The following is a 141951-nucleotide window of genomic DNA, read 5'->3' on the forward strand; positions in this document are numbered from 1 at the left end:
CTGCATTATGAAAACACGCTGCAGCTCCTTAGTTTGATTTATATAGCTTACATCTTCTCCGTTACAGGGCTGTGACTGAGTAGAAAAAGGGATGGTTAAATCATTTGCTCATGAGACATGAGTCCCACCCAGAGTCCTGGCCTTATAGTCTCTATAAAATACTTGAGCATAACCTTTGTCCTGTTGGTGTCTGGTTTCTGGGAAAATCAGAATAAAGCCAAATAATGAAGAGATCTGGTGATGCAGTGATTTTCTTTGACTGAAATCACAGAGTGAGATGCATGAACATGCAGATATACTGCGAAATTGAATGAAAACACAACGGAAACGTGATTCTCTGAAACTTATTTCGTCAGCTTCTCGTGGTTTGCTTGTCGGTGTAACTAGGCTGATCAGTTCTAGCTGATATTTATTCTGTGAGCTAGTACTGACTTTATATTGATTGTTGCATGGGAATATATTTAATAATAAATAATTAAATCACAGATATGTTCATCAATAGAATTTCATTTTTAATTAATTAAATTTAAGTTAAAACTACACATTTGTGTTTTAATATTTTAACTGTTATATTTAACTTATAAATAGTATAATTCTATAATTTTCCCCTTTTTGTTTAAATTTTATAAAATAAATTTTAAAAAGAAAATAGAGACGGTACTTTTATTTTCACACACCCCAAAATGTTAGATATTCTTTGCTTTATTGTTTATAACTGATTTCTTTGTGATGATGTCTTCATTTAATCAGATTTCAGCTGCTCTCTTTAGAAATTATTTTTTCAAGAACCTAAAAAAAATCCTGGATGCAGTAGACTACAGTACTTTTGAGCCATGTCTAACATTTACTGACATCTAGTGGTCAAATTGGAGATAGCAATCACCTCGGCATTATCCAGTGTCTGAGTTGCCAGATCTTTTGATAGTAACAAAAATACATCTTTGAAAAGAAGCCCAAAAGACACAACTGGGTTCTAAAACATTCTCTAACGGTCACGTATTCAGTAGATTCCTTTCTGTGCTACAACACAAAGGCCCATTTTAGTCAACAACCATAACTACCTTTCAGGGACCATTTCCATCTGAAAATTTAGCTTAGCTTAGTTCTCTTCTTCCACCACTTATTTCTCAAAGTGACGATACTCCAGTGTAAATTTTCTGTTACATTCATGTAAAATATAACAAATGTGCATATTTGTTACACATTTGCATACAACATCTGCAGCAAACAGCCTTTCAAATGCAGCCAGTTTTGGCCAAATCAGCTTTTTGTAACTCACTCATTGCTGTGTTTTACATTTGTTTTACTTAACTGACTGTTAACCATGTCTCTTTGTAAAAGGCAGTAGTCTACTACTTCTGCTTATGTATTAGTTTAGATTAGTTTAGGTTACTCACACACACATAAAGAAATACAACATTTGAAGTGTACATTTTTACAGTGGTGTGAATGGGTCAACCCAAGAACTATATATTACTGCTGGATGTCCACCATTCTCCTTCGTGGTTTCTGTCTTCCCCTCTTCATTGTTTTAATTCAAGAAAGACGTTGCACCACTATGCCATCACGCTATTATGTAGCAGATGCAGAATCTGGCTTATACCCCACCTACCAGGATTCAGATAGCTGTGAAAATGCAATAGAGATCAGGGTTTTAGGACTGCTGGTTCTGCACTTGAAACTCACGTGAAACTCTTTGCTGCTACAGGTTAGAGAAGCCCAATCACTGCCCATTTCTAAATCCCACCTGAAGAGCCATTTATATGATTCGGCCTTTGATCTAACACAACACTCTTGTTTTTTTGTTTTTCTTGTTTTTGGTGTTTTATCGTTTTACTATTATTGTTTCTGTTTTTACTTTGCATTTTATTTTACTTTTAAATTTTTTGCTTCTATGCTTTGTTCAGCACTTCATTCAGCTGATGTTGTGTTAAAGTGCCTGAGGAAATCAGGTCAGCAAAGTCAAGAATTTCCAAGACCCTCCAGTTTGTCCTTAGTCGATCCCAAGACCTCCGCCCAATGGGATGTGCCTAGAACACCTCACCAGAACCATGAAAGCTTTTTGTGATTTTATCTGACATTTTTGATTTTAATTTATAGTAATTGAATGATTTCTTTATAATTATATTTCTATTGTTTTGTTTTGTTTTTTTTTTGTTTTGTTTTTTTAAGTAGTTTTACCTTATTTTATCTGCTGCTGTATGAAACACTGTGGTTACCCTAACCCCCCTTTTTTCCTTTATTCTAGGATAGAAAGAACAAAACTTCAGTTAGCAAAGTGAATAAAACATTATGATTGTATAGTCCATTTTTGACATTTACCCACTGGTAGCTCTCTGAACATTTCACAATTGCTTAAAAATGCTAAAAAAAATAACTAAAGTTTTTAATATTTCTACAGTTTTGTAGAAAGGCTGCAGACCCCTGCACTAAACACATAAACAGATTTAGCAGCAGTTTTCTTTTTAAACAGCAACAGTTAAAATATTTCTTCATATATGTTTATAAAATCAAATATTTATCACAAAGAAGGATGAAATGTTCAGGATTTACTGACTAAAAGGTAAAAAGCCAGCAGGATGAATTTAAAGCTGTGAAGCTGCTTCCTTCTAAACACAGAAGGAACAATATGTGATGAATATCAGCATCAGGTGAACAGACAGAAAGCAGGATGAGAATCTCACAGCTTCTAGATGGTGAGGAGAGAGAAATATTTACAATATGCACAATAACTTCCATCCATGCACCTTCAGTGCTTCATTATCCAGGTTTCTGGCCTATAATTTCTCTAAATTTTAATTTTCAGCCTCCGCTACTGGGAGTTAAGGGGTTAACATTTCGTTTCCGGGTGTAGAGTCAGGTCTGTAGATGTAAATGTAAACAAATGTGGTATCCACAGAAAGTCCAGAATCTCAGCTACCAATTCAGTAAAACCATTTCTATCACCAACACACACAGTTAAGACAACAAATTATTTAAAGAGCTGCTACACAAAGTCCGAAAAATATGTAAACACAAATTATGTCTCCCCGTCTCCACCCCACGGCATGAACATGAACAAACGGCTCCTCTACTGAAAGCTCACATCTCACAGATTCCACAGCTGGAAGTTTCATCTCGCTATGACCAAGATTCACCGAACCAGAGGCAGAAGAAGGCCCGATGTATGCTTCACGTTTGTAAAAGTCAGAAAGCATATCTTACCTTTGCTGTCTGGCATTAATTAAAACCGCATTTATTAAAAAAAAATTTAAAAAAAGTTTCTCGTCCAAAAATTACGATGTTCTGTCCATCTGCATGTATTTTGACAAAGAGAAACGTCGGTTCTTTTTTTCTTCTTCCTGTTCCAGACAAAAAAAATCTCTTTATTTTAATAAACCCGCTCTCTCCCTATCACGTCAGACGCACAGCTGCAGCAGGGAAGGCAGACATGGACGCCATGTTTCTGTCATCAAAGCCACCAGCCAGCAAAAAAAAAAAAATTAACACGCGATTAAAAAAATTAACCGCGTTAATTAAGCGTTGTGTTAATTAAGCGTTGCGTTAACGCACGATTAACGCTTTAACATGCCCAGCACTAATATATATATATATGTATATATATATATATATATATATATATATATATATACATATATATATATATATATATATATATATACACTACCGTTCAAAAGTTTGGGGTCAGTTTTGATGTACAAAGATAAATGTTGGTTCTGTTTCTTCCGAGTTCCAGACACAAAAACGGCTCCTGATTTCAATAAACCCGCTCTCCCCTGACTATATCAGATGCACCGCTGCAGCAGGACCGGACATGGAGGAAGAGACATGGACTGCTTCCTCTGCAAGTAGTTTCTCTGTGATCAGAGCCAGTGAGCAAGAACTTTGAGGAAAAAAAAGAAACTGCATTAACGCGCAATAGAAAATTAGCACATTAATGAATTAATGTGCCCAGTGTTAATATATATGTGTGTGTGTGAGTGTGTGTGTGTGTGTGTGTGTGTGTGTTACTTTGTGTAGCAGAAAATACAATGCAGCCACCCCGGTAGAATCAATGAGTTTAGACTTTGGACCATGAGTCACGATGTTTGATGCCTCAGGACTTGCTGCATATTGATCACAGCTTCCAGGTCAGCAGACAAACACAGACACAAAGCCAGAGGAGGGTGGCTATCAAATTTCCATATCCACTCTGACATGATGGTGCTTATTGATCTTGCCCATTCTGCGAATAAATACCTTGTTGCTTTGGCTCCTGCAGTTTTCCCTGAGCTTGCAACTCTATTATGGATCCCCAGTGCTGTGTAAATCCCCCCATTTGCTCTAAGTGGGACCACCTGCCATTATTTTCTAATAAAGATTAAATGTATAAAGATTTAGGATGTTGAATAATGGTATCGAGGCCCGTAGCTGGATAATGATAATAAATGGCATTAAAAAGCAGAGCCATCAGCCAGGACAGGGGGAAAATCAGGAAATGAAATGTTGCAGTAGTTGTATATTTGTGAGTTTGTAAGAGAGTGAGAAAGCTTGGATGTCTTAGGCTTGGCTTGACTTAGTTGGCAGCATTTGCAGTGTACAACCTACAGACAGAGGGTCGACTGGCAGGTTACCGTGTATTTAATGATTTAATTTATTTATTTAATTTTCATTCACCCAGAGTTCAGTGACAGTCTGTATCGAGGCAGCAGAGTAAACGGGATCACACCAAGCTGCTAACGTGCTGCGGGACGGTAAACGTGTCGCTGGGCTCTTTGTTTCTTTTGCCTTCTCCAGATTTGTTTTGTAAAGAAACTGCATGAAATCATTATATTGCAGTGTTGCTTCATGGTCTGTGGCTGGATGTTTTTCTTTTTTTCTTTTTCTCTTATTTGTTTAGTTTATTCAGATTAGCTTTTGGGTTTGTAGGATTTGGTTTTGAGAGTTTATGTAATGTAATATGTTTGTTGTTTGTCTATAATAGTGTTTAATTAGTACCACTTGTCCCTTAATGAATTATTTTTAGATGTTCGTTCTGTCTTATAACTCAATGCCACACACCTGGATTATGTTTTTTTACTATACCTCAGATTTCTTTCTCTGCTAGATCCTTGATACACAAGCTTTTGTTTTTGTAACGGGTGTGTCCACAGGCCTCTCAGTTCAGCTCCTGACCGAGTTCACACCCGTGATTCTTTGTATAATCTGCGTTGTGTTCATAAACGTGATGATGAATAAGACCACGCTGGACCACGTTACTGATTGCTCTTTAATAGCTGTACAAATAAAACAGAAATGAGCTATGACATGCAGCTTGCTGGGTTGGTCATCAGCCTCCTTCTCTCAGACAGCAAAGCTCGGACTGAGAATAGAGATGTTACGTTCATGAACGAATCGATTCTTTTGAACGGCTCTTTTAAATTAACGATGGGGACCGATTCACAGCTGTGAGCCATTCATTTGTGAGTCATTCTTTTTATATAAAAATTTTTGACACTGCCTTCATCAAATCAAATCAAACTTTATTTATAAAGCTCTTTTCATGCCATAGGCAACACAAAGTTCTTTACATGATTAAAAACATTTATGCATATCTAAGTTCATCCCTCATTGTTCAATAAAACAAAATAAAAACATTCAACAAAATTTTTTGCACTGTCACACGCACACACGTATACACACACAAGCCAAGCCCAATAACCCCGTCAATCCAGCTAAAAATGACTGAATGAATAAATAAATTAATAAAGACGTAAATAAGAAGTAGTACAGTTGAGTAAAATGAAAATAAAATAAGTAACATTTGTGACATCACAGAAGTCTGATGTCCAACATGCTCCATTCATGTGAAGCATCTATGGGCAGAGAGTATTGTTTGGAAACAAGTGAGTTCTATCCAAAACATTTACTAGAATTTGTACTGACTGCTCAGGTTTATCCTTTTTTTATCTATATTTTTCCTATAATTCTTTAATCTTGTATAGTAGATTTTAAATATATTTTATATATATATATATATCTTTTGAATGGCTCTTTGAAAGGAATTGGCTCCTCAAGATCCGGCTCCCTTCAAAGAGCCATAAATCCCATCTCTAACTGAGAGCACTGCTACGCGGGCTAAGAACGGCGCAGCGCTGACGTTATCAAACAGTGACGTCTTAAAGGGACAGTACACTGGAGTAGAAACAAACTACAGAACATATTATGGACAAAAGGAAAGGGAAGATTTTCTAGTTCAATCAGGATTTGGTGGTTTTTCAAGCATGAAATTAAATTTACATTGTTTTAAATCGCTCGTAACAAGTTATGCAGAATATCATCTCTTACCGTTCAACATGTCCAGTCCTGAAGCAGATGGGCTACAGCAACAGAAGACCACACCAGAGTCAGCTAAGAACAGAAAACTGAGGCTACAGTTCTCAGACGCAACAAAGCTGGACAATATAAGATGGGAAAAAGGTTCCAGTTCAGTATGGTACGAGTCAAAACACATGTTTTTGCTTTTCCACTAGCAAAAACTAGGAAGCTTACCAGAATATTTCACCTAAACTGTCCTATTTTTTGGAACTTTTCCATTGGGGTCCCAGTCTTACCGATGCAACCCAAAAGGGTGGAGCTTGACACATTGCAATCTGTGCAACATGACAATAAGAACAAAATGCAAACAGGTCCATGTTTAAATATACTATTTATATTTTGTTGTTTAAAGCCACAAAACAAGAAGAAAACACAAACTGTGGATATCCTCCATTCCAAGCATTCGTGTCACTGTTCTTCGTCGTTATAATTCAAGAAAGGTGTTGCACCATTATTACATCAAGCTATCACGTAGGTGAGGAATGTGGTCAATATGCCGCCTGCTGGGTAAAGCTATGGCTGGCTGTGAAAGTGCAACAGAAATCTGAATGTACCAAAACAACTCATCATGAATGCAGCCGACAAACCAGCATCATGTCAATGTGGAGCAAAATCTCTGAGGAACGTTTCTAACACTTTATTGAATCTATGGCATGAAGAATTAAGGCAGTTCTGAAGAAAAACAGGGGTCCAACCTGGGGGCAGCAATGTGGCTCTAATAAAGAAACCAGTGAGTGTATATATTTATAACATCGGCTTTCTGACACTGTCACCAAATCAAATGGGCAATATTTCAAGAATACTTATTTCATGTAGTGATACATAACCTCTTATTGAGGCCTTTTGTTTTGATCTGCTGTCTGAGCAAAACCTGGACAAACTAATCCATACCTTCATCCTTAGTCAGCTTGATTATCGATCATCGTAATTTTTTTATTATTTTTACAGTTCTGCCTAAAAATCACTTAGACACCTGCAGCCGATTCAGAACTCTGCTGCTCGAGTCCTCACTAAGACCAAGAAAGTGGACCACATTAGTCCAGCTCTGAGGTCTTTACACTGGCTGCTGGTCCATCAGAAGATTGACTTTAAAGTTCTGCTGCTGGTCTATAAAGCTCTGAATGATTTAGGATCAAAATACATCAGTGACCTCTTGACCCAGTGTGAACCTACCGGAACCCTCAGGTCATCTGGTTCCAGTTTCTTATCAGTTCCCAGAGTCAGAACCAGACATGGAGAAGCTGCATTCAGCTTCTATGCTCCACATGTCTGGAACAAACTCCCAGAAAGCCTCAGATCAACTGAAACACTCAGTTTATTTAAATTCAAGTTAAAGACGCACCTGTTCTCTGCTGCGTTTTAATAGTTTTTATTTAAAAGTCCAGACCTGCAGCTGATTCTTTTAAGCTTGAAATTTTAAACTTGATCATATTTGAATACTTTTTTTTTAATCCTGTGTTCTTTCTTTTTTCCCTTTTGTTTTGATGTTAAAGTATGCTTCTTGTACTCTGTAAAGCACTGGAATCACTCTGTTGTTGAATTATGCTGTACAAATAAACTTACATTGCCTTGCCTTGCCTTTTGTTTGCAGGTATTCAAGGTTGTTTTACTTGCTTGCTTACCTCAGAAATCCCTAAACTATCTCCATCTTTTGTCACACCCACCAGCAAAAGTTCTTAAGTATAAAATATAACAGTTATTTGTGGTTCATCATTTTCAAAATGTTCAGAATCCATAACATTTTATCATTTATGATGTTGTAAGAGCACCGCATACTTAGGCTCCAGCTTTCCCTCAACCCTAAATTGGTCTAAGTGGTGTAATAAATGGATAGATAGATGATGTTCTAAGCTCATACTAACTTTAGCTGCATACTGCTTTTCCAGGGCAGAGGCAATGGAGTTTGCATGCATTTGGGAGAATGAGTAGATTTGTATTTAACATTATGTGTGTATTCATTGTGGTAAAGGGAAGAGCTTGCCCTCAGGGCTTCTGCCAAAAGGACTTTTGGCAAAGAAGCTGTAGGAAGTCAGCTACTATGAAAGTTAAACACAAAAGGATAAAGTCTCGTATGTTTCTTACTGAAGTCCTGCATGCAGTGCTTAATGTGTAGTCATTGTTTCTGTTGCATCTGTTTTCTTTCCACTTTTTTTTCCTTTCTGTTACTAGAAGTACATTGTAAAGTGTTTTGGCTTTAGAAAGAGTTTATTTAACAAAAGAAAAACTCCAAAGTCAGTTACTAGCTGGCTGAGAGTAAAGGAACATTTTAAAGATTATTTCTGGGCTTATTCCCTCCCGCAGTTGAACACAACAAACAGTTTTGGTTTGCATGTTTTAAGTGAAATATGCAGTAAAAACTAATAAAAAAAATATTGGCAAAACAGAGTAAAACAGATGAAATGTGTTTTAACATTTCAGTAACCTGTCTTCATCTACTGTCCTAATGTCATAATAGTTGGAAAGAGGAAATGGAACTGGAAAAAACAGACAAAACTCAGAGAGAAAAGCTTTGTAAAAGTGGAGACAAAGCAGGTGGAGCCCAGGCTTCCTTCAGAAAACAAAACATGAGGCTGGCTGAGTTTGTGCCTGGAGGTGCTTTTGTCCCTTTTACTATTACCCATGAGCACTTAGGGTTGGGCACCATCCTGTCCCAGAAACGACGCATCGTACCATGTGGTGGTGGTTAAGGGGCGAGTGCTGGGTCCCGACAGGATGTCGATGTATGCAATTCCTGTCTGGCACACTGTCAGTCTCTCAAGGGAACAGGAAGGAGAGAGTGACTGTGTGTGTCCTTACGACAATTTGGACTTCATGCTGCTCTGGAAGTGAGAATCTGGTGAGGCAGCAGGCATAGGTAGAAAAAAACTGCACTATAAGGCCAGCAGTACTGAATCTGTACACACACACACACACACAAACTGTAAATGTCTTTGAGCTAAATTATATGCAGTTACCACTTCCTTCCTATAAGATACTCATAAAATTAAGTTCTGACAGTTTTGCTTATTCCATGATACCCTAATATATATATATATATATATATATATATATATATATATATATATATATATATATATATATATATATATATATATATAATTTATTTATTTATTTTTAAATCATCTTTATTTTTAATTATGAAATTTACATAATCTTGCTGGACCTGAATGGAGTGGACAAAAAAAGGAGAACAGTGAACAGAAGTAAAAAGAAGAGTATAAAAAAGAAAGAGGAGACAAACATACAACAGAAGCAAAGCTGACATTCATTAGGACCTTCTGAAATAAATAAATAACCAAAACAAACATGACAACCACCCCCACATATACACCTATATCCTCGCCCACTCCCACTCATCCTGGCACATATACACACACTCACACGCACACACTAATCTCTCAGTCTCCCCCCTAAACACACTCCAGCACCTCGAGCCCCTCAGCTCCCTTTCAAACCCATACACTCTACTTGCCCCCAAGCCATACCCTGGGTCCCTGGACAGCAACCAGACACCAGGGCATGCACCAACTCACCCCATGGTAGCACACCCCGGCACCCCCGGATCCCCAGCACCGACCAACCCCTCCACCCCCAGAGAGGGGGCCACCTCTGGGCACCAGAGCCCAGAATCCCCACCCAGCCCGCCTCAGATTAGCCCAGCCCTAAAACCACACCCCACCGCCACGAGGTGACCCCAGCCGCAGACCCCCAACAGTTCCTGACAGGGCCGGACACAGTGCCGCCCCCACAACGAAGCAGCCCAATAGCCAACCCCCAAAGTAACGAGGCCACAATCCTCCACCTACACGAAGGGATGGAGCTAATTACAGGGGACCAGAGGGAATGAAGTTCAACTGATTGTTTGAGGAGGCAGACATTATCTCAATACTGATGTGGTCTAAACTACTGAATACACAAATTTTTTTCTGTTTCCAGTTCACAAGCATAGTTTGCTTTGTGATGCATAAGACAGTGAGGATCATGTGTGCAGAGTTAATTACCATGTTAATGTCACCCAGGTCACCTAGCAGACACAGTGTGGGGTTTGTAGGAATACTACATTTAAGCCATGTTGACATGTCTCATACCTGAAGCCAGAACCTGCGGACAAGTGAGCAGGACCACAGGGCATGGAAGGAGTTGCCAGTCGTGTTGTCAGTGCAATGTGAGTAGATTCATCTTAAACATCCTTTGTCCTGTGTAATGAGTTCTATGAAATTAACAAATCTAGAGCACAGCTTAGGTTTCCATATGGAAATTATATTTTAACTTGCACAAAAAATGCATGATGGCATTTACTGTTTCACTGCTCCCTACCAGTGTACATAAATGTTATACAGTACATCTGAATCATGCTTTAACCTGCTCTAGAAAAAGAGCTGTGATCTCTGCTACCGGTGGAGAAAAACGGTGATTTAAACTTTAGCATTCCTCTCTAAACATGTCATGTCTGGCTGGTTCTGTGTGACAAACGAAAGCTCACAGGAAGGGGTGTGTTTACATTTCTTGTTTATTTTGGACCAAGCAGAAAAATAATTACAGCTGGTGGTTGCCATGAGATAACCGTCAAAAGACAATGAACAGCTACGGCAAACCAGCTCCAGAAACTGAAGCTAGGCCTACATATTTAGAATTTCACAATCAGCAACAATCCCTCACGTTGACTAAATTGTTGGTACACTTTAATAAATGAAAGAAAAACTCACAATGGTCACAGAAATAACTTGAATCTGACAAAAGTAATAATAAAAAAAATTCTATCAAATTTAACCAATGAAAGTCAGACATTGCTTCTCAACCATGCTTCAGCAGAATTATTTAAAGAAAAATAAACTCATGAAACAGGCCTGGACAAAAATGGATGGTACCCCTAGAAAAAACTGAAAATAATGTGACAAAAGAGACATGTTAATCCAAGGTGTGTCCACTAATTAGCATCACAGTGGTCTACAATCTTGGAATCAGCCTATATATAGGGCTAAAGGTAGTCACTGTGCTGTTTGGTGACATGGTGTGTGCCACACTCAACATGGACCAGAGGAAGCAAAGGAAAGAGTTGTCTCAGGAGATTAGAAAGAAAATTATAGACAAGCATGTTAAAGGTAAAGGCTATAAGACCATCTCCAAGCAGCTTGATGTTCCTGTGACTACAGTTGCACATATTATTCAGAAATTTAAGATCCATGGGGCTGTAGCCATCCTCCCTGGATGTGGCCGCAGGAGGAAAATTGATGACAAATCAAAGAGACGGATAATACGAACGATAACAAAAAGAGTCCAGAAAAACTTCTAAAGAGATTAAAGGTGAACTTCAAGCTCAAGGAACATCAGTGTCAGATCGCACCATCCGTCGTTGTTTGAGCCAAAGTGGACTTAATGGGAGACGACCAAGGAGGACACCATTGTTGAAAACAAATCGTAAAAAAGCCAGATTGGAATTTGCCAAACTACATGTTGACAAGCCACAAAGCTTCTGGGAGAATGTCCTATGGACAGATGAGACAAAAATGAACTTTTTGCCAAGGCACATCAGCTCTATGTTTACAGATGGAAAAATGAAGCATATGAAGAAAAGAACACCGTCCCTACTTTGAAACATGGAGGAGGCTCTGTTATGTTCTGGGGCTGCTTTGCTGCATCTGGCACAGGGTGTCTTGAATCTGTGCAGGTACAATGAAATCTCAAGACTATCAAGGGATTCTAGAGAGACATGTGCTGGCCAGTGTCAGAAAGCTTGGTCTCAGTCGCAGGTTATGGGTCTTGCAACAGGACAATGACCCAAAACACAACTAAAAACACCCAAGAATGGCTAAGAGGAAAACACTGGACTATTCTAAAGTGGCCTTCTATGAGCCCTGACCTAAATCCTATTGAGCATCTTTGGAAGGAGCTGAATCATGCCATCTAGAAAAGGCGCCCTTCAAACCTGAGACAACTGGAGCAGTTTGCTCATGAGGAGTGGGCCAAAATACTTGCTGAGAGGTGCAGAAGTCTCATTGACAGTTACAGGAATCGTTAGATTGCAGTGATTGCCTCAAATGGTTGTGCAACAAAATATTAAGTTAAGGCATCATTTTTGTCCAGGCCTGTTTCATGAGTTTATTTTTTTTAAATAATTCTGTTGAAGCATGGTTGAAAAGGCAATGTCTGACTTTCATTGGTTAAATTTCATAGAATTTTTATCTATTATTACTTTTGTCAGCTTCAAGTTATTTCTGTGACCATTGTGAGTTTTTCCTTCATTAATCGAAGAGTACCAACAATTTCGTCCACGTATGTACATATATTCACTAAGCTGATCTTTGGATAGTGCATCGTAAATCACTAGGAATAAAAACTGCTATGAAATGAGAGATTTAGATTACCACTTTTAAACGGTAATGTGTTTCAGTCTTTGCTTCCTTTTTCACTTTTGCTTCTGGTTTCTGCACACAGGCTGAGAAGAAGTAACTACATACTGAATTTGTCCTGTGTGCAGACTCTGAAGCCAGACAAATTGTTAAATTTTGTCATTCAATCATTTGATCTCCAGCTCAGAAATAACTTTAAAGTACAGAAAATGAACAAAGCCGGATCTGAACAAACCACAAGACTTGTGGAACAATGTTCTTTTGACAGCTGAGATCACAATGGAGATATTGGTAAAAACACCTGATCCAGCAACAGCACCTGGATACCTTGCAGTCAATGAAGGCACACACCAACCTAAATTAACCAAAGAGATTCACGGGATAAAAATAGAACATCTAACAGTGGAGGTTCTGTTAGTTCTGTCCATAAATATATATACATATATAGATATATATATATATATATACACACACACATCAACAGCATATACTTTTCACATGCTTTCTGCAGTTGCAAATAATGGCACGAAGGTACAGGTCATGTGCTGTTGTTCATCTAAGGTTGTATTTGCTGTATTTAATTTTAAGACCTGTCAGGATCGGATACATTTTCTTTTTAGTTCCATGTATTGAAATAAGGATTACCTTTTATTTAACATGAGTTTTAGTCCATCTGCTGAGCTTTCTTTGTTTTTATCTTGAGATCATTCTGATGCACAGTCTGGACCCATCGCTTCCACATGAAGAGCTGCTGCTCTTTTTCAGAAGAAGTGGATCTTGACAGGAAGGCAGCTGCAGCCATGTGGGCGGAGAGGAAACAGGAGGAGGATGTTATTAGTGTCTCCATCTGTGGAGAGTGGCACAAGACAAGACGGGAGACACACCTTTCATTAACCTTCACTGATTCTAACACATGCCCTTTTTTTTTTTTTTGTGATTAGATGCAGATAAAACTCTGGAAAGCAGCAGGATAATTCCAGCAGAAACTGCTTTCATATAACAGTTACATCAAAGATACATTCTTTAACATCAACAAATGTTTTTATGCACCTCTTGCACATGTTGAAAGCATATCATGAGTGAGGAGTCAGCCCTTCTTTAAACTGAAGTGTATTTGTGATGGTGTCAAAATCAACCAAACTGGTTGAAAATCATTTTAAAATTCAGGAAATGATCATGATTTTGATGTGAATAGATCTCCCGCCTCTAAAGACACAGTTATATTTAATGGAGTATGGTTAAAATTATGAATGTCTTTTTTTATTTAAAAATAAAAAGGTGCTATCACTAATCAAAAAGAAAAACTGAAGCCATGTTTGCAGAATCATCTCAAGTATAACTTTGTGCTCCAGAAAGCCAACAAAGCTTAACAAGAAGCTGCTGCACACTATAAATTCTGGTCTGGGACTTCCTGGAAGTCATGGCAACTTAATGATGACAGAGAGATGTCAGGAAATTATTTCCCCAGACAAGCTTTCCGTATCCATAAAACATTAACACTTTGTTAGAGTTGTAAAGCTCTACTACAATAAAATGTTAAAATCAATCCAGAGCTTGATGAGGACCCAGTGTAAAGCTGCAAGAATCAGGTTGATGTGCTCAAATTCATGTGTACCTGTTAACCCCTTACGATGCAGAGTTACTGGTCCCGGTGCATGACTACTAATCAACAACATTGCATCCATGTGTGCAAGCCCCTCCGTCATGAATGCCCACAACATACACATCAAATGAAAGCTCAAAGTCTCTTCTTTCCGATGATATAAACCATTTTGACACGCAACAACCACATCACTAACACTAAAGCCTTTTTTACAGAAAAGCAGAAAGTTTAAATGTTGACTTTCCTTACCTCTGAGGGCGCTCTATAGGTCAAACATCAATATTTCCCATCAAGATTGGATTCATTCTGTCCGTACAGGTTAGGCGAGGACAAAAAAATATTATTTTCTGTGTGTTCTAAAGTGTATAACTTTTTATCAGAAATACTTACAGTGATTCTGATTGCTGTGGGTGAAAGTAGAGAGGGTTACCTTTACAAAGAGCCCAAGCCTGTACTAACAATTCAGAGGGTTCAATAACAGCAGTAATTCTAATTTGGAGAGGTCATATTACAGGCGTTTTTGCCAAAAAAGGGAGCGGCGAATGCAGGTGTGGATTCAGACTTTAATAATCTAGTTGTTAAATGGTTAAAAATGAATTAATTTATATTGACATGACAGCGGTCCCAGTTGGTGGAAATGACAGATCAAGAGGTCAAGAGCTCTATAACAGTTGGTCCAACATCAGTAGCCCCTTTTGTTGTTATATTATAAGCCTTAAAATTTGTATTGAGGTCAAGTTTCAAAGGTCAGTTTTTCAAAGAAGGAGTCATGTAGAGTGTTCATACTGGCATGTTATTCTCCAGTGATGTTTTTGGCCCAACTGTCCCACACAAAAGGGCTGATAACCAGTGTTGGTTCAGTCCAATGATAACGTCAGGTGAATCAGAGTGGAGCTAATCCAGGAAGCATCGACCCAGGAAGCGTTATGATGTCGAGACATGTGTCTTAATGCCGGCTGGCAGCCTTGTCATGCCAAGAGGCGTGTCAGATGGAAATATACACAAAGAGAAAAAGAGAAACAAAGAAACTGGCTGATTTGGTTTAAAAAAATCATGAATGACTGACCATCCTTATGTCTTTTCTTTCATCTTGCTCTACCATCTCTATATCTTATCCTTCTTTTCTCTCTTTTGTTCTTATACCTCCTTTCCTTTGCCTCACCTTCTTTGCTTTCTTCCATCCCATATTCCTTTCCTCCAGTCCAAACTTCCTTTCCCGTCCTTCCTTTCTAACATAAGATCCAATACAATCCATACTTCTTTTTCTTCCTTCCTCCCACCTAAATGGTTCCTTCCTTAATTCTATGCTTCTTACATTCTTCCTTCCCTCTCTCAATCCTTCCTTTCAAATCAATACATCTTCCCCCTTCAAAATCTATACTTCCTTATTTGCTCACCTATCATTTGCTCTTTCCTTTCCTTTTCATGCCAAAACAGCTTTCCTCCAAATTTTACACTTCCTTCCCTCCTTCCTTCTTACCACTGCATCATCTATTCTTATTTCCCGCTTTCCTTCCTTTTTGTCCAAACATCATTCCTTCCTTCAAACTATCCATCCTTTCTTCCTCTCTTTTAGTCTACAATTTCCTCTTTCCTTTCATTTCTTCTCTATAATTCTCCCGTCCCTTCTTCCTCTCTTTTATACCTACATCATTCTCTAATCCCTCCTTTCTTTACTTTCCAATCTATGCATTCTTCTTTACTGCCTTTCTTCTATTCATCTATGCTACTTTCTCTTTCAAATCATTACACCTATCCTTCTTTCTTCCCATCCAGTTGATCCATCCTTCCTTCAATATTCTTTCCTTCCCTCTTCCTATCTTTGCATTGTGCCTTTATTTTCTCCTCCCTTTCTTTCATCTTTCATTTAATTTTCTCTCCCTGTCCTTTCATCCATACATTTTCTTTCTTCCTTCCTTCTTCTCATCCCCAATCCATGCTTTATTTCTCTTCCATAAGATTCCCTCTCGGCTCTTCACTCCTTCCAACCTTTCTCTCTTTGCTTTCCTTTCTTTAATTTTCCTTTTATTTTCCCTTAAATAAGCATTTTCCATGTTCATATTGTTCTACTTGCTGCCTACAGATAAGACACACATGCTATGATGCAGAGATTTTTGTTGATATGGATAAATATGGCTGCAGGAGATGTTTACCGACACAAAGTCAAGTTCAGACGGTGAAGTTATAGTGGTAGCAGATTATCTTATTGAATGATGTCCTCCCAGGCTCCCTGGCTTCAGTGAACGACCCAGAGCATCTGAGCTGCTGGCTGATCCCTCCCTGCCTGAATCCTCACTGTTGTGACAGCGTGAAACATGTGACTGTGTAAGCTTCAACGGCCCATCTAATCACAAGACTGCTACATGGTGCCTTCATTCAGATTAATGCAAACACACACACACACACACATACATATATATATATATATATATATATATATATATATACCAGGCATTAAACCCAAATAAACACACATCTCAGTGCTGTGTGTGTTTGCACAGAAACACACACTGAAGATCCACATGGAGGTTTGTTTTGATCACAAAGTAAACACCCCTGCAGCGATGAACTTACAGAGCTGAATCAAAGTGCTGAAGAGGACATTTTTCTCCTGAAATGTGTCTCCTCAGTTCATCATTAACTTATTAGCCTAATCAAGCGTTTGAAATCCAAACGTCAACAGTCCCTGTCCCCGAAAACGGCTCATCCAGCGGAATCAGATGATAAGTATTAATTTTCTGGCATTTGACAATTAGCTGCTCTTTTTATTTTCTTGGGAGAAGTTCTCTGTGGTGGCGCCAGATGTTGTCGTCTTTAAGCTGCTCATAAGTCATGCTGGTGTCTTTTCTTGGCTCTCAGAGTAATTCTCAACAGCATCTGGGTAATTCTAATGGAAATAGTTTCATCATCTGTTAGAAAAGTATTAAAAAAAAGGCAGGCAGGTATTATAAAGGCATACTCTGCCCTCATTTGGTAGCTGAAGGAAATGCAGCTCAACATTCTTGACAGACTTTTTAGAGGAGCAATAGTCAGCACAACATCTAAGATAGTAAACCACAAACAACGAAGAAAGAAAGAATACATCATTTTCCTCACTATGAATCCAATGTGCAATATGCTGAATTAATATTAATATGTATTATGTAGAACTATATGTGTTCTTGGTTATCAAATATGTAGGCTTAGGCAATATTAACAAATATACTCTCATCGGCCACTGCATCAGGTCCACCTTGCCGGTCCTGGGTTATACCTGGTGTCATAGATTCAACAAGATGTTCTCAGAGATTTTGCTCCATATGGACATGACAGCATCACACAGTTGCTTCAGATTTGTCAGCTGCATCCTTGATGAGAATCTCCCGTTCCACCACATCCCAAAGCTGCTCTGCTGGATGGAGATCTGGTGACTGTGGAGGCCATCGGAGTCCAGTGAACTCATTGTCCTGTTCAGGAAATCAGCTGGAGATGATGTGAGCTTTGTGACATGGTGCATTATCCTGCTGGAAGTAGCATCAGAAGATGTTACACTGTGGTCATAAAGGACTTCACACAGTCAGCAACAATACTCTGTCATGATTCATGTGTTGTTCCTTGGTTTATCTTCCTTCACATTCTGGGTTTTTGTCATGTTTTTGGTTTATGTTTTTGGTATTTAGGGTCATGTACAGTTCTGTGTTGCTCTTAGTTTCCTCTCGTAAGTTCACTTGTTCTGATCCTGTGTCTAGTTTGTCCTTCTGTGTATTTAAGTCCATCGGTTTCAGTTCCTTCTTGCCAGTTCATTGCTTTTTACTTTCTCTTTGTTTTCTGTTAGTGCTGTGTTAGATTTAGTCCATCCCATGTCTGAGTTTAGCCATCATAGTCTTTTGTTTTAGTAAGTTCAATTTTGCTTTAACTGCAACGGGCTGCCTTCTGCCTCATCTGCCTGCACTTGGGTCCTCATGTCCACTGTTTTAGCTGGTTTTTAAGAGCTCACCAAGTCCATGGATCTTAGGCTCAAAGGAAGGACGATCCAGAGTAACAGTAATTGCAAAGTCTTTAACCTTGAGTACTGTATGACCAGCAAACCCTGATCACATCTGTTTCAATTAGCCTTTATTTTACCATGAGTTTACTTGAGATAAAATGTGTTTTCCAAGGAAGACCTGGTCAAGAGGCACACCAGTACAGTACAAAAGAGCAAGACAGAAAAACAGGAAACTTTCAGTTTTTGAAGTTTCTGGAGAGGCATTAAAAAAAAAATGAAAACATATGTCTGCAAAAGTTCTCGGATAATTTGAAATTCATTCTGTAGTGGATGAGGACCCAGTGAAGTTAGCTGAAGTTAACTGGGTGACATGATCATTAGACCAGGCAATTTTTCCATCTTCTATTGTCCTGTTGTGGTGAGTCTGTGTAAATTGTAGCCTCAGTTTCCTGTTCTTAGCTGACAGGAATGACACCCGATGTGGTCTTCTGTAAATACCACACAAACTTCAGTCATTTAAAGGGACATTGTGTAACATTTTCTGTTGTTTAATGGCCAAAATCGATGTCTGCATGTATATATGTGTTATTATTGGTGTATTATAACCTCTACTAATGATCTGACACATTCTCGTAAGCGAATGTTCATACATATGAGGGGTTAGGGAAGCACCATGACAGTCTGTCAGCTTGAAACTACAGCTGCCAGCAAGGGACAAATAACACCAAAGCAGAATCCCTGCAAGCCAGAGCAAAGTGAATGAAATGTAGGAGTAGAAGATAAACGAGCACGGCTTACTACCCCAGCAAGATGGAAAATCCATTAAGTTATTATTCACGAAAATACAGGACCATGCAAGGACAATTTTAGTCCCTTTTGTTAGCAGTGATGCAAGATAATTATGACAATGCTCAGTTAAGAATGGAAGCAAAAAGCAAATAAATCCTTGAATTTAAACCACAAATGTACACAAACTGGATTTCAAAATCAGAATTGGGATCAGATTTCCAAAAACAGAGGGGGGGAGTAATGTCATAGCATTTAACACCTTCAAGATTTTAAAGATTTCTACCTTGATCCGTTTTATTTAAAACAACTTTTGTTCAAAACAGAAACTATAATGAATATTATTCATTAAAAATAAATAAAAAATGTGTAGATTTTTTGTTTTATCCATTAAATCAATTAACTTCTTTATTAAATTTAATGGCCAGAATAACCTAATTAAAGGGTGAACTTAAAATATATTTCAATAGTTTGCCTGAAATTAACCCTCATACCTTGAAATTTAGATTCAGCTCCACATAGAAAGGCAGCAGCCAGCTTTTAGCTTCAATTTAATACCTGAAACGTTTTGAATAACTAAGCTTTTTTTCTCTTTTTAATTAATTTATTTATTTAAAGAAAAAGAGATTTTTATATCCACAAAGACCCTGTGTGAGACCTGAAATGAGAGACATGGGGGAGCCACACTTGCACAACACGAGCTGTTGAGTTCAATAAACGGAGCATTTAAGACGTGTTTTCTTGACTGAAGATTATGTTCTCAAGAGTCTATTAACATTCAGCAGTAACTGAAAAAAGAAATACAAAACAGTCTTGCTTTCTAATATTTCAAGCTCTTAAACCCTCAGATGAGATTTTATTTATTTATTTTCTAAAGAACCAAACTGAAGTTTTTTTTTTTTGTTTTTTTGTTTTTTTTTCAAAGTTTTTAAAGAATTAAGTGTTGCAGAATTTAAACTGCAAATTACCCTCCCATCCTAGAGGCTTTCTTACAGCCCCACCAGATCTGCCTTACATCAGTGAAAGTGATATATAGGATCTGTATGAAGCTGGCTTTCTCAAGGATGTCAGTTGTCCTGCGGTCAGTTCACGGGTAAAACTAACCAGCTTCCTGCACATAGGATCATACAGAAAGTGTTTTAAGTCAGGGATCATCTCCCTTAACTCCCTTTCTTATCTGTCACTGAGTAAAAATTCTGGTAACAAACAAATGTAGGTATTGAAGTTTGTAATAAGTAAATCAAGAAAGTTGAAAATTTTAACTAATGATATGTGCTAATCTTATTGCAGTAAGGTCAAAGGCTTAACCATGCCCCAGGGGATTAATTAGATTAAAGAAGGGAATGAGGGAGGATCTAATAACCTATCTCCCTGCAAAACAAGATGGCAGACAAAATGGAGAAGCATTAAAAAATTCACAGATACCGACGTACTTCCTCGTCCACTTATCCTCCCCTCTCTACTGTTCCCGACAACTCAATGGTGCTTCACAACATTTAGATATAAGATTCCATAATGACTCGGTCAAGCCCCATCTGTGTCATCTTGGCAATTTAGGTTGTTTGTGTTGTGACTGAAAAATTAAAATTGAAATGTATAGACTGAGAGGATGGCTGATTGTGGGGTTATTTAATATAATAGTTTAGCTCTAAAAAGAAAAATAATAATAGTCAGCTCACTTGGAGGGCACAATTATTTACCTTAACTTATTACAGTTTTTACCTATAAATGGAAACACCAGGATGTAAAAAATTTAAAGAATCTTCAAAAAGTTGGCAGGAATTCAAAGACAGGAAACAAGATCCGGGAAGAAAGCTGTAATGCTGAGGTCATAAAGATAAACATAAACAAAACAGACTTGGCTCACTTCTCCGCTCAGCTGGAAGTGAAATGCTAGGGGAAGTGAGCTAATGGGGTTTACCGGCAGCTTCCATGGGAAAGTAAATGGGTAACAGCATGGTGTATTAACGTAGTCCTGGCATTAATACACTTCCAAGCTTAGCCCAAGTCCCACCTGCTAGTGGCTTCTTGATAGTTTGGCTCAAGTCAGCTGCTCGCAGGGACTTGTTATTAAGCCTAGCCCAGTCATTCCCAAAGTTTTCCTGCAGGGCCCTCTGTTAACCAACAACAATAATGTCAATGTCAATAAGGTCTCTGGGTCACCCTAGTCTACCTCTAATAATAATAATAATAATGGATTAGATTTATATAGCGCTTTTCAAGGCACCCAAAGCAGTTATGTCCATTATTCATTCGTTCTTCACTCATACCTGGTGGTGGTGTTGCAACAGCTGCCCTGGGGCAGACTGATGGAAACATGGCTGCCAATCCACGCCTACGGCCTCTCCAACCACCACCAAACATTCATCCACATTCATTCACCAGCAATGCCAACACTGGAGGCAAGGAGGATTAAGTGTCTTGCCCAAAGACAAAATGACAGATGATGATGATTTTTGTGTTTCTTTGTGTTTTGTGTGTGTTAGTTTGGAGTTAATTTCTTTTTTCTGCTTTCCTTTTTACTTCTCTTTACTATTACTTCACTATCCTTTTTTTCCCCTGTCGCCTCAGGTCAGGTTGAGCAAGATTACATAAATTCCATAATTCAAAATAACTGAGATTTAAATAAATCAGATAATCAAGAGGAGCCTTATACCCATAAAGCTCCCCTTGGTAAATCACATTTGTTCAGCACAGCACAGCAGCCAGACCATCATTCTGCTGCCACCATGCTGGACAGGACACGTAGAAGTAGAGGTCTCCATTCACAATAACCTGAAAAACAGTATTATGAACGTGACTGTTGTGCCACGAGATGATCACATTAACATGATCACAGTTTTATTTTTGGTTCTGATAGAAGAGATTTACATGTTTTATTGTTAAAAACCTCTTTTTTTATTTCCTCCTTTCACTGAAATGCTTAATTGCTGTAGTTCATGTTGTTTAAGACCTCCTTTTCCAAAAGGCCCAGTCTGCCCTGATTATTCAAAAATTGTGGCCTTTTTTTAACCATAATTTGTCTTCTGTTGGGAAAAAGTAACTTCCTTTGATGTGGACCATGGGTTTTGCCACTTTGCAGACATTTAGTTCACAAAGAAAATGAAAGAATACAAAACGTCCTAAAATATCCACTCTCCTCCTCAAAATCTAAAAAGGGTGAAAAGGAGTCACTCATCTTTTCACATCGAGTAACAGCTCACAAAATCAATAAAATCCTTGTTGAACTTTAAAGACATAATTTAAGAATCAGACATTTTCTTAAACATGAGGAGACCTTTTCAGGGGTCTCTGTAACTGCAGTGAGGAAATTAACATTTTTTATAAATAAAAAAAAACACTGAATGTTTATGATGTTGTTGAAGAGCCCAGATTCATTAGTTCTGGGGGAATTTGACAGTTTTCCAAAATAACGGATATATCAGGACCGAACATTAAAGTATTTAGTGTAGGTTGGATGTATAAAACAGCATTTTGTGGTTATCTTGGCTCACTGAATACGTCTGTGATTAAACAGCATAATTATTATCCTAAAGGCACTGAGGAATTTAGCAGTAATAAGGGAAAAGGTGGTTGCTACGATGGACAGGGAAAAAAAGGAAACTTTACTCGAGGGAAATCTTACTGATTATTTTGGACCCTCCAGGTGTAGAAAGATTCAGGAAGGATAATTACATGTGGAAAAGCAGACTTCATCTGAACTCTTAAATGGAGCAAATGGGTTTTTTGTTTTTACTTAGACTTGATCCTATAGCCTTTAAATTCAGCTTGACAGGGAACGGTCTGGGTCTTTTGAAACGTGGTCACTAGAATAGTAATCTTCTGCCAGGTGATTAGCTCCTTGACTGCTGAGGTTAACTCACCCATGAACACATTGAGATTTTCTGTGTCTGGTGCTTGCATTGAAAGGTGTCCTCAATCAACAGCAGAAGACCAACTCCTTTTCAGATTGTCTCTTTATCTTTCTCCATCTTCTGCATCTTATGAATCAATAGGGCATGGATGGAGATGATACGATTAGCAAATTGATAGTTTCTGAACAGTTTTGTCCTTAATAATAATCTAAATTTGAGTGAGCTGATGGATTCTGTCTCTGACAGATCGTGTAAACCAAAAGCCACTTCATTAGGTATATTGTAAAATGCTTATTAATACAAATTTCTAATTATCCAATCACATGTCAGCAACTCAATTCTTTCTTTTCGACGACTTGCTGAAGTTCAAAATGAGGAAGAAAGGGGGTTTAAATGACTTTGAACGTGACATGGTTGTTGGTCTGGGTATTTCAGAAACTGCTGATCTACTGGGATTTTCACACACAACCATCTCTAGGGTTTACGACTAGTAAACAAGATAATTACCATGTTTACATGGAGCACTTTTGATCCAATCAAACGTCCAGCCATAATGAAAATGCAGCCTGTAAGCATCTCAGCTTCTTTCTGCGCATGCTTGAACCACGTGGGGGCTAGATGATGGGATGAATTTCCTCTGCAGTCACCAGATCTCAATCCAGTAGAGAATCTCTGGGATGTAGGGAAACAGGAGATTCTCATCATGGATGAGCAGCCAACAAATCTGCATCAACTGTGTGATGCTATCATGTCAACATGGAGCAAAATTTCTGAGGAATGTTGAATCTATGGCACCAAGAATTAAGGCAGTTCTGTAGGTACAGTAAAAGGGGTCAAGATTGACCTGATAAAGTAGCCTGTAAATATAGCTGGTTGTAGAAGAAGCCCTGTTTTACTCCCTTATGAATGATGACTCATAAGTACTCCATGAGTCACAGAGAGGTCAGAGAAGCTGGCATCCCAAAGTATCTGCTCATGTGGTTAAATCCTGCAACATTTAAAGTTTATGTAGCTTTGCTTTAAAATTTAGTGCAAAACATCTCTATTATTTACAGAAAAATGTTTATGTAGCTCAAAAGTAACCTGTAATACACAATACTTTCCATTAGAAGAATGCACAGTGCATGTTAAACCAGCACCATGTGGGCAACACATGAACAAAACCATATTAATTCTGACATATGCAGAGAGGATATAATCTATAATCTATAATTATAATAATATTACAGTGGATGATGTTACATCACATTGATATGCTGCACATTACATCTCCTAAAAGACATAGCAAAGCCTGCAGCAGCAAATTATTTCATAACTGTGTCATGACATGACAGTATTTGAACAGGAATTTCACAGTGATCTTCACAAATGCACCTGCATATTCTGTTTGCTTGCCCTCTCTGCTTGAGTTGTTGCCCATAAGCCAATTTGAATCTTAAATGAGATAGCAATGGGTTTACATGTCAGTGGTGATGGTGCGGACTATTCTCTGTGCAAGAGTATTAGTGGTGCTAAATACAGTAATAGCATCAGCACCAGCCTAGTTATGAGGACACGTTGCTTCTGAGCAGGTGGAGAGGAGACAAGGGGGGGCACTAGAAGCAGAGGGTCAAGCCACAGCAGGGATCATTTAGCTGAGGTAGCAGAAAAGGTCCTATTGGAAACGGAGAATATAGCAGATGCAGTTTTAGGTCTTTAGACATGTTTTCCAAGTTGAAGGGACTCTTCAAAGGCCCCCAGGTGCCTGCAGAATCTGGGACCACCAGAGCAGACCAGGCTCCAGCTCCTGCTCCAGCTCCTGCTCCAGCTCCAGCTCCTGCTCCAGCTCCTGCTCCAGCCAAAGTAAGACCAGTCATAACTAAATGTTTTGCTTATAAAATGTCAAATGTAGCTCATTTGTATCATTTGTTTGAAAGGTGTATGATTTTTTTATACAGTTTCTAACTTTGGTTAGCTTTTATGCTACTCAGTTTGTGCCATAACAGCAGCAGCAGCCAAAACTGAAATCAAGCAAAACCACAAATAATATCAAACATAAAATGCTGCACCTGTGTGGTTATAGATTGAACTGGTTAAATTAATTTCTCCTAAGATCAAAAGTTTGGCTACTTATCTGTTTCTTTCATTCGCTCAGTCACTCTGCACTTAGAAATCAAATGAAATCATTTAAATTAATAGAGCTCACTTTTGAATTAATTTCATTTCAAACATGTTATCAAAAGTTTTAATCAATCAAGGGACTCGTTTGTAAAATGCTAAAATTTGCTTTTCTTAAAAACCACTCGAGAAACTTAAACATCTCTTTAATTGTTGTGGTTTGGCTAATGAAGCAAGGATTGTGACTTTGTGGAAAATGCTGATTTGTCGTGTAGGAGGAGAAGCCAGTAGATAAGGAGAATGAAGCCAAGAAAGAAGACAAACCACAGGGTAAGTCATCTGAAAAGATGTGTTTACCGTATATACTGATTTATGGGATGTTGCTTCTTGTCTGGACTAAGGCTCGTTGCTCTGTCTGAACCCCGGTTGCCATAAAATAAAATCAGAATTTGTTAAGACATTTGATCACTAAAACAAATATTGCTGATACAGTATATCTATTCATACTGTAACATGATGAGTCCTACATGTACTTTCATGAGTGACTGCAGCTGGTTTCAGTCATTTTTCAAAGCTTCAGGCAGTTATAACAGAGCAGTAGTTTTGATCAGACAAAATGAATGCAATTGCACTTAAAAGACAACAAACAGGCACTGAAATGTCATGATCACGGTTCATCTTCTTGGTTTATCTTCTTGGTTTACTGTCATGTTCTGGGTTTTTGTATTTATGGTCATGTTTAGTTCAGTGTTGCTGTTTGGTTCCTGCTCATTAGTTCACCTGGTCTGATTTGCTCATTCATTTCACCTGTTCCTGATTAGCCCCTCTGTGTATTTATACCCCTTGGTTTTTAGTTTCCTTCATCAGATCCTTCTGGATTTTCTCTGTCATGTGGTTCTTGTCATTCCTGAGTTTTGAATTAAATTATGTGTTGCCTTTGGATTCTCACTTCTGCTGCACCTTGGAAGGATGTGCCTCAATTTTCTAAAAGGCTAAATAAGTCACATTTTTTTCTGTAAAAATAATTTAAAATGTTCTCATTTGTTGCGAGGGATAAAAGGAAGCTTCCCTATAAACAACCTGTCTCCTACATCAACAATGTCGTTGTCAAACTTTTCTCCTTTCAAAATAAGACTTGCGTGACGGAATAACTTCGGTGCACGGTGTGGCTCTTTACTACTTTCTGGTTCCTTAACCAATCATATGCGACTCCACACGGTTGCCAAACAACAGCGCAGCATTTGGTATTTTATGTCGGTAAAAGAGCAGCAGCCTGCAGTTATGGAAGCTAATAAAAGAAGGGCAGCAGAAATAGTTTCAGAAAAACCTAAAAGGCCTCAGCATCCTGCTAAAAATTTATGTTTGCTGGTGATGTATTCTCCATCCTCCAGAGACTGTATATAAAAGAGCCGTCCTCTCACAAACTGGCAACCTACGCGAAACTCTCCGAGGGGGTGCTCTCCATGGTTTTCTCTTTCGACTGTGGTTTTGCTTTAAAAATAATTGTCATTGTTACTTATTTCGCCTTTAATTACAAGAACATTTCCATTTTAGACAACCTTTCTCACCATGTTACAATTTCTGCTAAACTAGCTTTATAGGAAATTATAACCCATAATTTGGTAAGTTGGTTGTGTTGCTAAACACATAAGTACGCTTTTGCAGCTAAACAGCATCAGTCATCTTTGTCCAGGGGGAAGCCAGACATTTTTTACAGGAATGCCCAGGCACCCTATTGAGAGTAGGAACCTGGGGACCCCTTTAAAAAGATTTCTGGCTTCACCCCCGGACAGATAATTATGCTGTTTAGCTGCACAAAAACATTTCAGCTAAATTAGCTTTATAGGAAATTATATGCCACTATTTCATTGGATGGTTGTGTTACAAAATGCTAAAACATATATTTTGCCAGTTAAACAGTATAAATTTTGGCCCTGTCCAGGGGCAGAGACAGAAATGTTTTTCCAGGGGTGCCCAGGCTCCTACTCTCATTGCGGTGCCCAAAATCTAAGGGCCCTTAAATGACAAGCTAAAAATCAACCAGTCAATTTGTAGCAATTATGTGAGCATTTCTCTGTCTTGTACTGCACTTTCTGTGTACTGCTGCTACAACTGTATTTGAAATTGCCTTCGAGGACAAATGAAGTTTTTGAATTGAATTGTATTTTATTTTATCGATTTTTATCTTTAAGAAAGCTCACTCTGAGTGGCTGTTGAGCTCAATGATTAAGTGCACATGAAGAGACACAACAGCAAACAAATAGCTTAATGTGTTGAACACAATCTACTTGTTTGCAATCTTTAATCCTTCAAAATGAGCAACATTTTTCACAGCAACTCATCCATGTAAATAAACCTGAAAACCAGCTGATGTTCACGATCCAACATGTTGCTAAGTTTAAGATTTATTTATTTATTTATTTATTGCTGGTTTTGTTTTAAAATCTATGCATTTGTCAGGTTTCCCTGATCGTATAATAAAGGGAATTCTGCCTTATGCTGCACTGGTGAGCTACGCCTTCTTCCACAGATGTAAAATGTTCATCCAGGCCACAGATGGAAGTCATCTGTTGGTGTGTTCAAGTAATATATGCATTTAGCAACAGGCGCAGTAGTGGGCTACTCATCACTGCTAGTTTTTCAGATTAGTTTGGATAATAGGAGCTCTAAGAGAATGTGAGTAGCCCACTGAAGGACATATTGATTGTGTGGGTAACCAAGCTTCAGTCTTTGGTGGCCATGGCCACATTTGGCCACCACTTGGCTCATCTCCTCTCCTCTCTTGTAATACATCTATCCAGGTTCAGGTATCCCACTCTGCTGCTTCTCATATACAACTAGTTTATGGATGTAAAAGTCACATTAAAGTCATGATTTTGTTTTTTGTGCTTCAGCTTGCAGTTAAATTGTTTTCTTTTTCTGTAACAAGCAGGACAAGTTCTATGAAACTATAATACTTAAATGGCTTCAAAGAGATTAGGAATCTAGAAGCATGACAACTATGATATAAATTAAGATGTAGATAAGTCAGGGAACTTTATATTATCTATAGGATATAGATTTGAACTGTTCTGCAACTGTTTGTTTTTTTATAAAATAAAAAAAAAAATCCATTCCATCGTTTTATTTTAAAGTTGTTTGTGATCGTTGTGTATATGTAATGTGATAATTGCTGCTTGCAAATGTCAGTGCTCAGTCGGAGACTGATATCAATGTTTAGTTATTAGGTTCCAAGATTTTTTTCAGTTTTTTGCCCCTTAAAAAATGTTTTGCATTGATAATTTTATTGAATATTGATAATTGTTCAAGGATATTTTTTAATGACTAATAACTTGACTCCCCAATATAGGAAAACAAGTTTTAGATAAATAAATATAAGTAATTATGTTATAAGAAGAATATGCATTACAAAAATTATATATTTTTAAAATAATTTTCCCTTTATAGAATCCACTCCCACACCAGCCCCAGCACCAGCTCCAGCTCCAGCACCAGCCGCTACACCAGCCCCAGCACCAGCCGCTACACCAGCCCCAGCACCAGCCGCTACACCAGCCCCAGCACCAGCCGCTACACCGGCCCCTGCACCAGCTTCAGGCCCAACAGCCACACCTAACCCTGGTCAGGCAGGACCTGAAGGGTAAGACCTGCACCACATGGCAGGTTCTGTAGTTGTCAGCTGTTTCAGCAGCAATCACACTGTTAAGACCCTCACCTTCTCTAAGCATGATTTAATCTGAGAGGCATTCAAGATAAGAAGCAATTAAAGGGAGTGCCTCAATTCTAACCGGAGTATCTAACCAGCGAGCAAACTGCACTTTATATAAACTGTGACACCACAGACCAGTATCAAATTAATCACTTTGCATAGCCTAATTAAGCAGATCACCTGGTAAGTTGTTAGAGAGGCGCTGAGACAGCACTTTGCAGTGAACGCAGCACATGAGCTCATCAGCCGAAGATTCTCTTTATTCCTGATGGATGTTCAGCTGTGGTGCTGTTCAATTTGTTAGATAGATTACTGTATGATGACAATAAAGGCAATCTTATCTCATCCTATCTCATCTTTATCCCCTGGTGCAACGTGTATGAGCAGAGGAATGACCTGAAAGTGGATTAAAAGCTTTTCAGTTCTTTAGACATAAGGAGCTCATCGGGGCTGCTTCTGGCTCAGACCATGAAAGCCATGAAGGTAACAGCTACTGTTAATCCTTTCATTTGTAAAACAGCTTTCCAAATGACACATGCTGTAAATTACGTATGAGGTCATAATGAAAATTTGGAAGAAAAAGAAAAAGCCCTACATTCAGATGCCCTAATCGATATGTGGGCAGGAGTTCAAAGGTGATCTGAGGACACCGTGGTATAATCTGCAACTGGCCTGAACTGACCCTTAAGAAGCCGATAATTGTTTTAACCAAAGAATCTATTTGATGACTGATAACAAATGAAAAGAAATGAATTGTAAAAATACTTCCACAATTCAAGAGGGAAGTAATCTGATTATAATATATGTTGGTGTATTATATTTATTCATTAAGCATTGTCTGGCCAAATAAAAAGGTCATGCAGATCATCTTTAGCTTTGATTCCAGCAGCATTCTCTGAGGCATCGTGTCAATAAGCTTCTGCAGTGTTACAAGATTTATTTCCATCTAGTGGTGCTTTCATTTTTCTTCAAGATCTTGTAGTGATGGTGGGAGAGTCTGACTACTGCACAAAGTCTTCTCCAGGACATCCCAAAGATCTGAATGGGGTTCAGGTCTGGACTCTTTGGTGGCCAATCCATGTATAAAAAATTATGTCTCCTGCACCCTGAACCACTCTTTCACAATTTGAGCCCAACAAATTGTAGTTTATTTTTGGAATATGGCCACTGGGGAACAAAAGTCTATTGATGGAATAATCTGCTCATTCAGTATATTCAGGCATCAGCTGACCTTGTTCTTTGGGCACATAATGCTGTTGAACCTAGAACTGACAAACTGTTGCAACCCTAGATCATAGCACTGCCCCCACAGGCTTATACAGTAGTCATGGTGGCTGCATCACTTTGCCCATCACTCTGGAACAGTGTAAATCTGGACTCCAGACCACATGACCTTCCATTGCTACAGCGTTCAGTCTTTATGTTACTTGCAAACTGAAGAATTTTTCTTCTGTTAACTTCACAGATTAGTGTTTTTCTAATGGTTGCACAGCTGTTCAGTCCCAATCCCATCAGTTCTTCCACACTGTTCATATGGAAATGTTCTTACTTTCACCATTAAACTTGAGTTCCACTGTTGTTTTTCTTCTATATGATTTCCCCAAACGTTTAAGTGATCACTGATCGCAATCATTCAGGATTTTTTTCCCAACTACATTTATTCCTGGAAAATTATGGTTCTTTTCCACAATCACAGGATCCGTCTTTCCACATGGTGGTTTAAGAAATGAGAAGTAACTAATTGCATCAGTTGGGATTAAATAACTTGTCAGCTCGCCCATGCAGTAATCATCCAATAGGAGGCTTGTACCAATTTTCTTAGTTGTTTTGGGTTTTTTTTTCTGTTTGCTTGTTTTGGCCAAGCCATGTATTATTTTCTAGTTTATATAGTGAAATGTTATTCATTGATTCTCTAGACTGCTTAGTCCAATTCAGGGTTGTGGGGAAGCTGGAGGGGCAGGTACACCCTGGACAGGTCGCCAGTCCAACACAGGGTTAGAGAGAACACACAGAGAGAAACAACCATTCATGCTCACACTCACTCCTGCAGAGAGAATGACCACTTAACCTAACATGTATGTCTTTGGGCGGTGGGAGAAAGCAGAAGTCCCAGAGAGAACCGACGAAAACACAGGGAGAACATGCAAACTCCACACAGAAAGGCCGCTGTTTGAACACCCCACTAGCCAAGGCTTGCACCAGCAACCTTCTTGCTGAGAGGCTGCGGTGCAGCCCTGAAATGTCTTAAATTAAATTATAATTTACTGTCTTTGTATACACACCAGGCTCATAGATATTTACTTTTTATCAGTTTGAAGCTGTTATTCATAAATTTTTGCCAGTCTCTTACTTTTTGGATGCAAATAACCATATCTTCATATTGTGCAAAGCAACAAATTGTGTTTTTCTTATGGAAGCCACTACAAAGCAACCAGCTGCTTCATCCTTGTGTTTTGTGAGATAAGTGCAGTCCTTGCACTTAGTGAGAAAAAAAAGCTGCAGCTTTCAGGGCAGATTAAGTCTGACAGTCCTGACCAGGCTCAGCTGAAGGGTCATTCCACCTCTGAAAAGAGTAATAACGTCTTCCAAACATTTCCCTGTAAAGTGCATCTACATGTTAAAAGACCTTACTCTTTGATAAGTTAATCAAGTGGTGTCATGTTTTCTGGAGTTTTAGCCTCCAGGTTTAGATATTACGTAGAAACTATATAACAAAACATACGTATTAGCTTTGTGGATGCAGACAAATGTTTTAAGTGGCATCTTTTCAATGTGTTAATTGACTTGAATTTGATTATAACACAAAATAAGCTAATTCCTCTGTCAGGTGCAGTACTAAATGTTGTCCACAAGGGGGCAAAACAAGGCCATGCTTTACTCCTTAAGATTTCAAGTGTGTCAAACATTAGAAAGGGTCCCGCATACATGAGTCCCACATAAAAACATCAATCTGCAAAACTGTGTCCTGTAGGCGTTATTGTCCTGTTTTTGATTCATTGCAGTACATCAACCTTACTTTACTGTAACACATGTTAATAAACTTAAAGAAAAAAAAATGCAAAAGGTTTACAGCCTGTTGGTACTTTTGATTTTCAGACAGGAAGAACAGCCTCCTCCTCCACCTCCACCCATAGTGATCAACAGGTACTCAGATGATCTACTCAGAAAAATAGCCAAACGGATGAAAGAGAGACAGCAGATCTATAGGGAGAAAGTGATTGATCAGTACGCTTCATCCCCTGAGATAACCCCTCCTGTCAGTAAGTACTAACACAACACAGACACGACTGCTAGACAACATTACTGGCTTTTTTACTGAAATGCAAGGACACAAAGACTGAAATAAAATCATCAGCCACTTTATTAGGTCCACATTGACCCTTTTTTACCTTTAGAATTCACCTTGTGTTGTTGAATCTCATCAGACCAGCAACGTTTTTCCATCTTCTATTATCCAGTTCCGGTGAGTCAGTTTCCTGTTCTTAGCTGACAGGAGGCAACCGGTGTGGTCTTCTGCTGCTGTAGCCCATCTGCTTCAAGGTTGGACGTGTTGTATTCAGAAATGATATTCTGCATATCTTGGTTTGGAACCAGTGCTTACTTGACTTCCTGTTGCCTTTCTATCATCTTCAGCCAGTCTGCCCGTTCTCCTCTGACCTCTTTAATGTGTTGTAGTGTTTCCACAATGGTGCAAGTATGTTCTTTTGAAAGAAACTCAGTGGCTGATGGCTGTAGTTCAAGCAACAGTAGTTATAGTTAGTGCTTGCAGTTATAAAGCTGTGTTTTAAAGCTGTATTTTAATTTTTCAACTTCAGACACTCATGTCTTATTTGTGTAGCTTCCATCCACTTTCATCCTCCAGCAAAGCAAACGTTGCCACAACTGAGAGCAATAAGTTGAATCTTGACCTTTTAAAGCGGGTCTGTAAACAGCACCATGTCTCTTGCAGTCAGCTGTTTTTTAATCAATGTAATCATGAGGGCCAGGTATTATTGGCCAGTTTTAACCAGCAGACAGCTAGTTGCCGACCACTGATCTAGGCCTATGGTTCTCAACCTGGGGTCCCAAAGAACACTGGAAGTCCCTGAGGCTTTTACCATTGTGATTAAAGAGTAAGACCATATCCACAAAGAACATTTCATTGACATGGAACTGCATTTTGGGAGCCTGAAAACCCAAACTTTTTAAATCAGATCCTAAAGTGAACAAATGGGGGTCATCAAAATCTGCTCAACAATATTTTAACATATGTATTAGTCAAAAATTTAAAAAGTCACTTAAGGAAAGCTATTTGTTATTAATTTAACCTTGGCTTCATTGAAGGACAGGACTCTGCCAGAAGATAGTATTTATGGTGAAAATCTTACTAATGAAAGTATAAAACTAAGCATGGTCTCAGCCCAGGGTGGGCCAGTGGGTCCACGGCTTTTTAGTATTTGCATGAAGGGGTTCCACAAGAAAAATATGTTGGGAACCACTGATCTAGACCATGTTTTCATGATGCATTGAGTTGCTGCCATGGGATTGGCTACATAGCTGTTTGTCTTAACAATGAAATGAACAGGTGGACCTGATAAAGTGGCCAGTGAGGGTATAACTTGTATTAAATGTCTCAGCATACTAAATCGTCATGCTATCCTTACAGCACCTTTGCTTCAAAGAGACCACTACGCAAAAGTCCTTGAGGAGAGGGCCAGGCAAGCAGAGGAGGATCGGATAAAGAAGGAGGAAGCGGATAAGAAGAAGAAAGAAGAGCAAGAAAAGAAAAAGAAGGACGCTGAACAAAAGAAGAAGGAGGAAGAGGAGAAAAGAAAAGAAGAGGAAAAGAAGGTGAAGGTCCCCTTAAAAACCAAGCTGATTGCAGCTTTTTGGTCCACAGTGGACTTCATTCTGAAGCCACTTGAAGATGGGATGGACTCCGTGCTGGGGCACACCATCGATCCTTTCACTGATCGTCGCTACATTGCATGGCTGAGCGTGGTGACTCTGGCCTTCAACTACAACATATGGTTCATCACAGCCCGTCTGTGTTTCCCATATCACAATGAGACCACCAACCCATGCTGGTTTGCCATGGACATTGCGGCTGACCTCATTTACCTCACAGATGCAGTCCTGTTCCAGCCGCGCAAGCAGTTTGTCAAAGCCGGAGACATCATAGTGAGTTTGGAAAGAACCTGAACGGTGACATGAAATGAGTTGAATCAAAATATAACTACTTTTACTTTAATATCTTCCAGAAAGACCGTGCAATAACAAAGAAGCACTACAGAGATTCAGAGAGATTCCTGGTACTGTTACAGAATTCACAAAAATCTGGACTCAGATGTGAGCTAGCATTGATGATTTGACACATCTGTCTCTCTTCAACAGGTGGACATTGTGTGTCTTTTACCGTTGGACCTGCTTTACCTGCAGTTTGGATTCAAATCCATTTTCAGATTCAATCGTTTGTTGAAGGTACATCTAGGCTACTAATAAATACGTTTTTATGGAGAGGAAAATTAGATGTTGTTTAAGACATTGGCTAACATTTCTTTCCTTCCTCTCAAGGCAGACACATTTTTTGAGTTCAGTGATCGTCTAGAGAGCATCATGGCCAAGGCTTACATCTGGAGGTAAATATGATGAATTCAGTTACTTTTGGGTTGCTGGTATTGTTGTTGGTATAGATAACCATACACAACATTTTTTTTGTGATTGTTGTGACCTAAAATGCCCAACTTTGTTTTATTTTTCTTGCAAAAGCACCTTTAAATTTATTTCAAATGATCCAGTAAAAATCCTAAATCTTTATTTCCAACTTTCTCTTTTAAAATGGGCACACTGGGAAAGTTTTTCACTATTCAACAGAGTGCTCTTTAAGATGCAACATGTTGTTCAAACAGCATGCACAAAGAAAGAAAAGAAAAAAAAAAAATTTGTCTGAAGCTGTAGTAAAGTTGTGATGATTGGACTAAATTGTAAGAACATGCAGAATTCACAAGGATTGGCTGAATTTGTGATGAGCCATCATGAATCCACAGAGGGTCAGTAGCGTCTGAACTGTAACACCTGTAAGGTTCAGGTTTTTATGTTCTCATGGGTCTTTTAACTGAAATGTGGCATACTTTTTCTTAGACTATAAACTACAGCTTCTAAAACCAAACTAACATCTTTACTCCTCTGTTAGAGTCATTCGCACCATTGGCTACCTCCTCTTTATGCTTCACCTTAACGCCTGCATCTACTACGTGGCCTCCGACTATCAGGGCATCGGGCAAACTAAATGGGTCTATTCAGGGCTGGGGAGCGCGTAAGTACATGAAAATCCTCTAGCATATATAGCTACTGCATAATATTTTAACATAGGCTTTGTTTAAAATGCTTCAGTTGGAAATAATGCAGCATCTCAAATAGAACTTATAGTTTCTTTAAAAAAAGAATAGTTTCTGTTTTTGATAGAAAATAATAAAGCAAATTAATGCCTAATTTTCATGATTTTATTACATTGTGCTTAAATAATCTTGGATTTGCATTTTCTTTTCAAGGTTTGCTTCTGTGCAGTGTGTTGAAATTCCACATTTTATATTTGTTTGAATGTTAAGGACAACAAACAAAAACTTCCCTGAACTTTAAAGGATAAAATGTGCATTTTCTTTTCAGATCAAAGATTTCCATATTTCCAAATCTTTATCTTCTCTAATCTGATATCCAAAGAAAATACCAGATTTAAAATTTGTTGTATGTTCCGTCTTTGCTGCTGCTGCAGTTATCTTAGCTGCTTCTTCTATGCGGAGAAGTCCCTGCTGATGATCGCTGAGTTGCCAATCCCAGACTCGATGTTCGGACAGATCTTTCAGATGGTGAACTACCTATTTGGGGCTTTCTTTTTGTCCATCATTCTTGGCCAGGTAGCTTCTTTTCATGTAGCAACTGTGATCACTGCTTCTTTATATATCTTTTTCTCTTTTTTCCGTCTATTTGTAATGTTTGCTCAATCATTAGCAGGTAATCCTGGTTTTTGCAATTCTGTTTTATTTATTTATTTATTTTTAATCATTATTATTGGGTGTTTTTTATCATTAAAAAAAAGCAAGGTGTCAGGGAAATCGCTCTTCAGTTAATTCAAACCTTGCCCAAAACTCAAGACTTTCCTCTTCTTCCAAAACAGAAATGCCAATTCTCCAAAAGCATCTTCTAAAACATGGGTCCTGGAAGAAAATCAATATGAAAAAATGCTGTATAGTTTATACAACTCTCCCTGATGCCCTCACCTCTCCACAGATACCTGCGTTGTTACTACTACGCTGTCCGCAGTCTGATCAACATCGGGGGTCTAAACGAACCTCACACCGTCTTTGAGATTACCTTTCAGATGACAAATTTTTTCACGGGAGTTTTTGTGTTCTCAAGTTTGATTGGACAGGTAACAGAGAACCAATCTGCCCGTAGCATAGGTAACGTCCAGGAACCCTCAGTTCATCCGGATCCTGAAATTAGCATCTCTAAATTAGACCAGGGATCGTTTTTCATGGTCCTCGAATGCTGGTGTCCAAGTTTTTCAAGCTTTACAAGTCTCCCTGGTGCAATACACCTGACTTAAATCGATGGGTAATTAGCAGTCTGCAGCAGGTAAACTTAGAAAACCTGCAGGACACTGGCCCTCGAGGACCAGGATAAGGATCCCTGAATTAGACCATCATCAACTCCACTTTTTCACTTTCCACTTGTCTTGTTAATGTAGTGGTAGATGAATGAAACCTGTCCTGATAGAAACTCATTAGTCACAGCACCCTGTTACTGTATTTCATCGGTTTCCTGTGAGGTATGGCTTGTAAAATAGGTTAAATGTAGCATACTCAGTAAAGTCAAGAGATTTAACCAGATTTCTCCTTCATTCTTATGACATTGCCTCAGATGAGAGATGTCATCGGTGCGGCCACAGCTGGACAAACTTACTTCCGATCCTCCATGGACAACACTGTAGCTTACATGGTGACCAACAACATTCCTTCGTTGGTGCAGAACAGAGTCCGTACCTGGTACACCTACACGTGGGATGCCCAGGGCATGCTGGGTCAGTATTCGCTGACCATTTGTGGGGCATGTATTTTGTACTCAGGCCATCATAGAGAATCTGTGCAATACCTCTATTAGGGCAGTTTTCCTCTTCACTGTTGCACATGCTCAAGATATCAGGGATCTCTAACTCTAGTCCTCAAGGGTTTTAGATGTTTCCTTACTATCAGAAACTTACATAGTTATACTTTAAAGACAACAGAAAAAATTGCTATAATGAATGTACAATAACTTCCCACAGCAAGAAATGAGGTAAGGCGGACATACTTCAGAGGATAACTCGATTACCTGCCCATGCATGCATACTTAAACAAGAACCATAGTGGATGTAGAATACCATAAGTCAAAAATTAACATGACTGCTTACTGTTAGTTACAAGAGTACCCAAACTTTCCTCATGACTTATAGGGTTTCTTAAAATTCCTTCACAAAAAAGTCTTTGCCAGTAAATCCATAAAAAGTCTCCGCCTTCTCCTTTTGCTCTTGCATAAGGCTTATTAAGAAAAAAAGAAAAAAAAACTCTATGTAGCTACAGCTGGAAATCAATATTTCATGTAGTATGCAGGCTGTTTACCTGATATGCACTGCAGACATAAGCAGCAAGGCCAGCTTAAAGTCTCTGACATTTCAAAGAATGCAGCTAAAATGACAGCTTAAATCTAACTGCCTTGGATGAAGTTCGAAAGAATGTGCAAGATTTCAGAAAGCCCTAATTATTCAGATGCACAGTTCTACTTCTCTTTGAAAGAAAAATAAATGATCCTATTTCTTCATGTTGCTACAGAATCGGCAGATACTGAAGTCTTTTGTTCAATCTTTTTGTTCAGATGAGTCTGAGTTGCTGGATAAAATGCCCCTGGTGATGAGAACTGCCATTGCTGTGGACATCAATTTGACAACATTCCAGAAGATTGATCTTTTTAAGGTGGTGTATGAAAATAAGCTACTTACGTGATGACAACAAATACCAAAGACTGGTCTGCTGAATCTCTCTGCATGCTTCCTCAGGGCTGTGACCAGCAGATGTTGGTGGACATGCTGCTGAGGCTAAAGTCCATCATCTATCTGCCAGGAGATTTTGTTGTGAAAAAAGTGAGTTGATACAATGTCTTTATGTATTCATGGTTATCTTGAATTTTGCATGGGAAGCGGCTTTAACGTGAAAACTTTCAATTATATTTACCCCCCAAATCAGGGTGACATTGGGAAAGAAATGTATATCATCAAAGGTGGAGCGGTGCAGGTGGTGGGAGGACCTGACAACAGCATTGTGTTTGTCACACTAAAGGCCGGATGTGTGTTTGGAGAAATCAGGTAAGTTCACACACAAACACACACAAAAACTTGTTGATGTGTGTATTTGATGAAACATCTGTGCAAAGATAAAATACTGTAATAATTTAATAGAAACTATAATTGTGTTAAAAGGTTGTGAGACCTCTGGTGGTCATTAGAGGAACTGCATGGAAAAGTTAAAAAGGGTGTCGTGACAGTAGCAGTTGCATTGTATAAAGAATGTATTTTAGCCTTAATCGTGATAAGTTTTTATACCACCAATAAAGTAATTTTGAGCTCCAACCTAACAAAATGACATTACTGCCACTGTTTACATGTAATCATAGCAATCTTTCATGTAGCTTTCATTACTGTGACGGTTGCCTTGCAAAAAAGAATGTATTTTTCCTCGTATCATGACCCTTTTCCTGTTTTAGTCTAAACCCAACCAGGTAATGAGAAAGGTGTTTTATTAATGTGTTGTTGTGTTACTGATGGAATGCATGTTGCTTTTATTTTATTTACCAAATGCTTATGTTGAAAGGGCAGCACTTTGCTTTGTCCAGCCACCTCTCTCTCCTCTTTATGTTGACTTTGTGGCTTGTTAAACGATACACTTAACTCTGACATTTGCTCCTTTGTTTAACCGTACAACTGTAGAGGCAGATCTTTAGAGGATGGAATTACGAGTCATATTTGATTAAAAATCAGCAGATATGATTCAGCTGGAGGATTTGTTGGTTTAATCAAGTAATAAATAATACCACTAAATAAAATAACTTCCAGAACTATGCATGCATAAAATGTTTTTTTGTGTGTGTGTGTGGGTGTGTGTGTGTGTGTGTGTGTGTAGTTTGTTACAGTCTTCAAAAGATGGGGGCAATAGACGAACGGCTAACGTCAAAGCCTATGGATTTGCTAACCTTTTTGTCCTGGAAAAGAAAGACCTGTTTGACATTTTGGTCCACTACCCAGAGTCTCAGAAGGTTCTGGCCAGGAAGGGCAGGTGAGTTTACCTGACAGAAGGCACAATTCGTTTGTTTTTGGGTTTTTTTTTTGTTATTTTTAATGTATGTTTATTGCATATGTTGGAACAAATTTTGAATTGCACATTTCAAACTGAGAAAACCTGCTATAATAAGTGAAGCAGCTAAGCTAGGTACATCATAAGCTTTGTGTGTGTAGGAAACTAATGAAGGCCAAGGGCCCAGCAGCAGCTAAAGCAGCAGAGGAGAAGAAGAAAGGATTGGCTCTGTTTGCACCCAAACCACCAACACCTAAACTGCTACGAGCTTTTGGAGGAACCGTTAACAAACACATGCTTGATAAAATGAAGGTAAACAAAATTTCCTTCTCTTTCAAAATCAGTCTTTTACAAGTTGTCATTTAAGTCATTTAACACACTTTTTCTTTTTTGTCTCCCCCCCCCCCAGTCTACTTCTAACAAATGAGAATCCTCAGAATCTTGCATGTATTTTTAATAACTCCATTTTGGGAGTAAAGTTTACTTTTTTCAGCCTATTGCTGTTCTTTTGTACTATGTTTTTTTTCTATTATATCTTAGCTGGACAGATTTAAACATATATACTTTGAAGCCCTAGAGAACACTATCAGGGTTAAATTGAGAATGTGTGTTTCAACAATAGTAGAAGTAATGAACTAAATTAAATCTAAAGGACCTTTTAACCCCTTGATTAAAATAAGGTAAAATGAAAATATATAACAGTATATTTATTTTCAATTATTGTGAGGCTGTGTACACTATTCAGTATATGAACAAGTTCTGCTGCATATAGTGAATACTGGAAAATAAATCACAATTTATTGGCTGTTATTTCAGTTTAAAATGACTTAATAGTTGTACACATTAAACCCAACTTTTGCAGTTATGAAAACCTGTGATATTTATACTTACTTATATTTCTATCTGCCTAAATAAACTGTAACCTGCTATAAAGTCAGCCTATTTTGTTGTGTTTGCTCAGTCTTCATGTGTCAGCTTTCAGTGTGCACGATGGTAGTTCCACAGTAGATCCTACTTAATCCTGTTAGCCACAAGGGACATTAAGGCTGATTAATCAAGTGGTCTCTTTATTTGTGATTTCTACAGCCAAAGGGGAGTTTAAGAAGCAAAGATAAATATTAAAGCAACTACTTTTACAATGCATATTTAACACATTTTTTATGTTATACCTATATTTAGTATATGTCTAAAAATAATTTTATTGACTTTAATGGAAGGATAAAGTAGTCTTTTTACATATGGGTTAAATGAATTTTTAGCAGCCTATATAGTAGACTTAGAAACCAGTCTGTAATAATGACATCATAGCAAATTTCCCCATGTCTTCCCAAATCTCTCATCAAGGTGTTATTCATTAATGCATTTAATAATAATATTTAAAAATATATTTCTGCTACTGCCTGATAAAATGTAATAGAGCTTTTATTTTTGTCAGTGCCATATTAACCCGACTGTGTGTAAAAAAAAAATAAAAAAAAAATAAATAAGTATCCAGCCTGGCAGTGATTGGTGGATGTGTTGGCTGCTACAGTGTTGGATCCAGGAGAAAGGGGTGTGCCCAGAGGGAATTACTCATTCTAAGAAATTTAAAAAAGCTTCAGTCTGTGGTTCAGGTTTAACACGAAGATCCAGCGAGTACTTTTAAGTCACAGCAGAAGAAATGGATGGACAGACCTGCTGACTGTAGCCCACACAGACCCTCAACATGTTCAGCAAGCTGAAAAAGTTGATAGGAGCTCCGGAGCCCCCCTCAGCTCCAGCAGCTGCTCCGCCATCTACTTCAGCTCCGCCACTTAAGGTAAGCCCTGATCTTTGATTATCTTTTAAATTTATTATACTGAAAAATAGTTTCTGGCAGACCTCAACCAGGGTTATTTAAAAGCATTTTCTTCAATAGTTTTAACATGGTAAAATCCTCATATTTAGGTTGTTATCATACTGGGCTACAGCTCGTTTTGTGGTTTATCTGAACAGTATAAACCTGATGATAATATATTCACACAGATTTTATTAAAGGACATAATGACAGGTGATTTATCAGAGAATGCTTCTAAAGCAGCGTGGCAGGCATTTTCTTCAGAAGGGAATCTGGTCCTGCTTGGATGGATTTACTATTAGAGGCTGGCAGTCCAGTCGTCTGCCCGTTCTTCCATCCTGGTAAATATCATGAGGGAACTTTCTTAAATTTGGCCAAAACAATTAGCCAGACTCAAAGATGAGCATATTTTAGGTCACAACTCAAGAATTCATCCTGTACAGTGATATTAAAAAAAGAAAATCTTGAATTGGCTTAACTAGGCAAATATTTATACACTCTAATACCTTTGTTGTGCATTTTTTTAATTTATTTTCAGGAGGACAAGCCACCAGAAACGAAAGATGAAAAAGTAGAGGAACCCAAAGAAGAAGCTGAAAAGAAAGATGAGGAGAAAAAAGAAGAAAAGGAGGAAAAGATAGAGGAGCAAAAACCAGGTGAGATGTCTGTGAGATGGTCGGGTCTCCATATTTAACTGTCTTTCATTATGGTGATAGTGATGTTGTCTGTAGACATGGTATAGTGAAGGTTGTGGAAATATCCTGTTTCTTTATAACACCTGCGTTATTCATGCCCTTACATGGCAGGTTAATGCACTACAGAAGCCATGTATATTTATTTTTATTTATTAAAATACTGTTTTTGTTTAGTTTTGTTAAACTCCAAGAAATTAAAAAGGGAGTTCTTCACACCATCAAGAGTTTCTACTCCTGAATTCTATAAAATGTATGGCTTGTTTAAATTTTTATCCATTACTTGTCTGTTACCATTTTAAAGCCTTTCTTAATGTAGTCTGACAAGGTTCTTGAGATTTAGCGAATGTTTCAAATAAAGCCGGTGAGAAAGATTAGCTGCTTCCCCATCCCTCGACACTAAAACGTGCATAGCACATTGAAGTAGGCTGACAGAGCGAAAACTGCAATCTTCATGCACTTCTTGCATCTCAAAAACTGAAGACTTAGTTTACTACTTTTTATTTTGATGGCAATGTCTGAACAACTGTAGAAAAACGTGTTTTCATATGTTTGTTAGCTCGGCTGAGGCTAATGCAGCTCCAGGAAAATACAATGTGATTTTACATTTCTTGAAACTAGATAGGGAATGTATGTGTTTCCTTATGTAGAATTTAAGCCCACAGTACCTCCACTCTTTATTCCTTAGTGACTACACTAGCATTTAAAGAAGACAGATTGTGTTCTTTTTCTACAACATTTTTTAAGTTCTTTGAGTATTGATTGTGACTTGTCTTGAACAAAACAATAATACAGTTTTACAGCACTCTTCTCTACCCAGTCTTCACAGCTCTGTTCACAGCAGCTGGTTTTATGCCTTGGTTAGTTATTTAAAATGTTAAATATGAAAATGAATGTGTAAACTGAAATGAGCAGCTAATGTTAGAGAATGTAGAATAACTTAAGCCTTAAAGAGGTAGAAGAACCGAGGAATATTTTTTCCTAACAAAGGCTTATTCGGCATCCATCTTGCATCCTGTCTCTTCTTAGCTTTCTCCAGACAGTAAAGGTCAGCCTGATGTTGGTTTTGTGTTATCTCATGCCCTGTCTTTATATCCTGTAATTCTCAGATAATGTCCCCTTGTGTTTCTTTGCTGAATCAGCTGCTGTGCTCGTTCAAAACGCCCAGTGTATTGATTTCCAGTTGCTAGCGTGTGACACGGCGTGTTAAGCGAAACTCAGCTGCATGCATGCAGCATCCTGGATGCAAAAGTTGTGAAGTGCAGTTTCTCAGCCTCAGGATGCTGCTGAGCAGCGATGGCTGCAGAAATATACATAAAAGATGTCACTGTGTCATCAAACAAGACAGGAAAGGACAGTTTTAGGGTCTGACTGTGACTGGATTGTAGAACTTTAAAATGAAGGTAAAGCAAATGGGTTGCATATTTCTCACCTCAGATTTGTTCAGAGGGATTTTTCTTGACTGCTTTGGTGAAATATGCAAAAATTTCCATAACCTAGTTAAGATAAAGCCTGCAACCTGTAATGTATGATCCTATACTGGGTTGTGGTCAGATGGCTTCACATGTACTCTTTGATTATGGGTTTTAACTGAGTGTTGACCAGTCAGAGCAGAATATAGACTTCTCAAGACAGGGGCCTTTGACAAAAAAAAACCCACTGAAGAATATGTTTTTGTGTGTGTAAACAAGACAGTCGATGAGCCAAATAAATCATCAATCTCTGTGCCATTAGTCTCAGAAAGGGGTTATCAGACAGCACACATGTTCCACATGGAACATTTAAAGAACTAATCCTAACAATGTGTGAGATTTTGGTAGCCACTGATGTTTTACCATATTGGGCTGTGCTTTTTATTGCCATAAAACAAACAGGAGTGTAGACCATTTACGTTGTAGGTGTTTGTTTATCTTGCTAGTTAATGAAGGTGTTGTACTGTTTATGTAGTCTAGAAAATGTCGCAATCAACTGTAGAGTTATCATCTTTTCATAAGATTGTTAATAAACCCTTTTATGTTTATAAATGATCAATTAATTAACAAACCAATGTCAAGCAGATATGCCTGTCATTCCTGTTTTTAGTCTGCAGAGCAGTTTTGGGTTTAAAGAATTGAAAGCACAGCAGAGACAAAGTAAACAAGGAAGACTAATGTGAGCATAGTGGGTCTGACTCTAGGGTGTAAATACTCAAGTAAGAAGCTAAAAATGAAGCTTTCTAGAGAGAGAGTGAAAAAATATATTCAGGTGATATTTTGGATGTAGAGAGGTAAAAGTTTGTTTTCATGTCTTGGGCATGATCTTCAGCTCCACCGGCTCCGGCACCGACTGCGGCTCCGGCTGCGGCTCCGGCTCCAGCACCAACGCCGGCTCCGGCACCGGCATCTGCACCAGCAGCCGCTCCAGCTCCAGCTGCAGCAGCTCCAGCCAATCCAGAAGGGGGTGAAGGGTAAGGATGCTTAACATTAAGTTCAGCTACTTGCAGTGTCCAGGGGCAAATATATGTTTTTAATGTCTCTCCCATGTGAGGTCAGCATTGCATTAATAAGAACATAACACCTGGGTGCATATGCTAATTTTCACTGAGGATTTTCTTTTATGTGCTATAAGTGTGGTCACAGTCTCTGGGATACAGTGTAATACCACCTGTTTGTGTTGTCATGGTACCCCTGTACTCTGGGGTGAAGACTTTAACTGGATCATAAAGTTGTAGCCTTCAGAGCAACAGCAATAACTAAAGTATCACAGCAAGGCGAAAGGATTTAATTTGTTCTATTTTTAGTTTAAAAAAAAAACCTGTTTAAGATAGAATAAAATAGAATGGAAATTAAAAGTTAAAGAAAGAAAGTTGAAATGGTACCGTGTGGTGTAGACTAGTGGTTCTCAAACTGGGGGTCACGAGATAATTTCAGGGGGTCACCACGTAATTGTTAAAAATATATAGCCTACAATTATCAAATAAATGTGTGAATTTTAATAGGGCTGTCAATATTAAACCATTAAAAAAGAGTTAAATGTTATAAATTAGCACTTTGAGTTTATAAAACATTAACGTTTAAACAACAAAGTTAGTACACTTGCCATATTAGAACTTTGAAGCTGATTTTGGGCATGTAGGTGTCATTAAAAACCACTTCATCCTTCTTATTTATGACGATTCTGATAGTTTTTTCTAGCCTTACATTCAGGGGATGCTGCAGGATGACCCATGTGATACATCACACGATGACTAAGTTGCGTATGGGTGGGGGTTGCGAACGACAACATATGGTTTCTTGAGGTCATGGCTCAAAAAGTTTGAGAACCACTGGTGTGGACAACACGGTGTAGGGCTGTTCTGCCGGCTGATGTGCAACTTTTGCAGTGGCATCTCCTCCGTTGTAAAACTCACTTCCACTGCATGCTAAACCAGCCTCTTCGCTATCCATTTTTAAATCTTTACTAAAAACCTACCTCTTTCATTGGCCTTTGACCCAGCTTGAGAATGGATATTATTATTATTTTAATATTTTATTAGGAGATTCTATCTGTTTTTATCTTGTATTTATTGAGGGCTTATTTTAGAGCTTATATTGTTTTGCTGTGTTATATTGCCAGATTTATTTAACGTCCTTTAATGTTTAATGTGTCCTAAGTGTTGCACTTTGGTCAGTACTCGCTGTATTTCAAAGCACTTTATAAATAAAGTTGGCTTGGCTTGATGGAGATGCAGTATGTCAGGATGCTCTCTTTTAAACGATAGAGAGTAACAAGCATCTCCTGTAGAAGTTTGGCCTTTATTCCTCAGGAAGAGCAACCACTGCTTTGCCTTTTTCACCTGTGAAGCAGTATTCATAATCCATTTGAGGTCCTCAGAGATGTGCACTTCCATGAACCTGATGCTGCACACTCTTCCTCCCTTTCCATTGATGAAGACTGGAAGGGAGACTGGTATGAAGGACTGGACAGAAGCTGTGATTCTAGCAGTACAAAATCAGAAACAATGACCCAAGGCTCTGCAGAGATGCCTCTGAGACTCTACAGTACATAGTAGCCCAGTGTAAGAGTCTTACACAGGGCACTTTTCTTAGTATTGGCTAGAAGTGAAGTTACTAAAAGTAGCAAAGAGCAACTAAATCCCTTTTAGACTTCAAGTAACAGACAGACAAGCATCTGCTGACCAACTAAGTCAACTAGTGCTCAGCAACTATATAAATAAACTTGAGTAAAAATATCATGGACCTTCTTGTGCTTTGTCCATTTCACTCCACCCAGAACAACTAATGCCCCCTCATATCAGTGAGATACATAAGCTGCAGAACAACACTGTGTAAATAATATGAGCTAATTGTACACATCCTTACTCCCACCATTCCCACTTATCCTTGCAGTGGGAGATGTCTGAGTATCCTATATTTTTCTGCAGAAGAAGCAGCCAGGATCACTCTGTAACCTACAACATGTGACTTCTAAAGTAGGAAAGGAGATTAGGAGCTTAGCAGTGTTTGTGGCCGAGAATGGTCAGGGATAGCATTCACATGTAAGCAACAGATTATTTCAAAGAATTAAGTGTTCTCTGCAGACAATGTCGATTTGCAAAAAGAGGAGGTGCAGTAGGAACTACTCAGTGCCTGATCCACCTGGCCTGTTTGATGGCCACGTCTGGCCCATGTATTTAAAACAAAAGAACATCAGCACAATTGTGACGAAGCCGTCTCGTCACTGACAGCGGTCCCTACTGAGTCCATAAACGCGCACACAGACACACACACACACACACACACACACACACATACTCGCCTAGTCAGTTCCCCGGGGACAAACTTCCGCCAAAGTCCGACAGTCATATTACAACAGTAAACCACACAGGAATACAGTCTGCCTCACGTAGCGACTTATTAGGGGTGCACACTTAATATTTTGCTAGGCTTATTGATTATATGGCGTTTGCTGGTTACTTACCGTCCTCTTCCTGTCACTGCTGTCGCTTTGGTCAAACCCAGGCCATATCCAACCCACTGTTAAGTAGCCGACCTGGCCGACATCCGGAAGTGACGTCACAACCACGTGAGCACTCCGGTTCGCGCCAAACATTTTTATTTTTAAAAAAACCATTTATTACTTTGCTGTTTCTGCTACTGTGATTAATATGAATATTCGAAATGAATGTGTAGAATTTGTGTTATTTTTGTAATTATTTTATTTATGTGGAAACATAACAAGAACTTAACTAAAGTGATTTATTTGTAGAAATTAAGGATTATTAAGCATAAGGGGCGGGGCTTAGAGTATTTAAAGGGAAGCCTGAGAAGAAGGATTGAGTCATTCATTGAGTTGCATTGCTGGCAACTGGAAGGATTGAGTGGAGACAAAAGGGTGGATTATTTTTGGCTGGTCTAGAGAGAGACAAAAGTTGTATGTTTGTTATTTTTCTTATTTTTTCTTTTTGTAAATATGTAAATATAATTGGCACTGGAGTTTTTGGACATTTCTTGCACTGCTGAGCACCGTTTGGGAGCCACGGGCACAATAAATCCACCACAAACTGACAAGCGACTTGCCTGTTTTATTGGTTGGCGAAGAACCCCGCCACAAGTGGTGTCAGAAGTGGGATGGCAAGTCGTGGAAAAAGGTCAGCTCGCCCACCCAGACGGGCTGGATTACGCTCACAGGCAAAGGAGGAGTTGGACCAGGACACCGGTGCAGCAGGTGGCGAGGAAACCGGCTGGGACACAGAGATGACCTCGGAGGAAGAGGAGGGGACGTCTCTGGCTTTTCCTGGACCATCGGGGGTGTCATCGGACCTGGTCACAGTGGTGAAGACCTTCTTGGAGGCCCAGCAGAAGAGGGAAGAGGGTTTACTGCGTGAACTGCGGGACCTCAGGGTGTCCCTCCAACCTACTGCCCCTCCGTGACCTCAAGCTCCAGCTCCTGGATCCGCGACATCAACCCCCATCACAGCAACTGCTAGTAGCCCAAGACTGGCCCGGCCTACACCTGCCCCTCGCCGGCGTGAGATTGGCTCTTTCACACCACTGAGTGATGCAGAGGAAGCAGTAACTGGATCAGACCAGCAGAGACCAGACTGTATATACCACACACAACCAAAGATTCCTCCATATCAGGTGGGAGAGGATATTGAAAACTACTTGTTACGCTTTGAAAGAATGGCTAAAACCGGGAAATGGCCAGAGACTGAATGGGCATGCAGACTGGTTCCCCTTCTCTCAGGAAAAGCTCTGGAGGCTTATACCTCCATGGATGAGGATAGAGCGCACTCATACAGAGACCTGAAAGAAGCTTTATTGAGCAAGTTTAACATATCACCAGAGACATACAGACAACAGTTTCGCTGTGCATCTGTGCCACATGGAGAAACGCCCACTGAGACATATCACCGCTTAAAAGGACTCTACCGCCGTTGGATTCAGCCGGAGCAACGGACCAAAGAGCAGATCGGAGAGGCCATCATCCTGGAGCAACTTCTTCGCATCCTGTCGCCAGAGGTGAGAACCTGGGTGAAGGAGCATGAACCAGCAGATGGACTGACAGCAGCAAAACTGGCTCTACAGTACCTCAATGCACGCAGAGGAGGACCATCTACACGTACCACCACCTTGGCTCGACCCACCACCAACGTACGGCCTCCAGCCGTTCCGATATCGCAGGTCTGGACACAACGGGGAGCAACAGTACGACATCCTCCAGGTATCACCAGCACAGGGACTGAACAACCAGCAACCGGTAAGACACTGATTTGCTATTATTGTCAGCAGCCTGGACACAAAGCTTCAGTTTGTCCACTGAAAAAAACAAAAGTCACTGGTGCATGTTATGTACCCAGAAATGAGCTGGAACCAACTGAAAATGACAAAATGAGGAAGAGCGCATATAAAACTGTGACAGTGAATGGTGATTCTGTAACAGCACTAATTGACAGTGGTAGCTTTACATCACTCATCAACAGACGTCTTGTTCCAGTTGGTAATATGGACTACAGTAATACCACAGACATTGTGTGTGTTCATGGAGATAATCATGCTTACCCTCAGACTGAAATAACTGTGTTAATCGATGAGCAGCCTTATTTTCTGACTGTTGGGGTGGTAGATAATCTGCCTGTGGACCTTCTTTTGGGGAGGGACTTGCCAGTGTTGATGTGTTTGCTACAGAAAGGGGAGATTGATGAAATTGCTGGGAATGATAATGTTGATGCTAACACCAATAATACTGCTAATGCTAATGACCAGGAGTGTGTTTCTTGTCCGGTTATTACTAGAGCCCAGGCAAAGGCTGGGGTCATGCCTCTCCCAGACTTGGATGGTAGTCTGTGTGAGGGTGGCATAAAAGGGCCTAAAAAGTCTAGACGGCAACGTCGTTTTGAAAAACAGCTTGGTATAACTGAACACAATGTACAAGGTTTAAACACAGACAAAATATGGGAGATACCTGAAAATATTGTGGAATTACAGAAGCAAGATAGCACATTGGAGCCCCTGTTTGCCAAGGTGATGGATGTTGGGAATGTTAATCCTGTGGGGAATGATTTCTTTATTGTTGAAAATGGTATATTATATATAAGCAGTGACAACCACAAACGCCTTGTAATCCCAATTAGCTGCAGACCCTTAGTAATGCATCTAGCTCATACTGTTCCATGGGCTGGGCACCTTGGACGACATAAAACTTACATACGCGTTAGCTCACGGTTTTATTGGCCTGGTATGTACACAGACATTCAATCATACTGCATGACATGCCCAACCTGTCAGAAAACATGTACTCCTCGCAGGTCAGATCGTGCTTGCCTTCAACCACTTCCAGTTATCTCCACACCATTTCGAAGGATTGCCATGGACATTGTTGGACCACTGGTAAAGAGCAGCCAGGGACATCAATACATCCTGGTCATCTGCGACTACGCTACCCGGTACCCTGAAGCCTTTCCCCTGCGCACCATCACTTCTTCAGCCATTGTCCATGCTTTGGTTGAACTGTTTTCCAGAATGGGGATCCCTAATGAGATACTGACAGACCAGGGTACCAATTTCTGCTCCAGACTGATGCAGCAATTCCACAAACAGCTAGGCATCCATGCTATTAAAACCACACCCTACCATCCGCAGACTGATGGACTGGTCGAGAGATTCAACCAGACTTTGAAGCGGATGCTGCAGAAATTTGTGGCCGACACGGGTAAGGACTGGCATCGCTGGTTACCTTTTCTCCTCTTTGCCTATCGTGAGGTTCCTCAAGCATCCACCGGTTTTGCCCCGTTTGAACTCCTGTACGGCTGGGACGTCCAGGGACCCCTGGATCTACTCCGCAAGAGCTGGGAAGGTCCTGCTAGCAACACCGAAGAGAGAGGTGTGGTGCAGTTCATCCTGGAGATGAGAGAACGTTTGGCCAAATACAAAGAAGAAGCAGAAAGTAATTTACAAGAGGCACAACGGACACAAAAGAGATGGTACGACCAGCTGGCACGACAGCGGGACTTCAAACCAGGTCAGAAGGTGCTCCTACTCCTTCCTTCCTCCAACAGTAAACTGTTATCAAAGTGGCAAGGACCGTACACCATTACCCGGAAAATGGGCCCTGTGACATATGAAGTGCATCATCCTGAGAAGAAGAAGCCGAAACAGACTTACTATGTCAACCTACTAAAGAGATGGAAAGAACCTCAGAATCAGGTGGCGACGGTGGGCCTAGTGGTGAGAGAGGAAGAGTTTGAGAAGGAAAACCCAGGTTGGGACACCTTAACCCAGACTGCAACACCAGTGCTTTCCCATCTCACACCAGACCAAGCATCAGACCTTCTACAAGTGTTCCAGGAGTCACCGTCCCTGTTTGGAGCGACGCCAGGCAGAACCTCAGTCACGCAACATGTCATCCGGTTAAAGGACAACCAACCCATCAGACAACGTCCATACCGTGTTCCTCAGCAGCTGGTTGGGAAACTGAAGGAGGAGATCACAACCATGCTGGAGATGGGGGTGATCGAGCCATCAGAATCAGAGTGGTGCAGCCCAATGGTCCTCCTAACCAAAAAGGATGGCTCACTACGGCCCTGCATCGATTTCCGAAAGCTGAACGCCATTTCAGAGTTTGACGCCTATCCCATGCCAAGAATTGATGACCTGCTGGAGAGAATTGGATCTGCCACGTACATCACCACACTGGATATGTGCAAAGGATACTGGCAAGTACCTTTGGAGCCCTCCTGCCGACCCTACACAGCTTTTCGCACACCTGCTGGCCTCTTTCAGTTCACGGTCATGCCGTTTGGCCTCCATGGAGCCCCCGCAACCTTCCAGAGACTGATGGACAGGGTCCTCCAGGGGTATGAAGACTTCAGTGCTGCCTATTTGGATGATGTGGTCATCTTTAGCAACACCTGGGAAGAGCACATCAAACATCTGAGGAGAGTCCTGGGAGCCATTCAGCAGGCCGGGCTGACTTTAAATATTGCCAAGTGTGAGTGGGCTAAACAAGAGGTTCAATACTTGGGATACCAGCTGGGACGAGGAGAGGTACGGCCACAGGTGGACAAAGTGGAGGCCATCCTTAACTGCCCGCAACCACGGACCAAAAAGGAGGTTCGTTCCTTCCTGGGTTTGGCTGGCTGGTATCGCCGTTTTGTACCGCAGTTCGCAACCATCGCTGCCCCACTTACAGCACTTACCACCAAAGACCAGAAGAACCCTGTGGCCTGGAATGAGGAATGTGAGGAAGCCTTCAGAGCCCTTAAGGGGCAGCTGTGTTCATCTCCGGTCCTGCGCAGCCCCGACTTTAACAAGAAGTTCCTGGTGCAAGTGGATGCATCAGCCGTGGGAATCGGAGCAGTCCTGGCCCAGGGGGAGGAAGGAGCTGAACAACCCATCCTGTATCTGAGCAGGAAGCTACTTCCCCGTGAGACCAGATACTCTGTCATTGAAAAAGAAGGACTGGCAATAAAATGGGCATTAGAAAGTCTGCGCTATTACCTGTTGGGCAGAGAATTTGATCTAGAGACTGATCATCGTGCTCTTACCTGGATTAGTTCAATGAAGGACAATAATAGCCGGCTTACACGGTGGTACCTCTCACTGCAGCCTTTCAAGTTCCACATCCGACATCGATCTGGAAAATCCAATGTCGTAGCAGACTATCTGTCACGGTTGCCAAACATTGCCAACCTTGGGGAAGAGAGGGATAATGTGACGAAGCCGTCTCGTCACTGACAGCGGTCCCTACTGAGTCCATAAACGCGCACACAGACACACACACACACACACACACACACACTCGCCTAGTCAGTTCCCCGGGGACAAACTTCCGCCAAAGTCCGACAGTCATATTACAACAGTAAACCACACAGGAATACAGTCTGCCTCACGTAGCGACTTATTAAGGGTGCACACTTAATATTTTGCTAGGCTTATTGATTATATGGCGTTTGCTGGTTACTTACCGTCCTCTTCCTGTCACTGCTGTCGCTTTGGTCAAACCCGAGGCCATATCCAACCCACTGTTAAGTAGCCGACCTGGCCGACATCCGGAAGTGACGTCACAACCACGTGAGCACTCCGGTTCGCGCCAAACATTTTTATTTTTAAAAAAACCATTTATTACTTTGCTGTTTCTGCTACTGTGATTAATATGAATATTCGAAATGAATGTGTAGAATTTGTGTTATTTTTGTAATTATTTTATTTATGTGGAAACATAACAAGAACTTAACTAAAGTGATTTATTTGTAGAAATTAAGGATTATTAAGCATAAGGGGCGGGGCTTAGAGTATTTAAAGGGAAGCCTGAGAAGAAGGATTGAGTCATTCATTGAGTTGCATTGCTGGCAACTGGAAGGATTGAGTGGAGACAAAAGGGTGGATTATTTTTGGCTGGTCTAGAGAGAGACAAAAGTTGTATGTTTGTTATTTTTCTTATTTTTTCTTTTTGTAAATATGTAAATATAATTGGCACTGGAGTTTTTGGACATTTCTTGCACTGCTGAGCACCGTTTGGGAGCCACGGGCACAATAAATCCACCACAAACTGACAAGCGACTTGCCTGTTTTATTGGTTGGCGAAGAACCCCGCCACAAGTGGTGTCAGAAGTGGGATGGCAAGTCGTGGAAAAAGGTCAGCTCGCCCACCCAGACGGGCTGGATTACGCTCACAGGCAAAGGAGGAGTTGGACCAGGACACCGGTGCAGCAGGTGGCGAGGAAACCGGCTGGGACACAGAGATGACCTCGGAGGAAGAGGAGGGGACGTCTCTGGCTTTTCCTGGACCATCGGGGGTGTCATCGGACCTGGTCACAGTGGTGAAGACCTTCTTGGAGGCCCAGCAGAAGAGGGAAGAGGGTTTACTGCGTGAACTGCGGGACCTCAGGGTGTCCCTCCAACCTACTGCCCCTCCGCGACCTCAAGCTCCAGCTCCTGGATCCGCGACATCAACCCCCATCACAGCAACTGCTAGTAGCCCAAGACTGGCCCGGCCTACACCTGCCCCTCGCCGGCGTGAGATTGGCTCTTTCACACCACTGAGTGATGCAGAGGAAGCAGTAACTGGATCAGACCAGCAGAGACCAGACTGTATATACCACACACAACCAAAGATTCCTCCATATCAGGTGGGAGAGGATATTGAAAACTACTTGTTACGCTTTGAAAGAATGGCTAAAACCGGGAAATGGCCAGAGACTGAATGGGCATGCAGACTGGTTCCCCTTCTCTCAGGAAAAGCTCTGGAGGCTTATACCTCCATGGATGAGGATAGAGCGCACTCATACAGAGACCTGAAAGAAGCTTTATTGAGCAAGTTTAACATATCACCAGAGACATACAGACAACAGTTTCGCTGTGCATCTGTGCCACATGGAGAAACGCCCACTGAGACATATCACCGCTTAAAAGGACTCTACCGCCGTTGGATTCAGCCGGAGCAACGGACCAAAGAGCAGATCGGAGAGGCCATCATCCTGGAGCAACTTCTTCGCATCCTGTCGCCAGAGGTGAGAACCTGGGTGAAGGAGCATGAACCAGCAGATGGACTGACAGCAGCAAAACTGGCTCTACAGTACCTCAATGCACGCAGAGGAGGACCATCTACACGTACCACCACCTTGGCTCGACCCACCACCAACGTACGGCCTCCAGCCGTTCCGATATCGCAGGTCTGGACACAACGGGGAGCAACAGTACGACATCCTCCAGGTATCACCAGCACAGGGACTGAACAACCAGCAACCGGTAAGACACTGATTTGCTATTATTGTCAGCAGCCTGGACACAAAGCTTCAGTTTGTCCACTGAAAAAAACAAAAGTCACTGGTGCATGTTATGTACCCAGAAATGAGCTGGAACCAACTGAAAATGACAAAATGAGGAAGAGCGCATATAAAACTGTGACAGTGAATGGTGATTCTGTAACAGCACTAATTGACAGTGGTAGCTTTACATCACTCATCAACAGACGTCTTGTTCCAGTTGGTAATATGGACTACAGTAATACCACAGACATTGTGTGTGTTCATGGAGATAATCATGCTTACCCTCAGACTGAAATAACTGTGTTAATCGATGAGCAGCCTTATTTTCTGACTGTTGGGGTGGTAGATAATCTGCCTGTGGACCTTCTTTTGGGGAGGGACTTGCCAGTGTTGATGTGTTTGCTACAGAAAGGGGAGATTGATGAAATTGCTGGGAATGATAATGTTGATGCTAACACCAATAATACTGCTAATGCTAATGACCAGGAGTGTGTTTCTTGTCCGGTTATTACTAGAGCCCAGGCAAAGGCTGGGGTCATGCCTCTCCCAGACTTGGATGGTAGTCTGTGTGAGGGTGGCATAAAAGGGCCTAAAAAGTCTAGACGGCAACGTCGTTTTGAAAAACAGCTTGGTATAACTGAACACAATGTACAAGGTTTAAACACAGACAAAATATGGGAGATACCTGAAAATATTGTGGAATTACAGAAGCAAGATAGCACATTGGAGCCCCTGTTTGCCAAGGTGATGGATGTTGGGAATGTTAATCCTGTGGGGAATGATTTCTTTATTGTTGAAAATGGTATATTATATATAAGCAGTGACAACCACAAACGCCTTGTAATCCCAATTAGCTGCAGACCCTTAGTAATGCATCTAGCTCATACTGTTCCATGGGCTGGGCACCTTGGACGACATAAAACTTACATACGCGTTAGCTCACGGTTTTATTGGCCTGGTATGTACACAGACATTCAATCATACTGCATGACATGCCCAACCTGTCAGAAAACATGTACTCCTCGCAGGTCAGATCGTGCTTGCCTTCAACCACTTCCAGTTATCTCCACACCATTTCGAAGGATTGCCATGGACATTGTTGGACCACTGGTAAAGAGCAGCCAGGGACATCAATACATCCTGGTCATCTGCGACTACGCTACCCGGTACCCTGAAGCCTTTCCCCTGCGCACCATCACTTCTTCAGCCATTGTCCATGCTTTGGTTGAACTGTTTTCCAGAATGGGGATCCCTAATGAGATACTGACAGACCAGGGTACCAATTTCTGCTCCAGACTGATGCAGCAATTCCACAAACAGCTAGGCATCCATGCTATTAAAACCACACCCTACCATCCGCAGACTGATGGACTGGTCGAGAGATTCAACCAGACTTTGAAGCGGATGCTGCAGAAATTTGTGGCCGACACGGGTAAGGACTGGCATCGCTGGTTACCTTTTCTCCTCTTTGCCTATCGTGAGGTTCCTCAAGCATCCACCGGTTTTGCCCCGTTTGAACTCCTGTACGGCTGGGACGTCCAGGGACCCCTGGATCTACTCCGCAAGAGCTGGGAAGGTCCTGCTAGCAACACCGAAGAGAGAGGTGTGGTGCAGTTCATCCTGGAGATGAGAGAACGTTTGGCCAAATACAAAGAAGAAGCAGAAAGTAATTTACAAGAGGCACAACGGACACAAAAGAGATGGTACGACCAGCTGGCACGACAGCGGGACTTCAAACCAGGTCAGAAGGTGCTCCTACTCCTTCCTTCCTCCAACAGTAAACTGTTATCAAAGTGGCAAGGACCGTACACCATTACCCGGAAAATGGGCCCTGTGACATATGAAGTGCATCATCCTGAGAAGAAGAAGCCGAAACAGACTTACTATGTCAACCTACTAAAGAGATGGAAAGAACCTCAGAATCAGGTGGCGACGGTGGGCCTAGTGGTGAGAGAGGAAGAGTTTGAGAAGGAAAACCCAGGTTGGGACACCTTAACCCAGACTGCAACACCAGTGCTTTCCCATCTCACACCAGACCAAGCATCAGACCTTCTACAAGTGTTCCAGGAGTCACCGTCCCTGTTTGGAGCGACGCCAGGCAGAACCTCAGTCACGCAACATGTCATCCGGTTAAAGGACAACCAACCCATCAGACAACGTCCATACCGTGTTCCTCAGCAGCTGGTTGGGAAACTGAAGGAGGAGATCACAACCATGCTGGAGATGGGGGTGATCGAGCCATCAGAATCAGAGTGGTGCAGCCCAATGGTCCTCCTAACCAAAAAGGATGGCTCACTACGGCCCTGCATCGATTTCCGAAAGCTGAACGCCATTTCAGAGTTTGACGCCTATCCCATGCCAAGAATTGATGACCTGCTGGAGAGAATTGGATCTGCCACGTACATCACCACACTGGATATGTGCAAAGGATACTGGCAAGTACCTTTGGAGCCCTCCTGCCGACCCTACACAGCTTTTCGCACACCTGCTGGCCTCTTTCAGTTCACGGTCATGCCGTTTGGCCTCCATGGAGCCCCCGCAACCTTCCAGAGACTGATGGACAGGGTCCTCCAGGGGTATGAAGACTTCAGTGCTGCCTATTTGGATGATGTGGTCATCTTTAGCAACACCTGGGAAGAGCACATCAAACATCTGAGGAGAGTCCTGGGAGCCATTCAGCAGGCCGGGCTGACTTTAAATATTGCCAAGTGTGAGTGGGCTAAACAAGAGGTTCAATACTTGGGATACCAGCTGGGACGAGGAGAGGTACGGCCACAGGTGGACAAAGTGGAGGCCATCCTTAACTGCCCGCAACCACGGACCAAAAAGGAGGTTCGTTCCTTCCTGGGTTTGGCTGGCTGGTATCGCCGTTTTGTACCGCAGTTCGCAACCATCGCTGCCCCACTTACAGCACTTACCACCAAAGACCAGAAGAACCCTGTGGCCTGGAATGAGGAATGTGAGGAAGCCTTCAGAGCCCTTAAGGGGCAGCTGTGTTCATCTCCGGTCCTGCGCAGCCCCGACTTTAACAAGAAGTTCCTGGTGCAAGTGGATGCATCAGCCGTGGGAATCGGAGCAGTCCTGGCCCAGGGGGAGGAAGGAGCTGAACAACCCATCCTGTATCTGAGCAGGAAGCTACTTCCCCGTGAGACCAGATACTCTGTCATTGAAAAAGAAGGACTGGCAATAAAATGGGCATTAGAAAGTCTGCGCTATTACCTGTTGGGCAGAGAATTTGATCTAGAGACTGATCATCGTGCTCTTACCTGGATTAGTTCAATGAAGGACAATAATAGCCGGCTTACACGGTGGTACCTCTCACTGCAGCCTTTCAAGTTCCACATCCGACATCGATCTGGAAAATCCAATGTCGTAGCAGACTATCTGTCACGGTTGCCAAACATTGCCAACCTTGGGGAAGAGAGGGATAATGTGACGAAGCCGTCTCGTCACTGACAGCGGTCCCTACTGAGTCCATAAACGCGCACACAGACACACACACACACACACACACACACTCGCCTAGTCAGTTCCCCGGGGACAAACTTCCGCCAAAGTCCGACAGTCATATTACAACAGTAAACCACACAGGAATACAGTCTGCCTCACGTAGCGACTTATTAAGGGTGCACACTTAATATTTTGCTAGGCTTATTGATTATATGGCGTTTGCTGGTTACTTACCGTCCTCTTCCTGTCACTGCTGTCGCTTTGGTCAAACCCGAGGCCATATCCAACCCACTGTTAAGTAGCCGACCTGGCCGACATCCGGAAGTGACGTCACAACCACGTGAGCACTCCGGTTCGCGCCAAACATTTTTATTTTTAAAAAAACCATTTATTACTTTGCTGTTTCTGCTACTGTGATTAATATGAATATTCGAAATGAATGTGTAGAATTTGTGTTATTTTTGTAATTATTTTATTTATGTGGAAACATAACAAGAACTTAACTAAAGTGATTTATTTGTAGAAATTAAGGATTATTAAGCATAAGGGGCGGGGCTTAGAGTATTTAAAGGGAAGCCTGAGAAGAAGGATTGAGTCATTCATTGAGTTGCATTGCTGGCAACTGGAAGGATTGAGTGGAGACAAAAGGGTGGATTATTTTTGGCTGGTCTAGAGAGAGACAAAAGTTGTATGTTTGTTATTTTTCTTATTTTTTCTTTTTGTAAATATGTAAATATAATTGGCACTGGAGTTTTTGGACATTTCTTGCACTGCTGAGCACCGTTTGGGAGCCACGGGCACAATAAATCCACCACAAACTGACAAGCGACTTGCCTGTTTTATTGGTTGGCGAAGAACCCCGCCACAACAATCAGATGAAAATGGAAAACAAATACCTTTGTTAATCTTGATAATATCTGGACTTTGGTCCCTCTCTTTTTAATGCTCATCACTATAAATACTTATTCATGTATGTCTGTCCATATCCTCTCTGCTGTGCAGTGCTCTTCTCTTTCGGCATTCTTTCTTTCATTTTTTAAAATTTTTTATTTTGTGTATTTTTTCCTGTTTGTAGAGAAGAACCCCCTCCTCCACCAGTTGTCTACTCCCGCTATGCAGATGACACCCTCAGAAATGTCATCAAGGTGTTACGAGAGCGAATGGAAACACTAAAAGAGAAAGCCATAGACCCCTACGCCACATCTCCAGAAATCACTCCACCCGTCAGTAAGTTTGGACAAAAGATGAAGTTACACTGATACACGCAAAAACACAAGTATGGCACCAGGGCTGTTTAACCCGTATTTCTCTTTGTTCAGCCCCCATTCTTAAGAAGGATGACTACATCAGACTGAAGGAAGAGGAACGGATAGCTAAAGAAGCAGAAAACAAAAGGAAGGCAGAAGAAGCAGCCAAAAAGGCAGAAGAAAAAAAGAAAAAAGATGAGGAGAAAAGGCTGGAGGCAGAGAAGAAAGCAGAGGAGGAGAGGCTGGCGGAGGAGGCCAAGAAGAAGGAAAGGATCCTTCCCGAGATAAATTGCTCCTGCTTCGATGTTCTTTTCCGCCCAATCGAGGAGAAGATGGATACCGTCCTGGGAAACACCATCGATCCTTTCACAGGTAGGTGTGGTCCTTGCTGGGTAAGTTAAACAGAGCCAAATCCAAGTGAAAGACTTTTCTTTCTTTCTATCTCTGCTCAGATCGCCGGTACATTGCCTGGTTGACTGTGGTAGCAGTGGCGTTCAACTACAACGTTTGGTTTTGCACTGCCCGGCTGGCCTTCCCTTACCACAACGAATCTGCCAATCAGTACTGGGTTGCTTTAGACTTTCTTTCCGACTTGGTGAATGTTATTGACATCATGGTTTGGCAACCTCGACTGCAGTTTGTCAAAGCTGGAGACATTATTGTAAGTCTGAAAACACAGTGAAGGGCTTGGATATGATGTGCACTGCTGATGGTCTGAATTTTAACATTAAATAACAAATTTAAATTTGTCTTTTACAGAAAGACAGAGCATTGACAAAGGTTCATTATCGGAAATCCCAAAGATTTAAGGTGAGATTGTAATAATTAGTTTCTCATCCATAATTCTATACACTTAATTTCATTATTTCTATATTAAAAGAAATTAATCCTCTTTAGATTATTTAACTTATAACTTTATGTGTTTTTTGCATTGACATCACTTCGATCAATTCAGTTTATTTATTAAACTAGTTCATATTAATTTATTACTTTTAATTAGAAACAAACTCAACCCAATTCTATCTAAATTAGTCCAATTCAATCCAGTTTGTTCATTCATGTTAGTCAAAAGTTCAACTCCAATTCAGTCCAATTCATTATAACCCATTTCAACCCATTTTCTCCAGTTCAAATTAAACTGGTTCAAACCAGTTTATTTTGTTAGAATCAAACTTAACCCAGTTTGATCCAAATTACTCCAATTTAATTCAAGTTCATTCAGTTTATTCACATTTTTATAAATACGAATTTAAATCTAATTCAATTTAACCGTTTTAATACTAATTTATTCCTTTTAATAAGAATTAAACTCAACCCAGAAGATCTAAATTAGTACAATTCAGTTTAGTTTAATTTATTCATAATTTTCAAACGTTGAACTGATATTTAATTCAGTCTAATTCATTATACCTTGTTACAACCCAGGACACTCAAGTTCAACATAAACTAGTTCAATCTGATTTAATCCTCGTCACTACAGCAATCTTAACCCAATTCAATCCAAATGAGTCCACTTCAATTTGCTTTATTTAGGTTTATTCACAGTTTTAAAAAGATTCATTCATCATAATCTTTATCAATCCAATTCACTCCAAGTTAACATAAACTAGTTCAAACCAATTTATTCCTTTTTATCACAATCAAGCTCAACCCACTTCATTAAAAATGAGTACAATTCTATTTAGTATGATCTGCTTTATTTTATATTTTAATTTAAAATAATCTAATCCATTTCAGTCCCATTCATTGTAACTCTTTTCAGTCTTATACATCTAGGTTATTAGAGCAGACAGATAGCAAGCAAATGTCTTTTTCACATGTTTTTGTGAGGGTTTAGTCCCGATGTCCTGAAAGTCGGTAATTGCATGAATAGATTTGTGGCTAAAGATAATAAAACAGAATGGACCCAATTCCACTTTGCAGCCCCGGAGACATAAATGTGACTCGTTTTACTGTTATGTGAATTATTTTTTCATTTCTCCTCCTGCAGACTGACATCATCAGCATCCTTCCATTCGACCTTCTCTGTCTGCGCTTTGAATTTTCTTCAATATACAGACTCAACCGCTTCATCAGGGTAGGTGATGTTCCTTTTCAGTGGAAAACAAAATGTATTTTTTGACACGACTTCCTGTTTACCTCCTTATGGTGTGTGTTTCTGTGTGTTATAGTTGGAGTCTTTCTTTGAGTTCAGTGACCGACTTGAGAGCATCATGGCCAAAGCTTATATATGGAGGTGAATACTCACTGATGGAGAGCACTTCTGTTTCATGCAAAATTAAATCAAGATAATTCTAATTTTTATGTTTCTCATATGTTGTGCTAAATATTGGATTCTATAAAGCTTATGTCGGTTTTATTTAATCCTACTTACTTCTGTTTTTCCTTTGATACAGGGTGACCCGCACAACAGGATACCTGCTCTACGCTCTTCATCTCAACGCCTGTGCCTTCTACGTTGCCTCAGTATACCAGGGTCTTGCAACAACTACATGGGTGTATGATGGAGATGGATCAGCGTATGTTTTTATGAATATATATATATATATATATATATATATATATATATATATATATAATATAAAATTCTCCAAAATAGAAAGGATTTATCTTCAATCTGAAAATATGGTGTGCCCCACAAAAAAAAAGTGTGGTCCTAATTTTTATTCATTTATTTATTTATTTTGTACACTCACTGGCCATTTAATTAGGTATACCTGTTCAATTACTAGTTAACACAAACATCTAATCAGCCAATCACATGGCAGCAACTCAATGAATCTAGTCACGTAAACATGGTGAAGATGACTTTCTGAAGCTCAAACTGAGCATAAGAATGATGAAGAAAGGGGATTTAAGTTACTTAGAACATAGCATGGTTGTTGGGCTGAGTATTTCAGATACTGCTGATCTACTGGGATTCTCATACACAACTATCTCCAGGGTTTACAGAGAATGGTCTGAAAAAGAGAAAATATCCAGTGAGCAGCAGTTGTCTGGACCAAAATGTCTTGTTGATGTCAGAGGTCAGAGGAGAATGGGCAGACTGGTTGGAGATGATAGAAAAGCAACAGGAAGTCACATAAACACTGGTTCGAACCGAGGTATACAGAATATCATCTCTGAACACATAACACGTCCAACCTTGAAGCAGATGTCACTCCTCTCAGCTAAGGACAGAAACCTGAGGCTATACTTCCCACAGACTCACTAAAACGGGACAAGAGAAGAAGGAAAAACTTTACTTGGTCTGATGAGTCTCCATTTCGGCTGCAATATTCAGATGTAGCACCCAAACTGAATGTTTTCTTGACACACTTTGGACCCCTTAGAACCAACTAAGCATGAGTTATTGTATTAATGCTGACCATGTCCACCCCTTTATGACCACAGTGTAGCATCTTCTGATGGCTACTTCCAGCAGGATAATGCTCCATGTCACAAAGCTCAAATCATCTCTACCTGCTTTCTAGAACATGACAATAAGTTCACTGGACTCCAATGACCTCCACAGTCACCAGATCCCAATCCAACAGAGCAGCTTTGGGATGTGGTGGAACGGGAGATTCCCATCATGGATGTGCAGCAACTGTGTGATTCTAGCATGTTAATATGGAGCAAAACCTCTAAAGGGGTGTTTCCAACACCTTGTTGAATCAGTTCGTGAAGAATTAAGGCAGTTCTAAAAGTAAAAAGGGTCCAACCCAATACCAGCAAGATGTATCTAATAAAGTAGCCGGTGAGTGTATAAAACATTGTTCTATTCTATTCTATTCTATTCTATTCTATTCTATTCTGTTCTACGGTCATTTAGCAGACGCTTTTATCCAAAGCGGCTTACATTTAAGAGTAAGAACAACACAAGCATGAATTCAAACAAGATGGGACATCATAATTAAGTGATAGTCAGACTGCTTTGAGTCCAGTTGGACCCAGGTGCTGTCATGTAGTGCTAGAGGCAGTGCATAAATACAAGATCACGATTTCATCACACAATATCAACTTGGGCATAAGTGCACACAGCTTATTCAGTATTTGGTTGAGCCAAAGAGCTGCACAAATCTTTCTAACTCATTATGTTGATTAGAAGAGTTAAGCTAAGTGTGGAAATGCTCCTTAAACAACTGAGTCTTTAGGGTGCTGCTAGTTAAAATGACCGTGTATTTCCTCTTAAACTTCCACAGGTACCTCCGTTGTTACTATTTTGCCGTCCGCAGTCTGATCAATATAGGTGGTCTCCCAGAACCTGTAACCGTCTTCGAGATCACCTTTCAGATGGCCAACTTCTTCATTGGTGTCTTTGTATTCTCCAGTCTGATTGGACAGGTAGAAGTTTTAAAGTTTTATTCAGAACTGTGTTTAGGTTTGCAGCCATTGTTGTAGTTGTCATCATACACTCAGTTCACTTCTTCTGTCTCTTGTTCAGATGAGAGACGTTATTGGTGCAGCGACAGCAGGCCAGACGTACTTCCGGGCATCGATGGACGGCTGCGTCGAATACATGAACACTTACACCATTCCCAAGCTGGTCCAGAACAGAGTTCGGACTTGGTACAACTACACCTGGGCTGCTCAGGGAATGTTAGGTTGGAAATTGATCCTGCTCTTTTCCCAATTAGGATTAAATTGGACCCAAAGCTCTACTGAAAGACACTATCAGATTTCTCTTGTCCTCTCCAGATGAGTCTGAGCTCCTGGACAAGATGCCTCTGGTGATGAGGATCGCCATCGCTGTGGACATCAACCTGGCCACCTTCCAGAAGATTGCTCTATTTCAAGTGAGTCAGCATCACAGAGGCTTGTTTTAGGGAAATGAACCAGGATAAAGAGAAAGAAAAGAAGCTGCTAAAAATGTCCTTTTGATTTTGGTGTGACATGTAAAAGATAGTCTGTGGATTAAAATTAATATTCAGTCCCTCTTACAATGTTCACCATTTGTTGTGTTGCAGCCTTATTCTAAAGTAATAATTTGTTTACACAAGTATTCAGACCCTTTACTTGGTGCTTGATGGGAGCATCTTTTGCAGCTGATGCAGTCTTTAGTCTTCTTGCAAATGATGCAACAAGTTTTTCACACCTGGGTTTGTAGATTTTCTGCCACATTTCTCAACAGACCCTCTCCAGCTCTGTCTGGTTGGATTGGTAATGTTGGTGGATGTATTTTCAGTTGGGTTTAAGTCTGTGCTGTTTTGGTTCTGAGCTTTGCGTCATTATCATGTAGGAAAAATATATCATTGGCTCAGTCTGAAGTCCAGAGCACTCCTGACCAAGTTTTCCATCCAGGACATTTGTGTATTTTCCCTCATCTACGACCAATCACCCAGCCCCTGCAGCTGAAAAACAACCCCATGGCATGATGCTGCCACCGCCATGCTTCACTGTTAGGATGGTATTTGACTAGGTTTTCTCCACACATACTGATCAGAACTGAGGCAAAAGAGTTCAGTCTTGGACCAGAGAATCTTGTTTCTCTCTGTCTGGGAGTCCTTTAGGTCTCTGTACTCTTGGCAACATTAAGAGCAGCAGAAGCTTGTAGCCTTAACACAATCCTGTCTTTGTGCTCTTTAGGCAGTACCTTGAGCCTCATAGCTTAATTTATGTTCTGGTACGAGAGTTGTGACGCCCCATACAAACTGGTACATGCTTTTCCAAATCATGTCTAATCAAGTGATTGAAGCTGGACCCTGATCAAGATGTAGAAACATCCCAAAGATGATCAAGATAAATACGGCAACAAGTGTTAGAGTTAGGGTCTAAATACTAGTGTCAGTGTGATATCTCAATAAATTTCTATAATTCTGCTGACATTACAGGCTACTTAAAGTAAAATGATGGGATAGTAATCTAAAATTATTAGATATACTTAGAAGAAAATTATACTCCCTGTGAGTACTTTTTTATTTCATGTTTTTTTTTTTTTATTTAGTTATTTTATTTATTTTTTTATTTTTTTTGCTTTTTGTTGCTGTTGTTCTGTTTTATGTTTTGGATATTGTTGGTTGTTGATATGTTTTTCACCTAATTGGGTTTGTTTATGTTTTTTAGGTAATTACATTAGCATTTGTGTAAGGAAATGTCTGGAACTGCAATATATCTTGAAATATACGATGCTAAATCACAATAAAAAAAATAATTTAAAAAGTAAATAAATGGTGAACAAATGAAGGAGTCTGAATAGATTTAACTTTTAACATTTCTATCAAAGCTAGGAGTGAAGACAGTATTTGGTCAGTAAACACCGTCTCTTTCAGGGCTGTGACCAGCAGATGTTAGTCGACATGTTACTGAGGCTCAAATCCATCATTTACCTACCTGGAGACTTTGTTGTGAAGAAGGTGACTCATACTTCTCATCATGGAAAAACAAACAAAATGGACAACCAAAGTTTGACGATCTGAGTGTGACACTGATCTCTGCAGGGTGACATCGGTAAAGAAATGTACATCATCAAAAGTGGAGCAGTGCAGGTGGTGGGAGGACCTGACAACAGCATTGTGTTTGTCACACTAAAGGCTGGCTGTGTGTTCGGAGAAATCAGGTAAGTCCATACACACATAAAACTTGATGTACATATTTTACAAATTAAACTCTGGGCAACATTTTTTTTATTTTTAAATACTGTAATATTTTAAGCCACTGGGATAGGCTCCAGTCCCCCCATGATCCTGCACTGGAATAAGTGGATATAGACAATGGACTGTAATAACTCCACTGAAACTGCACTTGAAACTTGGGCGCCTGTTCACTAGGTGCAAGCAGAAAGATACAGAATGATTATGTTGAAGGGTTATGTGACCTGTAGTGGTCATTTGATTAACTGCATGCAAAATGTTAAAATTGCTTCCATGACAGTGGGTCCAGTCCTTTGGTGTTGTGCTGTGATGTGCAACCCTTCTATGAAAAGCACCCTTCCATTGAGAAGTAGAAGGGGGTGCAGGGGGATCTACAAGAACAGTGGTTCCCAATCTATTTTCCTTGAAGACCCCCCCCCCCCCCCCTCCCTTTATGCAACTACCAAAAAGCCATGCCATGGACCCCAGGAATAATCAGGGTTTCCTGGATGGACATGAACTACTCTACATGGACAAAAATTGATTGGATTCAGAAGGTGTTGCCTATTGAGTAGCTTTTCATTTTCAACAAAGGATGTGTTATAAATATTGTACAGCACATTTAGATGACCCCATTTATTCACTTTTGGATCTGGTTTCAAATGTTCATGTTTTCAGGCTCCAAACAAGTCAGTTCCATATGAACAAAACATCTAAATGAAGAAAAAAAAAAAAAAAAAAAAAACACAAATACGTGGGATTAATTTTAACACAGGCTCTGTACAGTTAAACCTCACAGACATCTTTTCTATCAAACCTCCGGTTGGGAACCACTGTGCCCGAACATGCATCCCTTTAATAAAACTGTCCCTACTGGTCCCAGGATTATTCACTTTTGAGAGTATCCTCCGACATGATCATTGATTAATGGTGTGAGTTTGGTAGCTTTAGCTAATTTCCAGTCAAAAATAGTAAACCATAGCCGGCTTCTAACCTGCTGCCTACATATAAACATTAATCTAAGAAAATTTTATGTTTTTTGTTTCTTTGTTTTGTTTTGTTTTTATTTTGTTTGCTTTGTTTTGTTTTGTTTTTCTTTGCACTATGAACATACTGCTAAAGGTTGTTAATAAGTTCTTATGGTAGCAAAGATCACCAATTTGTTTCGTTACATGGAAGCTAGTAATGAATACAAGGTGGGCTTTTCTCAGCAGGGAGCCTATTTCAGCACAGCGCTTGAAGTGAATAGTGAAAAAAAAAGAATGTATTTTAATCTTAATCATGATCCCTTTCCACCACTAATCAAGTGGTTTTGATTTCTGACGTCAAACAATTGATGTTACTGCCAATCCATACATGTCACCATGGCAACCTGTAAAATGGCTTCCATGACAGTGACATTTGCTTTGTAATCAAGTTTGCCCTTTCAGAGAGGACACATCTGATAGAACTAAATTATCCAGTTAAAGTCCATAATTTTTAAAGTATTAGCCTGATAATATATTGGTTTTAATTAAATCATATTTTCTTACACAAAATTCAAATTTGCTAAATTGTAAGTAGCCTTTTTTTTTTCTTTTTTTTTTATAATATGCAAGCCTGTTTCCAATGAGGGGGGACAACATAAGAGCTTTCTTGGCAAAGACCAACGTCCAATCATTTGATTGAAGTTATTTCACAGATTGGTATATTGCAGAGCTGCTGTATTCTGGTTTTTGCATGTTTATTTACAGCACCACAGTTTCACTTATGCCCAGTCAGATTAGAAATAAAAATTATTTGTTTGTGTTTACACCCACCGTAGTTTGCTGCAGTCTGCAAAGGACGGGGGAAACAGGCGCACTGCTAACGTGAAAGCACATGGCTTTGCTAACCTCTTTGTTCTGGAAAAGAAAGACCTGTTTGACATCCTCGTCCACTACCCGGAGTCTCAAAAAGTCCTGGCCAGGAAGGGCAGGTGAGTCTCAAGTGTTTTTCTGCAACAGCTCTGTCATGCAAACGATTCACCTTAATATGTGTGCGTGTGTTTAATTATTACAAAGGCAACTGGTTAAATCCAAAGCTGCAGCAGGGGCAAAAACCAAGGAAGAAAAGCCAAAAGGTCTGACTTTGTTTGGACAAAAACCACCAACTCCAAAGTTCCTGAAAGCTTTTGGAAACTTTCGCAAAGGAGGGCTCCTCGAAAAACTCAAGGTGAAGTTTCCACACAGAGGCAGCACAGCTGGACCGGGTGGTTCTGGTTGTTTAACAGCACTAATGTCATGTTTGTTGTCTTTTATTCACAGAAAGGTGCAGAGGAGCAGAAATAAGAACAAAGCATCATCTTTTATTCGCTACGTTTTTGTGGCTACTAAAACACTCATGACAAGCTGAAGTGTAAATGGATTTTTAGCTTATAGATGATCTGACAACCTTCTGGGACCATCCAAGCGCTGCAACCAGAACAGAAACAAGAAAACTTGAGTTGTAAACAAAGGTGCAGTGCTACAGGAAGGCAACGAAACATTAAAGGAGACTGAAATGCATCAACTTATTAACACTAAAACAGAAACCCTAAACTTTTACCCATGGTGGGCACATGCTCAGACTACTTTACTCATTGCTACATTTTATGCCATAAAACCAGTCTAGATGGATCGCTGCGCTAGCATTACAACTCTAAAACTTGTAAAGGATTTGCTCTATGATGCATCAAGGAGTCACATCCGTCCACAGATGGCCTGAATGTAACGTGGGAACACAGACAGTGTGTACATAACTATGAAAAGAACCAGCATCAGTATTGTGTGCAAGTTTAGGCGCCTGTTTTCTGGTACATTAACGAATATCTTTACACTTCTGCTTCTACACTAATTCCTACTGATATTATTTTGTTGCATAGAATCATAAATGTTTGTTCATGAACCTATTTAGAGCTGAATTTTAAAAGTCTGTGTTGGAAATTGTGCATTATTTTTCATATAAAACTAATTAAACGTTTATTATAAAATGAGTCCTCGGTTTTATTGATGATGTTAAACTCCATTGTTCCTTGGGCTGGAGTTCCCTCTACAGGAATGCAGCTTAGAATTTGCTTTTGGACAAAGCTTGGAAGAACTAAAACATGCAATACTCCTGATTTGGGTGAAGAGCGCCACCTACTGTGCAACACCAGTACTTACAGGGATTTAAATAAGCTGGAGAATGTGTACCAACATCAGAATACAGCAGCAAGGAGTTCAGTTCTAGGTGTTTGAATCTGGTCTCCATTTCAGTTTCACATTCAGATGGCAGGCTAAGAATTTGGTGGAAACATGAAAGTGCACCATGTCACAAATAAATCAATTTAAAAAGTGCAGGATAATGCACTATGTAACAAAGCTCAAATCATCTGCACCTGCTTTCTTGAACATGACCATGAGTTCACTGAACTCCAACGGCCTCCACAGTCACCAAATCTCAATCCAATACAGCAGCTTTGGGGTGGAACGGGAGATCCTCATCATTGACGCAGCAGACAAATCTGCAGCAACTGTTTCATGTCAATGTGGAGCAAAACCTCTGAGGAATATTTCCAATACCTTTTTTAATCAATGCATATAGTTATTTTTTAATTCTGTTGTTCTGCATCTTTATTTCGTTGACTTCCCCCAAGAACTTTCCTGCAATTCATTTTCTAAACAAGGTTGTGTTGAAGCACCAGTTTAAATTCTCGTCACTCAGACTGAATTCTGTTATCAGATAATTAAAAATCACGGTTGAGTTGCAGTTCAGGGTTTTGTGGCAATTAACTCAGCTTTGCTACTAAAACAACAATTACTCAACAAGACCAAAAGGTCTCAAAGTTTGTGAGACTAAAAACTTGACACCACAAGTTTTAGAGGTAAGTTTTTTTCTTTTTTTGTAACAACACCTGAGCAGCATGACGTGTCCAATAAAATGTACATAAAGCTACAGAAACATAAAAAAAAATGTTATACCCGCTTTTATCATAAGAGGGCTGAAGCTGCCTCTCAGAATAATATGATGCATAGCTAGAAATAAAATTCACATGTATGCATGAAGAACAGGCTAAAAGCAGAGGTGAGAATAAGCTCTCATGCAAAAACTGGACAGTATTTTCTCTCAAGATGCAGATAGCAATGATTAACATGGACATACTGTACTTTGACAGGATGTTTTCACCTCTTTCTAACTATTGAATGAGTCTGTTCTTCGAAAGTTGGGTCACATGGTCGGCAGGATACTTGGCCCGTGTTGTCCTGTGTATTGCACTGGAAGTTTTGCATCCCCAGCTGGTTTAGTCAGTTTTCCAGAGTCAGTTTAACTCTGCAGCTTCCAGAAGATGATCTGTCTGTCCTCTCCACCTGTGATCAGTGTGTTGCACAGCTCACTCATCCACATGGCTGTAACAGGACCTGTACAAACAAGACAACGTTTACTGTGGTGCAGCATACAAAACATCATCTGATTTTCTCCAAACATGATGCTGTACATCATGACCAAACATTTCCACTTTGGTCTGGTCTGTCCAAAAGGACAGATGAAGCCATGTTTTCTTGGGTTTTGTTGTGGGACATCTGCTCCTTGGAAGATAGCCAGCTGTTTTGAATGTTTTCCACTTGTGAATAATCTTTCTCTCTGTAGAATGATGGACTCCAAAAATGCGAAAATGACCTTATAACCCTTCTCAGGATGATGGAAAACAACAGATTATACTGACATCTTTCCTTCTTGGCATTGTGTCACCACACACCTGAATGCTGTAACATCTGCTTTTATAGAGGTGCTCACACTGATGATGATCAGCAGCACCTGGCTGCACTTTACCAGTAACAGTGTACGTTGATTTTCACACACTGATTCTGGATTTTGGCTCAGTTTTTTTGTTCAATTATGATAAGTGTAATATGTTATGCGTTATTGATCTAAGTTGTTTTTATCAAAATGAACTGATACATAAACTCTCAGAGCGGACAGAAATTTTCATATATTTTCATAAATTGCTTCTTAATTGTCATTTATAATTTCAGTTGATGTCCCAGCTGTAAAACATCAACGTCACTGGCTCAAAAATGGCAATATTGCCTGAAAACCTTTTATATTTTAATTTTTTGGGTCAACTAAATAAATAAATTGAGAGATGTACTGACTTCTTTTTTCTGCTTTGGGTTGTAAGAGGAATTCAAAGTCTGTGATAAGTAGCATAAATCTGGCTGTATACGGGAAAGTGATGTCTACCTGAGTGTGCAGGGATCCTCTTGGTGACGGTGTTACTGAGCAGGTCCCATAACAAGAGGTCACCAGACTGTCCTCCACAAAGCACTGAGTTTCCATCCCAGCAGAAACACCTGCACACAGATGATGATGAATCCAAAGCAGGTTATGATTTTAATCTAAAACAGTCCTCAGTGGATTTAACATGAAAGAGTAGAACAATTTGGCTGGTTAGAAATGTAGAAAATAATCATCTAAATGCAGAAACATTTCACTGTACAATTGTACTATGTATAACTGTGCATGTGACAAATAAACCTCTTTGACTCTTTGACTTGAAGATTAGTAAAAGGGGAAGATTTTATTCATAGGAAATGGGTGTGAGTTACCTCTGCTCCTCCTCCATCTTCACAGATGAGATCACCATTCCCGTCTGGACGTCTGTGACCTTCATGGACGAATCTGCGCCCACACTGAGAACATGTCTGCTATCTGAGGACGGAGATGGGTTTCATCAACATCATCCTATTTCATGTTGATTACTCACCTGCTGGTTATTCTCATGGTGATGCCATTTCTCAATTTAAAGAAAAATTAGAGAGTTCAGCTGGTTTATAAGGATGCGTGTTGAACAGCTTTAATAAAATTTAAAAAAAACTGCAGATTTAAACACATTTTTGGTATAAAAAGCTTTCTGCCTGTGCAGCACAGAGAGTACACCAGTTTGCAGACCCATAAAACTGACTAATCTCATTATGTTTTCTATGAACTGCTGCTGTCAGTGTTATGGTCAGTAAACTGTGTCCACTCTCGCAGCCTGGAGTGCAGCACCCTCTGCAAAAATTAGAGAGGATTACAGCTGTAACATTTCCATTTTAGCAGGTGCGATACTGGTATGGTTCATACTATGAGGTGTATACACCTGAGTGTTAAATGTGTCGATGCAAAACAATAAAGAAGAGGGTCAAGTCAAATAGCACACAAGTACTGTTTGCTGGTTTGACACGTACCAGGACTGAAGGCCGAGTGGTGGATGGTTCCACTGTGGCAGTGAACCTGCTGAAGAGTCTCGTAGCTGCTGGTGTCCCAGATAGAGATCGTTCCATCTTTACAGCCAGAAACCAGCAGAGTCCCGGCCGGATTCAGACCCACAGCATTCACCTGGACAGATGGAAACCAAGTTCTTGTTATATCTGGCAGGTTGTAGTCCCTTTGTGTGAATTTAATACCACTTTACTAGAGAATTATTACAAATTAGAAACATTAGAAGATGCAGTTCCTGCTGAATAAATGCACTTCAACATGAGGAAGCAGACGTTTTGCTAAAACTAGCTAAAAATAAAGCTGGACTTAACTACTGAACCAGTTTGACAGTTTATTGGAAAGTCTCTGTCAATCTTAAAGCCCAGTTTTATAACTGGAGGTTTTATATGCTTAAATCAACAGGGGAGGGATGGGACGGGACTCACGGGAGCCTTTGGGCCAACTTCTTTTTGTCTTTTTGTTAAAATTTAAGAAGTTTAGGGCCATCCAAGATTGAATGTCATCACTGTGTAAGACAAAAACTCCCTCAAGCACGCTCAGTGGTGCTGCAACCAGATCTCCACCCATGAATCAAGGCTTCTATAATATCCTTAACATTTTAATAAAATACTTTATTATTTAAGAATGACATTAAAAAAAGAAATGCCAGAAAGTCAAAGCTCACATTCCCAGAACAAGCTAAGAAAAACAGGTGACTTAAACAAATCTATTAATGTGTTTGCTTGTATAAACTTTAAAAACCGTTTTGATTGATTAAAGATGTCTCTATTCAAACATGCTCTCTCACTTATCGTGCAACCGAATTGCAGCCCACTAATCTTTTTTTTTTTTTAAATGCTTAACAACTTAAAAAGTATGATAATTATCAAAACCTCTATCCAGAATAAGCTTAACATTTTGATGTTTGAGTCAAAAGTTTCCTAAGTTTTCAGATGAGAAAAACCTTCTATCCATTTTCTATACCGCTTCATCAAATGCGATGCAGGGTCATGGGGGGGCTGGAGTCTTAATTTAAAATTTGGTCACCGTCCTGGGGATTATGACCTGGTTACTGCCATTAGCTGGCTTAAACATGCCGGAGGTTGTTGAGTTGAATATCTCACAAACAGAGCATAAACCAACATGTGCTCACCCCGGCATCGTGCTCCAACTCAGCCAGCAACTGAAACTGGGATCTCTTGTGGCTGGACATGTTGTTTGCAGCACACTGCCAAACCTGGAAGATAAACATAAAACACAAGCTGTTAGCAACGATCTAAACTCAAACCCTTTTTTTGTGTTTGTTTTATTTAAAAACTTTATGTGTCTGTGAACTCTAAAGGAAATCGAATAAGCAGATAACAGTAAATGTGCCTCCTGTCGATGGCTAGTTCAGCATCCATTGTGGATTCTACTTACTGTGAGATCGTTCCAGCCAGTAAAAGACAAGTCTTATCTTGACTCGTCTTATCTCTTCCTCTATCCCTTTCTCCCTTTCTTTTCTTATCTACCTCCAATAATGTCTTCTTGCTTTTCTTGCTTCTTTGCTGAATCAGCCAGTGTGTTTAAAACAGCCGGTGTGTTTAGAAACAGCCGGTGTGTTTATATCTGCGAGCTAACGTGACGTGGTGCATACAGCCAAACTCAGCTGCAACGTCACACGACGTCCCAGATGAAAATAATGTGAGGTGCATTTTCTCAGCCTTGAAACATTGTTGGGCAGCAAGAAATGTTCACAATAGATGTCACTGAGCCATATAACGAGTTTTAAAGTCGGAAAGTTACATGAAGCCAAGAAGAAAGAACACAAACTGCTGGAAGTCCACTATTTTATCCTTTGTTTCTGTGTTGTGTCTTCATTACAATTCAAGGACGGTGTTACACTGCGAAGACGTCACACTATTACATAGCTGATGCATATCGCTACCATGCCATCAAAGGCTGGACAAAGATCAAGCTTTACAGAACCAAACAGTCTCGTACCGACCTGTTGGTGAAAACTGTGCTTAAGAAGACATGGACTGTTTACACTGCTGTAGCATTGGGGCTCAAAATTCTGTTGGAAATTTTATGAATAAGATTAATATAGATTTACTATACTAAATAATACATCAATAAATTAATTAATTATTGTCAAATACATTTCATTTTTTTATATAAGTAAAATCAAAATGATAACTACTACTCTTAAAACTTTTATGTTGACGTGAATTTTAGCAGCCAATCCTGGTTACTGAAAGTTATAACAATCTTTTTAGAAAAGAATTAATATAAAATACTACTCTTTCACTTTTTATTTCTTTTATTTTAATTTTTAAAGTTTTATTTAATTATTACATATACATTTTTAATCAGATTTATTTTAACGTAACTGAATTAATAATAAGTTTAATCATTTCATTTTAACCTAAATATTTTAATACACATTTAATATTTCTTTAATACATTTAACATAAAATATTTAGGAATGTTAAATATATTTAACAAAATATATAATATATTTAATATTGTTTATTATGAATAATAATTTTAAATATGATTGTTATCATTATTTTTAGAAAAGCTTCTTCTGTGGTGCTGCTGTTAGCATGTAACCTGCAATTCTGAGCTTTTACATCTTTAACTACTAAAAATGTTTGGTTTCTGTTTGACGACAGATATTAACTTTACCTTCACAGTAGAATCCCAAGACGCCGTGTACAGTCGGTCATCAAACCAGCACATCTCACTGACGGCATCATCGTGACCCATCAGCGTGTCCTGCCGCCGGCCGTACGGGACGGAGTAGAAATAGCTGCAAGGGAGGAGCGGGAAAAACTATTAAAATCAGTCTGGAAACAACCTGAAATGTGTCCATATGCTGTTTTTAACACTTACACATTGTTGTCCCATGAAGAACACACCACCGTTTTACCATCTGACAGCATCAAGCAAGACGACAACGCCTGGAAAAGATTCAGTGGTTTAGTGTCGAGAGAGCTGGAACAGATTACAGAGAAAATCACTTACATACCATGTTAGAGAAAGACATGCTCCTCTGGAAGTCCTTCAGCTCTTTGGAAAACATTTTAAGTGTTGAATCTGGAAGAAAAAGTGATTGACAGCTGCAGTCAACAATAATGAAATAATGATAATGATAATAATGAAACCAGCATGAAAACACAACACTTTCCTGCATCTGATCGTTTACATGCACAGAAAACAACTCAATATGTTGGTAAATGTCTTATTTTGGATTTTTTTCTCTCACCTTGGGATGTAGAAAAAATAGAAGATCCATCTCGAGTCACAGCAATGCCCGTCACAGCTCTGCACGTTAAACGAGTTAAAGCATGCATTAATACTTTTTCCTCCGGTTCCAGACTGAATCCTTGATATTAATAAAACTCTATAACTGCAAAGCTGCTGAAGCTTCTTGCATTGCATACATGTGCTTATATTTGAGGTAAAGCAATTATCTCTGTGGTAAATGAGCAATCCAATATGATATAATGATGCTTTGTTTTTAGCGTTGCCTCCTGACTTACTCCTTATGGATCTTATGGCTGGAGATGAGCGTCAGACTTCCCATGTTTGTCCAGGCCAGCTTCCTGCTTTCCTCAGTCAAATCTTCAAAGGATGAGTCCTCACTCTGAGAGGCTACAAACAACACAGAGATTATTATAGGAAGGTAATCTGGTCAGGCTAAATATGCTCATGAGTTTATCAGCACATGAAAAACCTGCTTATGTCAGCATTATTTTGCTAAAGAAATACAGTTAATGCAGCCTCTAAGTTTAAATACTACTAAATACTAAATACTACTATCATTTACTATCATTTCCCATATTTTTATTTAAAACAACACTACTGAATTTTGGCAGTTTCTTGCTCAAAAACAACTAATTCGGCATACATCCTGCATCCAGTCTCTTCTCTGAGCTCTCTCCAGATAATAAAAGTCTGTCATGTGTTCGCTTGGGTCTTCTCCCTTGTTCTGTCCCTTTCTCTTTTCCTCACTTCCTTTCATAATGTTTTATCAAAGGAATCAGCTGAATCAGCCACGGTGTGTGTACAAAAGGCATGTGTGTTGATATCTAGTTGCTGGCATGTGGCGCAGTATCGTTAAGCAAAAGGTTGCTATAAAGTTGTGAAGTTTGGTCTCTCAACTTCGAGATGCTGCTCAGGAATGTACATAATAAATATCAGTATGCCCTTAAAACGAGTCAGAAACAAAGTTTTAAGGTTGGAAAGTTATGTATTGTTACTTTAAGGTTTTGAAGATGAGCAGCAAGATTTTAAAATCAATACAAACTCTAACAGAAAGCCAGTGAAGGTAATTGGGCAAAGTGGTGATGTGCTCATACTTTTTGTCCCAGTTATAAGTTTTGCTACAGCAAAGTGAATCATTTGGAGGTGACGAATGGCATCCTGACTGATACCTGTAGTCAAAGCGGGAATAGTCTGCAGAACATTTTGTGAATCAGCTGAAAGTACGTCCTGATTTCAGAATTTTCTTAAGCCAGAAAAAAAAAAGAAAAAAAATCAAGATTGAACATGTCTGACCTGAGCATCAAAACTAAGGTTTGAATCAAATATTACTCCTAAATTTCTAGCAGTTGGGGACAGATGATCTGACAAACTGAGAAAACTGACAGAAACTGGGGCAAAAACTGAATGATGTCCAATCTTTCATCGTTGAATTTAATTAGACAGGCTGTGGAAGGCTAAAAAAGCTGCTGGGATCTGTGGGATTTATCAGCATGTACACCCGAGTGTCATCTGCATAAAAACGGTAATGTCGCAGTCTTGAATAAGTTACCAAGAGGTAGGATGTAAATAGAGAGAGAGGGAACCAAGAACAAAGCCCTGTGGTATGCCACAAATGAACTGAGCTGCTAAGGATGTAAAATTATTCAGAGTAACAGAAACAGTTCAGTTATGAGAGGTATGAGAGTGACAAGCTAAAAGACGAATCCCTAATTCTAACCCGGGACTCCAAACGATGAGGACGGATGCTGCAATCAACAGTATTGGAAAACTGAAGTCTGCCTCGAAAATTACATATGGATGTTACAGATTCACCACTGAGACAGTGTTACCTGGAGACAGCTCACTGATGGGTGAGCTGATGCTGGAGCTTCGCGTGATGTTCTGAAACCTGGGTGTGATCCTCTGAGGATGAGGGCTGGTGAACAGCTGCTTGGGGGTCTGGCCAAACTCCAGGATCTGGGTGAGCATGGCAATTCTTTGATCCGTGTCCTCGATGCTTCTCAAAGATGGAGGGGAAAGTTAGTCACGGAGCAGCAGAAATATGTGGAAAAGTAAATCATAAAGGTTTTTCTGTTACACCTGTCACAGTCTATGCCACCTTCGTAGGTCAGCGGGTGAAAAACTGAAGAAAAAAAAAAACAAGGAGGAAAATTTTACACACTGTGCAGTTTAAAGTGTTTTAATGCTGAAAAACACAATGGCAGCTATGTTACCGTTATGAGCTGCCACAGCTTCGCTGCCTCTCTGTTTGAAGCCAAACACCAGGTCAATCCATTCATGAAGATGCTCCGATACATACTGACTCTCCAGAGCTGCCCGGTGCTTTTGAAGAAAATCTCCAGCATCTGGAAATGCAAAAAAGACAAGAGCATGCAGCCTCTTCTTCTCTTGTGGCAGGGTAAAACATGAGATGCTGAGAGGAACTTTACCTGAGGCCCAAGGTGGGAGAACAACATCACCGACTAATCTTCCATTCTGCCTTCTGCCCAGATCGAGATTCAGCCGGTTTTCCAGGAAGTTGGAGTCGTTACCATAAAACTCTGGAATCAGCTGCAGCAGCAGAGACAAGGCAGACAGAAAATAAAACACAGAAACTGAAATGCAGGGCGTTAGAAACCTTTTCTTGGTTGCACTGGTGCTCCTAATATTTCTTTGATTTTTATCTCCCTGAATGTTTGCATATTTTCTGCTTATTCCCTCCTTACTCAAGCTCAAATAATGACAGTGATAAAGTGGAAATGAAAGGCAGAGAAGGGAGAGGTTTTCTCCTCCAAGTGGCTCCGATCAGCAATTAAACACCATTTTATGTGTTGGCTTGAAATTGTGACCTGCGCACACCAAAGCATCCAGAACAGAAACGAACAACGTGGGCAAGGGTTGCACAGTTTGAGAATGACACTGCAATCATTTGTAAGAACCTTCAATATGAGAGTACGATCTGTTATCTTTACTAATTCGTGAGTTTTTCGTCACAGCGCCTGAGTCAAATGAGCAAGAAAAACTAGAAAAGAGTTAAATGAATTTCAACCGATGCAGCCCCCACCTGTCTGTGATGTCACCTGAACTGATGGGGATCAAGTCTTCTCTAGAAGTTCAGTAATGGCTACGAACCAAAGAGAAAAAAATAGCGAGAAATTCAACGTTACGCAAGCTTAGAAAAAATAAAAAAGCTGCACCTGTTCTGGTGAAGTATCAGACTGACAAGCAAGGAGGGGCCTCCATTAAACGCACCCTGTCCTAATGAAGATCCATGGGAGAAAAATATCACTGCTGATGAAACTACTGACACAAGAGATTATTTTTTATATTAAAAAAAATAATAATAATATATAAAAACTGGATCTTTCTGGCCAGTCGGGCAGCCATAAACGTGACATTTCATATCACAAAAGAGGAGCTGCCTTTCAAAAAATGCAAGCCCAATTAGACATTTGTGATGAAAAAAGATAAAACATAAATCAAGGGGAGGGAAAACTGCCAGAAGCAGTTCAGCCTAAAGAGTTTGAAATGTTTAATATTGAAGCTGATGCTTTTTTTTAAAAAAAACTGTTTTTAAAAATAACATTTTTCCTATTAAACATTTACACGTCAAATGAAGATAAACATCCTCCTGAAACTCATTAGTGTTCACAATAATTTAAATAATCATCAATGTATATGAATGATCAAAAGGCAATCCTTTAAATAAATTAAATGTGGTGCTGAAAGAAAATTTAGGTTACCACCCTAATTTTTTTGTTTGTGTTTACAAATTTAAAAGCTAGGGTCACCAGTGCAACCAACGCAAAAAGTTAGTCCGGAGACCTTAAATTGTGTCTGCATACTCATGAAGACCGAGGCCAAGTTCACGCTGCAGCTCCTAAATCTCAGTTCTGATTTTTTCAACAACATTGGCGCTAACGGAAAAGTATGGAAGACAAATATTTTCACCTCTTTGAAGTCAGTCGCTCCCTCCAGGCAGTTTTTCCATGTTTCACTGATGCTGTAATCACCAAATTTATAGATTTAGTCTTTTATCCAAACAAAGGTCATAATATACACATTATTAATCAATAATCTTTGCTAATTAAGGCTCTTTTTAAATTGCACTTTGATAAGATGAGAAACAAACCTGTTGAACATGCGATCTGCTTGGTCATATCGGCCATTTTGGAGACACAGCATGTGCTCTGGAGCTGCAGAGGACAAGACAGCTTCCATTACCAAATCTGATTTACACAGAGGAAATTCAGGAAAACCTCATCAAATCTAAAAAAGTCACATACCGACTCTGACCAGGTAAAAAAGAACATATCCTGGAGATGAGTAGTGACTTCCATACATGAAACGAGGTTCGGGCATGCCTCTGTACCGAGCCTGCGGGAAGAAAACAACTCATTAGTCACAGAGGAGCTTCTCATCAGACAGAAACAACGAAGCAACATTAATCCTTTCACCAGAAGTCTGTCCAGTCGCTCTTTATTTAGTGCCCCCACAGGTTTGCTCAGGTCTCTGAACGTGGAAGCTTTCGTCAAATCTGGAGAACAAAGTGTGAAGTTTTTTTAAATGAGGTTACCACAGTGAGACTCAGATCTTCAAATTAAGTGGTGAACCCACCTAACTGTGAGCCGGTGTAGTCGGCCACGACCCAGGGGAAGACGGGGTACTGGGAGAGGTCGTTGCAGCTGCGGTCAGCCAGGTTGTTGAGGTGGAGGAGGTACTGGTAGTTACAGAGATGACCGCGCTGCCACTGTAGCATGTAGCTCTCCGCCGTATGCTCCGTCATGTGATTTTCTGTTGAAAAGCATCACAACAGCAAATGAGGATTTCTTCTTATATTAACTAATACAGTTTTATTTATTATTATTTTTTTTTTCAAAACCTGCCCCAAAGTATCTGACCTGTACACTGGTGTGATACTGACTGGGTTTTCAGTGTCTCAAAAGAGGTTACTTTTAACAGGATAACAGGAGAACACTTACAGTGGAAACCTTCTCTGCTCCAAAGGTATTGCCATGACGACAGACCAAAAAGCTCTGCCTCCTGAAGTTTGCTCTTAAAGTTTGTGCAAAATGAAAATGTGGAAAGATGAGCCACACTTGTGCTAGTAACTCTTTACTATGTGTTTAATATTTCAGTCTATGTTGTCAGGCTCCCTCTAGTGGTCATTGTTAGCTTTACAGTTTATTTCAACAGACTCCACATCTCCACAGCTCAGAGCATCACAGGACAGCTGCATTTTGCTTTATGGCACCACGTCACACTCAAGGAACTGGATGTCAACACGCTGGCTGTTTTGAACGTGGACCATGACCATATATTCTCAGTGACTTCTGTGAAAATATGCCTGTATTTCCATCCTGGCAGGAGAGGTGGAGTTCTGCTGGACAATAAATTGAACAGGAAATTCAACACCAATCCCTGTTCCACCTGCAGCAAGCAAAACAATAACCGAAAATACCAAAAATACTTTTCGTGCTAAGCGTGCAGGACCAAATGGAGCTAAAGATAAAACCAAAGTTAACTGATTCTTCTGGTTGTCCTTAAAGTCAGCAGGCAAGGAGCTAGACATGACTTCATCCATCTGCAAGACTTGTAAAGCAGTTTAAGGACCATCATAACACTAATGTCATCAAAAAGTACATGGGACAGTTTCACAAGTAGCTTTCACTTGTGCTTCTTTTCCACTAGCATGTACTCGGCTCAACCCTTCTTGTTTAGGTCATCATATCGAGACAGTTCCAGTTCTGTGATGACATACGTATGCAACACAAACACAACAATATAGGACACTGAGGCGATGGTATACCTGCTGCTTGGTCTCTGACTGAAGAAAAATGATGAGAATCGGAGAAGGCTTCAAACAGCAAGAAGAAACACTGGAAAAGTCCAGGAGAGTTTGGTGGGTTTAATGTGCAGGAGTCACTGTCATGACCATAGACTGTATATTGAAAGAGGGACAGAGCCTCTGTGACGTCACTCGTAGGTTTCTGAAGAGATGAATTGAAGCTCATTGGGCGGTTCCCACCGTCGCAATCTTGGCAGCATCACGCGTGTCGTCATTCCGGAAAAACTCCAAAAACTGTTTTTTGTACCAGGCTTTAAACATGTTTATTTCTACTGTGAAGTTGGTCTTTTTAACGCGGCAGTCTATGGGGATTGGCTCTGTTTTGGAACCCTAGTGGATGAGGGGTGAACTGCAATTGTTTTGCAATTGTTAGGCTTTACATTTTACCATCGGAGGTTGCCGCTTGGTCATGACCCACGCAGTGCTGCCACTCCCTGGCCAATCAGCGGCCTGCAGCCTGTAGACGTCACATTTTTGACCCGACTGAGCTTGTTTGTAACCTTAGTGGAGCAGCTGCTGGTACCGGGTGATTGTTAGGTTTAGGAAAAGCAACACTACATAAGTTTCTAACCTTCACGTGACAGCTGCATTTTTCTTTATGAAAACAAATCAACAGCAGCAGCTGCACAGCAGAACAAAAACATAAAAATAATAATTTTTTTAAAAAAAAAAAGGGTTCTTAAAGAACTTAAAGACTTTATTGAATTTTCTTACCCAGAAAAGTGGCGATGTAATAATAGATTTCATCTCTGTCAGCTGTGTTGTAAAACTTCAGGTAGATGTCTGAGCAGAAGTCGTTCTCAGTGCAGAAAACCTCCAGACCCTGAGAGAGGACAGAGAGAGAACACAGGTGTCTTGCAAACAGCAGTGACGGTTAATGTTGAAAGCAGCGAGTGAAAGTAAACTTCATGCGTCAGCCTTTCGCTCACCAGAGGTCTGAGACCGTGTCGCCTTTTGTAGATTCTCCTGATTTGGTGAAGCTTGATTTGAATCACATGCTCCTGAAATGACATGTGAGGTTACTGTTGATCAGCTGCAAGCTACTGAAAGTTCTCCAGGTATCAAATTACTAACAGCCACTTTATCAGCTCACCGGATATCCATTAAGAGGCTGGAAGTAGAGGTTTTCATCCGTTATGCAGACGTGGCCTGGATTGGACACTAGTGGCATGACCATCTCCACTGCACACTCCATGTGCAGCTTCTCTGCAACATTCTGAAAGCTGTAGATCACAGTCTTTGTTGTTATACTGGATCAAATCAGTAAAAATGAAGTACTTTTAAACTGGCTTCTTTTCACATACCAGTTCTTGTCAAATGATGACCTCGCCAGTCGGGACTGAAGATTAGCAGCAATCTGGAAAGACAAAGAAAAAATCTGATATCTGCAGCAACCATGTGATGCTACCATGTCAATATGGACCAAAATCTCTGAGAATGTTTCCAACACTTTGTTGAATCTATGCCACCAAGATTTAAGGCAGCTCTGAGGGCAAAAGGAGGTCCAAGCTTGTACTAGAAGGGTGGACCTGGTAAAGTTGCTGGTGAGCTAGTTTTTTTTTTATTCTTTTAACATCTGTGAGTGAACTTGTGGACCTGTGTAATCACCAACTTACCATTGCAGTCTGATCTCCAAGCTTTTCTAAACAGGACGCCCTATGGAGCTGCCACAGTTGAATAAGATGTCAGATCATTAGAAAAACTGGAAAAACTCACATTAACAAGCTGGTGGACATGTGATGTGTAACCTGCTACCTGCAGCAACGTCTGAACAACATCTTCGGTTTTACTCCAAACTTCCAACTGAAAGGTCATTTTCTTTGCTCCCTGCCAAAGTGATCAGATGAGTTTATTTGTAAATCATGGCGGGTGAGCTGTCTGCTCTCTTCTCAATACACTTTCCACATCATTTAAAATATCAAAGAGGGTTTCACCTTCAGTTTTTACTGTTAAGCCTGGTACACACATAAATATTAACAGGCTGTTTTTGTCCCAATTTTGCCCCTTCCAGACCAAACGCCCGATTATCTTGAGTCTTATAAGATTTTCCTAAAAAATGATAATTTGGTCTGAGGTGTGTTAAGAGCAAATTCGTCCCCACAATTGGCTCCGAAATGGGTCGTAACCAACAATCGGAAATATTGAACGTGTTCAATATTTACGACCAAATATCTTCATGTGCGTGTGGAAAGCCGACGACTCCTGAGCTGTGACTCTGTGGATGGTGACGTTTGTTCGGTTGTTGCCATGGTTCTTCTTCTTCGTTTGTCCGGTTGTTGCCATGGTTCTTCTTCTTCCTTTGTCCGGTTGTTGCCATGGTTCTTCTTCTTCGTTTGTCCAGTTGTTGCCATGGTTCTTCTTCTTCTTTTGTCCTATTGTTGCCATGGTTCTTCTTCTGGGTTTTTGTTAGATCATGTTTTGTCACGCGAGATTTCTGTTGCGGGACGGCATCGTTATGTGTGTGTTTTGTTCTGTGCTGAGATTATCAGAACACCACACACATTACAATCAAAACTGTTAAATGCTGGATTTTTTATCGTCCTGTGTGAGATCTCAAACAGATAAAAAAAAAAATCTCATCAGATTTAAAAAATCCTCATGTGTGTATCAGGCTTTAATCATTCAACCATTTGACCAGACAGACAAGCGATTCAGTGTAAACATGAGTGGAAATCCTCGGCTCAACTCCAGCTGACTCACCCTTTCATTTCGGTACGGAGCGATAACGTTGCTGTCTTTGATGAAAATAACCTGAAACACAAAAAATGCTCCATTGCAGCAACTAAAGGTGATAAATCTAAACAAAGACAGGTGAAAACCAATAATAAGCTGCATCACACCTGTTCACATGAAACACATATGGCTGGTGGCTTAGGCCTGTCAGAAAGAAATTAGAAACACAAATTAGATCATTTAAAAGGCATAAATATTAATAGCAGGAACGCTTGCATCAAAACATGAACTGCTGGTAGCAAAACTGGTTACTAAGAACAGTTGCAAAGTATCTGTGAGCTAAGCTAGCTAAATAAGCTAGCTGTTACATGTAGGGAGGGATGTGTGCTCACTCGTTGAACGGGTTGTTGTCTTTCTCTACAAACTCGATGTTCTTACAGTCTCGCAGATGAATCTGCACAAACAAGGAAGAGCTCTTTTTACAAACACAGTGACAACAATTCAGTCACAGCAAAACATCGGAACATAGTATAAAGGGATTTATCCCATTTTCCCCAACATATATGTAATTTAACACCTGAGCCCAAAATTAATCATGCATTCATAATTCAAGTGTTGAGGATAAATTTGGAACATTAATCGCACTGAAAAGTTTCCGATTGCTTCCATGAATCATAAGAAGTTTCTTATTTTTATATATATGTTGAAAAGAATTTTAAAAAATGTTTCTTAACATTACACACAAATAAATGATTGGAACATGAACCTTTATAATTGGCTCTGCGAGGTCCTCGGGATCAAATATGATGGATCTGGAACAAACCTTGAATGAACCTCTGATTTTTCTGAAAAGAAAAAAGAGAGAGAGAATGCTAGCGTTAGCTTATTATCCATCACTGATAAAACTAATTTCTGCCACTTAGATCCACAGTCTCGTTCTTCTGGTCACTGCCCACCGATGGTGAACATAGGAGAGGGTGGAAACGAAGATCCACTAATAAACTTTATCACCACAACAGACTGATGCAGCGCCTACATCACTGCAGACTGCCTTTGGTCAAATATAATGACATATTATATGCTATTTAAAAACACATATACAAATATAATAAAATACTTGTATGAAAATAAAATTAGAATAAAAAAAAGAAATATTACCAGTTCCTTTTGGAAATTTTAGCTAAAACAAAGATTATTTATATTTTAGCTTCTCTTTTCCAGACTTTTTGCTCAGTCAGTCAGTCCGCAAATTTACTTGGAAATAAAAAAAATTTATTCAATAACAGAAATTACGTTTTATTAGTCCTTAAAGGGAAATAATTTTTCTGTTTTTTTGGGTTTTATTTTTGGTAACCAGAGGACATAAACAGTGTTCTACTGCAGAGCTACGTGCCTGTATATAAAATAAACTAAAATAAATACACCCATATATATTGTAAATGATATGAGTAATAATAATTTTAATAAATCTAACAAATATTAAACAAATATAAATTATTTAGAATAATTATGAAAATAAAACAAAAATAAATATAATAATATTAATAATAAATGCAACAAATTATATATCCAATCCAATAAATTATATTTATATATATATATATATATATATATATATATATATATATATATATATATATATATCTCAAATCAAAAAAATTTGAAAACCAAATTATAAATAATAAGAAATAAATTTTACAATAGAATAAAAAACTAAAATAAAGTAAAATAAAACAAAAATAAATATAATAATATTAATAATAAATGCAACAAATTATATATCCAATCCAATAAATATATATATATATATATATACACACACACACACACACACACACATATATATATATATATATATATCTCAAATCAAAAAAATTTGAAAACCAAATTATAAATAATAAGTAATAAATTTTACAATCGAATAAAAAACTAAAATAAAGTAAAATAAAATAAAAATAGGGTATATTTATTGAGTGCAATACATTTCCCTTTTTTTTTAGATCTAGTTAATTTTAATACCTTTATAAACTAATCTGACTGACTAACAGGGACAGGGTTAAATCTTTTATCATTTATAGTAGATTAAAACCATGTTTGTTGTGTTGTTTTATGATTAATTTACTCTCGGATTAAAATTTCCCTTATTATTAAATGAATCACTATTAATCTGACTTACTTCTCCTTTTTTGACCCATTTGTCACATGGTAGGCGGTGTGCTGCTCGAGGTAGTATTCCTCTAAATCCAGCAACAACAGAGAAAACCTGGGGAAGACAAATAAAACAAAACAGCCGTGTTAGGTAACAGAAAACAACTGAACAGCTGTTGTTAGAAACTGAACAAACACAAGAGGCACATCACTGACGGGGTCGATGCTCAAGAAAGTGACCAAATGTGATGCCTTCCCTCCTTTTTTCAAACTTCATACTTCAACTCAAAGCTGGTGACAAACAGACAACAAGCAACATAGAAAACTGAATAACTGACAACAACTAGACTAATAACCAACTAAACAACAACTGCATAAAATGTAAAAACCCTGTGCATATATTGGGGGAGTTACCTCTCACCAGAAATGTTCGGAGCTTTCCTCCCACTACCAGGTTAAGGCAGATGAAGCACATCTTCAACATCTCAAACTTACTTTATATCTCTAGTTCTCATCGTTAACCTCTAGTGTAAGTGCTTACCACCTTATACCCAGTGCCTCATTACAAATTCCAGAAATAAAAAACTGGTCTATATTCCAAACCTCACCCATGGTCAACAGGTTTGGGTAGTGGCTGAAAGGATGCAGATACAAGCAGCTGGAATGAGCTTCCTTTGGGAGGTGGCCAGGCTCAGTGAGACGCTTGGTATGGAGTCACTGCTCCTACATCTCAAAGCGGCAGCTGAAGTGGTTTGGGATGCTTCCTAATCACCATCCCTTGTTGGGACGTTTTCTGGGCCCAGTCTGGGACAGATCTAGGATCTCCTGAAGGCATATGAAATCCCCAGGGAGGAGCTGGGGAGTGGGTCTGGGTCTCCCTCCTGAACAGACAGCTTCCATGACTCATAAGAAAGCAAACGGGTGGCTTTGAATAAGTAAGTCATGTTGTTGAACATCTTTTGACTCCAGCAAGTATTAAATAGACAGCAAGCAACCCGATATCAGAATGAAAGTGTTTTTAAAGCCAATTTTAATTGGTTGATTTAATTTACACAATGCAGACTGACGGGTCATCCTCCATTCTCCAGAGCTGAGTTTTTTCTAGTCAAATAAACTGTAGACATTCAATTACTTAAGATAATTAAATTCAGAACGTAAAGACACATTCAGACTATATTTGGTCTAACATGTGACAACAAACAAGTTAATTGATGAACATAATGTGAACCTAACAAACAGCCTTAAGGGGTTGTTTTACTGGCTTTTTTTCCATCTCTCTCAGTGGTTAAATAATATAACTAACATATGTTTGTTAGTTCTCGTTCACACTAAACACCCGACCACAAACAGCTGAGGTCACCCTCCATGACTTCAATAACAAGAGGGCATCTCTAGGCTGACGGACGCTCGCAGTAGCGGACTGGCCCTGCCTGACGTTCATCTGCAGTGAGGAAAAACCGCCCGCTGACGTTACCGCTCCGACCACAGCGCACGCACTGACCTCCCCGACACAAACATGCTAACAAAAGGTGGAGCAACACAAACCTTTCTTTAGTCCGCTCTTGCGTCCTAAAAAATGCCATGACCGCACAGCATCCTCTTCAGAAACTCAACACCAACCGGCCACAGTCCGACTGCTGTAAACACGGAAACTTGCTTGACCCCACGTGACTGACTTTTGCACAAATTACACCCGTCAGAGGAACGTAAGAGGCTTCACTCTGATGCTTTTTGGGGGTAACGGCGATGTATGTTCTCGTACTGAAAATGACAAGTGCTGTCCATTTCTTTTCGCGAATTTGTATGAATAAAACCGCTTGTGTAACAGCGTTTGTAATAACAGTTTAGGTTTGTAATTAAAAGAGGTATAATATATATATATATATTTTTTTTTATCTTTAATAAGCATAAACACGTGTGTGGTACTGTCAATGTAGTACAACGTAGAACCTTACAAGTATAGACGATCTTTGTTCCCCAACGTCTTGACGTGTCGACTCTGGGTCGTTAGGGGAAGTTTCCTATCTTGAAATGTCTGTTTTGAAGCACGCCACATTGCATTATATTTTTGTATAATTTCAGTCGAAATCATGCACTTACGGCACTGTATCTGTAGATCGACATGCAGTGGAGAAGACACATTACTGGCCTTGCTTTTAGCTTTGTTTTCATTGTTTCATATTTCACGAATAAGGTGAGTGTTCGTGTAGTGTGGACAAGAATCGAATCGAATCGCAACTATCTCTGTTTATTTTCACAGCTGTCAAAGCTTTCAAAGACGGGGAGGCTCCATTTAAATTCCACGTAAACGTAACTGATTTCCTTAAAAATAGCCGTGTAACCTTTATTAACCGCTCATTCAACATGATTGAGAACTGCGGAAGATGAATGTGAAAACTTTTAACCCTGATATTTAATATGAGCAAACAGTAAAATGATCCACTGTAAGCCGAACTGGGGATGTAATCCTGCCAATGATGAATAATGAAGTTTGAGCTGCGATGCTCTCTATAATTTTGTTTTACGTAGGCAAATTCTGAATTTGAAGGATTTTGAATGGGGTTTGGTGTTATTTTCAGTACTACATAAGTTCAAAATGATGAGTACATATTTTGAAATATAAAATTTTCTTTTTCTGCGTCTGTTGTAGTTTGTTCTGTCTGTGTTAAAATTCACCTATCCCACATTATTTCAAGGGTAAGTGTGAAAACAAACATTTAATGAGCATTGAAAAGTCAAACAAGTTGTGTAAATTATCACATGTCATTGACAGGAAGTAAACAACTCCATAATAACATCAGAATACATTTATCCTTTTTTAAAATCATACATAACTTAAATGTAATATAATGCAAACTTCATAAATGACTAAAACACATTTTCCAGATGGCAGACATTTATAGGAGCCGTCCTGCTCCTCCTGTGTGGAAAGCTGGGATGGGTGGAAATGAGTCGCATCACCAGGTGCCTTACACACGCTTGGATTTACATTTTAACAAGTATACTGAAAGCTTCATTTGAAATGTTTCACTGTATTCCAGATCTGCTGCTCTCTCCTGGCTCCCAGGTTCGTTTCTCTTTGTGGGAAACATATATGCTGGTTCTAGGGCCTTATCACGCATTGTGAGTGATACTGCAACACCAAAGTGCAATCTACATGTGTGTTCTCTGCTTTATGTTCTGCTTTTTTCCTCTCTGCAGGACATTCCCTATTTCTTCACTCTTCAGAATTCTTCTCATGTTGTTGGTTATATAATCATCAAACTCCTCTACAGAGAGGTATGTGTGCCACACTCCCTTCACACTTCCTTTGTGCTCTCCTATTTTGATTCACTGGAACCAAAATAGCAGGAAATAGAGGATGCAGACCTGCTGCTGCTTCTTGGCCTTGATTAGCCATGCACCATGTATTTAACCACTCTGTAACATGTGCTTTTGTTTTCCAGCAGAATACACAATGGCTTAAATTTTCCGGGTATGTTTGTTTCTTTTTCTGTAGCACAGCTGCAGTAATTAATGTAGCAATGTACACAGAGGTAGCAGGAACTATGTTTCTTTCACATGTCAATGTCAAGTTTATCTGTATAGCATATTTTTACAGCCAAAGCCTCCAAAGTGCTTTACACAAACCATTAAAATATAGAATATAAAAACACAGGGACAACACACAATAGCGTGAGTCACATTTATTCAGACTCATACTTGGGATACTGACAAAGGTCTTAGCTGCATCTTCTTTCTTCTACAGCATATGCCTCATACTGCTCTCAGCCATCTGCCTTCCTCTGTGTGACCCTCAGGTAATGATAGTCCATTAAAAATTGCAAATTTCCAATTAAGAGTGCAACAGATTTTGTTAGACATTATTTTCCTGAATTGCAGTTTGACTACAGCAGTTACCTGTGGGCTGTCTGCCATCTGCTCAGTGTTGGTAAGTCTAACAAGCATATTATCTGTTGACAAATGTGTGAGTGTAAGTGTGATATATGTCAGAGTACTATAATAATAATAATACATTTATTTGTGGTCATCTTACAGGATAAAACACAAGAATAAAACAAATCAATAAATACACTCATAAATTAAAGGATGCATAAAAAGCAGTGTGAAATATTACATGTACTACATGTGAGTAGGCCAGTTTAAACAGGTGTGTTTTGAGTTTGGATTTGAACAGTTGTATTGAATCAGAGTTACGGAGGTCTGGGGGGAGGGAGTTCCAGAGATGAGGAGCAGAGCAGCTGAAAGCTCTGCTCCCCATGGGAACAAGGCGGGCTGGGGGGACGGTGAGGTGGATGGAGGAGGAGGATCTGAGGGAACGGACTGGTTTGGAGACATGGAGGAGATCAGAAAGGTAGGGAGGAGCGAGGTTATGGATGGCCTTGTAGGTGAACAGCAGGGTTTTGTAGTGGATGCGGTAGGTGACGGGGAGCCAATGGAGCTGCTGCAGGACAGGGGTGATGTGATGGGTGGATGCGGTTCTTGTGATGATCCGGGCTGATGCATTCTGAACCAATTGAAGTTTATGAAGTGTTTTTTGGTGAAGACCGAACAGAAGGGAGTTACAGTAGTATGGGGGTATTTTTTTTATCTTTAATCAAGAGTGTAATTGTTTGCTTTGAGAGCAAGATTTCTGGTTTTCATGCTCAAATATCATCCTGCTCACTCTGAAAACTCTGCTCTCACACTCAGAAAGTCCCCTCTTGCTTTCAAATATATTGTTCTTCCTTTCAAAACTCTGCGCTCAGACTTGGTCTCTTTCCCTCACACTCAGACTCATTCTCTGCTTTCTCAAAACTTCTGTTCTTGGATATTTTTCCCTCTCTCTTGGGTTGCTGAAAGAGCTGTTTGTCAAACCTCCTCCAGCCAACAGAGTACGAGCAAATAGTCCTCACCATCTTTAGGTTGCGCTTGTTTTACGAGACACAGTGACTCCACACTCTTAGCCCAGATTTTGGAATCTTCTATGAATATCTCATTTTCAGGTTCCTACAGAGTGTTTCAAGTTCACAACAAGTCTAGTAACCTGAGGTTAGTCAAAGCACATTTATAATCCATCATTGCATGCAGTTTCATATCCTCTAGAACCCAAATACTGAACTTTCAATATTAAAGATCTTGTGATTTTATTATCTAGTGATTTTGAGCAGCAGTGCATCAACTACTTGTTCAGGTAAGAATAAATCAAAATGGCTCTACTTTAAACAGAACTCAGCCTAATGGCAAATCTTTTTCCTAAATAAAATTAAGCATGTTGGTTATTAAAGAAGTATTTAGCCATTTAAATAAAGTTTTCTGCAACATATTGTAAATTAACAGATTTGTTGATATCTTAATTTGAGAACACCAATAAAACCCTAAAAAAATGGGTTTAAGTAAAATCAGTCTTAAAAAGCTCACATTATGCTAACTTACTGAATTTTTCATTATATTTTAAGAGTGAACTAGAGAAGATTTACACCCATTAATTGTCATAAACAAACTAAAGAGCAGTCAGCAAACTGAGTCTGGAGAATCAAGTAGGAATTCTGATGGAAGAAGCTAACAGCTAAGCTAAGCTAAGCTAGCTAAGCTAAGCTAACAGTTACTGAGACGGATGTGACAAGAAAGCTAATTCTATCTTGCCATCTAATAAATGATAAATTTTAAAAAAATTCCACAATGGTTCCTGTGAAAGCTAATAAAACAATTATTTTAACATGTTATTTTGCCTTTTTAATTCCTCTTTCACTACACACTCAACAAGAACATTTGTGTCACTCTGGCTTGTTGCAGCCATGGTGGCTTCCCAATATATCCTGCTTCTGATTAGCTGTGACTCACAATTCTGCAAATATAACCACAAAATACCAACTATAAGAAAGTAAAAATGAGTGGAAAGTCTAGAAAAGCACAAATGTTTACAAGGTTTGAAATGTTTGCATAGGCAATGGCAGTAAGCTAAGCTAAGCTAGTCCCAACAGAACCAGCTAATCAGCTGCAGGATAAGGCTAGTCCATGATGATTGGACTTTCAATATATAGTCAATATTTATAGCTTTGCTTTAACTGCTATGAAAATGTTTAGCTTTGAGTTTAGGTGGATGAAATTAGTATATTTGCACTTCTGTGAGTTGTTACCTAACAAAAAAATCCCATTCTCCAAACGGAGATGGAGGTGGTTTTTACCTGTATTGAAGAATTTATCAAAACAACTTTACTCAGTGCATCTGACAAGAAACTGGCATCTTCCCAGATTTGATCACAGATGTTCCCCAAAATCAAACTTAATTTCACGAGACAACCCTTTCATTTTCTTTTCATTCCAGTTGCTTCCATTGAATGTCCACAGCAGTTTTATTTTTTTTCTCCCCTCTTGCTAAATTTCTACTTTACAGTTAGTTTAACTATTATTTCTATCAACTTATAACGAAGCAAGCAATTAGCTGGGTAACTTGTAATGCCACCATTTGCAGACACTGAGTCCTAGTTTATCTACTTAAATCACAGAAAATATATCTGATTAAGAAAGATTGCTCTCCATTTGTTAAGCTAGTAAATAAATACCAGCTCACTGCTCATAAGTATTCCTCACAGCCATACTTCAGACAAAACAAGAAACAAAACTCCCAAAATATTACTCTTTAATCTATAAAATTGCTGACAGTCCCCAAAAGCTTAACTTCTCTAGTGGTATAAAGCCATTCATATGAGTTTTACAGCTTTTATTTTTCTACGCTCATCATCTAAATACAGCTTTTTTTTTCTTTTCTTTTTTTTTTAGTGTGTTTCTACTGGCCCTCGCTGCTCACCCAACAGGTACCATCAACCGTGTGCTTATATTATATGTTTGCTTTTATATAAGGTGTACAATGAAAATTTATATCTAAATCTTTCAACAGGAGACTTCATGGGTGCCTTGGAGTTCCCCTCTCTTCAGTCCCACACATTTTACTGTGGTTGCTGCGCCAGGTAAAACAATCTACAACAGGCTTAATGCGCCTGATACACAGTGTTGTGGGGTCTGTTACAGTTAATCTTATTTCTAGGGAAGTAACAATCGATCTCCATCAACATTGATTCAGTGATCAGTGAGCAAATAGCATCAAGCCAAAATGAAGATATCACTAATCATCAACATGTGGAATTGTTTCCACAACACATCAGATATAATTACTGAAATGATCTGATTACTCAGAATTACTTTATGGTAATGTAAATGGGCTGTGATAATCATGTTACATCAGCACATGATATTGTGGCAGAATATCATCAACTATCAAATTATTATCAATAGTTGCTATATATTCATATTTATATCACACTTAAAGCTTTCAGAACCTATTTTTAAACCAGCCTTTCGCATTGGCACAAAAAGTAGGTTAGGAACCTGAAAATTTGGTTCTCAACAGGCATGAAAAATCAGTGGTTCTCAGTCATAACCAATGACATCATCAGCGGGTAAAGTCTGGATTCACCTGAACGCCAGACGATACTGATTTTAAATAGTGTTAAAAAAAGAAAAAAAAGATAATGGCAATGCCAGATGAAAGGCGGATTTTTACTCGTGCGGCGTCTGCGTGCAGTCGGCTACAGCGTAGCTAATGCTGATGAGTTTGCGCTCGCACTCGAGCGTGTCACGTTGGTGTCATGTTGCAGTTTCTCCTCCTAACCTGAAGGTGGCAGCAGGGGTGGCATCGGCCGGTAAACTCACCAGGTTGGAGTTCTTTTGATGGTTCTCTTCAGTTTTGTAGGTTTCTTCTGTTTTAAAACAACAATGGCGTCTAGTATGGTTCAGTGTCTTTATTAGCTTGTGGAAGAAAACGAATAAACAATTCAATCAGCCTCTCATCAACTTGATCCACTGGTTGTTTTTAAAAACTGTGGCTACCACACAAATTCAGCGAGAAGTTCCAGATATCTGGCAACACGTGATCCCAAACTGACCCATCACAAGGGAGTACCTCTGTGTAACCGTCATGTTGAGCCTCTGGACCTACGCGGTGACGCAGATGGCGTGCAAATATAAATCCGCCTTATTGTTGATTAAAAAAGAAAAAAGAGGCAACGTCAAACCAGAATCAGTCAGCTTCAGGAAGTCAAGAAGGAAATTGCGAGTGGAAAAAAAAAGACTTAGAAGAAGTGGAGCTAGACATGATCTGATATGTCCACCGTTCCAGCTGCTGGACAGCCACCACAGCAGTTACTACCAAAGAAGTACCGTCTTCCACAGATGAAGATGGTAGGAGTACTGTTAAAAATAGAGTTCAGACCGGCTAATTTAGAACAATCAAACACCGGAATCATGATTTAAGAATAAAAGATGAACGCTGCTGCGTTATGCTGGCTGGCAAGCGATTCCATGGGAGATTTTTCTAAGCTTGTTTTGATATCCAAACAAGAAAATCACCTTGTCTGAATATATTGTTTTTGGCAACCTGTAGGTTATAATGTAATAAAGTCCTCCCACTTTGGTTCTGGTTTATCAGGTGTGAATGCAGGTCAGTTCGCCAGAAAGCTCCAGAGTGGAGACAATGCTAGAACCAGAACCCCATCTGTGTGAAAGCACCTACTGAGGCCTCAGATTCATGTCATCTGTTTTTATGAGGTTTAACCTCTTTGGTTGGATGAGGTGACGCTTCATGTTAAACTTTCTCTCCTCAGCGCTTTGCTGGGTTTTTTCTTACTGTTGGCGACGGTCAAGTTAAAACGTGGGTTGTCTCTTGTGCACCTTGAGGTGTGGGTGTTCATGTCTAAGGTAAGTTGTGTTTTTTCTTTTTGTATTAACATATGTTGTCATGTTCAACACAGACAAAACTAACTGCTTAATTCTAATTACTTGGATGCTGCGTTGTCAGGTTACTGCCATGTTCCTCTCCCCGTTTATTTTCCACATGGACTTTAACACCCGGTCTCTTTCTTGGTAAGCTTGACTTCACTCTTCACACTAATCTTTTGGATTATTTCAGAAAAACTCATGTTGCCATGTTGTCATTTGAGTCTCCCAGTTATATTTTTTGTAGTTTACATGTAATTTAACCAGTTTTTATCTAACTTTTGTTTTTTTGTGAATTTAGCCACTATGAACTCTCAGAATACATTTAATGTTTAATAAAGTTGTTTTTGTTGATTACAGTGTGGTCATCAGTCATGTCGGAGAGGCCCTGCTCGTCTATTCAGACAGAGACTCTCATCTCTGACAACAAAATTTCAGATGAAATTATTTTTTACATTATTGTGAATCCTTTGCTCTTTGATAAGCTGCTGACCAAATAAAACCTTTGTTTGCATGTTTTCTTTAATTTTTTCTCTCATCTCAGAGGGCTGATGTAACTTTTCTCAGTGTACCAGGGTTGATTTTTAGGTTCATGAGTTTCCAACTCTATAAACATGTCTTAAACGTTTTATTACTCAAACACAGTGTCTAGAAAAAGCACAAAGAAGTGAAAAGATGGTGTTAAAGTGAATGACATGCCCCCGGCTGACCTGCATTCTTTATAAGGTCACTGTATCCACCCTCCTCCACCCTGTGCAGGCTGAACAGCAACAAGCCTGTTCTTCATGTTAATAGTCCAAACTTAGAGGAATGTTTTTAGATCGGCTTCTGGGTTGGCTTTGGGGAGAATAAAGCATTTAACGGCTGTCGTCTTCGTAAACGTGACTGAGGGTTCTTCTCTTCCTTGATGTAACCTAGACGACAAAGGACAAAGGAGGTGCTGACTTCATGCATGCAAAATTATTTCATAACTTAGGATGACTTAAATCAACCTGATCTTCTGAAGCTACAAAACTATGGACTTAAATAAAAAAATGAAAGGAAGGAGGATTAAATGACCTCTCTCAATGCAGGTTTGTGTTGATGGGAATCCAACTTCCCAGAAGTTTTCTGGAGTACAGGGAGGAATATACAGAAAACGATGCCTTGAACAAGCAGACAGCTTCTTCTGTTTTTCTTCCTCTGGCAGATGAGCGTAATACTGCAGAACACAAAGATTTCATCAGGATGGGAGTAGAAAACATGTCTTGCATGCTTTACACTCCAGATACTCACTACATCACACTCCTTGCAGGTGGTGCCCTTTAGTTTTCTTCTCTCATCTTTCTTGCGAATTACCGCCACATGTGCAAATGTTGGCCTCCTAATAAAAAAAAAAAAAGAAGAGGACTGTTATGATCTTTTACTTGCTGCAGGTCAAATGTTATAAAACAAGAATTGAAAAGATTTGAAGGAAATGGAAAAAGATGCTGATAAACGGCTCTGACCCAGCTTTGTGTTGGCGTGGGCTGTTGTCTGGAGCATCTTGTTCTAATTTGGAAAAATAACAAATTCAGCAGCAAAATACAACATCAGTGTATACCTACAAGCCAGATAATGCTACCTCTTATCTAAAAGCTTACTATAGTCATCACCTTCCTCTTCTTCTTCTTCTTCTTTCTCCTCTTCTGTATTTTCATCTTCACCACAATGCTGACTTGAGTCTAAGTGTGAAGCGTTGTAAGACTTGTACTCCCCACAAGCTGTTGTGTCAAACAACATGTCCAAACTGTCATTTGCTTTCTTGCCTAGTCCTTAAAAACAGAAAAGAAAGAACAGAAATAAGAAACTATATAATCACAAAACATTTTATGAATAAGTTTCTGATTTGCTGAAGTTCAGATCAAGTTTGAGCCAATGTTTCCAGAGTTGTGCATGACTTTTTTTTTTTTAATTAAATATACCGACTTACCACCCACTTTATTAGGTATAACATAAATTGCAATTTAAAACATATCTAATCAGCCAATCACATGGCAGCAACTCAATACATTTACTTATGTAGACATGTTCAAATTTTATTTGTAGAGCACTTTTCATGCACAAAGCAACATAAAATGCTTTACATAACAAAAACAAATTATGCATATAAAAAAAACATTTAAAAGCCTTCACACACCAAAGTATATAACAGGAAATGAAAACACACCTCATAGTAGTCTCTTTCACACACAATCACACACACGCACTCACACATATACAAACAAAGCGCATATACAATCCCCCACCCGCCCATACTCCATTCTGTATGAACATGAACTCCCATCCCCTAGGTACTGTCTCTTAACTGAATGTAAGTATAAAAATATTAAAGGAATGAAAACATCTGGCTTAATGCTGCTGTAAGGAAACGATATCTTGGGGATCCAGTCACACCGGAAACCAGGCCACCCATAAACAGAGGATGCCACCACAGGAACCAGCCAGGACAGGACAGGCCGGGGTCCACACCACAGCCACAGGGCTGCAGTGCAGGACCCCCAGCCACCCAGACAAGGACAGCCCCATGGTAAGACCGAGCAGGCAGAGCTACCAGTGTGGAGGATCACCAGGAGGAAAACACTGGAGTTGAAAAGTAAAAACAAGATTAAATAAACTTATAAACAATAAGAACTGATAAGAGCAACAAGAATAAAAATACAGATAAGGAAGTTCAGGAAAAATAAAAAGGAGAGCCACATAAATTGGTAATATTTAAAATAAATAGAAAAATATATGATTAAATAAGTGAAAATCTAAACAAAATCAAATAAAATTCAGCTATAAGCTGAAAGAGAGGTCTTGAACCTATTTTTAAAAACATCAACAGTCTCTGCAGCCTTGAGGTTCTCTGGCAGGCTGTTCCTCAGTCAAGACCCGTAGTGGTGGACCGAGGCTTCACCGTAAGTTTTGGTTCTGACTTTGGGAATAACCTAGAGGCCGGTACCAGAGGATGTCAGGGTCCACGAGGATTCATAATTTTCAGGCAGGTTTGATAAATAAGAGGGCTCAAAACCATTAAGACATTTATAAACCACTAAAAGAACCTTAAAACCAATCCTTTAATGCACAGGGAGCCAATGCAGCGGTTTTAAAACCGGTGTGATGTGTTCTCTGGTCCTTGTTAGAACACTGAATTCTGGAGCAATTGTAGAGATAGACTTTTTGGGAAAACCAGAGAGGAGGGCATTGCCGTGATCTAATCTACAAGAAATAAAAGCATGCATCAGCACCTCGGTGCTGGCAAGAGAGAGAAAAGGGCGGACTCTGGCGATGTTTTTATGATAAAATCCTGCCTTTGTAACATTTCTGATGTGTGGAATAAAATCCAGCTCAGTCAAAAAGGACACCCAGATTTCTCACACACTGAGAATAGGAGGCATGCCACTGATTTTTCACACATTTTCACAGCATAGCTGTGAAAATCAACGGCGTGCCTCCTAATGATGTTCCCAGTGACAACATGTACAGATTAAACGAGAAGTGGGCCTTGAATTGATGCTTGGGGAACCCCACATAGGACTTCATGGGTCTTTGAGGAACATGTATCCATATTTAGATGAAACTGTCGATCTGTGAGATAAACCAATTAAGAGTAAAACCAATTAGGAATAGTATTAGTAATTAAACAAACTTCTGAGTTTGTTTAAAAAAATCTGATGATCTACTGTATCGAAGGCGGCGCTTAGATCCAGTAGAACCAGAACTGAAAGTTTCTGTGCATCAAAGTAACTGAAATCATCAGGAATCTTTAAAAGGACCGTCTCGATTCTGTGGTTTATCCTAAAAACAGGGATCTGTTTGCTAATTAATTCCAGGCTTTCATCCAAAAGTGCTGAGGAAGCCATTTCAAGCCTTCTCTTGTTTTTGGGTTAAAACCATTATTTACTAAAACCGCAGCATTAAAACCCACAGTTAAAAATAGCGTGGCTGTACAGTTCAGCTTTAAAAAAAGACTTAAAACAGGTAAAACAAATAAAACCAGTAAAACTGGTCGAAAGTCTGGCAGAGCGTCTCATACAGTGTGGCGGGTGTAGCTCCACGTTTCAGCACGTCTCACATTTCCACTCACATGAGGCATATTATGATGCAACAGGAATCTTTGGGGAACCACTGAAGTTCAAACTGAGCATCAGGATGAGGACGAAAGGGGATTTAAGTGACTTTGAACATGGCAACAGCAACTCAGATAATCACTGGTTCCAACTGAGGTATGTAGAATAGCATCTCTGAACACACAACACGTTCAACCTTGAAGCAGACGGGCTACAGCAGCAGAAGACCAGACCAGGTGCCTGCTGTCAGCTAAGAGCAGGAAAGTGAGGCTACAATTCACACAGACTCACCAAAACTGGAATATAGAGGCAATGAAGGAAAAATAAAATAGTAAAAATTGGTGAATCATTGCTAATAGATGCAACAGTTCTTCAACTTTGCATTTAAAAGCGAAGTTCACGGTTTAGGAAATAACATTAGCTAGCTTAACAGCTGATATTAGGTCATGTTAGCCTTCCTGTGTGGAGTACATGACTCACAAGGAGGCTGCCAAGAAGATGTGATCCACATCAACTGATTGTGGTCGAACTGCAGATGAGGGAAATGAAAGTATCTGAATATAACTAAGAGTGAAGTTTTGGGTTTTTTTCTAGTTTGATGGTAGTCTTAATGTGTTTGCTGTGTTTTAATGTGAGCTTTTAAGCTAAGTACAGTATGCACTCTCACAGGAATTATGAGCTTCAAGGTTTCAAGGACCGGTTGTTCTGATTTTGGTTACTGGATTGGATCAAATTTTGAAAATGGGTTGTTCAAAAGGGTAAGAAGGATTCTGAAATCTGACTGGATTTTGTAATCCATTCCTAGTTGTGATCTGGGTAAAGCCTTCAGTTTGTGTTGTTCAAAACCTTTGAGTAGGATTTGGTTTATCCTAATCCCAACAGGGGGTTTGATTTCAAGGCGGATTTCAGGAAGAAAATGTAAATAATAATATCTTTTTAACCAGTGCATATGCTTATATTTATATGCTGCACTTGACTTATTTAACTTTTCCAGTGATAAAGTAGATAAAGTAGGCATAGACTACCTATTAAGCCTTTCAGCAAAGTACAGCAGAAATAAAATCCTGTCCCCATGAAATAAACCCCCAAACAAATTTCAGTAACAAACATAAATGAAATAATCTACTTTCCTGTCATTCATCACTGCATAATCAGAGAAGAACCTGTCAAAAATCATTTTTAACAGTTGCATCCATTACTACAAGTCCAGTCAGTCCCTCATTCTGACAGAAGGCCAGAGGTTGGTCTGGTTTCTCAACATGGGGCTCAGGTGCATAGTTAACATTGTCACAGAGACAGACATTAAGCCTTTGTTATCTAAGACACTTCCAAAATTACCACAATGTAGTTGTTGATGAATTTGTTTTATATTTGTTGTGGCTCAGATGAGATGTCATAAAATTATAAAAAAGAAGTGGATGTTTATGATTTCTGTGTGTTGTCTCAAAATGAAAAACACTTAAAATGACCCCATACTGGCTCGTCTACCTGTTGTTCTTTCCATAGCTGGTAGCCCACATTGTTTTAAGCTCTGGTAATCCGGATTTAGTCATTTTGAAAACTGTGATTCTGGATCAGACTGATCCAATCCAATGCTGCTTTGAACAACTGGGATAAAAGTAAGATGGATTACGTAATCCTACATCATGAAAAATGGGATTTCCAAATCCGGAGAGCTTTTATCCATTTTAAATCTTTTGAATAACTGGCCCCAAGGGTTATTGAGTGAATTTTGTTTCTGCACTACTAATCTTTAAAAAGGATCATCCCTAGAAAAGTAAAGTCATGCCCCCTTCAAAACAGCTGCTATGAACAGAGCTGTAAACCCATGGTGGATAAGGGGACTCTTGTACTACCCAGACATTTTATTTAGAGCTATTAATAAGTTTTAAAAGATGTGTTGCGTTCACCAGATTTCATGCCTCCTCCACGCTGAAGCATGCTGTGGCTGACCCATGTGCAGTCGGTGTCCGCCAGGTCTCCATGATGCTGCTGTTCTTCCATTTCCTACGATGCAGATACAACCACATGTGGACAGCATTCAGTCAGTTGTTAAGCATCATTGTACAGTTGAAATAAAGCTTTTGAAACCCAGGGATATAAACAGCCTTGCAGGTCATGTGACTATACCTCATCTCTCTGCTCACTGTCGTACATAGACAGAGCGAGGGTGGGGTCAACGCTCCACATTGGCTCCACAGCGTTCCTCCTCTCAGCTGTGGAGGAAATGGTCACATTCAGCTGTATACACAGCTCATTACATGCTGGATGTTGCAGAGAACTCACAGTGTTTTGCCTCAGCTTGGTCGTGTGGAGCATTCAGATCCTGCAGAGTTCTTCTCTTCCCATCTCCATCCCCTTTCATTTTACTGTGTGGCTTCTTGAAAGCAGGACTTATAGATGAAACATTTAGCTTTAGGCTGGAAGGCCCCATTTGTGCTGACTGATCCTGTCAAAGATTAATATTATCATTATTTAGTTTTTTAAAAACAAGTTACTTGTCACTCTTCGAGAAAAGCAGGGATAAGTGTGCTTACTTTCCTGTCCAGCTGCTCCTTCTTTAAGCTTTGGCTTTCATTGATAAGTTCAGGTTGAATGCTTTTGTCTTTCTTATGTCTGTCCACTACTTTGCTGCCTCCCGGCATTTCCGGATCACTTTCCTCTTTCCTCCGCTTCGCCTTACAGCTTGAGCCATCTGAAAATCGCTTGACAAGTGGGAGCAGGGACGGAGACCTGTCCGCCATCGAGCCTGGACTGTGTTTCAGTGTGGATGAGGAGGAAGAGCAGCAGTAAGGCCTTCAGGTGGGGGAATAAACGCGGTTATGGCATTGGGATTTTTTGGCAATACGACAGGTGAACTTGTATAGACTGGAGCCATTTTTACCTTAAAGAGATGCCTGGCGAAGTTACCTTGAGGGGACTTATTGTGATACTTTGCTGATTTACAGCCAGGTCCTTTTTCTGAGAAGACAGTGGATGAAGCAAAGGAAGGACAACACTAAAATTAAAGCTGCAAGCAGCGTTGGAGGCCCTCGCACCTCTGGCGCCGCTTCGGCCTATTGCACCGCCCCATCGGCCAAGAGCCTCCCTCCAGCAACACAGCCTCTCTTGCCCACAGCCATATACCCATTCTTCCAGAGTTTATCTCCATCAAGAGGTGATTTTCCTCATCAGAAGATCAACTTGCACGTCAGCCTGTCCAGTGATGACATCTGAAGCATTTCATGACCTTGTTTCTTACAAACTGTGTTGAATTCCCACAATCTGGAGCATGATTTCATCAAGAGGAAAATTCCACGTGGCCACTAGGTGGTGGTAAAGTTGTTTTAATGTACGACCATGTTCAGATTGGAACTCTAATGAGAACAGGAAAATATTAGCTCAATTGGTCAACTGACAGCAGGGTTAGTGCCACTTCCTTAATAATGGCGAATGATTTAAACCATCACAGGAAGCCATTTTAATCATGATGCTGTAAGAAGTCAGTCATATTTTCAACCATGAGTTCATGAAGGATGATATTAATGAGTTAGAATTAGTTATACAGAGGATAAAGGGTTAAAATGGTGGGACTTCCTTTTCCCAGGGCTATGGTGTTGAGAACATCAGGACATGAAGTGGCTTTTTTGTTTGTCCTGGCATGTTATATAAATATGCCACATTTTACTATGTCGTTCAAAGCAGTGGGTGGAGCTGATAGACTAAATATTGATAGGGGGCGCTATAGAGCCATATTACCAGCATATGTGTATTTGAATCAGTTCCAGGCCTGACCACTGTCCTCCCTGCCAAGTTTGGTGGAGATCAGGAGTACATTGGGTCAGTTACAAGTACTTCCTGTTTCATGGCGGTGGACGCCATTTGCCATGTTTTGCTTGAGGAAGGAACTTGAGGTTTTTTTTCTCTTATATCATGAAAGGGTTTGACCTGATCTGAAGCACTGTAGAGTGTGTGAGGTTAATCCCTGACGAGAGGGACCCTGCTGCAGGAAAAAGGCACTTCCTGTTTCAAGTGGGCGGGGCTTAGGCCAAGACCAGAAGTAATTACATATATCTGTTAAGAAGCAGACTCTGATTAATCAGTGCAAGTGTGATGCTGATTGGATGAAAATTGAGGGATTTAAACGCAATAATGATGTCATGGCGTTTTATCCAACCTTGTCATGGCGCCACGGTCTCGCCATGCAGCGCTGAGCAATGTCCAGATGACAACATCGGGACTTGTAGATGTGGTCGGCATGGAAGTGAAGAGAAATATATGCAGTTTGATACAGAATGAGTGTTGTATTGCAGAAATAATAGATTCCGTGCTTGTTGGCGAAACATCAAAACTTGATGAGGCGCCGCCGCTGAACGCCACCTCCTATTAGAAAATTTTCAATAACTTTTGACCACGCATGCCTCTGGAGTGTTCAGACTGAGTTTGAGGTAAATACGATAAAATCTGTAGGAGGAGTTCGTTCAAATGCAAGGCAAAGAAACATGCAAAAATGACCCCAAAAATGACACTTTTTTCAAAATGGCTGACTTCCTGTTGAAGTTATCATATAGGTCCAAGAGGCTTTTTTGTACATCCTTCCAAGTTCTATCAATATACTGGATTTCAGCCATATCAGTCAATGTAGTGGGCAGATATGATCAATTAAATATTTGTAGGTGGCGCTATAGAGCCATATTGCAATTTTTCAAACATATGTCAATGTGGCTGAGTTCTCGGCTGGTCCGCGCTCCTCCCTGCCAGGTTTGGTGTAGATCAGCAGTACAATGGGTCAGTTACAAGTACTTCCTGTTTGATGGCGTCGGACCGCTATTCGCCATGGTTACGTTTGGCGAAGGAGCTTGAGATTTTTATTGTGGTATCATGAAAGGGTTTGACCTGTTGTGAAGTACTTTCAAGTGTGCACGTTTTATTCCTGAGGAGATGGACCCCTGCGTCTGAAAAAAAGCACTTCCTGTTGGAAGTGGGCGGGGCTTAGGGCTAGACCGGAATTGGTGATATGAATCTGTTCAGGGCCGGACCCTGATTAATCCCTGCAAGTCTGATGGGGATTGGATCAGAATTGAGGGATTTATAGTGATTTATGATGTCATGGCGTCTTATCAAAGTTCGCCATGGCGCCACGGTCTCGCCCTGCAGCATAGAGCAACAGTTTTCACTGGTTATCATCACCAACTTGTTTTCTGCTGTCTGACCCAGTTTGGACCTGGTTGTGTTCAAAACGTCAGATAAGAGGGTCTCCAAGTAAAAACCATGACTTACTGTCGCCAGGAGGCGTGGCCAATTCATAACCCAAATATTGATATGTAGATTTGTTCAGGATGGGACTGGCATCATACATGGCCATTTTGGTTCAGATACATTGTTTTATGTGGAAGCTATATCACTTTCGTTCTTCACGGCGACACATCAAAATTTGAGGCCCCACCCCCTCCATGCCCTTTCTCCTATTAGAAAACTTTCAATAACTTTTAAAGACACATGCCTTCTGGACATCCTGAGCTATTTTGGTAGCGGTACGATAAAATCTCTAGGAGGAGATAGATTTTGAAAATGTCAGTAAAACGCCAAAATGGCGACTTTGACCCAAAATGGCCGACTTCCTGTTGGTTTTAGGCTGTTGCTCCAAGAGGATTTTTTGTTCGCCCGAACATTTAGAATATTTGTAGCAATTTTCATAAAGATTGATGACGTGCAGTGGCGGGGCATCGTAAATAGGTGGCGCTCTCATTCAATTTTGCCCGAACAGTCCCAAGCACCCCAAAATATCAAATTTTTCACATTCCTTTGGGGGGGTACACAAAAATAGGCGCGTTTTCGTGCATGTTCAGGTCCCCAAAAATGCCTCCAATGTTTAAGAAGAAGAAGAAGAAGAAGAAGAAGAATAAGGAAGAAACGGAGCAATTACAATAGGCCTTCGCACCGCCTTCGGTGCTCGGGCCTAATGATGCATTTAGTACTAATATTTAGTGCTTTACCTACCATTGGAGGCTTTTCAAGTATTTCAAAAGCACAAGTTTCTGCAACCACCCCCTCCATGTTCTCATCTCCATCTAGAACGAGACAAAGACCTGATCAACTGCGGCAAAACATATGTGGTTCATCTTCAAAACAAGTTCTGATCTTTAATTGTTTTATTGATAAATTTCTAAGCAAAAGCAAAATGTTCTTATTCTCTGTCTCATTTTTGTTGAGATGAACCAGGATAAAGTCATACTTGAGATTTGAGATGCATCCAGTTCACAAGTGTTGGCTACAAGCACTTCACTTTTCCCAGGATTCTTTGTGGCTCCAGAAGGGTCTTTGTTTAACTCTTAAAATAAAAGCACTGAGGTTAGAACATCTCTTCCTTCAGACAGGTGCGAAAGGAGGAAGATGCTTCATAGAGGACTGACCTTGGAAGAGAGAGTTGTTAGACCGCTGCAGAGGCGTCTCTGCGTAGCGAACGTGCTTCGTTTTCTCATTATGTTTCCGTTTCTTTAGTTTGTTCGCCACAGGCAGTGGGCTCGGCAGGATCGGAGAGTCTGGGATGACGCCCTCTTCCTGCTCCGGGGATGAGGCCTCCTTTGGCTCTGAACTGATACTAAAAAACATCTGCAATGTGTAACTGGGAACTGAAACTTCACTGTACCTTTGAATTCCTGTGTAGAAGACCACAAACTGAAAAGCAGAGCCAAAGCGGCCTCTTTACAGAGCGGGGTGTATTAAGAGTTGGGTTCTAAAATAGAGTTTATTTAAAATAAAACAGAAGTGAAAATAAAACGATGCTCCGGCTACGAAAGCCACTGATAAAATACAGAAAACCTCACATTTATCAAATAGTTTTAAGAGATTACCAAGATGCTTTTAACTTCTGCAGTTCATCTCGAAGCTTTTTGTTTTCCTCCTCCAGGTTGTTCCTCTGAGACTCTGCAGCAGATGACAAAAACACACATCACAATGAGTAACAGCATAGTGTTGCTCTTTATTTAATATTAAGGAGGAGGTTGAGCTCTGGTTAATCCTTGTGGGTGCCTTCAATTTCCTACTCTTTCAGATCAGTGGATGACAAGAAGTCCTCTCCCAAAACCCACTGTAAGAACATTAAAGTTTTATTTCCACTTTTTTCTTTGTTCAAATCAGCTTCAATCCTAATGAAAACTACAGAAGATGTAAATATGTATACCAATGAAAAACCTTTCCACCACATTGAAGGGAGACATTTTTTTTTTTTTTTAATCTGGCAACCTGTTTTAGCTCCCTTACCATTTGAAACTGCAGATTTACTAAAGAGGGGAGGTTTAGTCTCTGGTATAAGTCCCATCTCATAATAACCATCAGATTGCTTACGTGTTTCTTTTTTTTAAGCATTTAAGTCAAACAGGCTTAAAAATGTACATTAAGTGTTTTGTGTTGTTTAGTTGGTCTTTGCTGATATTTTTTTGAAATTCAAATATAAAAGAAAAAAAAAACAAAAAACACACACACACTCAAAATGTGTTATTTTCCATAAAATATATGTTTGGGAGCTAGGGGATTTTCTTTTTCTAATCAGTCTTAAATGTTCTAAAAATTTGTATAAATGTTGATTTTTATCTTTCAATAGAATTCCCGTCATCTTAACTTAACAGGTATTATTAAAAAAAAATATTTTATGTGCTTTTTTTAATAAAAGAAGTGACATCATGTGATCAAAATGACATTTAAAAGGTTTAAAAATAATGAATGTTATATATTTGGTATTTTTGATTAAGGTTGAAGTTGACTGATCGATCTAAGCAAAAGACAAAGTGGAGAAGAAAATTAATCTGAAATGGTTTTATAGAAGCTTTATGAGAGGACTTTTTCTAATGACTCAAAAAGGGTGTAAATTTGTCACCAAAAAAATTTAACAACAAAAAAAGGGAATTTCAAGTTTTTCAAGAGAACTACTTTCTTTACAAAAATAATTATCCCAAGTGGAGTAACACAACTGGAATGATGGTCAGAAATGAGGGGAAAATGGACAAAAAAAAGGGCCTAATGAAAAAAACTCACTGAGTTTGGTGATAAGCTGCAGATTGTGATCCTGACTGCTTTTCAGGTTCTTCTCTAAGACCGAGCATCGGTCACACTCTTCAGCTCGGAGCCTGAAAAAATTAGGGAAAGGGAGAATTGTACATTTTAATAAAATTTTGCACCTGCTTATTGGCAGGAAACATGGCTCCCACAACAGAGATGTTCACTGAAAAAATAAAAATGATCATAAAACTACTTTCAGATGGTAGTTTGGCTTAAAATGTGGCAAAATGTTGGTTGTTTTCAGTCAGCTGTGTCTACAATTGGAGTGGGTAAACAACGTGGGAAGGATGGAAAAGAGAAACAATAAAAACATTACTCTGAAAATGGACAACAAAAGAAATGAAAACCAACTGGACGTCAATAACTAAGTGTGAAAAACTGGCTGAAGGCAATGGGATTTAAAGCCATCATTAACACCCACACTTAAGAAAACAAGGTTAATGTGGGCTAAGGAAAGACGTACATGCTAAACACAATAATCAGTGATGAAGTCACAAATCTTCATCAGACAAAGAGATAATGCCCAAATTGTGTTCAGTTCAATGCTGGTGAGACATATTAGGATGATAGATGATAGAAAAAAACGCCTGATAAAATAAACAACTCTTTTTCTGTGCACATACTCTTTTTAAAACATGCACCTCAAACCCACACAGTCCCAAGTTTCTGTTTTTAAGCAAAACAAATGATCTGATTTCAAAGAAGAAATGTTACCGCTCCTCCAGGAGACTGATGGTGTCCTGCAGGGTTTTGTTTTGCTCCTTCAGGTGCTGATTACGATTGTAAAACACCTCCAGCCTCTGTGCATCTCTGTAATGAACAGCTCAGTTTTAACAGGCAAACCTAAAAACGCAAGCGCTCCCCTGGTCCATAAAAACACAGAAATGTGGTCTACTCACAGACAGCGGTCTTTTTTTAACTTGCTCACTTTTGCTTCCAATTCTAAAAATAGAAGAAAAAAACGCAACATTTACATGCTTAATATTGGAGCCATGATTTGATCACACTTTTTTATGACACAGCTTGGATGAGTTACCTTCAAGTGCATTTTGGTGGCATTCTCCAAGTTGCCTCCATAGGTTTTCAAAGGGATCAGCTGGTTTGATTGTCCCACTACTGTCTCCTGAGCTTGTCATCATCCATTTACTTCTGATTATGTCAACAAATAACAGCCCACCAACATTAACACAACCCGAACAGAAAACACCTTTCCATGCCATTTATGCGCGAGCTGGATTCTCAAATATCGGTACCCAGCTGTTAAACTTCCACTGTGACCATGAACATAATTTAGTATGTTAGAGTAGTTAATAAATGCTTTATTCATATTAAAATATAAACTGATTTTAGTGATAGCATCAGTACTCTGTGCATGTCTATAAACCAACCGCTGTAAACTACGTAAAACAGCGAAAGCAACGACTAAACAAAGAGCTTAGTACAAATACTTACAGTGTGTGGTCCAACGGAGTTTACAATTTGATTACGGATAAATGGTAATAGCAAAATAGACTTTTCTGTGCTATTTTAATCTCAAAACATCTAAATTCGCGCGACAAACTGCATGCCGGGAAGATTGCTTCTTCTTCTACTGAAAAATACAAGTAGATCGGTGGCGTTGGCGCCACCCGGTGTTCAACAGGGTCAAGCAACAAATACCCAGATATTTACATTTTTTATGCTTCTAACGCTAAGAATTGAGACATATATATTTATCTACTTTATTACAATGTTACATTAAAACACAAATGCATTTGTTTATTTTTCTTTCATACGATTTTTTTTTGTTTTTCTACACTCACTTGAGTATTGAACTTCATATCAATATTACTTTAATATATAAAGAAAAACAGTTGACTTCTAAAATATATATACATATAAAAAAAATTCCATTATAATAAATACCCTATTATAACATAGCAAACAAGCACTTGTACTGATTTAGCAAGTGTGTGCATTTTTTCCATTAATAGAATTTTCCTTTTAGAAAATTTTATATTGTAAATATAAAACATTTCTACATTGCTGCACTTTTTAAAATCCTAATACTTATTTCACAACTACTATAAATACAACTCATAATTTTGCTGTTTTCTTTTTTTTTCCCTTTTGTTTTTATATTTTGCTATTATTTAAAAAAATCTCTCAATACCTCAGCTTAAACAAAATCACACCACGTTATTGACTGTGTGAAATCTGTTACTTAATCCAGTAAAATCCCATGTAAGCGACATAATTGATCTGTCCTTCGCTTTTTATTCCTTCGATACATTCTCCATGCCCTCTTGTTTGTGACCACAATTATCACAAAATGACAAACAGTGATTTACATTATATTTGTATTTATTTTTGGTCTTTTAGAGTACAAAACAGGAACCAAAATCACAAAAATAACATTTACAAAAACAGATTATTTAACTGAGGTGACCGAGGCAACATAGAAAAAGCATGTCTGAAACAGTGATACTGGTGGATTAGTCTTGAGGTAAGACAGCGAGCAATGTCAAAAGGTAAAACATCTTAAACTGGTTTAGATTTTAGTGCCTTCATTCAGTAGTGCTAATCACAATCTGGGTTGAACGATATCACGTTGAAGCGGTGATCTAACGGTGTAGTGCGTCAAAGCTACCCAACAACAAACTGACAAGGGTGACGTGTTAATCCTAAGCATGTCGCACTGTATGGCACCATTTTATATGGTTTCTACTTTAAGACACTTTCTCTCTCTCTCTCTCTCTCTCTCTCTCACACACACACACACACACAAAATACTGCTCCTCTTCATTCATTCATTCTTATCAGATGGGTGCAAATGGTTTTTTCAAACACCTCTTTCTCTCTACTTCTTCCACTTCTGGACAATTTTATTCAAAATCATCCAAACATTTGGAATGATTTGACCTGTTTAAATGAAAAAAAAAGGAAACAAAAAAAAAAAAAAAGGAAAAAGTTAAACACATTGTCTGTAAAACAATTGGAATATCCATCAATCAGAGGCACAGACTTAAATCCTTTTCCCCCTAAAATACAAACAGTAAGACAAAATGCATACACTGCAGCACTTAAACAATAAAACCTAGCATCACTTACCTAAAACACAAAGCAGTGAAAATGTTACAGTTTGGAAATGTTTTTTGCTTGAGCAAATGCATCTTTTCTTCTTTCACATTTATGACATGGTCACTGGTGATTCAGCATTGCAGATTATTACTTCTTTTATTTATTTATTTTTTTGTTTCTTTTTCCTTAGTTCCTTTGGACGTGTGCCTTTATGTTGACTTTGCATCTGTCACAGCAGGTAGATTGAGCTAGCGTTACTTCATATATTTATATATACACATGCATTCAACATCTTATGTGTCCCCCAAATAAGAATAAACAAGAATTTTTAAAAAAAAGTGAAAAAAAAAAACCTCCCTGTTCACCACTTAAGAGTTGAAGCTATAAAACCTGCATGACAGTCCACTAAAATGTTGCATGGAGGCTTTGCAGTTTGATGTGAGATATGCAGCAGGCTGTAGAGGTGCTGGCACTGGAAGGAGGGAGGGGTTAGTTATGCCATTAAGAGTGTGTGGGGGGGATTATGGGGATGGGCCTATTATTAATCCCCTTCCTAATCATTACAAGCCTCTTTCTATGGAGTTGTTTTTTTTTTTTTTTTTTTTTTTTTTTTTTTTTTTTTCTAGATTCACATTATGCTGGAAGAAGAGTAACTGGCTGCAGACGCTGCCGGGGGGGCAGCTAATCACCAAGAGCAAAAAACACTGGAGCAGAGTGTGAATGCATATCTACCGTCTTCCGACCTGCAAGAGAAGAGTGTGCATCTGTGAAGCTGATCTGATTTTTCACATTTTTCTTTTAAACAACAGTGCATCATACTCACGTTTCAGTCCCTTCACCACTGTGGAGGCACATAGCTGTAGCTGGGGGTGCCCGCGGGCCGGTACGTGGGCATTGTGACCGTGTGGGGGGCAACCGGCGCTGGTGACGGAGTCGTCAACAAAGTTCCTGAGAAGCAAATCAAAACACTTGGTTCATAACTTTTGCTGGCAGAGGCGTATACAGGGAATGTTTAATGGGTGGCCAAGATGAGGCACGAGTTGGTGTGGGGTGGCCAATCAATAAAGGACACTAACTGTACTATCCATCATTACCCACCATTGTCAACCTAGATCAGGACCAGTGAGACATAGAAAAATGAACGTTTTCGATGAACGTGTTCGCGCACAGCACTGTCTGCAGGTATAGTCTCGTGTTTTAAATAAAATGCTTTGAGTAAAGATGGTTCAAAGTCCAGCGCTGTGTACGTTAGGTACTAGTTCAGAAAAGATGAAGCTGAGAGATTCAGTGGTGCAGGCTTGCCTATTTATAAGCTGTAGTATTGTACTAAGACATTAGAAAACTAAAAAATGCTATCATACATAATGAATGGTGATTAAAAACAGCCACCTTTGGACAGTTCATTTTTAAAATACACAATAAACAAAGAATATTTTAGAAAAAGTTCGTCCCTTTCCTGAATATCATAATGAAAAGTGAATTAGGGATAAGTAATATGGTTAAAGAAAGATACAGTAATGGTAGAAATTGTATAAGGTGATTAATTATTAGCATAAAAAAGCTGTTAAAGTTAAAGTGAGTAACTGGTTCAATATATTGTTGTTGTATGTGAGTGAGTTAAACTAATCGCAAACAAAAGAGACAATTAAAATAATTTAAATAAAACAATGAAAGACAATATCAAGATAAACAACTAACAATAATAAAATAAGTTGTAATCAAAAATAAATAATAAAATAAGTAATGATAAAACCCAGAAGTTGGATGTTAAACCTGACTGGCTACCAATCAGAGTTCCCGCTTTCTTTAAGGAAAAGACAAGTTGCAGCATCTCACCGGCTGACATGGCCATGGTCGTGCCAGCCACCATCCCCATGGCAACACCGTTGGGGCGTGCTTGAGGGATAGGCGGGGCATACATAGCTGCGGGCATCCCGTTGGGCTGCACCACCGTCGTGTGATGTATAACATGAGGCGGAGCGGCGTACAGCGGCTGCGTGTAGTAGGCACCTTGTTGTTGTGAAGGTATTAATGCCTGCAGCACACAAACAGCTCAAAACCATCAACAACCTCATTAAAAAAAAACAAGGCCTCGCATCATGTGATGGCGGGCTCACCGACCTGTGCGTAGGGGTTCTGTTGGGGATAGGTGCTCCTGACTGGGTAAACAGCAGCAGGGTAGGGGTTTGGTGAGGAGGAGTACGGTGGGACAGTCCCCGTGTTGGGAGAGCAGGACATTTTGAAAGGAGTCCCAGGAGCGTAGCCTGCAGTGGGAGGAGAATAACACACAGTCATGTTTATGTTGGAACAAGATCATTCACCATGACTTCAATAAACGTTGTTTGTACAAAACCGTGCAGAAAGTTCTGATCCAGCCCTCATTTCTTTATATTCTGCTTTCAAGCTGCCACTTTGTTGTGATCTTTAAAAGTGGATTTCAACCGTTTTCAGTCCAGTTCTTGGACCAGTTTGTGTTTGATAAGCAACTTTACTCAGATATATAAATAATTCGGGCAGAAAAAAAGACACCAAACCCGAGAAATAAGCCTCTGTCTCATTGAAACATGGACAGATCAGGGATCTTTAGGCTCTTTGTTATTAGCAGCCTGATTTATTCTCACTTCTGTAGTTACATCTATAAAAAAAATGCATCACCAATGTGAATGCCAAAACAACATATTAGCTGAAAACATGGCATATCTCAGCATGTTCAGTGTATCCTTAAAAAATTTGAGGAAACCAGGCAAGTGGAGGACTGAAGAAGTGTCAGGCCTGTAGAAGATGACCAGGATCTGAAAACCACATCCTGACGAAATAGGAACAAATCCAGAACCATATCCATTTACTGTTGGTTAAAGCCTCAACAGAAATGATAAATTAGAAATATTTAGCTCAATTTAATATATATATAAAAAAAAAATTATAATAAACTTTATTTGTCCCCAAGGGGCAATTTATGACCAGATTAGTCTTCCAGTTTCACAGCATGTGGGGAGTAAAAACAAACAAAAAAAAAAACACAAAGACAAAAGAAACAAAGAAACAGGTCAGAAAACACAAGTAACCGTGCATTCAGGGCATTAGTGCAGTAAATTAAATATAACAAATTAATCTGGTAGCTTTACACACTACAATATAGTATAATGCAGTGGTATAAAATAAGTTAATATAAGGTCCCCCAGAGCCCAGAACATTACTGAAGCAGTTTGGGATCTCTGGACAGAGAACAGAACACAAGACAGCAAACATCCAAAGAAGAGCTTTGGAAAGTCCTTCAGGAAGCCTGGAGAATTTTATCTTAAAATAATTAAAGAAATGGCAGGCTGAGTTGACTGGCTTAGAACTGGACAAACACCTCTGCTTCATATACCACATTTGAACCATTAACCAAAAGAACCGTGATGCCTGGCAAAGTGAACCAACTGAAGAACTTTTTCTTGTTCATTGTGGGAAACCGATACCTCGGGGCTGTTTTCAGTTTCTAGGCTTCTCAATGTCTGAGGGTTAATGGTAAAAAGGTAAATGGTCTGTATTTATATATATCACATTCACACACACGTTTACACACTGATGGCGGAAGCTGCCATGCAAGGCGCTCATGACCCATCAGGAGCAATTTGGGGTTCGGTGTCTTGCTCAGGGACACCTCGACATGAACTTGACAGGCTGAGGATCGAACTGGCAACCTTTCAGCTACAAGACTACCACTCTACCCACTGAGCCACGCTGCCCCTACAGTTATGTACACTTCTTACCACTGGTGAAGGCTGGGTTTCCTCCTGCATACATACTGGGAGTGTAAGCTGGGGCAGCAGTTGCATAGCCCACAGGGAATCCAGCTGTTGGGACAGAAAACAGAAAATTTTATATTTTTAATTTGGGAGCGTTTAACAGATTTTAGAGGTTTTTTTTTTTCTTTTAGAATAAAAATATTTACTTGAGGCAGAATAGGCACCTGGGTAGCCTATACCCTTAGTGTTGGTAAAAGGGACCCCTGTTGGTGCAGGGCTGTAAACTGGATTCATTTTGACCGTCTATCACAGTTGCTGCAAAGACAAATAAGACAAAGTGTTAATTAAAACAAGCATTTGGGTGGAGTGCTATATTTCAGATTTTTGGAGGATGTCAGCAACAAGCCCAAAAATCTGGTTCTGTGGTATGGGGTTGGATCAGTTTTTCTGTGATGGAGACATGAAGCCAGACAGGTTCTGAGATTTTACAGGAACATATGCTGCCGTCAAGGCCACGTCTTTTCCAGGGACATCCATGTATTTTTGATTTTAAGATTATGAAGAACCACATTCTGCACCAATTACAGCAACATGGCTGAGGAAGAAGAGGGTCCGAGTACTGGATAACCACGACCTCGTACTTTTCCACAATTTAAGACATGTTTGCAAGAAGAATGGGACAAAATGACAACTGAAAAGTTTATTGTGTCGTATCCTGAATGCCAGAATGTCTTTATAGTGTTGTGAGGAGTCCTAATATCACAAAATGGTAAAAGCATTAGTACTCCAACCTTTGTTGGTGTGTGACAGGACTGGAAGACAAGAATGAATACTTTCTGGCTTTACACTTTACCAGGTCCACCTGTTCAGTTGCTTGTTAAACCAAAAATATTTAATCATCACATGGCAGCAACTCAGTGCATTTAGTCATGTAAACATGGTCAAGTCACTTGTGGAAGTTTAAACTGAGCATCAGAATGAAGACGAAGGAGCACTCAAGTGATGTTGACCGTGGAATGGTTGTTGAAGCCGTGATAAAGAGGCTGCTAGGATCATAGAAAGTCAAGAGTAACCCAGATAAGCACTGGCTCCAACCCAGCTGTGCAGAACACCATCTACGAACACACAACACACCCAACCTTGAAGGAGATGCCACTGCATAAGACCATGTTGACTGACACTCCTGTCAGCTAAGAACAGGAAACTGTTATGTTTATTTTTATATGTTAGGGACCATGCACAATAATCAATCTCAGAGGAGAAAAGATGTATTGTACCAGATTTAGCCACCAGCTAATTTCCATCTGCAGTCTCTTGTAAACAAAGAACAATAGTGAAATAACAACAGTACAAATACAATTAAACCCACATCAATAAAACACATAACTATAAAAGCTTTATTCATAAGCTACTGTCCTATTTAATAATCTATTCTCATAGATGAATTAACAATTATAAATTTAAATTATAAAAGATTAGGCTACAATTCACACAGGCTCACATAAACTAGACAATAAAAGATGGAAAAACATTGACCGGGCCGATGCGTCTAGTATGATGAGTCAGTGTTGATGGAGAACTGTTGGTGCTGAATAGAAAAAAAAGACTTCTCATATCACAAATAAATCTTATCAATCTAACTTGGTTTGTTCACCTTTTAATAATATCTGTAATAAGTATAGAGTCACCGACTCCTGCTACTGCAACAAGAGCACAAAAAAAAAAAAAAAAAACAGCTGTATCTTTTTAATTCAAGAGTTAAAATAAAGCATTATGACAGAATATTACATGTAAGTGATTGTATTGGGTATAAAAAAACAATACCTGTGACATAAGTGTTATCCACAGTAAACAACTGTGTCTCATAAGAGATGACCTTGCTGTGCTCATGGTCACATTTTCAATCCATTGTCAATACCCACTTTATCCTACAGGGGCTTGTGGGAAGCCTGAGCTTATGTGTTATATGGGAGTCAGGTGGAGGAGGAGACAGTCGATCATTCATACACGCACCTACATATACTTTATATGCAAACAAGCATGCATGTGTTTGAACTGTGGGAAGGAACTTGTGAAAATGAATTAGTGAAACCAAATTGATAGATTCATTTTAAAAATAAAATCATGCATGCATTTTAAAATACTTTTAAATAATAATTTCTTATACTTTCAGACTCTTAAATCCACGTTCTACAGTTATATATCCTCTATGTTGGATTTCCAGGTGACTTCTGCTCCACGTGATACCAATTGCAGGGAAGAGGCTTGGCTAAAGTTCAGATATGTGTCTGTGCTGCCCTCTAGCGATGATGATTAAAAACACCATTACATCACAGCACAAGGCAGCTCATTAACGGGCTTAATTAAGGAGGAAATAAAAAAAATAAAATTCCAGCACTAAAAAATAAAGTTAAATTGCTGTAGTCAGGACAAAACAGTGAGAGTACCACTGCATGTGCAGCCATAGACAGAATAGACATAACCCTTTCATTAGATGGATAATAAGTTGTACAATATATTTTAAACAGTCTCACTTGTAAACAGATTAAACAACCAAAACATGTCAAGACTACAATTTAGCTGCATTTAAACTACTACTTATTCTGTTATTTATCAGTTACACACACGGAGCGTAAGCTGAGGTAATTCATTTGGTAAATGTTGTTCCTTTTAATTTATATCTAGACCTATATATAAAAAGGAAAAAAATAATTAAGAACTACATTGTAGTTTCCTTTTTAAATTTTATTTTCATATGTAACTCTTAACATGAATGTCTTAGTGTTTGCTCTTAAATGTGACGTTAGGTGTGCTCCTATATAAAAATAAAGATGGCAGCCTTTAAATAGAAGAAATTCCAAAGGTGAACATAGCGAGGCTTTGTTATCATAAGCTAGCTTAGCTCGCGAGCTTCCGAAGCAGCATCACCTGAGGTTGGCTGAAGGTGTTTTCTGTTCGCAGGTAGGCTGCGATGAACAGACTGACCTGCAAATCACCTGTCTGACCGCGGTAAACCACTCAAGTGTCCCCCGACAGAAGACAGATGGGGACAGGCTTGTCAACAGGCCGCACGGCTCAGGAGGCAGGCAGCCAGACAGCTGTGCTCTGCAGTGACGCCTGTCCCAACACCACAGATAAACTCACAAGACTGTTTGATTTGTATAATAACCCGCAATAACTTACTGTCTACTGGATTGACCGCGCGTTCGTCCCTTCTTCTCGTCCTCCGATGTTAAATGAAATTTAGCTAGCTGGTGTTTTGTTCCCAGATGCTTTGCTTAACTCTTTTTGAGCACCCCGCGTCACTTCCGTGTAGCGTCACGTGACTCAACAACGCATCAATTCGCTTTTTCAGATAACAGAATTTCTTTTTTATTTTTGTATTTTTTTTTTATTTTAACGCCTGAAAGCGACATTTTTAATAACATATGAAAACAGAGAAAATATTGAAGACGATTATGAAGGCAACTAAACGGAAGTATCAGGTCAGATAGATTATTTATTAGTGACAACGGCATATATATCTTACAGGCCTTATTTTTATTCACGTTCCCCTGCCACATATTCAGTATAATCAATACTTCACAACAATGCATCGATTAATTTTGTATTACTGAAACGTTGTGGCAATTTTCTGAGCTTATTATAATGGCTGCTGTATGGTCCTCACAGACCATAAAATAAATTACCGAAATTTAATGTTTTATTTTTTTTAAAAATATATTTTACTTTCAGTTTGGTATTTTTTCTTATCAAAATGTAATAAATTAATAATATTAACATAATAATTGAAATGTCTCTTGGACAGCGCTATAATCTTTGTTTTGGGGCTTTTAGGACCTTGACGCATCGTTTTCATTCAGCCATTGAACTGTGAAGAGTAGGGTCCATACTGCTATGGTTAAAATGCGGCCTATTTGTGGTTTTATACGGAAAATGACGCTATCTAAATCACTTTAGGAGTTGTCCTGCGGAGTAAGGTGAAATAATTCGGTGGGCTGGTGTCCTCGGTGAGGAGCAAGGGTATAATGTCTGGAGCGGCCGGCGGGGGAGGAGGCTCCTCCTGTTTGGGCGCAGCAGCGGCAGCCAGTTGCAGCTCTGCCGGCTCTTCCTACGCTGCCTCAGCCGCAGGAGGCGCAGGGGTGGCCGGGAGGTTACCAGCTCGCGTCCTGGAGCACGTTTTTTCCTATCTGGAGCTGTCTGACTTGATGCGGTGCGTGCTGGTCTGCTGGCATTGGAATAATATCCTAGCGGACGAGAACAGCGAGGTGTGGCGCAGCCTGTGTAGCCGCGCTCTGAGCGATGAAGCAATGCGGTCTGACATCCTGTGCAACCTGCCCACCTACAAAGGAAAAGTAGGTTTACCGACATACTGTGTTTTTTTCTGGGGTGAAGGGGAACATGACGACATCCATTCAAACAAAAAATTCTGTCTGGTGATGTTTGCAGGGTATTCAAGGAAAATTATGTTCAGAATATACAGAATGAATTAGTAGATAGTATTTGGATTAGATTTATGCAAACACACATCAGACACGGATCTTAGATGTTAATCAGATGTTAATTAGATGTTAATCACTGTAGCTTTACTGTCATTATTATTATTATTATTATTATTATTATACTTTGAATGACATGCATGCAAACTGTGGATGCACTGAAAGTAAATTTGCTTGTGACAGCAGGTAGAGCTGACCAGAATAACACAATTTCAACATAAGTGACCCCTTTCCTGCCCTCTTCTGCAGCTCAAGGCTTTCCAACATGCTCTAAGCTCCCATGACTGCTCCCGCAATGTTTACGTGAAGAAGAATGGCTTCACCCTGCATCGCAACCCCATCGCCCAGAGCACGGACGGTGCACGGGGTAAAATTGGCTTTTCGGAAGGGCGACATGCCTGGGAGATCTGGTGGGAAGGCCCTCTCGGTACTGTGGCAGTCATAGGCATTGCCACCAAGCGGGCTTCGATGCAGTGCCAGGGCTACGTTGCATTGTTGGGCAGCGACGACCAGAGTTGGGGCTGGAACCTGGTCGACAATAACTTGCTTCACAACGGTGAGGTTAACGGAAACTTCCCTCAGTGCAATAATGCACCCAAGTATCAGGTAGGGACTAGAGTCACATATGTCTTAGTAGTGTCCTCAGCCAATGTTTTCTGTCTTTATTGACCCAACTCTACCATGTGATCATGCTTGTCCACAGATTGGTGAGAGAATACGGGTGATTCTAGACATGGATGACAAAACTCTAGCTTTTGAGAGGGGGTTCGAGTTTCTTGGAGTAGCTTTTCGTGGACTGCCCAAAACCTGCCTGTTCCCTGCTGTCTCTGCAGTTTACGGCAACACTGAAGTCACCATGGTATACCTGGGAAAACCTCTGGACGGCTAAATGCAGAATGACCTGAGCCACCATTTAAACATATAAGGTCCTTGGCGAAATGAAAACTTTTTTACATCAACAGACTGCTGACACTGACCCAAGGCGTTGGAGGCCACATGGCCGAGATTCTTCCAAACACAATGACTTAATTTAGATAAAAACAAAATGCTGGCATTTCTACTACAGCTCGATATGAACTCAGACCGTTATGATGACTTTTTTTTCTGTCTCAACGTGGAAAAAGTCCACTTTTTACAGTTTAGCTGCTGGACTGCGACGATTTTATTTCCCCAGAACAGTGCTGAATGCCTCCCTGGAAGAGACCAAAACTACTCTAAACTGTGGCAAATACTTTAACATGTATTAGTTGTAATCAGTAGCCATTTGTCGTATGAATTCCTGGAAACAACTCACTGTGGATTAACACAGTTTATCTATAACCAGTGGCTGGATTATGAATGAATTTACACCGAATCATTGTGAGCTGTTGTTATGTTTGGATATACTTAAAGATGGAGGACACGCAGACCACTTGTGCATGAATTCAAACAAACCCTCTTCTGAAAAACCTCACTCAGAATGGCTCAAAGTACACTCGTCTCATGATAATGTGTCCTTTTTAATGTGCTACCATTGTATTACACCTTATTTATTTTTGTGGTTTATCTTTATTGTAAATATTGTATGCTTATAAGGCCTGAAAATAAACTCTTTAATGTGCCACTATAAGAATAAAGATGGTGTTTTGACTTTATTGCCATGTATGTGACTTTTAACTTTAAAGGAGTTAAAGGTACTAATTTTAACACTTAATTAAACTATATTTCTGTTATCCATGACATCGTTCCTTCTGTTCTGTTACATTCTTATTAGAACTGTAATTGCTTATATCGATTGTTAAATCAATCTCATAGCCCCTTTAATTATACCGATATGTGTTGTTTATACATCATATCTTTTTCACAGCTAAAGGCTGTTTTCAAGATGTGTGGCCACCAGACAACAAGAATGTACCATTGCATAGATATAAGGTCATCTTACCCACTGGCTCAGCTTGCATCATTCTCCCCCACAATTAAAAGTTATGTGGCTGCTCCCCAAGACAGAAAAATAGAAATAAAACCAGTAGTTAGAAAATAGTTCTAAAAAGAAAACGATAAAATATAATAAAAGGTAGGGTAGTGGTAGCCTAGTGGTTACTGAGGTGGGCTTGGGTCTGGAGAACCTGGGTGTAAGTCCCCAGGCTGGCAACCAAGGTAAAAACCACTGTGAGCGCCTGAGTTCTCAGTTTGAAGTGCGAGTGCCAGAGACCCCAACCGTTTCACAGTTGTAGGGGTTTCAGTGGAGGGGGTTGGGGGTAGATGGAAGTCACAGCTCTCAGATAGAATCTGTTCCTCATCCTGCTCCATATTAATGTCCTGAACCGCTTCCCAGATCATGACGGATCAAACTGTGTGTCATGGGTGGGTTGGTAATCTGCTGATGCTGTAGGCCTTCTTCTTCAGTCTGCTGGTATAATGCATCAAGCTGTAAGAGTTCTAGCCCAATAATGTGCTGTGCAGCTAGCATACCACACAGTGATGGAGATGGTGAGGATGCTCTCAGTAGTGCTTCTGTAGAAGTTGAGCATCAACCTCTGCGGGAGCTGGGCCTTCTTCAGCTTCCTGAGGAAGAACAGTCTTTGTTGTGCTTTGGTGATGGGGTTTGACGTGTTGGTGGTCCATGTCTGCTGGTTGGACACGTTGACTCTGAGGAGATTTACGTCCCCCACTCACTCCAATGCCTCACCAAGTATGTGGAGGGGGTTGTGCTCAATTCTCCCCGTTCTTCTGAAGTCAATGATCTCCTCCTTGGTTTTGGAGATGTTCAATACCAGGTTGTTGTTTACATCAGAGGTCCCCAACCCTTGTCCTCAAGGCCCACTATCCTGCAGGTTTTAGATGTCTCCCTGCTGCAACACACCTGATTCAAATTAATGGCTCATTAGCAGACTTGTGCAGAGCTTGTCAGAGAGCCATTTAATTTGAATCAGGTGTGTTGTAGCAGGGAGACATCTAAGACCTGCAGGATAGTGGGCCTTGAGGACCAGGTTTGGGGACCTCTGGTTTACATCACTGTTACAAGAAAGAAATAATCCACCAAACACAAATTTATTGAGGACCAGGTTTGGGGACCTCTGGTTTACATCACTGTTACAAGAAAGAAATATTTACTTTTCTCTGATGTTTAGATGTGAAATCAGCTAAAAACAATTGTGGTAAAATTAGCTTTGACTTTTTGGTGGTGAAGAATGTATGGATGGATGTGTCGATGATCTGGTGTCAACATTTTGATATTTGCCACTCAAAAATATTGGATTCCATGCTGATAAAAGCAAAGCTCATCTTTAGATGTTGGCTGCCCTTTGTTCCATTTTCTGGTGACCCCCCACTGCCCACCATGCTGAGAAATGCCAAGGTTTCAGCTAACAGCTCTTTTTGTTAAACTGTGTTATCTTTGTTTTACTAGAATAATTCATCAGTCCATGTAAAGTGGCTCAACAAATGACAAGAAAAAAGCAGCCAATGTCCAAAGAAAAACTTTGAAAAGCCTTCAGACCTTAGTGAGATATGCTAAGTTTTCAACTAATAGCTCTTTGGAAATCACCTTGTTGCTACAACAATCTTATTTTCTGTCCTTCAAATTGATTTTTTTCATAGATTCAACTAAAGAAATAGAAACAAATTAGGTTGCTAATGACAAAGAGCCAAAGATTTAATTTAAAACAGGTTTTTCGCTAACTTTGGCATGTGTCAATATAACACTGGTTCATCCCTGGAATTAGGACTCTTTTTATAACTTAAGGATTCATAGATCGGAATCAAGTGGCTCAATAAACTACAAATCATTCCTCTGAAATGTTTAGGTACAAGGACTGAACTGGAGAACTATTGCTGAAATCCACTTAGAAAGGTCACATCAAAATAGGCGCTTGTTAGCAAAATGTAAAGAAACGTGGGGTGAATCAGACATTTTGCAGTTTGTAACAAATATCTGTTTAATTAAAATATGATGAATCATTATACCCATATTGAACATGTGGTATTCTTGTACTTATCTATAGACATGAAACTAGTTTATCCCTTGAGTTAGGAGCCTTATCTATACTTTTATGACTCATAGGTCAACAATATAATACAAATATATTACCCTGAAAATGGTCAGGTATAAGAAATAAACTGAACATTTGGGGAAAAGAATTAAAAGTAAAAAAAAAAACTTCAATAAAGACTTTCAGAAATTCTCAAAAAAACTGTTCTTAAAGACTAATTTTAAAAGATTGGCTATTTGGAAGTTAAATATAAAGAAATAAGTGATTCAAGCATTTTGCACAGAAATGTGTAATACAGTACATAATATAAAATAAAGCAATAATAAATAAAGTTTCTTTGTGATTATTACAGTTTTTCTCAAATGCTAAAACACAAAAGCCAATCCCTAAACCAAATGATCAGTTGTCTAAACACATTTACTAAATCTAGCCATCATTTTCCAATATCATAAACACATTTCTCATGAAGACACAATTCACAAAACACAATCCACCATTCGCATAAATCTAAACACATTTTTCCTTGCTAAAACACAAGTTGCAAAAGAACTCTGCTCATATTCTCAAATGAAAGCTCATGTGATGCAAAATGCTTGCCACAGTCAGCAATATTTGAACACAATGAACACACCTGGCGTCATTCATTACACACAACGACTCAAAATTGAAGACACCTATTGGTAATGCTGTGACCACATGTATAAAAGCAAGTTCAGAGTGCACAGTTTGCTGAAGATCCCAAACAAACAAAATGGATGAAGGCAGAGTCAGGGGAAGAGGAATTCGAGTCAGAGGAGGAAGAAGAGCTGGCCATGGAAGAAGAGGAGCAGGCCAACAAGGGAGAGGAGAAGATGCAGGAGGGAGAGGAGGAGGTCCAGGACGGAGAGCAGGACAACCTCGCACCATCATTACGGACGAGATGCGAGCAACAGTCATTGACCATGTTATTGTCCATGGCATGACAATGGCTGCAGCAGGGCTAAGAGTCCGTCCAAACCTGAGTAGGTTCACCGTGTCCAGCATTATCAGGGCTTGTCCACCGGCATGCTGTCCTTGGGTCTTACAACACCCAACGTCTCCTCAACTTTCTAGAGGAGCTAAGAGACATCCTCCTGCTCTGCCAACACCATCCTGGGCCCGCACATCACATTTATGTGATCATTTGGGACAATGTCAATAAAAAAAAACTTCACACCCTGATCATGTTTTCAAGAGTACTGTTGTGTGCAATAGATTCTGCATTGAGTGTTACAGTAGTGTACATGCAGTATTTTCTATAGATTTATACTCTTCATATGAAACTCACAAATCTAAATGCCTAATCCTCTGCAGAGATCTAAGAAGATCTGTTACTGTAAAGTTTCTAAAAATATGCATTGGCAGTTATGAAACAAAGACCCGTCTCACAAATTGAGCATTGTGTTTTCAACTGTTTTGCTGTAGTGTGTAATGATGTGTATAGTGTTTACATGTTTGAAAGCTTCGAGCTGCTCTTTTGGTGTAGAAGTTTGAGCTTTGAAGTTCAAAGGTGTGGTTGTGTTTATGTAGCTTAAGAAAAGGGTGTTGTGTTTAGGCATTGGGGAACATGGAGGAAACATTTGTGAAATGTGTTTTAGCATTTGAGAAAAACTGTAAACCTTCTGAAAGCACAATGTTTAAATGACATGAAATTTTCAGACCACCTAAATTACATGTTAAAAAAATACATAAAACATATTTTCCCACAAGAGGGCAACAGTTGTCTGTGTGAATGCAAATATCTCCACACCACAGAAATTTTGCTCGTGTGCAGTTCTTAATCTCAAGAGAATAAAGGTTTAACACCTCTTGTGTGCATAAAAAGAGGTTTTTTCCAAATACACAGCTCAGTTAAATGAAGCTTAAAACATAAAAGAAATTATGTATGATTTAAAAATACACACTGTACTGTTAAGTTCCTGTTGCTGTTATTAGGAGCTGCCCACATCCCCCCTCACTAATGGGACTTTTTACACCAACTGCCTCCTCAGCTCTTAAAAATAGCACGCAAATGTTGATGCTGGACCAAGACTCAATATGGAATCAGCTGCTGACCAAAAAAAAGGAGAGAAAAAAAGAAAGAACAGCACCCAGCATTCACATGTGTGCGTCACATTTTCAGCGTTAGAGCTGCTTCACCACAATCTGCAGAGAATGACGCAAAACATTTAAGTAACGTCTTGCCCTGCATCCTCAACCACGACTAGAGGTGAGAACGAATCAACGTAAAACTGAATCCATCAAAAAAATGATGTCATTGTCATGGTCTGTGTGTTTTGGTTTGGTTTTGTTGTCCTTTGGTTCATTGTTATGTCTGGTTTCCTGTTTTATTTTGCCTCTGAGTCCTGCTATGGGTCCTCAACTCCACCACACCATGACAGAAGGATCTGACCGACCATGGTTCCGGCGGACTGTAATCTGGAGCTGGACCCGGTGGTCCTCCTTTCTTCTGAGAATTTCATGGCAGTGCATAAAGTAGTCAAAGCCTTTATCGACACTTTCACAGAGGTCACTGGACCCTGGGAGAGATTGCGTGCAAGTGAAGACTTTATCAAACTGCTTTGTGCAAGATCTATGCTTCTGTCTCCTGTGGGTGTTGCGGAGTTGCTGGAAGAGGCTTGGGTGGAGCACAGCTCTGCTCTGACAAAGATCCAGCTCCAGTCTTCTTGGCCCACATCTCCAGTGTCATCACCAGCTCTGAGGCCCATGTCTCCTGTGACCACCTCCAGCGGTTCAGCATCCTTGCCACTGGTTCCTGTTCCAGAGGGGGTCCAGGAAAGTGACACTCCTTCTCTGCCACTGGTTCCAATTCCCAAGGGGGTCCGGAAAAGGGATGCTCCTCCGCCTCCTAAAGTTCCTGTCTCAGAGGGGGTCACAGGTCGGGATGCTCCTCCGCCTCCTCAGGTCTCTGAGGGGGCCCCTGGTCGGGCCTCTCCTCCATCTCCTGTGGTTCCTGTTCTCCTGCGGTTCCTGATCCCAGTCACCAGTTGTTGCAGCCCCCCGGCCGTCCTCCAGAGATCAGTCTCCAGTCGTTGAAGCTTTGTTTTGGCCTGGCTCTGGTGCCCCTCCACAGGGGGCAGGGGGTTACCGTCTACCTCCTCTGAATCCTGCTATTGCATCTCTGCTGCACCGTGATGCTCATTGATTTAACTCTGCACATCTCTACACCCACAGGCCACTTTATTGGGTATGTGTTAAAGTAGATTCCATGGAAGGAAGGGTTGCCTCTGCATTATCCAAAACTGACCTGCTGTTTCTGGTTTGGCCACTTTATTAGGTATACCTCCAATTGCTTGTTAACACAAATATCAAACAACCCAACTACATCACAGCTACTCAATGCAGTTACTCAAGTAGACATGATTAATTTATGGTTAGTTGTCTGGGTGAAAATGTCTTGTCAGAGGATAATGGGCAGACTGGATGGAGATGATAGAAAGGCAACAGCAACTCAACCAAGGTTTGAAAATACCATCTCTGAAGGCTCAACATTGAAGCAGATGGGCTACAGCAGGAAAAGATCACATCAGGTGCCACTCCTGTGAGCTAAGAGAACGAAACTGAGGCTAAAAATCACAGACTCTCCATAACTGGTAATAGAAGATTTTAAAAAAGCTGCTTATAATCCTTTTCGTGTTTTATATAAAGCACTCTGAGTTGTCTTGTACATTAAATGTTCTATACAAACAAACCTGCCTTTCCTGGTCTGTTGAGTCTCCATTTCAAGTATAACCGCAAAGGTATTTTAGCAATCCACCATTTCATCCCCACGAAACCAGAGATTAGCCTCCAGGAAACCGATCATGTCTGAAACCAGGTACCAAGGTGGAAAGGTTTGATACCTCTACCCTCTGTGGTACTCTGAGGACCACATCACTAGAGGATATGGCGTCAGTGTGTTGAACGCACGCAAAACATAACAACAATAATGGCGTCCGTGACCAACTGTGTTGTGGTGCTGCTCAGACAATCCAGGCTTGTGTACAGCTTTAGCACCAAAATGCATTGCTGTTACAACAGTATTGTGCTACTGTACCATCAACAGCGGGAGCAAGCAGATATGTCATCTGCCGATGTGCTAAGTCTTGTTCTAGCTCTGGTGTGTTACTCTTTAATCATTGTAGCGCCCTACCCACAGACTTGTAGTATGCACTACAGTGGTTTCGTGGTATGTTGAAGCTTTTCTCCTAGTTTTCACCATCATTTTCACACCTGAACTGGCTTCAGTGCCGTGTGGACAAAACCTCAGATGGTAGGATCAGATTTTGGTGGAAACAACATGAAGACATGGATCCATCCTGCCTTGGAGGGAACTGAGTATACTTTAAACACTACAGTCTTATCATATCTTGCACTCAAACACACAAACACACACTTGCTATTGTTGTAGTTGTTGTTCATGGTTTTCACAGTTTGTCTTCCTGCAGGTGCTCTTGGTGATTGTTTGCGGTTTTCTTACATAGGCTGTAAGATGCTTCGTGTATCTGAATCACAGACTGTATATAAAAGATGGACGGAGCCTCCGTGACATCACCCCGTAGGTTTCTGAAGAGCTGAATTGAAGCTCATTGGGTCACTGTCGCCATCTTGACAGCGTCATGCGTGTCGTCATTGCCGGAAAATCCAAAAATGGGCAATAAGGTGGAGCTGAGAGGGGGACTGTGAAGGTGGGGTTGGATAATTGACACCCATCAAGCTCCGAGCTGCCTGTAGCTAAGAGCTAACTGAGTCAATTGGATCTAACGTGAGCTAACTGGCTAATGAAGGTAGATGGGCTAAAGCTAAGGCGCAATGTTAGGCTAAAAACCGCAGTTGTGCTGCACTCTCCCTTCTTGCTGCGGATATTGGATACTTGTCAATCAAAAGGACACACCCCTAATTATGCAGAATTTCAAGATTAAATAACATCTAAATGGATGAAGTAGAAAAAAAGTCACCTCCTCACAGTTGTCATGAAGGTAAACTTGATCTATTAATCCTAAAATGTTTTTTTTTGTACTAGGCTTTAAACATGTTTATTTCTACTGTGAAGCTGGTCTTTTTAACATGCGAGTCTATGGGGATTGATTCTGTTTTGGAGCCAGCCCCTAGCGAATGAATTTTTTGCACTTCCGCACAGGCTTCACATTTCACTAGCGGCGGTTGCCGATTGGTTGGAACTCAGAGGTGAACTCTGAACTCTGCACTGCCCTCTAGTGGACGCATTGCCTAACAACCATGCTAACATAAAGCACGCATGGAAGTATGAGGGCAATGACATACAGACATACATATTTACATATGGGAACATAAATGAGCCCTTAGTTTGACAGAGCATTTACATGCAAAAACAATTTGACTCCAGCCTATTATCTAATAATTATAATCATTTACAATTTATTGGTCCAAACTGAGAAATTCTTTCTCCGCTTTAAACCATTGTAGTTGCACTAGAAGCAGTGGGACGCCATATTAAGGTGGCCGGGGAGCAGGTGAGCCTTGCTCAGGGGCCTGGAGTGGTTAACCTTCATTGAACCTTGAACCTGGGTCCTATCTATCCCATCTGTCTGCCCCATATCTGTGTTAATTTGTCAAGTTTTAAGAGCTTTCCTTTCGATCACACTGATATGTTTACATCTATTTTAAAGTCTGGAATTGGACTAATACAAACTCCATGATATTTTTTTTCTAAAATAAACATATTAAATGATGAACCAGAAGAAAACCAGCATAAATTATTCTAGAGCACCAGCTTATGTTGCCAGTCATACATCTCTGAGAGTTAGAAGTGAGAACTCAAGATGTCCTGTGTGAAAACAGGAAGGAATCACTAACCGATGAGCCCTCCAAGTGCAGCGCCATCACTTCCTGATTCCTAATTCCTTATTCTAGCACCAACTGGTGAGAAAGGAGATTCAAGCTAACAACTAGAGTTTAATCAAACTGGAAAGAGTGGGTTTAGTGACCGGAAAACACGAAAGAACAAACAGAGAGTGTAGAAATGGTTTGGTTGCTGAGAGCCATGGTGTTAAGGTATTAGTTTTTACTTTACATTACAGGACTGGTCTGTAAAAACATATAACAACATACTGTTCACTCAGTCAGTCTCTTGATATCTTGTGTTACACTGTCTGACCCAGAAGAACTGTGGCCTTTAAGGATATTACTTAATACACATTACTGAGAGAATCTACAAATGCAATTGTGTGTTGATGTGACAGGCCAAAAATCAGGCAGGAAGGGTGTGTATGCTGAGTGGTTTCCTCTCTAGTAGGTTGACTGATCAGAACGAGCAGAGGGTGTGAAAAGGGTGTATTCTCTTTGGGGTTTTGTGGTGGCACTTGTGCTACCAGGCTCAAATGCCTGTGCAACAACACAACAGCTGTGATGTGAAAAAAAAATTGAAAAAGAAAAAAAAAAGAGAAAAGTGTGCACAGTCCTGGGTGAGAGCTGTTAAGCCTGCACTCGCCTTCCTGTGGCCCTGGTCTTAAACCTCAGTGTGATTGTAGCTTGTCCATGTGACTTGGCTTCCGTTGCTGCCTGCTTCCGCGAAGAGTAAAGAAAAAGAAGAAGAAAAAAAAAGGAGGGGGGGTCTGCTGCTTCAGTCAGAACAGAGGAGCGCAGATGAAGTTCACACTCACGAGAACACTCTGCAACAGCGAGACAACCAGCGATATGGTCAGGGGATCAACCGGCAGTGGCTTGGGAAATCCACACCTAACCACCAGTGTAAGTAGCTGCACCGTGCACCAATCTACTGCTGTACGCACTGACTCTTAAAGAAAAGGTACAAAGGAAAGTAGATTTTAAACATGTTATTGTTCCATTTGAGCAAGATACCTGAGTAATATGCATGTACATACAATATTATTAAACTTAAACAAGTCTTAATGTAGCTATTTTTTGTATTTTATGAGAATTATTTTTCTCAAAAACTGGCTGCAGAGAAATAGGTTTTCAGCTATATGTTATCTTTGGAGTGGTAGTGAGAAGCTGTTTGAACACAATGATAAAAAACAGGGAAATGTTAAAAATGAAAGATAAAATGAAGAGATGATGAGTACATCTATGTCAACATGAAACCTCCATATTCAGTGTGAAACAGCAGCTTTAAAGAAATTAAATTATAGCTAAGTTTCTTTTCTCAGGATTAAATATGATATTGTTCATTACAGCCTGAGACAGGATCTAAATCCAGAAAGTTTTAAACAAACAGAAACACATGAGAAAATGAAGCATTTACTAGACGTGGAGTGGACTGAAATATTAATGGACACGACGACTCGCTCTTGTATGTGACGTGATCCTGCTAATAATCATAAAAGCTGGTAAACTTGACATTTACATTAAGAAGTTAAAAACTTCACTCGTAGCAAATGAACTGAAAGCCTGTTTATCACATTTGTGCCCGACTGACCAATCATTTGCTTTATTGTCAAGCAGCGCTTATTATTTCTGATCAATTACACAGTTTTATTGATTTTAAAAGCATAATTTGATTATACCAGGTTAGTGATCATGTTTAGTTATCTATCGTCAGCCTGGGCCTGTGATGATAATCAGCACTGTATTCAGCTTTTTGTTAAAGGTCAGTAGTAAAATGTGCAGTAGTCACCCACCATTTAGAGTCTCACCCTTATTTCTTCTGTCATCGTCTGCACAGTGAGATGATAAAATGCCAGTCCACGGCTTCACTCCTGTCCTGCTCTGCTTGTTACCCATGTGGAGACTCTTGATACCAGTTTCAAGTCATCCACAACACAGCCCATGTCAACTGGTAAGACATCTTTCTTTTACTTGGTACTATTTAATAAACATTGCTCTAATAAATAATATAAAAATGATAAAAATGACTCTCAGGAACACGTGTCTCACCTGAAAGGACACGTTTTTTTTTATAAGGATGTTTTATTTGAAATGAGAAGTTCTTTGAATATCAAGGACATTTCTTACAAGAAATTAAAATGACTAAATTAAAAATATGAAATATACAAATGATTAACTGATGTGGTAAAATGAATAAATAGCAGTGTTAACACTGAATTGTTTATTATTCAGAAAATAGCATAACATGATTAAATAATGATAAAAAGTTTATGATGCAATATCTAAAATAAGTTCGAACGCTATAATTGTGATAAAAATTTTGTAATACAACATGATGTAAAAAATGTGATAAACTAATGTTTAGTTTGCATTTAAAATAGTTATTTTTAGTTCACATTTTCATCATATTGGTCAAAAATTAAACACACAATTCAAGAAAATTTGAATTCTAGTGTAAGTATTTGTTTAAAATGACCGATGAATGAGCCTTAATAAACCACCATGTTTTCATTTGTGAAGCAGGCTGTGTCTGAAGGCTCTGGTTCGAGAAAAATCGTGTGAACTATTTTTATCTGATGCATTCATTATTTCCACTCACTGGTGAAAGTGACAGTAAGTGGAAACAAAGGTGATGAGAACTACCTGCTGGAAGGTAGAAACATTTCATATCTTTATTTTTTTAAAATTAATCACAGAAATGGCACAAAATAAAAACTTGGACCCATGAAACAATTTTTTTTTTTTTGCCAAATTTATAAATTTTTGTAAATCGTGTTTTAAATTGTAAAACATTTTGTTTTTAATGAATAGTAATGTGAGTCTGTTTTTGTAAATAACATTATAATAACATCATTTCAAACTAAATTTTATTCATAAAGCACTTTTCAGATAGAAGCAGCATGACGTGATTTATATAATAAAAACAACTTACATACAACAGTACATTAATGTTGTTGCTATAAAGTGACGACAGTACGAATTAGAATAAAGTTAACAAGACTGAACGTCTTCACCCTGTTAGTGTCTGTTTAATTATGTAAGAGCACAGTAGCCATGATGCTAACAGGAGAATTAGCAGATAGTACTATAAAAGCAGCTACTGTTCACCTTTTTTTGTCTGTTGGATGTTCAACAATCATCACAAGCAAGAAGCTAATTTGGACACAATTTATTTAGCAAATGTCATAAACTAACAAATTATAAAATTAAGGGAAGAGTCAGAGGACAGCTGTAGAGGAAATTAGTTGTTATTACCAAGAAAAATGGTAAATGGTCTGTATTTATATAGCGCTTCACTGTACATCATACATCACATTCACCTATTCACACACTGATGGCGGATGCTGCGCTCAACCCATCAGACCCATCAGGAGCAATTTAGGGTTGGGCGTCATGAAGGACACGTCATGAACTTGACTTAGCCGAGGTTCGAACTGGCAACCCTCAGGCTACAAGACACCCTAGTGAATGATTCAAAGTCAAGTCAAACTTGCCTTTCTGAGTTTAAATATATAAAAACTGGCCGATGCACATAGAGATCAACTTCAACACAAGCAAAGTCATTTAAGTGCTTTCTGGGCCTTGAATAACTACAACGAATTCCACAAAGACTCAATGGCATATTCTGACAGACAAACACTGAGCTAAAATCTTCAAATCTAATCCAACATAATAAATTAAGCTGTTCTAAATAAGCCTTTAGGAAAGAGAGATGCCAAATATAAATATAGAAAACTTTTGGGATTTTTTGTTCATGCTAAAAAAAAGTCAATCATATGTTGATTTTTTTTTCCCCAGATTCATCCTTTAATCCTTAAAAAAGACCAAAACATTCTGTCACCACTAAAGAAACATTGCACAAACTTGAACATATTTGCTCTCATTTTCTCTGCAGATGCTAAGAACGGCTGTCTGCAATAATGGCAAGTTCTCGTCTGTTCCTGCAGGACTGCCTGACAACATAGAAGAGCTTCAGCTTAACTACAATCATATTAAAACACTACAGGACAACTCTCTTCTACGTTATCCTTCACTAAACTCCCTGAGCTTGGCTTGTAATACTTTGGACAGATTAGAATCAAACACTTTTCAAGACACAACATTACTAGAAAGCCTAAATCTTGCAAATAACAATCTTAACATTGGCTACCAAGAAACTAGCCTTGCATTAAGAAAACTACCTGGCCTAAGAATTCTGGATCTTTCTGAGAATGAACTCGATGATGACATGGCATCCGTGCTTCTGCAAAATCTAACATCCCTGGAGTACCTCAATCTTTCTGGAAACCTCTTAAAGAGACTGGACGAGAACTCATTCAGGCATCTCCACCAACTCAAAGACCTGGATCTGCAAAGGAACACTATATTTGAAATTGATGGTGCCTTCGATAGCAATCCAAATCTCCAGAGACTGAACTTGGCCTTCAACTACCTTCCTTGTCTGACCGACTTCCACATGATCCAGCTGGTGGTCCTCAACGCCAGCCACAACTCTGTGGAGTGGTTCATCTCGAGACAAGAACTCAATGACACTTTCCAACTAGAGACCCTCGATTTGTCAAACAACAAACTACTTTTTTTCCCCTTCTTGCCCAGTCAGAGTAACTTACGGAACCTTTACCTCTCCCAGAACACTGTGAGATTCTACGAACACTTGGCGAACAACATTTCACTCCCAAACTCGACAAAAACCATCGAGTTTTACAACCTGAAGAAGTACATGAGTAATGTGACTGCTGAGTTGTGGGATGACGAACTTCATGGTGACATTTCAGTGCTGGAGATTTTAGATCTGAGAGGAAACCAGGTGGAGTATTTCCCTGAAGGATTCATCCAAAAGATGCCTGCCTTGTCAAGACTTCGAATAAGTGGAAACTGCTTGGAAACCTTAAATCTAACATCAGCACAGCTCTCTGGAAGCTTGTATGAGCTGGATGTTAGCAACAACAAGCTGAACCAGATTTTAGTAGACAATGGCACACTCGCCACGCTTAGCAACTTGACGTACTTTAACCTGAGCCTGAATCATCTGAATCAGCTGCCCTTCGGATTTTTTTCCTCTCTGTCAAGCATCAGGTCAGTGGATCTCAGCTATAACAACATTATCATTTGCCTTTCGAATGAAGCTGAGATCAATACGCATAGTATCCCAGCTTGTGTGGATTGGAAAAACATCATTTCCTTGAGGCAGCTTCACCTTAAAGGATGCAGCCTTGAAAGGATTCCAACCTCTGCATTCACAGGGTTGTCGCTAACCCACCTGGAACTGTCTGACAACCCTGGACTCATCATCCAAGACTCATTACAAACTTTGAGCCGGACATTACAGCATCTAGGCTTAGGAAATACTCAAATACAAGACATTGACTTCTCCCATTTTCAGAGTCTGAAGTTTTTAAACCTTTCAAAGAACTTTCTTACCAATATTCCCCCTCCGATTGACAATATTGATCTGAAAGTGTTGGACTTGAGGGATAACAAACTATCGACTATCCCCTCTGGTCAGGCTCATGTACTAGCCTCAAAGCTTCAGACTATTTTCCTCACAGGAAATCCATTCAACTGCTGCCAGACAGAGTGGTTCAGGACATTTGAGAAAACAAATCCAAACATATTTGAGCAGCCAGATATCATGTGTCAGGATCCGTTCAATATGTTCCACAGAGTACAAGACTTTATTTCGTGTCCGGGTGAAGGGGAGTCTATGCTGTGGTACATTCTGCTTTTCCTACCCATCGCTCTCTTTTTTGTGGGAATCACCATCATTTTTCTCCTCACCTTCAAGCCCAAAGTGCTACAAAAATCAATCAAAAAGAGATATTTAAAACCTACATCTTATTAATACTTTATAAACCCTAAATACAGCTGGATTTTGCAGTACATCACTGACAAATGTAGCTGAATGTATGTTGAAAATAAAGTCAACTGACTGTGAAACTGTCCATAGTAATAAACATTTAAACAAAAGTGAGTCTGGGTTTTCACGTCACTGCATTTTGGTCAGTGAACTGTGGTTCAAAACCAGGCCCTAGTCCTGATACCGTGATGTAAAAATGTGGCTGTGTTCTTGTGGGACTTGGTATGTGTTTGTGTGGGTGTATGTGTGTGTGAGAAGATATGCAGAAGTGGTGTGATGCAAGCTGTTGCTATATGCAGCAGAGGAAACATGAAATTTCCTGTTTTGCTAAGATGTGCAGCAACTGCCCAGTTCTGTATCTCAAAGAGGAGGGGTCTGCGGTTTCCTTCCCATCACTGAGACAAAGATGCATCATTGACATGAGATTCCAGTGTGTCATTGTGAGGACTGGATGTTGGATCGCTGTAATAATTCTGGTGAATCTAATCCTGCAACTGATATTGAAACTATATGTTTACATCTATCAATAAAGACATTGCCATTATAGAAGTGAAACTGTATATTTATATGTAAAGTTTGTGTCTCTGCCTCTTCGTGTTATGTGCATAGTTGCTAGGAAGCAGGTACGCTGATAGATCTGTGCAATCCAAAGTACTTAACCAGAAAGCAACCATAATACCACTGTGGTGATGCTCAGGGTCATGGTGGTTGGAACATAACAAGAGAAACCAAAGTGAAGCCTTGCCAAAGCCTCAAAACATCAATGTTTTGATATATATTATATTATATTATATTATATTATATTATATTATATTATATTATATTATATTATATATTTTTAACAAGATAAGCTGCCAGTTAGATTGGCCTACAATCAAAACATTAACCTCTTTTCTTTCTTAATCTTTTTGTTCATGTTTTGGGTGAAGAAAGCAAGATTGAAAATTGAAGATGAAACAACACTAAAGGTATCTGGCGAACTTATTGTATGGCAAGAAATGAACCTGCTTATATCGGCCTGACAGTGTGGTGCTATAACAGTAAGAAGGAACTAGTGGCTAAAAAAACATTTGAGGAAGGCTTCTGCTCCCTGACGAGAGGAATTTTATTTGATTACTCAGCGTCATGAACTTAGAAGTTAAAGTTAATGGCTGTGGCTTTAATGACTTTGTAAAATAGCAAAGCTTATAAATTCACTATGTTGTTGTCATGATGCATAAATATTAAAGGAAATTAACAAACTGGACTGCAAACACACAGCCGAGATGTGGGGTCCATATTCAAGGTGAGTTACCAGAAATAAAGCTCAAAAACAAGCATAGCTTTGTTTTTGTTTCGTAATCAAGCAGTTTTTTTTACACATGAATGCAAATGATCATGGAGAAGTGAAATTTAATGTGGAGTGGGTCAAATAAAATCTACTCTTCCAGCAGGTGCGTACCGTACCACATGTGACCCACAACTTAGAAAAAGGTTCAGCTGGGTGCATTATACCAGAAGTAAACAAACAATTTACATCGATGTTAACATTTAAGTGTACTGGCTTTTTTCATCAGGTGGTAAAATTGGGTAAACAAACCTCACATAACAACACATAACAAACACTGTGACATTATTTGTTTAAAAAAAAAAAGTCAAATATGTGACAAAGGAAATAAACCCCGCTATTCAGTAGCTAGGTTTTCTGTATGACGCTATTCTCTTTCATGGGTGTTGAGGAATGATAATCCACTCTGCTTCAGTTCATTCATGCTTGAAGTACAACTTTCTGAAGGTCCGACCACAGCTTTTTGATCAGGTTTGACCAGGTGACTTTGACTGGTTTGTAAAAAACTACTTTGTAATAACCTTTGTGTATTAAGAAGTTGCTGTTTAACATGTTCACCACCTTTCTGTGACAAGATAGTGTGTCACAAGCCATCGTTTGTGTAGTAAGATACTGTATAATGTGGTAACTTTGCAGACTAACTTTGTTTATTGGAATGCAGTTTATTAAATGAGGAGACTTTGAAACTTCTACTAAAAGTAACCTATCACCATTTATCCTGAGGATTTCAATTTTGTGCCACATTCTGTGGGAATATATCTCATTTTCTCTACAATACAAATGCTAAATAAGTTGTTCCAAAGCAACTAGTTGATCAAGCTGTTTAGTACAAATGAGTTCTTAGTTTTGGAAAAAAAAAAGAAGAAAAAAAAAAGGTGAAAATTTGTCTTTACAGACGGATGTCTTAGTCATCCTTATCAGTGCTCCCAGGCCTGGTTCTTTTTATTTTTCACAATTTTGCAACATCAGATAAGCAGTTTTTAATCTGATTTCCCTGCTGAAAACCAAAACTTCCACCTTGTTTTCACCTAAACATTTCGTTCTCGATCAGATTTGTTATCTCCCCAGCAAATGTGAAAGTGCATGTAACCACCAAGTAAGGTGAGTGGAAGAGCTCACTCAAAAGGTCTGAAGATGCACTGCTGAAGTGGCAGATGTCAAGTGTTTTAGCAGTTTTTTACATCTGTGTGAAAAAGGACTAATGAAAGAGGAAGTGTTTTTTTCTCAAGCATGCTATCATCAGTGACAACTGGTTAAGGCTGGCTTTATATACCCCTATACCCTCCAAGGTGCAAGGGATGGCATCACAGAATGTTCTACAAATAAGCTATGCCTGCTGTGGTGGTCAGACATGATGGTCAAAAGTGGTTCAACTCCCACCTGTGTGCTTTCAACCTTTTATTTCATATAAAACACTCAAAGGCATTAAAGCCTGAGAAGGTTAAAGACAGTTGTTAGCTGTTAAGTTTCTCTGTTTAATATAAGATTTACATGCAAGCTTTTTAGTCAACAGGCGTTTTGAAGAACTCACTTCCTCTTCACCCTTCCGGCTCTTTTGACAGGCACAGATAACACCCTTTGTGTCGCTTTAGCCAGGATGACCTCAATATACGCTGTCTGGCTAAAAGTGGCTGCTAAAGACAGCCGCTGAGCTGAAGAAATATCAAAGTGAGTCTCATGTGAGTTATTGTTTGGAGATTTTTGTGTCTAGTCCACAGCTGCTGATGGTACAGAATGAGTCAGAACTGTGAAAGTAATTCAGAAGAGTCCACAATAATATAGAGATGAAGGAAAACTACTTTCTTTGATTTTCTAGGATGTTTTTCACAAATTAACGATAACATTAAAATCTTGTTGACTTAATCAAAACCTCTTCAGCATACATCACTCTTAGAAGTCTAATTATCTGTGGATTGAGTCTTGGTGAATGGTGGACATAATTTCAGTCGTGTGCATTTTGGAGTTTAACTTGTCGTCCAAATCTTGCTTGTTCCTGGTATTTGCAATGGCAAGCGTACACCTTTAAAATCAACAGGTTGAGTTTGTTTGTGACGCTGTACAATGTGTTTATGCAACTATATAACCCAAATGTTTTGGGCTTTAAGTAAATTGTAGAGAAAAAGTACAAAATTCCCTTTTAATCCTACCTTTCATATATATATATTTATATATATGGCCTAAATACAACCAGTCACACAGGTACTTTCTGCCCTCTAGTGGTCCCATCAGTAAGCATAATGGCCCAAACTGAGGGGCTCATTTTACATGCATGAACTCTCAAAATACTTTCAATGCTTCATATTGTATATTTATTTGTTTTTTTTTACAATTATATGCCACAAAACAAAAAAGCAAATGTGTAATAACATACTTAAATCTCCCAGAATACAAAACAAAAAAGAGAAAAACACCCAAAAACATTATGCTGAAATGCAACTTAAGGAAACCACGAAATGTTAGTAATCTCATCTCACAGATATATTTTTTTACATATTTTTTTTTTTAAAGTAAACAGCAAGCTGATCAAAACCAGAGAAATAAATATTGCGTGCAATTCTGAACAATACACAACTTATTAATTTAATCACAGACAGCAGCTGATTTCTGGTTAGTGAGTATTCAGCTGACAGGGTTAAAAAGCTGATTTCCAATTAGGATGCGAGTAGAAATATTCGGCTTCAACACTTAAGGCTGACCTGAGAGTCTCAATACTGCTGGCATAGCTACTACGTTGACATGCAAGTTGTCCAGTTTGACTTCAAGCAAATGAAGCTGAGGCACAACACAAATGATACTGTTAAAATACAATTCATATTCAGGATAACCGCTCCATTAGATTATCATTTATAAAATAAGACTTAAAAATAATCAGCATCTCTCCACTCCAAACAGAAGTGCTTTATTTCTTCCCCCATATTGAACAAAATGTGTCCTCTGGATTGCAACTTACAAAAACTTGCATTGCCGGTAAAAAAAAAAAGAAAAAAGAAAACAAACAAACAAACTAGGCATCAAAAGCATTTACATCACCATCTGAGATATATTTTGTAAACAAAAAAAATCTCTTTAAAAAGTTTCTGGGAGATGTTCGGGTGCATATTTCAGGTCATATGGTATCAAACAAAAAGGCGTGGAAGCAAGTTTTAGAAATGAACTGCGAACAAATGAGGGAATGGGTCTGTTTGCTTCCCCCTCACTCGATTTTTATTCACTCCTGCTCGATTCTGCTGTGAGTCAAGACGACTTTTTATTAGTAAAACTTTTTCTAAAACAACTGAATGGAAAAGAAAGCGAGGCCTGTCCCTGAAACGTGGTATAAATATGAGATCACAGCAGGGTGCGGACGGCCGGAGGAGGTGAGATTGTGGGTCTCAGTTCAGCAGCTCCAGGTAGGTGATCGGGACTTTGCCTTTCTGGTTGCCTCGCTCCCCCATCAGCCAGTCTGAATCCATGCCGGGAACGCTGCTGACCGTGATCACCTGGGAGGACAGGAAGCAGAGAGGATGGATGCAGTCACTAAAAGAAATGACCTACTTTGGTTTTGCAGCATTTACAAACTTCTAGGGCTGCATTCTGTTACAAATGGATTGTAGGTGGGTAATAATCAGTTACATTTACTTAAGTAACTTTGGGTGGGGGTGTTCATATACGAGTAGTTTTATAGCACCACACTTTTTACTTTTACTTGAGTACATTTGTGAAGAAGAAATGCAGCTCTTACTCTGCTACATTGGGCAACACTTGACTCAACACTTTTTTTCCTTTTCACAGTATATTTAATTAGATATGCTTCCGCCAGTTTGACCAATCAGACGTAGCCATGCAGTCACACGGCCACACACAAACCATGGCGGCACAGTGGCACAAACTCTTCACACCCAGCAGACAGGGAATGAAAAATGGCAGAAGAATGCTAAACCTGAGGAGGACGAACACCCCTGACCTCATATGCAAAGCAAGCAAAAGAACAGTGATATCATGAGTCTGCCTGAACAAACCAACCTGTCAGCTGCAAAAACTCAACGTCTAACCTGAGGAAACATGTCGCACTAAGTTTTACCTAAATTTCTTTTTTGCTGTAGCTAGTAAGCTAGTCGTGATAGGTTACAGAATCCCAGTCTTTAGTCTTTGTAAACATTTCGTTAAATGCTGCATAATCAAATCAAATTTTAATTATAACACTTTTCATGCACAAACCAACACAAAGAGTTTTACATAATAAAAGCAATATATGCATTTTAAAAACTAACATTAAAAAGCCTACACATACCAAAGTACAGCAACTTAAAAACACACACCTCATTGTAGTCTCTTTCACACATAATCACCCACACGCACGCACACACACACGCAAAGCTCATGTACATCCCCCTACACACCCCTACCCCATTCTGCACAAACATGAGCTCCCAGCCCTAGTTACTGTCTCTTGACTGAATGTAGGTCTAACAATATCAGTAGAATGAAAACATCGGACTTGACAGACCCCTTAACATTTTTATGGAGGAACAAATAAGCATTAGCATTAGACTGTCACAAATCATAAACGATCAAGACACTTTAGGTAACTTACAATTGACTAAAGTATGTAAAGTCAGAAGCTTCTTAGAAAGAAGTTCAGCAGTTTTATTTAATGTAGCATTGTTAGCATATATAATATACCTATAAGCTAGAGGATAAACAATATCAGTTTCTGAAATTAAATATTTACAGAAATGTAGCGACCAAAATAGTTTGTCAGCATTCGCTCAGATTTAAACCACGAATCATACTTTACGTTAACTTTAGTAAATGGAACTAAATGTGTGATGAGTGTAGTTTTATTGCTTAATCCTGTACTTTATCTTTCAACAGCGGATTCACCACAACAAACTACACAGAACTAATAGACCAGGAGTCACCAAGTCCAGACCTCTTGGGCCAGCGCCCTGCAGGTTTTCGATGTCTCCCTGCTGCAACATACCAGGTTCAAATTAAATGGATCTCCACCAGCTTAAGTTCTGCAAAAGCCTCAAAACGACCCATATTTGAGTGTCTGTCTGCTTAGTTCATTAACAAAAATAAATCAGACTCGAGTTTTATTTTTTTTTTTTTTTTACTTTTATATGAGTAATGTTATTTTGAAGAAACACTACTCCGACTTGAGTACAACATTTGGCTAGTTTACCACCTTCGCTAGAAAACTAAGTTCAAATTTCACAGCAAGTTAAAAAAAAAACAGACTCATACATTGGAACATTTTATAAATGCAGTAAGCTTTGCGAACGAGGAATAAGGTCACGCTGGCTCAGTATTTATCAAATGCAAGCTTGTACTGGACATGCTTTTTTAGTAAAGGCAGTGACTTATTGATTTATATTAACTAAACAGAGGATCATGACTTTTTCTCTTTTTATTTAGCTTTTGTCATAAGAAACAAGATAAATAAACCAGAAGGCAATAACTGGAAACAAACATACAACATAAAAAACACAGACCAGTGTCGATCAGATGCTTACCTCATCAGCCAGAAGGGAGAGCTCGCTGCTGCTCGCAGCATCGTAGTCGTAAAGGACTCTGGCTTTACGGCTGCCATTGGAGCTACGCAATTCGCTGAATCCTCCTGATGCTGCAGCGCTGCTGTGGCCTGGTGACACGCTGGGCAGGGAGGCGGACACTGGTATGGTGGGCACCGAGATGCTGGCCCCGCCCGACACAGAGGACTGGTTGTTGTTGGAAAATGACGAGGGGAAACTGGTGGGAGGAAGAGGAGATGAGGGCAGGAAACTGATGCTTCATGCTGAAACGGAAAGATTTTACACTCCGCTTTGGTGTTGAAGATAACTTGAATTAATAAAAGAAGCAGACATCTGACCTAATTTGAGTTTGTCAGCATTTGGGAAAGTTCCTTTGTTTCAGAAGGAAATAAGAAAAATGAAAAAAGTGTGTATAACTTCACTAAACACACTGCTGGAACACATGAAAACACAAGTTTCACCTGCCAAGCTGCTTCTGGAGGTCCACCATGTACTGGTAACACTGTGCGTAGTAGGTAGTTTGGGCCTCCACAAAATCATTTAAACAGCGGAGGTGGTGTGCCTGCAAACACACAAGAAGAAAGGATTAAACAGGAGCATCTCAGCTGAAAGAAATCTAAACATTAGTGCAAAACAGCAGCAGTAACACGGCTGCAAGACATACGTGGGTGCTGCTGACGCCCTCCAGCAGCAGGCGGGTGATCTCCGCCTGTCGGTCAAACTCACTCTGGGTCATCCTCAGCTCCTGCTCCGCCTGAGAAACAAACAGAATCTAATTCAGTGTTCAACATGGAAGAAGTGTCCAGCAGATGAGTCCCGGTGCTTGTATGAATGCTTAGTAATTGTAAATAAAAAAGGTTTATTTATAAAAGGGTGATAATTCGTGAATTTAACATAATTTAATTGGTCGAAAATCAAGATATTTGTAATCTGGGGTTTGAAAGATGGGATTTAAAACAAAAGGGATGCAACAACAGAACAGGAAATATTTCCTCTTCTACACACACCGCTGAAATAATGGCTTGTTGAGATTTGTGAAAAAGTGTTTATAAACATGTGGACAATGGCCTCGCTGTCTACAATCTACAGCTTACATTTGAAGCTGGGAAAGAGCAGTGCATGATGGGAATCAACTGTTTGATTTGTCTACAAGGATTCACTGGTTTCCATGAGGTGGGACGGTGTGTGTTGAGGAGCAGATTGAGAAAGAGATAAACAGCTGTTGCTACTACTAACATGAGATTTGCTGTGTTTGAATCAAAGATGGCTCCAACAGTCCACTCACCTCCATCACTGCCTCTGCTCACATCTGCAGCTTTGTGTTAAAAACAGCGACACAGTAGTTAAGAGCTGCAGCACAGCCAGCACAACACAGCCCGACTCCATTTGTGTGAAAGTTCAACAACAAAAGAAAACCACACCAAAAAAAAACAAAAACAAAAAAAAAACACTCATTTCTCAGCTTTCATGACAAAACCACAAATACTTTTTTTTATTATTATATAGAGGTTCATCCTTCATATAGGCTCAGGAAGTTAATCAATGGCTGAAAAAGTTAGATTATTTCACACCACATTACAGGCAGTTCATCGGCTACTGCTTTTCATTCTGTCAACCCATTCAAACATATCACACCTACTAATCACTTCCTTTTAGTCAGGGAGATCAGAAATTTGCATCTTCTTAAAACATATTTATTCCTTGGCTTTTAATTCCTTACAAGAGTCAGTACCTGTTTACACTCAGGGTTTCCTTCAGGATTTCGTTTTAACTGTGGGGGAGGACCTTGCACCCCCCACGATGTGTGGATACCAGGCCTGTAGTGGGTAGTAAACCTTTGCAACGATACACCCCATTTTTTCATTACATCCTTATCAGACCAGAAGAGGAGGTGTATTGATCATCTGGCACATGTGACTCTGAGTCTTCGCTAAATGTTGCACAGGAAGCAGGTTTTGCTTTAAAAGACCAAATGACTTAAAAAGATTCAGCAACACAAACAGAGCACGGAGGTCTGCCATTGTTGTCATGCTGCTAACAGTGTGTTGGTGCAAGATAATGGGGCCGATGTCATTGTTGCCCAAAGAGTCCAGTTCACGTTTAAATGGACAGGATTCGCCCTGTTTCAAGAAACTT

The 141951-nt window shown here is 39.6% G+C and overlaps 9 protein-coding genes and 2 long non-coding RNA genes across 20 annotated transcripts in view; 5 read left to right on the top strand and 6 right to left on the bottom strand.

Moving 5' to 3' along the window:
- Nucleotides 1–31805: 31805 nt before the first annotated feature.
- On the top strand, nucleotides 31806–67421 carry cngb3.1 (cyclic nucleotide gated channel subunit beta 3, tandem duplicate 1). Its single transcript, XM_041968889.1, has 18 exons — nucleotides 31806–31962; nucleotides 33348–33532; nucleotides 41418–41535; nucleotides 43876–44017; nucleotides 58326–58477; nucleotides 58570–58869; nucleotides 58950–59158; nucleotides 59257–59307; nucleotides 60488–60574; nucleotides 60669–60733; nucleotides 60894–61016; nucleotides 62682–62823; nucleotides 62924–63083; nucleotides 63178–63275; nucleotides 64749–64832; nucleotides 64917–65035; nucleotides 66853–67005; nucleotides 67091–67421. Exons 1-18 carry the CDS (start codon nucleotides 31884–31886, stop codon nucleotides 67419–67421), a joined length of 2598 nt encoding a protein of 865 aa, XP_041824823.1. The 5' UTR covers nucleotides 31806–31883.
- LOC121628717 (cyclic nucleotide-gated cation channel beta-3-like) lies at nucleotides 34883–39966 on the top strand. The gene is made up of 8 exons (XM_041967954.1): nucleotides 34883–34997; nucleotides 36602–36761; nucleotides 37592–37689; nucleotides 37773–37856; nucleotides 37960–38078; nucleotides 38893–39045; nucleotides 39225–39375; nucleotides 39473–39966. The coding sequence occupies exons 1-8, from the start codon at nucleotides 34971–34973 to the stop codon at nucleotides 39488–39490; spliced, it is 810 nt and encodes a 269-aa protein (XP_041823888.1). The 5' UTR covers nucleotides 34883–34970; the 3' UTR covers nucleotides 39491–39966.
- Nucleotides 48260–51655, bottom strand: LOC121628718. 2 transcript variants are annotated; one of them, XR_006008215.1, is made up of 4 exons: nucleotides 49313–49405; nucleotides 48997–49080; nucleotides 48594–48713; nucleotides 48260–48350 (listed from the first exon to the last, which is right to left on the bottom strand). It is a non-coding gene; the product is annotated as an uncharacterized LOC121628718 (long non-coding RNA). The 2 variants fall into 2 exon arrangements; XR_006008216.1 differs by lacking the exons at nucleotides 48997–49080; nucleotides 49313–49405 and adding an exon at nucleotides 51578–51655.
- Nucleotides 53749–57144, bottom strand: LOC121628719. Of its 2 annotated transcripts, XR_006008217.1 has the most exons (4): nucleotides 54802–54894; nucleotides 54486–54569; nucleotides 54083–54202; nucleotides 53749–53839 (listed from the first exon to the last, which is right to left on the bottom strand). It is a non-coding gene; the product is annotated as an uncharacterized LOC121628719 (long non-coding RNA). The 2 variants fall into 2 exon arrangements; XR_006008218.1 differs by lacking the exons at nucleotides 54486–54569; nucleotides 54802–54894 and adding an exon at nucleotides 57067–57144.
- Nucleotides 67422–68449: 1028 nt separating the features above from the next.
- On the bottom strand, nucleotides 68450–86843 carry nsmaf (neutral sphingomyelinase (N-SMase) activation associated factor). 3 transcript variants are annotated; one of them, XM_041967951.1, is made up of 31 exons: nucleotides 86713–86843; nucleotides 85196–85282; nucleotides 83786–83864; nucleotides 83412–83473; nucleotides 83187–83223; nucleotides 83047–83097; nucleotides 82102–82173; nucleotides 81963–82010; nucleotides 81651–81703; nucleotides 81440–81569; nucleotides 81276–81347; nucleotides 81061–81169; nucleotides 79116–79292; nucleotides 78956–79035; nucleotides 78785–78875; nucleotides 78631–78694; nucleotides 78450–78501; nucleotides 76949–77069; nucleotides 76733–76864; nucleotides 76599–76641; nucleotides 76349–76515; nucleotides 74795–74906; nucleotides 74518–74576; nucleotides 74281–74348; nucleotides 74145–74212; nucleotides 73938–74061; nucleotides 72421–72504; nucleotides 71255–71405; nucleotides 70634–70736; nucleotides 70269–70378; nucleotides 68450–69445 (listed from the first exon to the last, which is right to left on the bottom strand). In XM_041967951.1, the coding sequence occupies exons 1-31, from the start codon at nucleotides 86748–86750 to the stop codon at nucleotides 69351–69353; spliced, it is 2739 nt and encodes a 912-aa protein (XP_041823885.1). In that variant the 5' UTR covers nucleotides 86751–86843; the 3' UTR covers nucleotides 68450–69350. The 3 variants fall into 3 exon arrangements, with proteins under 3 accessions (XP_041823885.1, XP_041823886.1, XP_041823887.1); XM_041967953.1 differs by having other exon boundaries at nucleotides 68451–69445; nucleotides 85192–85282; XM_041967952.1 differs by lacking the exon at nucleotides 82102–82173.
- A 314-nt stretch (nucleotides 86844–87157) lies between these two features.
- On the top strand, nucleotides 87158–94435 carry LOC121629303 (transmembrane protein 241). Of its 3 annotated transcripts, none has more exons than XM_041968972.1 (15): nucleotides 87158–87361; nucleotides 87818–87864; nucleotides 88054–88131; nucleotides 88209–88290; nucleotides 88369–88446; nucleotides 88614–88642; nucleotides 88916–88967; nucleotides 89050–89098; nucleotides 90153–90198; nucleotides 90305–90340; nucleotides 91930–91964; nucleotides 92048–92117; nucleotides 93810–93903; nucleotides 94004–94068; nucleotides 94282–94435. In XM_041968972.1, the coding sequence occupies exons 1-15, from the start codon at nucleotides 87290–87292 to the stop codon at nucleotides 94343–94345; spliced, it is 897 nt and encodes a 298-aa protein (XP_041824906.1). In that variant the 5' UTR covers nucleotides 87158–87289; the 3' UTR covers nucleotides 94346–94435. The 3 variants fall into 3 exon arrangements, with proteins under 3 accessions (XP_041824906.1, XP_041824907.1, XP_041824909.1); XM_041968973.1 differs by having other exon boundaries at nucleotides 88617–88642; XM_041968975.1 differs by lacking the exon at nucleotides 87818–87864.
- On the bottom strand, nucleotides 94281–107655 carry rbbp8 (retinoblastoma binding protein 8). Of its 4 annotated transcripts, none has more exons than XM_041968969.1 (19): nucleotides 107484–107655; nucleotides 107068–107180; nucleotides 106931–106973; nucleotides 106746–106841; nucleotides 106008–106099; nucleotides 104828–104900; nucleotides 104387–104574; nucleotides 104209–104304; nucleotides 103974–104044; nucleotides 100879–100955; nucleotides 100532–100790; nucleotides 100281–100443; nucleotides 100125–100210; nucleotides 99905–100001; nucleotides 95544–95708; nucleotides 95409–95451; nucleotides 95197–95284; nucleotides 94981–95122; nucleotides 94281–94835 (listed from the first exon to the last, which is right to left on the bottom strand). In XM_041968969.1, exons 2-19 carry the CDS (start codon nucleotides 107168–107170, stop codon nucleotides 94738–94740), a joined length of 1980 nt encoding a protein of 659 aa, XP_041824903.1. In that variant the 5' UTR covers nucleotides 107171–107180; nucleotides 107484–107655; the 3' UTR covers nucleotides 94281–94737. The 4 variants fall into 4 exon arrangements, with proteins under 4 accessions (XP_041824903.1, XP_041824905.1, XP_041824902.1 ...); XM_041968971.1 differs by having other exon boundaries at nucleotides 95544–95714; nucleotides 100532–100748; nucleotides 107484–107653; XM_041968968.1 differs by having other exon boundaries at nucleotides 95544–95714; nucleotides 107484–107651.
- A 1527-nt stretch (nucleotides 107656–109182) lies between these two features.
- Nucleotides 109183–116146, bottom strand: fam168b (family with sequence similarity 168 member B). The gene is made up of 7 exons (XM_041968697.1): nucleotides 116006–116146; nucleotides 113029–113137; nucleotides 112847–112930; nucleotides 111213–111355; nucleotides 110928–111126; nucleotides 109915–110039; nucleotides 109183–109834 (listed from the first exon to the last, which is right to left on the bottom strand). Exons 2-6 carry the CDS (start codon nucleotides 113114–113116, stop codon nucleotides 109927–109929), a joined length of 627 nt encoding a protein of 208 aa, XP_041824631.1. The 5' UTR covers nucleotides 113117–113137; nucleotides 116006–116146; the 3' UTR covers nucleotides 109183–109834; nucleotides 109915–109926.
- A 521-nt stretch (nucleotides 116147–116667) lies between these two features.
- On the top strand, nucleotides 116668–119037 carry fbxo45 (F-box protein 45). Its single transcript, XM_041967449.1, has 3 exons — nucleotides 116668–117177; nucleotides 117571–117927; nucleotides 118025–119037. Exons 1-3 carry the CDS (start codon nucleotides 116851–116853, stop codon nucleotides 118208–118210), a joined length of 870 nt encoding a protein of 289 aa, XP_041823383.1. The 5' UTR covers nucleotides 116668–116850; the 3' UTR covers nucleotides 118211–119037.
- Nucleotides 119038–127681: 8644 nt separating this feature from the next.
- nrros (negative regulator of reactive oxygen species) lies at nucleotides 127682–133509 on the top strand. Its single transcript, XM_041969061.1, has 3 exons — nucleotides 127682–128018; nucleotides 128953–129066; nucleotides 131011–133509. Exons 2-3 carry the CDS (start codon nucleotides 128965–128967, stop codon nucleotides 132955–132957), a joined length of 2049 nt encoding a protein of 682 aa, XP_041824995.1. The 5' UTR covers nucleotides 127682–128018; nucleotides 128953–128964; the 3' UTR covers nucleotides 132958–133509.
- A 3085-nt stretch (nucleotides 133510–136594) lies between these two features.
- sh3glb1a (SH3-domain GRB2-like endophilin B1a) overlaps nucleotides 136595–141951 on the bottom strand; it is an 11576-nt gene continuing 6219 nt past the window's right edge. Inside the window, exons 6-9 of the mRNA XM_041967788.1 lie at nucleotides 140480–140569; nucleotides 140277–140377; nucleotides 139798–140032; nucleotides 136595–137778 (exon numbers count right to left, since the gene is read on the bottom strand). Coding sequence (XP_041823722.1) covers nucleotides 137671–137778; nucleotides 139798–140032; nucleotides 140277–140377; nucleotides 140480–140569 — 534 coding nt within the window. The 3' untranslated portion in view covers nucleotides 136595–137670. The remainder of the gene's footprint in view (nucleotides 137779–139797; nucleotides 140033–140276; nucleotides 140378–140479; nucleotides 140570–141951) is intronic.

Source organism: Melanotaenia boesemani, chromosome 18 (assembly GCF_017639745.1).
Source record: "Melanotaenia boesemani isolate fMelBoe1 chromosome 18, fMelBoe1.pri, whole genome shotgun sequence".
Lineage (NCBI taxonomy): Eukaryota > Metazoa > Chordata > Actinopteri > Atheriniformes > Melanotaeniidae > Melanotaenia > Melanotaenia boesemani.

What these genes read in the sequence shown, in the direction of transcription:
- cngb3.1 (XM_041968889.1), top strand. Translation starts at nt 31,884, where the DNA reads ATGAAAGAGAGACAGCAGATCTATAGGGAGAAAGTGATTGATCAGTAC. An exon ending in AATCCAGAAGGGGGTGAAGG is followed by an intron (nt 44,018 to 58,325) that starts GTAAGGATGCTT and finishes TCCTGTTTGTAG; the next exon opens with AGAAGAACCCCCTCCTCCAC. An exon ending in TCAAAGCTGGAGACATTATT is followed by an intron (nt 59,159 to 59,256) that starts GTAAGTCTGAAA and finishes TGTCTTTTACAG; the next exon opens with AAAGACAGAGCATTGACAAA.
- LOC121628717 (XM_041967954.1), top strand. Translation starts at nt 34,971, where the DNA reads ATGGGTCTATTCAGGGCTGGGGAGCGC. An exon ending in TGTGTGTTTGGAGAAATCAG is followed by an intron (nt 38,079 to 38,892) that starts GTAAGTTCACAC and finishes GTGTGTGTGTAG; the next exon opens with TTTGTTACAGTCTTCAAAAG. An exon ending in GTTCTGGCCAGGAAGGGCAG is followed by an intron (nt 39,046 to 39,224) that starts GTGAGTTTACCT and finishes TTGTGTGTGTAG; the next exon opens with GAAACTAATGAAGGCCAAGG.
- nsmaf (XM_041967951.1), bottom strand. Translation starts at nt 86,750, where the DNA reads ATGGCATTTTTTAGGACGCAAGAGCGGACTAAAGAAAG. An exon ending in TTGTTCAGACGTTGCTGCAG is followed by an intron (nt 82,011 to 82,101) that starts GTAGCAGGTTAC and finishes CAACTGTGGCAG; the next exon opens with CTCCATAGGGCGTCCTGTTT. An exon ending in CCACTCGGCCTTCAGTCCTG is followed by an intron (nt 70,737 to 71,254) that starts GTACGTGTCAAA and finishes CTCCGTCCTCAG; the next exon opens with ATAGCAGACATGTTCTCAGT.
- LOC121629303 (XM_041968972.1), top strand. Translation starts at nt 87,290, where the DNA reads ATGCAGTGGAGAAGACACATTACTGGCCTTGCTTTTAGCTTTGTTTTC. An exon ending in GAAATGAGTCGCATCACCAG is followed by an intron (nt 88,132 to 88,208) that starts GTGCCTTACACA and finishes ACTGTATTCCAG; the next exon opens with ATCTGCTGCTCTCTCCTGGC. An exon ending in CTAGGGCCTTATCACGCATT is followed by an intron (nt 88,291 to 88,368) that starts GTGAGTGATACT and finishes TCCTCTCTGCAG; the next exon opens with GACATTCCCTATTTCTTCAC.
- rbbp8 (XM_041968968.1), bottom strand. Translation starts at nt 107,170, where the DNA reads ATGATGACAAGCTCAGGAGACAGTAGTGGGACAATCAAACCAGCTGAT. An exon ending in TTAAAAAAAGACCGCTGTCT is followed by an intron (nt 106,842 to 106,930) that starts GTGAGTAGACCA and finishes TGTTCATTACAG; the next exon opens with AGATGCACAGAGGCTGGAGG. An exon ending in GCAGCTTATCACCAAACTCA is followed by an intron (nt 104,901 to 106,007) that starts GTGAGTTTTTTT and finishes CATCTGCTGCAG; the next exon opens with AGTCTCAGAGGAACAACCTG.
- fam168b (XM_041968697.1), bottom strand. Translation starts at nt 113,116, where the DNA reads ATGAATCCAGTTTACAGCCCTGCACCAACAGGGGTCCCTTTTACCAAC. An exon ending in AGGTGCCTATTCTGCCTCAA is followed by an intron (nt 112,931 to 113,028) that starts GTAAATATTTTT and finishes CTGTCCCAACAG; the next exon opens with CTGGATTCCCTGTGGGCTAT. An exon ending in GACCATGGCCATGTCAGCCG is followed by an intron (nt 110,040 to 110,927) that starts GTGAGATGCTGC and finishes TTTGCTTCTCAG; the next exon opens with GAACTTTGTTGACGACTCCG.
- fbxo45 (XM_041967449.1), top strand. Translation starts at nt 116,851, where the DNA reads ATGTCTGGAGCGGCCGGCGGGGGAGGAGGCTCCTCCTGTTTGGGCGCA. An exon ending in TGCCCACCTACAAAGGAAAA is followed by an intron (nt 117,178 to 117,570) that starts GTAGGTTTACCG and finishes CCTCTTCTGCAG; the next exon opens with CTCAAGGCTTTCCAACATGC. An exon ending in ATAATGCACCCAAGTATCAG is followed by an intron (nt 117,928 to 118,024) that starts GTAGGGACTAGA and finishes GCTTGTCCACAG; the next exon opens with ATTGGTGAGAGAATACGGGT.
- nrros (XM_041969061.1), top strand. Translation starts at nt 128,965, where the DNA reads ATGCCAGTCCACGGCTTCACTCCTGTCCTGCTCTGCTTGTTACCCATG. An exon ending in AACACAGCCCATGTCAACTG is followed by an intron (nt 129,067 to 131,010) that starts GTAAGACATCTT and finishes TTTTCTCTGCAG; the next exon opens with ATGCTAAGAACGGCTGTCTG.